This window comes from Serinus canaria, chromosome 1 (genome assembly GCF_022539315.1).
Source record: "Serinus canaria isolate serCan28SL12 chromosome 1, serCan2020, whole genome shotgun sequence".
Classification (NCBI taxonomy): domain Eukaryota; kingdom Metazoa; phylum Chordata; class Aves; order Passeriformes; family Fringillidae; genus Serinus; species Serinus canaria.
Window position 1 is genome coordinate 109102986 of NC_066313.1, and position 143319 is coordinate 109246304.

At 44.7% G+C, this 143319-nt stretch overlaps 2 protein-coding genes across 4 annotated transcripts; one reads left to right on the forward strand and one right to left on the reverse strand.

The window, feature by feature from the left end:
* Positions 1–10184: 10184 nt before the first annotated feature.
* Positions 10185–28501, reverse strand: RRP1B (ribosomal RNA processing 1B). The gene is made up of 15 exons (XM_030234678.2): positions 28340–28501; positions 27413–27470; positions 26634–26719; positions 25541–25602; positions 24019–24148; positions 22568–22632; positions 21905–22068; positions 21593–21687; positions 20671–20768; positions 20227–20246; positions 19676–19807; positions 18250–18989; positions 15302–15448; positions 14531–14597; positions 10185–13488 (listed from the first exon to the last, which is right to left on the reverse strand). Exons 1-15 carry the CDS (start codon positions 28484–28486, stop codon positions 13298–13300), a joined length of 2202 nt encoding a protein of 733 aa, XP_030090538.2. The 5' UTR covers positions 28487–28501; the 3' UTR covers positions 10185–13297.
* A 4024-nt stretch (positions 28502–32525) lies between these two features.
* On the forward strand, positions 32526–65469 carry HSF2BP (heat shock transcription factor 2 binding protein). 3 transcript variants are annotated; one of them, XM_018913452.3, is made up of 8 exons: positions 32526–33024; positions 35760–35910; positions 40297–40400; positions 44176–44325; positions 48189–48327; positions 49695–49812; positions 54257–54360; positions 64672–65424. In XM_018913452.3, the coding sequence occupies exons 1-8, from the start codon at positions 32584–32586 to the stop codon at positions 64878–64880; spliced, it is 1416 nt and encodes a 471-aa protein (XP_018768997.3). In that variant the 5' UTR covers positions 32526–32583; the 3' UTR covers positions 64881–65424. The 3 variants fall into 3 exon arrangements, with proteins under 3 accessions (XP_018768997.3, XP_018768998.1, XP_009087836.1); XM_018913453.3 differs by lacking the exon at positions 32526–33024 and adding an exon at positions 33630–33714 and having other exon boundaries at positions 35763–35910; positions 64672–65468; XM_009089588.4 differs by lacking the exon at positions 32526–33024 and adding an exon at positions 33664–33714 and having other exon boundaries at positions 64672–65469.
* The last annotated feature ends 77850 nt before the right edge of the window (positions 65470–143319 follow it).

Sequence of the window (143319 nt, forward strand, 5' to 3'; positions counted from 1 at the left end):
CATCCCCCTCACTCTCTGCTCAGCCTGGTGGTGCACCACAAACACACCCCATGGCAGACCTGAGGCAAGAATACACATGAAAGTTGTCCAGCCAGCAGTTCTGGAAGATACACATCTTTCCCTGCCCTCCTTGCTCCTGGGCAGACAAGACAAACATCCTTCAGGGGCAGTTGTTGCACAGGCTGCCTTCCTGTATCTGTGTTGTTACCCTTTGGAATTCCAGCTCACCATGCATGAAGAAATTTTGAGATTGTGGTGATTAACAAGCTTAACATGGGTCTACAATGTCACAATATTGCAATAAAGGTCATCACCTTTTGGATTGCATAAACAACAGCAGAGTCTGCCAGATATAGGAAGCCATCCTGGACTCCTCCAGGTTGGTTTGGTCTCTGGGGAAGTGCTGCCAAGTTTTTGGAGTGGTGTTTTGTTCAAAACGGAAGAATGGCACAGTGTAAGAGGCTGTAAGAAGGGTCCAAGGTTTAGGACACACAGCCTAGGAGGAAATGGTTTCTTTAGCTTAATGAAAGCTCACCTCTAATCACAGCCTACTAATACATACAACACAGAGCTGGGAAGGAGCAGAAGGGAATAAAGCAATTTCCATAATGGAGAGCTTGCTGCCATTATGAAAGGGATTATGAAACATACAGGAAGACATTGCTTTAAAAGATTGAAGAGGGTTCATTTTCAGTTTGTTTGTTTTTCATAACTACTGGAAGAAATATTTTATAAATATTGATAGCTATGTGTAAGTTCATTTTGGAACAGGGAACAGACTTTACCTGCCAAGGTCTCCTGAAGCCCAGATTTTTGATATAAGCACAATGGGAAAGATATGGGGGTGCCAAGAATATGATACACTGAGCTTGATAGAAGATGCATAGAGAGGGCCTAAAATCAGATTTTGTGCATTGTGTGTGGATTCTATAAATTATCAAAGATGTGACAGAAAATAAAATAGTCATGGTTATGTGAAAACAGTATCTATACCCACTCCTTGTCCTGTTGCTTGTTAGCTGGGAGAAGACCAACCACCCCTACAATTTCCTTTTAGGTAGTTGTAGAGAGTGATAAGGTCACCCCTGAGCTTCCTTTTCTTCAGGCTAACGACCCTCAGTTTCCCCAGCTACTCCTCACAGGGCTCATGTTCCAGACCCTTTCCCAGCTCCAGTGAAGAGTGTACCAGTCCAAGCCAGTTTTTTCCAGAAGAATTCTGTGGGAAGTGGTGTCAAAGGCTTTGCTCACATCTAGACAACATCTAATTGTGCATTCCTCAGTCAGCTGGATTTAAGATACTAATTTTTGCTTTTCAGTTGGATGTTTGCTAAGACAGATTGTAAAGTACCAATTTATGATTGTGATAATTGCCATAAAGTATTAGCAACATTTGATGTAGGAGGGCACTGTTATCCTTATTTCACGCCAAATTTTTACTTGGCCTCATTAAAGTGGTTAACTTTGTCAGGAATTGTCAATATTAAGGGACAACACAATCAGAAGATCAAGTGGGCTGTGTATTCCCTTTGACTCAAACCTGTTCTCTGTCACTGACTTGGCAAAGCTCCTTGTGTTCTGAGCATTCTTGCCTCCAAATGTCAGGCCCAGTCTCGCAATCCTCACATCCAATGTTTTACTGAGGTAAATGGAACTGCTTGTGGGATGGCATCCAAGGGGCTGGGTGTCCAGGGGTCACTGTCATATTTTCTGAAAAATCCCTTCCCCAGGATTTCTTCTCCTGGGAAGCTCAGAAGCCTCAGAAAAGAATGTAAATAATAATTATCTGTTTCAAAAGAATGTAAATAATAATAATCTGATTCACTTCTCCTATGTTTGCTGCTTTGGAATGTGGTCTGGACATTGTTTACCAACAGGTGAATGTTTGATTGGTTTCATGTGAATTGTTTTTACTTAATGACCAATCACCATCAGCTGTGTTGGACTCTGACGAGTTGGTCACAAGTTTTTATTATCATTCTTGTTAAGCCTTCTGTCTGTATCCTTCTCTTAATATAATATAATATAATATAATATAATATAATATAATATAATATAATATAATAATAATATAATATAATATAATATATAATCTAATATATATATAATATAATTGTATAATATTTATATATAATATTAATATATATATAATATAAATCAGCCTTCTGAGAACATGGAGTCAGATTCTCATCTCTCACCTCGTCCTGGGGACCCCAGCAAACTCAGCATCGAGGTGAGAGACAGGCCAGTGATAAAAAAATGTTCTGTTCAAAATGCTGTTACGAGTTGCCACAGCTGAACAGCACTGTATAGCATGGCATTCTTGATCCATATTTCCTTCAGAAACTGAAAATACAGCTTTTTATAAAAACATGCAACACCACTATGCTGGGCAATTCTAAGCTAAAGCACTCCTTACTCTGGTACAATTCCCCATAACTATACACAAAATATTTTGGCTGGTGCTGATGTCTGCACTTATTGGTTCCAGTGTCTATGAAGTAAAATAGTCAAAGTTAATGAAAACCAGGAAGCCTCCTTTGCTTGGCTGAGGGAGCCAAAGTGCTTTGTATTAGCTTGCAGTTTTGTCCTGAATGCTCATGTTTGCACCCCAAGGAGCCAGTTCTATTGCACTCAGTATCCACTACCTAATACTGGGGAAAAGTAACTCATTGTCAGAAGTTTTAATTCCAGTTATCTCTTTTTGTCCTTGGATCATAATAACTATAATTCATATAATTTAGGGGGTAGATGAGTAAGTGGAAATATCCCTTTGTCAACAAGTGTATTTCCAGCAGCAGTGCAGAACCCTGCTCTGGGAAGCAAAGAAGTAGGAGATGCAAGCAGTTATGGCGTGACACAGTACAACATGTGTCAGGACGCCATTCTTTAGAGAAATGCATACAAATGTTTTTGTTCTGCTTCATTTTTAAGGCACTTTTGGGGGAAACATGAAGAAATTGGTGATATTTCATTGCCTTTAACTCTTTGATTTCGGACACTTGTGTACCTGGTTTTTGATATTTAACCTTGAAAATTGTTTGACTTAGATTTTGGGTCAGAAATTTTGCACACACTGCATATTTGTTTTATGAAACCTGATAACAGCTGGAAAAGAATAAGGCCTTTCCTGGCAATGGGAATAAACCTCTCAGTCATGAACTGCATCTCTCAGCAGTTTCTCCTGCGTGTGTCTTGCATCACATGCTGTCGTCTTGCAGTCATGAGTCACTTGCTTCAGCTCCCACTGCTCGGGATATCAGCTTGGCAAAGCTGCACAGCTTATTCCCTGGGGAAATGTGCACACAAAGCAGTGGGAAGCCAGGCCACTGCAGTGCTGGAGACAGAACAGATTTGCATTTGAGTTTTTAAGCTGCAGGGTGTACATGCTAAGTTGACTAATACCACATCTATTTCTAGTCCTGTTACCTGGGTAATGGTAATTTCATTTTGTTCTTTTCCTTCAGTGGTTACAAAGAGATTTTCTACTTAAAGTTAACCTTTAAAAATCTGAATGAAATACAGTAAGTTTAGACATGGGCTACATAATTTTTACAGCTGATGTAATTTCACTAATTAGCAAAATAGCAGTAATAGAGGACAAATTTCAGAAGTCTGAGAGATGCTGGTTCTGTCCCAGGCTGGAGATTCCTTATAATTTGCTCTTGTTTTTGTCTGTGTTATTAGGGGACAACTCTCCCCACCCCTGTCACTTTCACCGTTGTAATTAGTAGCAAAGTCTAACCTATGTAGTTCTGAAAGTTTCCTGGGTTCTTCTCCTTAGAACAAAAATAAAAAGGTAGAATTAAATCCGCAGATATTATTAGGATTTAATACCAAACTTTGAAACTTCTATTCTCAATGATTTTTCTCCAGGAAAACTATCAACCTCTACAATTAAATAAGCTAAACTGATAAAAAAGATACAAAAATTGCATGAGATAAATGGGCAAAACCGAAGAGTTGTCATCTGGTTCTGGAAGATATTTGAGCTGTCTAATATTATCAGCAGCAGTGGCAGGTTCCTTGGACATCATTGTCCACAACCAGTTAGAGATAATCAGCAAAAATGTGTGTGCAAGCCCTGAACATGCCGGTGGCCAACTGCAAATTCCTGTGCCTGGCATTACAATGCAACACAATACTTCCCACTCTTGGCAAGCAACTCTGTGCAGCTCAGGCCCTCAGTGGCCAATTTTGCAGCTTGGGAACAACAAAGCAATTTCTTCCCTCTTGCCAGAACAGGTTCCCCAAGTAGATTTCTAGGGGAGAAAGAGTCAGCACACTCTGCTCTCTGATGGTCTGCTGGAAGGCAGTGCAGACCCTGTGAGTGATTCCTATCCTCCTTTTCAAAGGGGTTAATTAAAGAGTTGAAGGCTTTATTTTCAGAAATAAAATTATTCCGTGACAATATTTTGCAAAGTCAAGTACACATTATTGGATTAGACAAGTGTTTACAGTTCAAGCCTTAATTTTATAGTAGATGTCTCCCAGATGTTTACCATAGTGGCAAAGCCTATAAAAACATAGTGCAGCACTGGAAGGACATTTGCTCCCTAAACTGAGACTGGAATTCCTTTCCCTCAAGGGCCTAACTCTTGGGACTTCCAAGTTTTTTCACAGACTTGTCTCAGTGAAGTAGGATTTAGTCAGGGACTCTTTCCCCATGCCCATTCCTTACTAAAGAGCAAAATTTCCTCATAGAGAGCTATTTTAGTATTATATCTTCCTTTGAGCATGACCACTGAGAAGGGTCCAGGCTGGAACCTCACCAAATCTTCACTGACTGAAAGCATTCAACAGCAGAAGGGAACTCTAAAGAATGACACACTTACAAATCTTACTGGACTTAGAAAAGTCTGGCTTTTTTGTCATTAAGAAGATCTTGAACAATTATTTCAACCTTTTTCTGTTCAGTTTAATTCTTTACCTCACCGATCTGGTATGCATGTTTTTGTGCTGCTCTGCCCACAGGAGAGCTGTGGGTTTGGAGGGTGAGCTATTCTGGAGATGAGGAATTGGCCGGATGGACACAGGAGTCACGGGCAGCTGGGCACTGCCCAGCCTGCAGCTGGGCAGTGCCCAGCTGCAGGCTGGGCCTCAGGGCTCTGCCTTGGCCCCAGGGCTCTTGCATGGCTTCCCCAATGACACAGACAGTGGATCCAGCTCACCCTCAGCACGTTTGCAAGGGATGGGAAGCTGAGAGGGGCAGGTGACCCTGTGGAAGGATGGGACCATGCAGAGGGACCTGAGCAAGCTTGGGAAGTGAAAGCACAAGAACCTCATGAGGTTTAACAAGGCCAAGTGCAGGGTGCTGCACCTGGGGCAATCCCTGAGTCACAGAATCATCACGATTAGAAAAGATAAGCAAGACCATCCAGTTCCATCATCATCCCAGCAGCACCATCGCCACCCCTAAAGCACATCCCAACGTACCACATCCATCCAGATGGCTGGGCACAGGGATTGGTGCTGAAAGGAGGTGTGCATGGGATGGGTGTGCTGGGCACAAGTGTGAGAGTGCAGAGGTGAGTGCAGAGCAGGAGTGTGAGCACAAGTGGGGTGTGCAAGCAGGGCACCATGGTGAGTACAAACAGGCAGACAGCTGAAGCAGCACTGCAGTGTGGGAATGTGCAGGGCACTGCCCTGAGCTTCGGAGGTACTGGAATGTCCAGAGCTGCAGCTGGCAAGGCCACCTGAAAGCCTCTGGGGAAAGACTGAGGGACAAACCAAGGGAGAGGGTGTCACTGTGGGAGGCTGCTCTTGGCCACCCAGCCAGGAGGTCGACACAACAAATGATTCTTTAAGGAACCAAAGGGACACCTCCAAACCAGCTGCCCTTGTCCCTGTGGGGGAACTCAGCTTGCCAGGTGCTCACTGGAACACCACACAGCTGGTCCAAGCAGCCCCAGGAGGTTCCCCAAACACCTGGAGGACAACTCCTCGGTGCAGGGACTCGGGGAGCCGGCTCGCAGAGGTGCCCTCTGGGATTTGGTGCTCGTTCCCAGAGGGGCTCTCGTGGCTGCTGTGGGATTGTCTGGGCCACAGCGACCACGCAGCTGCCGAGTTTCAGATCTCTGCTGCTCTGCTGCTTGGCTGGCTCCGAGATGGGCCAGGCACAGCTGAGCCTGGCTGGAAAAGCAGCATCTTTTATCCATGTGGCCATGGCAAAGCTGCTGTCCCAAAAGGGATTCTTTCACCCTGTGTGCAAGAAACCAATCCCCACACAGAGTTCAGCTATTTCCTTTATTTAGAGTTCTGCACAGAAGGAGGTGCTGGGTGGCAAATCCACAGAGCCAGCACAGTAACTATCAAAACTTTCCATATATTTTAGTGAACAAAGGCGTTCATGTTTATTGGCTACCAGTTATATGGTTCTCTTACTAATTTCACATATTATTTCCTTTTAAAATGATTTTACTGTTTTTATAGTATCACATTTAAATACTTAGATATTAAATTCATATATATGCAATATATAATGTACTATATAATATATACATGATATATATTATGATATTCAAAATATATTAATTATGAAAAAATCTATGTAGATACTGTAAATAATATAGAATATTTAATTTGTATCTTATACTAGTATTGTGTTTTTGCTATTTATTAAATATTAATGTAATAGTTTCTGTTATTCTATTAGCTAATATTATTAACTGTAATTTATAATTAGCTAATATTCTTCTATTGGATACAAGATTCCTTTGCTTCTTAATTCCAACCAATCTTTCTCTATGCTGAGTCTTTCTTTTCTTTTGAAGAGCTTCCTTTTTGTGGTATTCACATTCTCTGAACAGAGAGAGACATAGTTCTCTCTCCCAGGATTTTTCCTGGAGAAGGCAGTGAGAACCTCAGAGAAGGAAACAATTCTTATCTCTATTCACTGCTCCTGTTATTTTGCACATGTGCGATGTGTCATGGAGATTGTTTATCCAAAGTGATTTGTTAACTGGACACCGGCGAAGGTTGTTTGGATTCCTTGGCCTATTGGGTCAAAGCTGTATCGACTGTCTGAGACAGTCATGGGTTTTTCTTTAGTATCTCTTTAGTGTAACATTCTGTAGTATAGTATAAAATCCTTTTAGTATGTAATTTTGTATAGTATTAGTGTAATATAGTATAGCTTAATAAAGCAATTGTTCAGCCTTCTGAATCATGGACTCAGAGCGCATTATTCCCTGGCTGGGGGATTGCCTGTTTCTGAAATACTTTTTCTCGCTGGGTTTCTGGGGTCACTGGGCCAGGAGTTGGTGGTCACTGTCTCCCTGTGCCAGTAGTACCTTTTCCCCAGCTGGAGCTAATTTCAGCACAGTTGCTGAGTTGGCTTTATGAGTTCTGTCCTTATCTGGGAAGTTGTGCCAAATGTCCTTGTGGCTGTCACTCTGCATCCTTGGTGTCCCCTCAGCAAGAGCTCCTTCTCCCCAGGCATTGTGCATCCGCCCTTGGCTTTGACATGGCTGGCGCCTCTCAAGCCCTAAGCCTCAGCCAGGTCATTCTCCCGACATGGAACTGGTGTCCCTGACCCCTGGACATCAAAGGCAGCCCGTGTGACACCGGGCAGGCTCTGGGCCTGCGGGGCCGGGCCTGGCGCTGGCAGCAGGCACTGACTGTCCAGCTGTGCCCTCAGGCAGGGCCAGCGGAGCAGCGCCCGCCTGAAGCGGGACGGGCGTTTCTTGGGGGGAGCCGGCTGCTCCTGGAGGGGCTGGGCTCCCACCTGGGGAGCTGAGGGGTCTGAGGGGCAGCTGGGGCTGGGCAGGGCAGGGCCCTGGCTCTGTGCCCCTGCTGCCTTCACCTGCTCAGCCAAGACAGGAGAGGCTGCTGCCTTGGCCGAGTCCTGGGGAGCAGCATCGAGGTCCTGCAGGAGCTGTGGGTACTTGGGGTTGATCCAAATAGTGTGGATGGTGATGAATTCCAAGTCCTTCGGTGACTCCTTTTTGTCACTGTTGCCCCTCTCTTGGGACAACTTTGGGTATCGTCTGACTTCTCCTTCAGACAGCTCTTGGTCAGTGGAGTGTTCCCATTGGGGAAACATTTTGTTGCTGTTGTTTTCTTCCTGGGACAGCTCTTGGATTCCCATGTCCAGCCATTTGGATAGCTCTTGGTGTCTCTCAAATTCCTGGTGGCACAGCTCTGGGTGTATCTCACCTTCTGACAGCTCTTGGTCTCTTTTGTCATCCTGCTTGTACAGCTCTTGGACATTCACATCTTGCTTTTGGAAAGGCTCCTGGCATGTCACAACTTCCCCAAGGGACAACTCTTGGTCTCTCTCAAATTCCAGTTGAGACAGATCTTGGTATTTATCTTCCCTTGGGGACAGCTCTTGGACACTCTCCTTTCCCCACTGGGCCAGTTCCTGGCCCAAGTAGGGTTCCCTCACTCTCTCCTCCCTGGCCAAATCCCACTCCACAGTCTGTGGCCCTGGCAGCTCTGAACCCTCTACTGCCCCCTGTCCTTGCTCCCTGAGGGCTTCCAGCCACCCAAGGCGGGGGCTGGGGGAGCACGTGGAGCTGCAGGAGCAGCAGGGGCTGGGGGTGAACCTGGGGCTGAACCTGGGGCTGTGCAGGGCAGGGCTCTGCCTCTGTGCCCCGGCTGTGGGGGAAGGAGGTGACTGCCTTGGCACATCAGGGGCTACAGGGCCCTGTCCTTCAGCCCCATGCCAGCTCCCTCCATGCCTGGCCGTCACCTGGGGTTTCATACACAGGCCCGGCTGCTCCATGGCAGGGCGGGAGTTGGGGTTCACCTCCTCTGTGAGCTGCTCCATTGTGCCCTGCCACAGAGGCGCTCAGGGGAGCTGCTTCCTCCCGGCAGAGCAGCTCTGCTGGGACTGGGCACCCCGGGGCTCTGCACCCCTCAGACCCCCCTCAGACACCCCTCTGGCAGGGCGGGGCTCTGCCGTGTCACAAGGGCCTCTGGGCCTCTGGGTGCCACCGTGTCCTGCAGCACCACGGGCCCTGGTAATACAAGCCTGTGTCACAAAGGGCCACACCCGACAGCCCTTCAACAGCCGATCCCTCTGGAAGCAGCATGGAGCAGCCACAGACTCGGCACTTGTAGTCCTTGATGTGCCCAGGCCCCTGTGAGGCTTTGTACACTGCCCCACATGACAGCCCCAGCCCCACCCTGCAGAGCCCTGGCTCTGGAGGCTCCTCAGGACACAGCCACTGGCCAGACGGACACAGCCAGGGAGTTGTGGGCAGTGGCTCCATGTCCAGCTGCAGGCTGGGATGAGGGGTGTCCCTCAGGGCTCTGCCTTGGCCCCGGGGCTCTTGCATGGTTTCCCCAATGACACAGACTTGGCCACAGACTGCAGTTTCAGAATTTCAGATCTCTGCTGCTCTCTCTGGCCCCATCTGGCTCCCATGATGGACCAGGCACAGGTGAGTTTGGTTGGAAAAGCAGCATCTTTTGATCATGTGTCCATACTGAAGCCACCCTGTGTCACTCCCTTGAGATGGTGCACAGGCTCTGGGCCAGCCTCTTTTACACAAGAAGGAACTCTGTTTCTGTTTTACTTGAGGACTCGTGGTTTAACTTTCCTAGTGACAGTGGTAGGGATAGAGCAGTTTTCTTTGTCTGAATAATTACTTCTGCATTCCTGAAAATTATGAGCCTGCAAAACACTGTGATTAATTTTAATTGATCCTGAGCAGGTGCAGGGCCTGCCACTACCTGAGGTGGGGTTGCAGCACCCTGTGCAGGATTTGACTGTACACAAATTCTTTCAGATATGCTGCTGGTAACAAGCAGGCCAAGAGCTTTCCAAGTGTCCATATCCCACCTATCCTGGCACTCTGCAGTGCACATCTTGCCACATTATCACTTCAGTTTTCAATTTTCATCAAGCAGTGACAGGGTGTGATCTACTAATTTCTCTTGAGCAATCTTTTAGGTGCTGCTATCTCCTACCCAAAGTTCATACACCTTGGACTTTATACCTTTGGAACCCAAAGTCCCAAAGGTATGAAGTTCAAGGTGTATGAACAGCTATGTCCTGTCCCCAGCCTACTCCAAAAGTGTCTGAGTCTTCTTCAATTTGGGCTCTTTATACTGTCAAATAAAAGGAAAAGACAGAAAGCAGGTGCACACCAGCAAGAACAACTTAGTGCTTTTAAGTAGCCCCCCAGACGTTACCCTCTCCAACCTCCCAAATTCACAGATTTACCCAAAATACAATATCCACAAAAAATATGGTTTATTGGACTAGATTAAATGATGTAATGCTTAGACATTGTATTTGTATTAACAATGCTCTTGCAGAGGAACATAAAATGATACTTTTTTTCCTGTCTCTAAAGGAATCTTAGAGCAGGTAATTAATGACAAAGGGCACTGGATACTTTCCAAGTCACGCAGCTTTGACAGACTGACTATAAGAGATCTTGCATATCCAGTAATTGAAATAGAATTTCAACTTTTTGCCTTGCTGAATTAATTCTGTGCTTTTGAGTTCTCTTGAAGCTATGAAGAATTATTAACTATTAGAGCTCGACAAAGTTGATCAGATTTGTAACAAAAATACAGAGACAATCATTAAAAACCATTGTTCTTTGAAAGTTAGGCCACATTAATTTTGACTCAGTGCATGGCTGGCAGCTAGGGAGCTGGAAGAACACTGGAAGAAACCCATGAAATGACATCAAACAGGTCAGATGAGTTTTCCTTTCTCTTTTCTTAACACTACATCTCTCCTCAGAGTACCATTGTGTCCATGCAGCGGATACTGCAAGTTACATTTCTTTTTCCTTTTTTTTTTTTTTAATTGGCATTGTCACTAGCCAAAGAATTTGGGTAATGTATTCAAATGTAACCCAACATTGCTGACTAAACTGCATTGACAGTGGTAGGGTTTTGTTTGTAAAGTTGTCCTGAATGAAATTCCAGACACCACTGAAGACAATACCCACCTCACAGGTATATTTACAAAACACTGCACCAGTTTCATGGCACAGGTGGATTAAGGATGCATTGCAACAAACAACCACATCACTAAAATTTTAGATAAAAACCTGACTGCCATTTCTACCCTCTCCATATAACACTGTGGGCAACAAAACAGTTGGACAAAGGTTCAGTGGATCTACAATCAACAGAGAAAGACCCAGAAAATTGATACATTTTTCATAATATATTATATGTACTCAAATCAAACCCCAATGTGTCTGGATCCTGGATTTTTCTGTGCACACCAGATCCACTGAGTGATTGTTTGCATCTCTATCCTTAGAGGAATGTGGCATCTCCAACCTGAGGCATTCATAACCATGCACATACAAATGGTTTCATGCATATTCCACAGGAGACTTTTCACCCACAGGACAAAGTAACAGTACAACATATTGAAGAGGCTGTTACACCCTACTTACCATCATCTTGTCAATAAAATCCATTATGCTAATATACAATGAGCTTTTTAAAACATAAATGAACTATACTTGCATAAATGAGCATCATTCATTTATCAATGTATTCTCCAGAGTTCTTTATTGATCACAGAAAGAGCTACAGCCTAGACCAATACCAAAATCAAATTAAATTCAGTCCTTCACTGTAAATGGGAAAAGACAAGAGCAAAATTAATTTCTGGCAGTACCACAAACCATGGACTGTCACAAACTTAGTGAGAGAACTGGGACGGATTAGAATTGAGCAGCTGAGACCAACCAGCCATTTGGGAGTACCCCAGTATTCTGAAGCAATTGTAGGTGAGGTACAAAAGAACAGTTTCAACACTGTTGCATATGAGGACTAATCTGGCAGAGGACTGGTAAAAACCAGCACTGAAGTATGCAAATATGTCACAAAATGTACTTCTGCTGGCTGAAGTAGCTAAATAAACATTTATCAGTTTATTTAACTGATAATCCAGTTATCCTAAGACAAGGTAATGAAGCAGGTTCACCCTCTCTCTTACAGGATCACAGGAATAACTGGTGTGAAGTTTCATGAATAACTTTGCTCTGGCACCAGGCTGTGCTTCCCAGCTGAGCTCTAATGTAGAGATCTGCTGCAAAGCCTTTGCCTTATTCACATAAGGAAAATTTCCTAAGAAAGATTTCAAATCTTCCAATTGTATCAAAAAAGGTTTTATTTTAATTTATTCTTCCCCTCCTCACTGTTCCCATTCAGATTACATAAATGATTTCTTGCAGCAATGCACCTCAATCTTTACCAAAGAAGCAAATTAAAAACAAAACATGCAGAGTAGTAATAAAAACTCCAAGAAATGCCAAGTGGACATCTGATTCTACATCAAAACCAAAACCAAGCTGCATGGGCTGTAAAGTTTCACCCTGTACTGAGAGGCACAAAGCTTTCAGAGAGATGTGTCCTACCCAAAGATGCACTACACCCATCTAGCTCACTTCAGGCAGAGGTTCATGCACTGAATGAGGGCTGAGCTCTGGCTCAATGTGGTGACACCAGCTGCTAGAGCAGAAACCCAGGAGTCCTGTCAGACCTTCAGGAAAGGCAGCAGAGGGGGCTGGGGGAAGACCTGGAAATATCAAAGATTTCTCCTGCATGAATTTCAGTTCAGTGAAGAGAAAGAGCCAGCTCACAGTGTGACAGGCTCAAGCCAGCCATGGCACTTGCATTACTGAAAATAATGGGGTGACTTGTCCCCAGTTCAGCAGGCAACCAGCTGTGAAGGTTTATTTGCACCAGTGACCACTTGAGCAACAGCTAAGGGTTTCTTATCCTGGGGAAAGCTCTCTTGCTAGCTGCAAAGCTACTCAAATCCAGCTGTTATTCAACAGACACACAAGGTAATCATTATTTCCAGAAGAATTAACAGGATGCCAGGGGTGACACATGATAAATGACATTGTAGAATTTTAAAATATATAAATACATGACCAAGTAGGTTTAAAATTTGCATTCCTTTTTTCCAATTTAAACTCTGTCTAATGAAAGACAGTTTAACAGCATGAAGTGCAAGTTTTCTTACACTGGCTCAAAAAAAAAAAAAAAAAATCTCAGGAACAATCAAATCCTGAACAGTCCTTAATTAAATGGACAAGTCTCTTGGGAATGACATGGGCAGAGACCATACTTTTTGTAGATCAAACCTGAGCAGAGATTGGGTTTTGTTTCTTTTCTGTAAAAAGACAAAACAAGTATTTCAAGGTAGAGCGGAAGTGGTTTCAAAATAGCAATGACCCAGGTCATAATCAGAATTTTGTATATACAATTTGTATTAACTTAAAAAAATAAAGAAGTTCAAAATACCTCCAGAGAACATTCTAGGTTAGCAAAATGTCCTGTACAAAAGTAGGCCACATTTGTTGGTTTAAAAGAAGTCCACAGCAGTTGGTCTCTTCTTAGCTGACATAGTAAATGGTCTCTTCATTTGGGGCTCTTTTGCTGGGGTCACTGTGGGTGACTTCAGCACCCCATGCCGAGGTTTCTGTTCAGGATTGAAAGCCACACGGGAGGGTCCTTCTGGGCTCACCAATATACTTTTGTCAGTCTTTTTAAATTCTGTTGGAAAACAAGCCAACAAATTAAAATGAAATGCAACCCCTGGAATAACTGTGCCTGTCAATCAACTGTGGAATTTCCCAGCCCTAGAAGCCTGAGTTAGATCCAGCAAGGCTCAGGAGCCTTGGCAGAGAAAAGAGGTGGGGGTGAAGCACATCTCTCAGCAGAGCCCCTTGGGGAACAGGGTCTGCTACAATGTGCTGTGAACCCTCCCTGTGGTTCCACAGAGCACCAGAGACCCTGGGCCTTTTCCTCAGACAGAAGTGTTCTAGCTATCCTGAAAAACACCCCATTGAATTTAAAAGATGACAGTGGGTAAGCAGCGTCTCTACTCTGACTGCTGAACAGCTCTAGAGACTCTTGGCCATCCCTTCAGCCAGCAGGGAGGCACTTATTTTTCATTTTGTTCAGCTGAGTTATATTAACATGAACATTTGCCTAAATACACTGTTCTCAATTTGAACTTGACCTTTTGCACACTTCAGAGAGTTAAAAAGTAGCTAAATGAATACATGGAATATAATTGTATGCTATGGAGCAAGAAATCTATTTAACAGGGAAAATATCACCTCCTTACAGAAGGGAAGTGACCTTTAGCTACTCATGATCATTCATAAGCCACAAGCAGCCAAAATAAAAAGCAAACTTTGCTACTACAAAGTCTGATTTTATCAGCATGTCAGCATGGGAAACAGAAGTGAGCAAAGAAGACTGTGAAGTGCACATGTTTCCAGAGGGGCTCTGCAAACAGGCAGCTCAGGAAGGTAAATTCAGCACCCTGCTGCAGTTCTCCACCCGTGAGGCTCCTTCTGCAGGTCACTAACACAGCACCCTGGAATTGCTCAAGTCTAGCTGCAGGGCTGAAACTTTACCATCTCCTCTGGAAAGGAACTTGAGAGGGGTTTGTAAACTGAACACAAATACTGAGACAGGAACAGAACCATCCTGTTTTAGAGGTGTCCCACAGGTGTGTGAGTGTGTATCACTTCCCCATTCCTCAGTTACCAGAGAGACTGTGGACACAAACACACATCAGACTCACCTGCAGTCATGTTTTTATTCAAGCCAAATGTGACTCTTTTGGAGTTGGGTGTCTGCAGTTTGTTAAGCTATAAAGCAAAATAAAGACATGAAATGAAATAAGATTTTTGAGGCAATGCTTTGAGTACTTTCACTTGCACCCACTGATGTAAAACAGCCTACTTCTTCCTTCATTTTTTTTAGAATTGCCCCAATCCTCTGGCACTGACTGCTGCTAAGACAGCACTGTTTTCCTAGCCAAAAGCAAACATATTCCATTTGTGCAGAAATCACATACTCTCCTTAATGTCATTATGTAAGTCAACAACAAACAAGAAGATATTTGTGTGTTAAACAGATTGGCCCCACTGCACTCGGGCCTCAGCTGCTAAGAGGACTTGAAAAGCTTTAAATGTTAAAAAGGTTTAGAGAAGAGGGCAGACTTTTGAAGCCCTGCACTTTCCATAAACAAGAAAGGGAGGCTCAAAGTCCCTTTGCAAGTCTGAAATCAGTTTGTTTTTGCTTTCTTGTGAAATGAGCAGATTCAGAATGGTGTGTGTTCAACAAGAAGGCTGAAAGCAGAGGGAAGGGAAGAAGAGATTTCAGAGACATCTATAACTCATGTTCTGAAACTCTGGAGCCATGTGTGACTCTGTCTACAGCATCAGCATTTCCACTTATATCTGCTCATGTCAGGAGACTAACAGGGAGTGGAAAAGACACCACGAGTGATGAGGAGCTTGCTTGGAAAGACATTTGTTCTTAGACTCAGCTACCCTTTGCGAGATCTCACCTGCATGGGTGTCCTGGTGGAAGAGATGGTGCTTCTGGCTTTCCTGAAGAACACTGCCTTTGGTACAGTTGATTTTTCAAATTTTACAAAATCACTTCCTGGTTTTGCTTTCTTTTTCTTTAATGGTGACAGAGTAGCACTGCTTTCCTGTCAAGGAGGGAAAGAGACAAATGCTTCAGTACAAAGTTCTGTATTATCTAATACCTAGTGCTGTGACCAGTGCTGACCACACACTCACATCAGTTAATCACCATGTTTAGCTCCCAGTAGGTAATTTTGCAATTAGCATGACAGAAAGCGGAAGTTGAAGGCAAGCTCTGTGCAGAAATAGGAAAGTCATTGCAAAGAACAAAAGGAAGAATTTGTAATAGATCTGCCAAGCCGAGCAGAGTGCAAACAAACACGTTTTCTCCATATGCATGAAGATACTTTGCAATTGATCCATCTCTCCTGCACACAAGTGATCATTTTTTTTCCCTTCACCATAAGCAAAAACTCCTGTCTGGTACCCATGGATGAATAAGATAAATAACTAATGAACAACACAGCTTTGGACTAAGATGAAGACTTTAAAGAAAGAAATGGAGTATGAAATCTGACTACACTTTCAGAAATTCAGCTGTTGTGTAGTGCTACTGGTTTGCTGACTTAAATTCATACTTTTATGGTATTTAAAGCAATTCTTGTCTCCAGCACACACCAATTCTTAGGACTTGCACTGGCAGAGCTTTTTAACCTGCTGTCTGTGGACTGTGGTGAGGGAAAGTTCAGTTATGCTTCTCATCAACCTACAGACGTGGAATTCCAAAGGTATTCACTGACAAACTGTGGAAAATGTAAGCAGATATTGCCTCTTTTGATCTGAAAATCACTTCTGCTTCAAATAAAAGGAAAAACCACAAGACTTCTCCTTTTCTGAATTGTGGAGACAACTCTGAAATAATGCTGATCTCGTCTGGTTTTTTTTTTCCCTTCTCCTCCTCCTCTTTCCTCTGAATATTTGAAGCTAACTCTCTGGAGGTGTGTGTTGTCCTTGAAATCAAGAATCAAAACATGCTCCTCATTTCTGGGCACAAGGCTAGGATTACATAACTAAAACAAGGAAAGAAAACAACATGTTATTTCTCAACAATGAGAACAAAATTAGCAAAGCTTTATTGCCTCTGCATTTGTACATTTTAAGGTTTCCCCTGACCTCTTCTTTCTTCCATCAGTATTCTCCCTCTCCTCCTGACTCAACTTCCAAGTACCTTTCCTTGTCTCCATCCCTTTTAACACACACACTCACACAACTATGTGGACTGAGCAGGAAAAAGCAAATTCCATAATTTCTTTGGAATTCCACATGAAGAGTGACCCAGTAGCCCATGCCTGCCAGCCAACAGGCCAGTGCTGGGGTTGTGCTGCCACCTTTCCCTCAGTGCCTGTGCTAAGTTGTGCCAACAACTCACTCCCATGAAGTCTGCAAGAACTTCTTATCTTGAATCTATCACAGGTCTTGGAAACTTTTGGTCACCTGCAGCAAACTCTCACAGAAAGAGATGGGGGTGTCAGAATCATATTTTCTTACAAATTAAACATTTATAGGCAAAGAAAAACCAGGTGTGAAACATGGAATACTGAGGCAACAGGAGACAAAGCCAATGGTTCCTACTTTGGAAGCCCCACAGTGAGAGAAATGCAGTCTGAATAGTGGGGAGATAGAAACTTTTTGGCTCCTCCCTCTCAGGACTTCATCATCAAAAACCAGAAAATGCCAGTTATTTTATTACTATTTCAGCAAAGTTTCTATATGAGTTTTTTCTCCTGTGAAGGACTGAGTAGTTCTATCTCCATATACAAGGCTGCACTACTTAACTAATCCTACAGGTTTAAACATAAGTCAAACAAAAGTGAGCTCATAGGCTCAAAACATGAAGCTTTAACTCTTTTTTGTACTCATAATCTCATCTGTGCTTCACGAATTTTTTTCCACCAAAGTGAGACTATCAGCAACACTTCCAAGAATGTAACTAAACTCCTGAATGTGTTAGGGTGAACATGCACATGGGAAATGAGCAGTTAAAAAGAATTTCAGTAGCAGGGGAGGGAAGAACACCTGCACTCTCTTTCTTAGCCACACTGTCAAAACCATACAGTGCAAAATGCTTTTTAACTCTCGAAACAGTGAGAGAAATCAACACTATTCTACTTCTTACAAAGAAGAAAATGGGGGTGGCAAGGTAGAGAGATCAAAAAAATTGTTTGTTCTCAAACTGCAAGGCATAAATTTTTGAAGAAGAAGACATTGGATCTTCCTAGTGAACAAACAGTGTTTATAAAAAACTGGACTATTCATACATGTGATCACACAGCCATTAAAGGTCACAGTGTCATATTCTCTATTCCAGTGTCTGTTCTCTTTCCCAAATCCTTTCCCGAGACAGTCCTATCAGTTTTTTAAGATGGAGCACTGAGCAAGCAGAAGAAGCCACTCCTAAAATTGCTGTGGGCAGTTTCACAAGGAGCTGATCCTAATCTTGTATGCTGCTGCTGCTGCAGAAGGGATGTTCCATCTTCCCATTTCTCACTGTTTTGCCAAAATATGATGCCCTCTGTGAGCATGCTGTAAAGCTTAAAGAGACCCAATGCAAAAGAATCATTAACCCAGGGACCAAAGAAAAAAACAACAAAAAAAGACAACCCCATCTTGCCCCTAATATCCCATTTTTCAGCTAGATGGGTTCTTCCAGCTGAGTGGCTGGCACAGGATTTAGTGTGATTGTACAGGAGAGTGTGACACTGTAGCAGTGTGTGGATTTTGGGGAATCAAGTTCTTTTCTGGTGACAATGCATGATGACATCAGCAAGCAGCTCATGCAGCCCCATGCTCGGAAAGCTAAAGCCAGATCAGAAAATGAGCCTGGCAGTTCTTGAAGCAGGCAGAGAAAAGAATGAGATGTACATACCACCTTCCTGTTTTTCTTGCACACAGTCTCCAGAACTCCATTGGCTTCGACAGAGTTTAGCACCTCTTTCACTTTTCTCTTCTTTTTCAGAGTTGCTCCATTCTGACTGGAGACTTTCATCCCTTCCAAACCAACTAACTTTGTCTTTGTCTTCAGTGTGACCTTTCTGGAGGGTGCAGATTCAGCCCCTGCCTTTCTTGGCAGGGTCCCCAGCAAGCCCTCATTGCTGGGTTTCAGGTCAGTTTGCTGCACAGGGGGATCTCCATTCACCAGGACAGCCCCTGCTTTCTGCTTCTTTTTCACAGCCTTAGGAGGTAACACAGTGACAGAAGGGCTGACATCCTCTGCTGCACTGGCAGTGGCTGGCCCATTCTGACACACTGGTTTTGCAGGAACATTCTGCACTTTTGGATTCATTTTCTTCAACTGACTCTTTTTATTCTGCTCTGCATCAGTCAGATTGTTCTGCACACAGATACTGTGATTTTCTCTGGTGTCAGTTGCTACATCTGTGGTCTCACTGGCCTCATTTACTAGCAATTTCTTTCTCTTCCTCTCCTTTTTATTTTCTGGCACCTTTTCCTGGCTAGAAGCATTGGATCCAGATGTTTCAGCTTTTCCCTCACAATTTCCATCAGCTGTTCCAGAATCAGCACTTAGGCTGTCCCTCTTCTTCCTTTTTTTCCTCTTCCTCTGGGGAACTGATGGCACCTTCCCACTTGACAGCTCTTCTTTATCCTCTAAATCCATCCCAAAAAGAATGCCACAACACACATGTGAAACACAAAGGTACTTACAGCAACTGAACTGTATTCTATTTTTGTTCATTTCTTTTAAAATAGGTGCACCATTTTCCTGTTATCAGCCTCCACAACAGTTTTACTGTTACAGCTGCTCAGGACACTGCAGCCTGATGACGTCTGGCCTAATTAATATTTTGTTAATTTTGCCTTGCCACAGGTGAGATCTAAATCACTCCCTGTGGCAACCCTATTTTTCATAGCAACATCCCTAAAAAGAGTTTTTATTACCCACCTGTTAAGCCCATCAGAAGGGCAACTCAAGGGTTCAGTATTTCAGCATTCCCAAATTCTTATATTCTAACACTCATCCTGTTTTAAGATATGTTTCTGCTTTCCTACAATAAATGCACCTGCTCAAAGGAGCAATGCAGACAGCTGCTAGCTGCTTCCAGTTCTGCTTTTGACTGAAATTTTTGAGGTGATGCTTGCCTCAGAATTGGGAAGAGAAATCCTCCCACTTTCAATGAGAACTGAATTTCACATTTAACCTTCATCACAGGATACAAACCAGCACATCCTGAACAATAGCATTGCCTTCCTCAGAGGAGCTTTTATCTGACACTTTGCCAAACTGTACAAGTCACTGCAGGTTGTCTCTCTCCCAAATATTGATCTTGCCTTACCTTCTGCTTTTTCCAGCTCATTTTGCTGCCAAGGCTTGACAGCTTTTTTCTTTCGCTTTCGCCTGCCAGATTCATCATCATCATCATCTTCATCTGTAGAAACATCTTCAGGAATATCTTGGGGGAAGATTCCTGTTGAGGAAGGATAAGGTATCAGAAAACTGAGAGTCCTACTTCTATGAATAGTTATGCTGTTCATAAACAGCATAACTCTCACAGGAAGAAGAAACAACTCCTCTTTCTCTACCCAACCTTAAAGCAACGCATATGACCCATTCTTATTTGTTTAAGCAAAAATAATCATCTTTCATTTAAGGACAAAGTACAGGGTTGCTCAAATTGTGAAAGGAATTTGGCCATCTCCAAAATATGTGTAATGTGTCTTAGTGAGGTTTTAAAACCCCACAATCCCCCCAATATAATATTCTTGAAATGCACATTCAAAAAAAAGGAAAACATAATTCCAATACACATTGTATGGGAACATTATATGTAATTTAATGGAAAATAAAGACAGAGACTACTGTCTCTGTCTGCTGCTCAGTCCTTACCTTCTGCTAAGTCCTGGAACCTGAAGGTGAGAGGGAGAAAAGAAAAATCGAAACATTATTACTCATTCAGTACCAATAATAACACTAGCAGAACAGCATCACTGCACTTACTATGGTTTTATCAAAACAGGAACAACATATTTTTGCATAGGAAGTTACAAACTCCAGAAAAGATCTGCCTCAGTAATCCCCCTACTCAAACCAAATCACTGAAAGTATCGAGAAAACAACAATTCAATACTTTTCTTGCATCTGTTCCTTGCATCACACTCAAGCTGGTGTCACATCCTGCAGTTCAAACCCACACTGTGCAGATAAACCCCAGCTGGCTGCAGCTGGCTGGTACCAATGAGTAACAGCATGACAATGGTGACAGCACAAGACAGGTTGGGCAGAAAGAAAATCAAAGCAGCTTAGGACAAGGTGTATTTCAGCAGAACTCACTTTTTGACCAGCTTGTACAGCCGCTTTCTGTTCAGGGAAGGTGTATTTTTCTTGCTTGCAAATTCGAAGATTTTGTCAGCAACAGCCTTGTAATCAAACTGTTGGAGGAGGGAAGTACAACACAGCTGTTCTTAGTTTATCCATGCAAGATAACCCAGTGCAATTTGTGTTACAAATATATCAAGTATTAAGTTCAATAGGTAACTTGTAAAGATACACATCTTGAAACAGACACCTTCTTTAAACTCAAAATGTTTTCCTCTGTTGAAATTTACACCCCCTTCACACATTGACTTGTACAGATGGCTGCTTCATTAACAGAACAGCTGAACTTGGTATCACTTTCTGAAATGTTCCTACCCTGATTTCTTACTCAAGAGAGAAGCCAACCCACTTCAATACTCCCATAAATATTTAGCTAAATATCAGATTTGAAGTGTGCCATGTCCTAATTCTTGCTTAAAAGCCACAGATTCATGAAGTGTATCCACCTGCATGTGTGTTTGATGAGAGGATCTGTCAGAATCACTACACTGCACTGGCCCTGGGTTTAGAAAACCCAAATTGTAATATTACCCTTTCTCCTATGTATCCCATCATCCATGTTCAATGAAAATTAGGCTGATTGCTTCCCCACCCTCACTGACTTGACTTTTAGCACACACATTTTTTAACTCTTGAAACAGGAAGGGAGGAGCAGAAAACAGAAGGTATGGGAGAGAGGAAAGAGGAATTTAGACATGTTTTTATTTTGCTACCACTCACAGAACATACATTACATAAATACCATAATTACAATAAATCAGGAGATTAAATTTTTCTAACATATTTATCCATTAACACCCTTTACTTCTGCACCTCTTGAAAGGGATGGGGAAAAAGAGAGCAGAAATATCAGTAACAGAGCAAAAGAGCGACAAACCTGAAGAACAGCCCCAATCCCATCATCAGACTTTTCATTAATATCCTCTGTGTTTTCAGCCTTCTGTGCTGATTTTCTTGACAGAGATCTGTCTGCTATTATAGAAAATAGACTGAATATTAATATTTTGTCTGAGATAAGTGACTCCAAAAGGACAAGCTTTATTAAGCACATCTGAAGGGAAGACAGGAAAACACAATTATCCTTACAACACACTGAACGTATGTTTGATTGGTTCAGAGCAGAAATATATTTTCAGGAAACAGGTTTCCTAGCAACTCTTATCAGGGCAATTCAGAGTTTCCCTCTTACCTTTGGTTTTAAGCATCTCTTCATTTTCCTGTTTGCTTCCTTCAGAAACATTCTCCTCATCACTGTTGGAACCCAGCTCCTTCATCAGGTCCTCGATGGCGAAGGGGGACTGATCCACGATCATCTCAAAGACACCGGTGGCCACAGCGTGGAGCACACGCCGACTGTCAGAGAGAGCAGGGTGAGCCCAAAGGCAGACCATAAACACCTCCCTCCCAGGTTAAAAAAAGTGGGAATTTGAGGGAAAATGGATGAGAAAGAATGTGGAAGAACACCAAGCTCTTCAGATTATGAAAATCAACCTGTTACTCCCTAAACAGAAATCCTTTATTCCAAGCAGTGTCCTGCTAATGTGCCCCTCTTAAATTTCACTCTTTATGCTGACCTATATTACACTGCAAAGAAGCAGCTCAGCTGCTCTATGCATTAAAAAAATTAAAATAACTGGACAAATTAACCAACAAAGGTTGATATAGTTCTTATAAATCTATGGAGACTATTTATAGCTTTGATAAATACAAGTTATCTTCATATGACTATGCACATTGCTGGTAAAATACCCTTCTTTCTCTACATTCTGAAATTATGATTCTTTGTTCCATTTATTACCATATTCAGAGTTTCTTAATTCTTAAAAAATATTTATTCTTTCATCAAACTTACTCCTTTGATTTGGCAGCAATTTTGCAGAAAGGTTTGATGAACCTGAGATTCTGGTCTGCTGTGAGCTGTTTGATTGGAAAGAAAAAAAAAAGTGAGTACAGAAAATACTGTATGTGTACACTGAAATTCCTTGATAATTGGTGTTTGTACAGGAACTGGTGTTGGGGGATCTTCTTTAACAGTCTTTCAGCATATTATCTAACTCCAATTGGCAGAGGTATCCAGGACCTTTTTGTTACCACTAACTTCCAGATTTTCCCTGGAAGTATTATCAAAGCACTGACTGCCTTGCAGACTTTATTCTGCTGAGTACAGAAATACAACAAAGCTTCTTACTTTAGAAAAGGAACCATGAGGCAGAGAAAGCTTAAATAATTTTGTGTGCTTTCCCAAAGGTCTGTAGCAGACAAGAATAGGATTTGGGTTTCTCTTAACTGGGCTGCTTGCACTAAAACCCTCTCAGCTACAGTAGAGCTAAAGATAAAGACTCTTCCCTTCAAAATCCAACTTAAGAGCATCATCTGTGATTTCATATAGTCTGAGGGACTCACTCCCCTCTCTAGGCTTCCAGTGAGTGGCTTAGCTACAGCTGTGTGACTGTGGAGCTGCAGAAATTATTTGGGATCCAATTCTCTGGTGCAGACTTCATCTCTCTCTTGATCCACAATCCAGGACCTCAAAACCTGCAGGCAGTATTGGTTTGAACACAGACTGCAAGGAATAGGAATGGAAAAGTGCTGACAGCTTTGTCCATTGCAAGGAGAAATATCAGAAGTCAGAGACAAGGGGAGGTAACTGAGGAGGAGCCTGGGATGAACATGGGGCAGCAGGAAGGGTGAAGGGACAGGAGAGATGCTCCTTGGCCTTGCTGCTGCAAAACTCTGCCCCACTTGAACAACAGTCAAAATTAAGGGCCATCAATTAACTGTCCAGCAACACACAGCAGAGCAAGACAGATGTCACCAGCAAAACAAACATCTGGATGTGGGGGATAAACTGCACAATGCACAGACAACAATAAGCAAATATTAGACAACAGTGAAAGCTCACTTTCCTCCTCTGTTTAGGTGCTACACAACGAGCAGGCTTTATGTCAGCCTTTGCCAAAGCAAAGACTGGAAAACATGCTCACACAAGGGAAATTACACTGTGTCCCCTCTGAAACAAAGAAATGAGAACAGTCTAACTATTTCATTACTATTTTTCCGACCTCAATTTGGAGCAGCATAACAGTACTCAGGAACTTGAGAGAAACTACCATATTCCCACTGTCAAAGACATGAACAAAAGCCAAAGCATAACTTGTAGTAAGTCACTGTATTCATGCTTACTCAGTGTTGTTATATTTAAAACCATTAAAAATTACATAACCTAAAAATTACATTTCTTCTCAGATGCTGCATGCCACAGTTAGCATCAATCAGGAGTAAAATAACAAAGTATTTTCTAACCTCCTTTGCACCAACTTTAGCCAATTCATCCAGATAGATATCAATGAAATGGAACTTTATCCCAGTGGGAGAATTGCTGTCTGGGTCCATAACTTCCTTCATTAATAGCTGCAGCAATGGTTCAACTAGACTGAAAAAAAAATAAGAGAGGAAAAACCCCAAGATATTAATATTCAATTGCTCATGTCTTATTTGCCTTGAAAACAAACTCCACTTCTTTACAGTTCTGGACAGCTACCCAATTTGAATTTTTTCCTTTCTTTTTTTTTACCCTGAGGCCTATCATTGCTATCTTTCAGGAAAATGAAGTTTTGTATATTCCAAGCTTTGTCCCCTGGCATTCTTTGACACCTGCAGCAATTTTGCCCAGAACAAACACTTCCATTCCCAAAGAACACTGAAAAACCATAAACTTTCTTTCAGTTTTACTTTAAAACACTTTTCTTCAAAAGCATTTTAAAAGACAAGAGGGAAGAAAGTCATGCTAGGCAGCTTCTTGGCTCCACTCAGGAGGGAAAGGCAGTTCTTGAGCTCCCTCACTCTGCAAAGAAAAAATCATGATCCTCTCTCACCACACTCCCTCCTTCCAGTGAAAGATGGAGGCCAAAGCCATAAGAAACGTTGTCAGAAATCACTTGGGGTGACCATGTGTGTGGGAAGAAGGGCTTCAGCTTTATCAAACCTCCTCACACACCTTCTGCTCATGTCAAGGAACATTTTCATCTCTTCAACCTGAGGGCATTTACCCAGTGCAAATTTGCAGTGGAACAGCAGGGATGGGGTGTCCTTTAGCTCTGCATTCCTTTCTGTTTCCACAAAAACATGCCTGTGTGCATCCCACATTTCAGAGAGTGAGCAAGAGAAAGGATAACCTTAACAATTTAATTTTAATTAATTTTTAATTAAAATTAAAATTTTTCAATTTCAGTTGGTTATTTTCAATTAAAAGATTTAAATCTCTTCATCAACTTAAAAACAACAAGCTTAGAAGTGGCACAAGAGCTCTAGACAGAGCAAATGACTACAATTATTTGTCTTTTAATAGAATATGGAAGAAATACAACTAAACTCACTGATGTTTACAACAAACAGGAGGCTAGTTACAACTAAGGGGTTCTGTCTTAACAGAAGAGACATCACCATGATTAACCACAATAAAATAAATACTTAAAAAAAAAGTAAGAGCCAATCAGAAAGCCATAAACACACAAAAAAATTCATTTTTCGTATTTTCTGGGGTGCAGATTCCCTGTCTGGTCTCTCTGTCATTGGTATTTCATTGATAGCTCTTCTGGCTACATCAGAAAATTAAATACATTAAATATTGTATTTAATTTAATGACGTGTAGCACATTACTGTATTACTAAACAAAGTGATATGAAGACCAAATAAGCCTTAACATTAAGACTTCATGACACTGGCATCTATGGAAAAGAAGAATCTATTAAATAAAAATATATTTGAATGCAAGTATACTGGGTGACTTGTTTATGATGCAACAACGTTCAGAAATCTGCTTACCCCTCATCCCATTCATTTCTTTTCAGCACTTCAAAGGATTGCCTCAAAATCAGTCGCATCAGCTGCAAAGCACAAAATCTGTTAAATTTGTTGTTTATGAAAACAGGTAAAGGAGCCATTGTGGCTGTAATATGAACAGATTTCTTGGTTAACCTCTATAACACAAAGTGGAAGCTGCCTCACATGAATGTTTTGACAGATTGTCTATCATGAAATGCAACAGAAGTGTGCTGCAAAAAGGACAACAAACTATTTTCATATGCTAGGCACAAAAATTCATTATCCTTTCTATACAGCTTTCTCTTGATTCACACCCCTGATTTCTTCATTAAGTACTGCCCTAATCTAAGAAAAGCCACAGCTTAAACTGGACACAACAATATAGGTCAGATGATAACAATAATAATTTAATTTACTTGAAAATTGCACTAAGAGACAGTCACTTGTAAAACAGCTACATTCAACTGGCTCAAAACATTTAACTTACTGAAATAGCTTTTATCTGCTAATATTGGGAAAGAAAAAACACCAGTGAATGTGCCTGCAATTAACTTCTTTCAAAGAAGATAATGGTATTTTATTCTTTACAAAAGTATGCTTTTTAAGATTCTAGTTCCTGTTTAAATATTCTGTTTCCTATAGAAAGAATTCAGACTATTCAGTGTACTGCAGTGGATACTTTACTGGTGGAAAGTTGGGGTTCTAGTGCAGAGTCATAAAAGAGTCTTTAATCAGTCTGATCTAAACTGATGTTGATAGTGTCCTTTGAGACAGTATTTATATTCCAGTATAGAAATCAATGAAAAAAATCACTATGATAGAAGGAAAAGCACTTGAGCACAACATAAACTGTGGTGGTTTTTAGGGTCACGCAGTGGTGAGCGCAAGCCTTTAAAACAAACATCTCTTGCAATGTGTCAAGAAGGTGATACCTTGTCTTCTCTTACAATACACACCAATGCACGTGCAGACAGAGCTACCTTCCAGCACACCAGCACCACACATTTTCTAGGAAAAAACACCACCCAGAGAGGTATAATTGCCTCTTATTAATTACCTCTTCTTAATTATACCACCAGAGAGGTGTAATTACCATGTAGTACTTGTCCAGCCGCAGATTGTCAATCCCGTTCCACTCCCGGTTCATTGTCTGCCAAAATGTCTGGATGAAGAGGTGTCCTGCAAGAGAGCAAGGATTAACAGCTGCATGTCTGGCACAGTGGGCTGTTCTCCTGATCTGAAAGGATCTCAGGAAAGGGATGCACTTCCCTAGGATTCTCCTAGTGATGGGGACAAAGCTGTGGGAAGACAGGCAAGACACTGGTACAATAATTAAATTTGAGAACAATGCAAGAAAAGGCACACAGCTACTTTTAAAAACAAGTTTAATTACAGGGACAGACTTGTATCAATTTTGTGTTATATACACACACAATGTGTTATATACACATATTTGAGCAAAATGCTCCCAATTTCTACCCATGCATTTTTGGCATTGACTGAGTACTCCATTTCATAAGCAGTTTGAATACCAGGGGCTTAACAGCTCATGAAACAAGGCTGGTTTTGAGCAGGAAATGTACAGAACAGTCTATGCAGAATGGAGAAGTAAGGAGACAAGTTTCTTTTGCTACCTGTCCTCAAAAATATCACCAGTATCCCACTGAAGACACAACTCCTCTGCAATAGCCAGAAAAAACCTGCAGCTCCTGTCTCCCTTAATGGAATCACACTGACTAGTTGGACAAAAAGGAAAGAAAAAGCCACCAAAACAGCCCCTCTATCTGTCTGTCTTTATTCTGGCACTGTGATAGTGGAACCACCAAAAAGGGAAGCACCCTACAAAGCATTAGGTAATTAAATAGTACTTACGAGTCTCTGTATTCTGAAACACGTGGATAAGCTGGGAGATATTGGCTGCAAGTTCCTCCTAAAAGTAAATAGATATAGTTAGTGTAGGATGTTTCAGAGTTTGGTCTCCTCACTAAACACATGACCAGCAAACAGCAAGAAGTATGAATTTCATGAAACATCTCTCAAAAGGAAAACCATTCTCTCAACAGCTGCTTTAGTACAGCAGTTATCCTTGCACTGGGATTAGGTCAACTGGAAGAGAAGTTTCAAGGGTATCAAAACCTGTTCATTTTACCAGATCTCTGCACAAGCCATCTTTCTGACAGCAGACAAAATTAAATTAGGAGGAGAAGAACCCCATGTATTTGAATTAATAAATGATGCAGTGATGGGGCACTGCTCTCATGAAGGTCTCTGTGGAGGGGTGTGAGCTATGTGTGAGATAAACCTTGTTCATGCGGACAAGTGATCTGAAAATTGAGTTTACTGAGAGCTCCAGAACCAGTATCTCTGGAAAGAAGGGAGACAAACTAGTAAAAGTTGACAAAAACATGCAGTAAGGACAAAGTTGGCAGTAGAGGAAGTGCTACTGAACTAACAAAGGAAAAGGAAGTGTGGAACTCTTACACTAAAATCTGCACAAATGCTGTAGCTGCAACCTGTTGTTACTGTTTTAGTTACACAAAATCAACATTTCATGAGGCATCTATTTTAGCTCTCCTTTTGAAAGGTAAACAGCTACACCTGCTCCTCAGAAGGTGATTGTAAAGATGATCTATTCATGTTCAGATCACTGAGTTACAGTCACCTCTTCTCCTGTACATGCCACAGATGGGCTGCAGGGGAAGGGACAAAAAAATAATTTTCTGCATTCTAAATTAGTATGTCCCTAGAGTATATTTTGGAGGGCCCCCCCTCAAGAAAATACAAACCCAGTTACTATACCTGAAGCAGAGGTTTATCCTGCATCCACATACAATAGAAAAGGCCCTTCCATATTTTCAGCAGTTCTTCCTGACTGAAGCCACCTACAGTACAGAAGAAGTCTGAATGAAAGGAAAAAACCACACATTTCCACCAAAATATTTTCATGCAGTTCCCTCTGCTCCCTGCTTTCTTCTCTGGTTTTGTTATTTTCTCTGGGTTGCTACTGTAAGCACATTAATTGGAAGGCAATTTGGCATAGGACAGTGACAGAAGCTGTAAGCTTCTACCTTGTACTAAAACAACAAAGATTTCAAAGCAACCACAGGTAAGATGAATACCAAGATAATTCTGATAAATACCTCTGGCATATTTTTAACACTAAGTCTGAAAGAAATTTTTAATGAGAGTAATAATTTTACAAGAAACATTTTTTTGTTGTTGTTTTTAACAAAAGTCTCAATAGTTTTACTCCTTACTAGGGGTTTGTTTTGATAAAATAAACTTATAGCAATCAACACATTTATTTCTACATTAAACTTCATAGTCAAAGAGCCTGAGCAACTATAATGAAAGTTTTTTTGATACAGGTAGTCTTGGGATGTAGTAACACCTGAATTTTAACAGCAAAAAAATATTTTCACATTCCAGAAGTAAAGTACTACATGGAAAGTCATTAATACCTGCTCAAGAACTGGATTTTTCATTACATCAGGTAAATTTATGTGAAATAAAATTATAACAGTACATTGTTACAATGTAGCTACAGTGACCTACTACAGCTATTTTCAAACTATGGCCTATTAAATACTCCCAAGCAATCTCATGGAAAAATCACTTTGAAAAGGTCATCATCTTCAGTAAGCTCAAATTTGCACCAAAAAGATCACTGTCTCAGGGGTCTGCCAGTCAAAAAAGCTTGAGACACAATGCAAGATCTAAATTGTGCACCTTCCCCTTGGACCAAGTCATTTGAAAGCAATTATCACTCAGACAAAAACACCTGCAAACACATTAGCCCTGCTTGCTTGAAAAGAAAGGAAGTGAAGAAATGTGCAAAATGCTATGTAGGAAGCAATATGTCAAGTAATATTAAGCATTAATTATAAATTTCACTTAGATTTGACAGTACTGTTACGATAAAACATGAAATAAATGATTACCTGTTTTAATATTCATTGAAATATTAAAATTAATAACATTTCTTAGGGGAATTGTATGTGACATACTGAGTAGTATGAAGCAGTTTTAACCTCACAGGCAGCATTAACCCCACAGAGGCATCACCTGCTACCTGTAAATGAGGCTCAGGAGTTCACAGAATTGAATCACAGAATTATTCTGTGGTGGGAAAAGAACTCTCAGATAATCACTGCAAGGGAATCACTAAACCATGTCCCCAAGTGCCATATCTAAATATCTTTTAAATCCCTCCAGGGACATTAACTCCACCTGGACAGCCTGTTCCTGTGCTCTGAGGAAAGAAAACAGATTTTAATGGGGTTGCTTTTCATACACACAGGGCTTTTTAAAGTGTCCTAGGCAGTCCTGTGTCCATTTGGCATATGACTCTGAGCAAAAATTAGAGCAATTTTCTTATCCTAGTGCCTCAAAAGAGTAGTTTCAAGATTTCTTCAACTTTATGTGCTGTCCCAAGCCACAGCTGGCAAATAAAAACCACTGAAGTATAGTTATTTTAAAACCTGAATGCATTCTATTAGCAACCACAGGGCCCAGAACTGAAGGCCTTCTATACCTTAAACCTATCCTGAGAAAGATTTTGCCTTTAGGGCTTGAATAGTAACTGTCCCTGTGCACAACAACTCTGTTCTGTGTATTGTGGGAGCTGGGATTAAGGTGTTACAACCACTCAGAGCTACTTAAATGCAAGCCTTGCCAGCCTTTCTGTCTGGGAGTTGGGCTGCTTTGACACTGCTATCACTGAATTTGTTACAATTTTTCCTATTCTAGATAATTGCAATGGACCAGATCCACAGAGGCACATTTCAGTGGAGATTACAGAAATCCTTTACAGATCCAGGCCCAAGTACGTGCAGCTCTGTCAGACAGGAAACCCCCCCGAGCAATCTGCCCTCTTTAACTTATTTCTGTTTACTATTCTTTTATCAATTCATTTGGTAGTTCAATGCCTTCCACAGAGTTTAACTTCTTGCTGAAAATTAAGAGCGCTGGCTCTCTGAAGAAGCTCCATCAGCCTTAGCACAGACCACACAGAGCAGTTCTGTCTATATAATAAACACCTGACAGCCCTGAACATCAGGTGAACTCCAGCACTCCTGCCAAAAGTCAGCACATTCCCAACTCCTCAGGTCAGGGCATCTTACCTGGGTTGCCTGATGTGTGAATCCCTCTCAGAACATTGGATGGGTATAGTAAGATATATTATAATTGCTAATTAATAAGTAACTGCTAATAATAAATAAATTTATATACTTTTTATATATAATTGTAAGTGCTAGTTAATAAATAACTTAAAAAACCCCTCTCTCCTGAACATGTTTATTCTCCAAGCCCAAAGAAGTCAATCTTTGTTTCAATACTACCACTTTGGATAGTACCTAACAGCAAGTAAATCTGAGAGTTCTGGAAATTAGTCACCCTTGTTTCCTACTCATTTGCATTCCATGGTGTGCTGATTTTAACATGCAAGAGGTTCACAGCCCAGCTGAGCCATTTCCCTGTGATGGCTTCATGATGTTTTAGAGCAGCACCTGAACCTGCAGCCTTTTCCCTCAGTCATGGGCACCCCTGTCCTTCCTGTGGCTGTTTCCACAAAATGCAAGGAATCTGAGTGAGATGCACAGAGCACTAGTGAACACACAGCCCCCCCTTAGAAAGTCTCCAGAGCTAAAAAACAGAAAGTCCTAGGGAGGTACATGATGTACACATCCTAGTCCCCAGGCAATCCCTAGATCTATGTCAACTACCAGGAATGGGATAATGCCTGTTTGGCTCCCTGGCCTGACCCTGTAAGGCTCTTCTAGGTGTCCTTCCCTCTGTCAGATGTGGCAAATGGGTCAAACACTACTTGGAAAGGCAAGAAACAATATTCACTCTACAGTCTTTTCAAGGAATTCACAGAGGCCCAACCAGCACTCCAGCTGCAGTTCAGCTCTTGGGGTCAGCTCTAGGCTGGTACCCCAAAGCCATATATATAATATACACTAATATATAATTGATAAATGTAATTTGCAATAATAAATAATTTAAATGTATAGTAAGAAAATAATATATAAAGCAGCTTATAAAAGATATGTTTTATATAAAAGAAACATAGAATATAGATTACAAATCACATTATATGTATTATATGTGATATGAGGTATAGGAATAACACACATGCATATGGAAACTGTGCACATGTGCACAGTTTCAGGTGCAGGGACCTTCAGATTGGCTTTGCCAGCCTCAAACTGACTCCAGGGACACCACTGAACTCTTAGTTCTAAGGTGCCAATATACAGCTCCAAGTAGAATTTTTGGAAAAACGTAGGAAAAAAGCTTTTGATACCATGTGGAGGTAACAGGTAACCCAAATGGGATATACAGAACCGGCTGCAATTACACACGTGCTGAAAAATAACTTGATTTTCCTCAATTCCCTCCGATGCTCCTGAACATCAGTCATGGAAACAGACATCACCTCATAGAAACAACAGATGATGAAACTTTATTCTGCATATACCGGGGTGTTTCCAGCCTGGGTCACTTCAGTGCATTTACGCCCTGTTCCCTGGGAACGACAGCACACGAGCCATCCTGCTTCCCTCCTGGATTTGTTAATGCTGCCAGCGAGACCCTCCCTTGATCCCAGCGGATCCTTCCCGAGCCAGGATCCATGACTGCCTCGGCTCCCGGGCGCTGGGGCTGCGCCTGCGGCAGCACCGGGGCAACACGTGCGTACTCATAGGGAAATACATGGGTAAAACAAACAAACAAACAAAAAGTAAAAAGTAAAAAGTAAAAAAAATACAAGAAAAAAAAAAAAGTCCGAGAGGAAGCCCTGAGGAGGCGTGCCGGGCTCAGGGCGCGCACGTGGCGCTTCCTTCCGTCCCCATGCCGTCCGGCCGCCGGGGCCGCCGCTGCCCCCGCCACAGCACCAGGCCCTGTCCCTGTCCCCGGCCCCGTCCCAAGCCCGGTCCCTGTCCGCCTCCCCGGCCCCCGGGCCGCCCCGGTCCGTACCGCCGGGCCGCTGGGTCCGCACGCCGATGTAGCTCCGCAGCTTCTTGAGGGCGCGGTCTCGGATGCGCTTCTCGTTGGCGGCCAAGCGCTGCGCGAACTGCACCTCGGGCGGCTGCAATGCCGCGGGAGCCATGGCCCGGCCTGGCGCCGTCCCTGCCCCGCTCCTGCCCCGCTCCCGGCCCGGCCTGACCGCGCCGCGTCGGGCTGCGCCTGATGCCGTCAGCGACGCCGGGCTCTGCCGTCACCGCGGGGAGGCGGAGCGCGGGGAGGGACGCGAGGGCATCGCAGAGTTCGGGGCTCGTCGGCACCACCGGGGCCGGCTTACCCACGGGAGGCACCGGCCGGAGCACCCCACAGATCACAGGGTCATGAAAGCTGGAAAAAACCCTCGGAGATCATGTGGGCCAGCCTGTGACCGATCACCGCACTGTGGAGCGGCGCATGGCACTGAGTGCCGCGTCCGTCCTGAATGGAGGGGCCCAGAGCGGGACACAGCACCTGAGGTGCGGCATCACCTGTACCCCGTACAGAGGCACAATCACTGTCCTGGTCCTGCTGGCCACAGCATTGCTGACTCAGGCCAGGTACCATTGGCCTTCTTGGCCACCTGGGCACAGCCTATGCTGACCAGCACCCTAGGTCCTTTTCCTCCGGGCAGCTTTCCAGACTCTCTTTCTCCAGACTGGAATTGCAGGGGCTTTTTGTGCCCCAAGTGCAGGACCCAGCAGCTGGCCTTGTTGAACCTGCCCACCACTCGGTCCTCGCATCCGACCTGTCCAGATCCTCCAGCAGATCAATCCTCCCTCCCAGCTTGATGTCAGCCCTGGAGCCTCCAGCCCCAGGGGCACCACGGCAGGGCCGGGCTGGAGCTCCCCGCAACCCGGTATCGTCCCAGCATTGTTACGGTGTTTTCGAAATGTTATCGCGCTGTTGGCCCGATATTGTCCCACCGCTTACCGCAGTGTTATCCCCGAGCCGCTCCAGGCGGAGCTGGGGGCGGAGCATAACCATCAGGCCACGCCCAGGACACGCCCCTTACATGTGCATACCCAATCGGAGTGGGCGTGGTCACATCGGGGGCGTGGCCATAGCGTGTCCCTTCCCGCCCTCACGCCGTCCTGCTCGCCCCGCACGACGCCGCTGTCGCCGCTGTGGCGATGTGGCGCAGCGCCGGCCTCGCTGGCGACGCGCAGGTATCGCGAGCAGCCCGGGGGCGCACGGGGCTGGCTCTGAGGCCGGGCCCGGCCCGGGGGTCCATGCGGACGTGGGTGCCCCGAGGAGCAGAAGGATCGAGGGTTGTGCGGTCGTCCTGGGCCTTATGGGGCCCTGAGGGGGCGATGGTGGGGCCGCAGGAGCATGGTGGGGGCTGTAGAGGCACCCTGGGCTGGTGGGGAGTGAGTGGGGAAAGGGCTGGCAGTGATTCCTTGCTGGATTTCATCGCCAGCTGGGAGCTCTGCCCTGTTCGGCCCCCCCGCCTGGCAGGGAAGGGGGATTCCCGTCCCTGGGCTCACACTAGGCAGGACATGATGAGCTCAGGTGCTTTACTAGGTGACTTCATCCCTGTGAAAGGTCTCGGTGAAGTCAAATTTCCTACTTCCAGGCACCTGCTGTGACTGTAAGGACTGGACAGAAAACTCCTGTTCTCCCTGTCTGTATTGGCCTTTTACATATTCCTGTAGTGCAGAGAGATGTGGAGAAGCTGCTTGAACAGAGAAAATAAAACTTGTCTGCTGTAACAGCAGTACTGCAAAGACCTGTGCTTACTGCATATTTCATATCTCAGCACCAGTGATTCTCAGCTGTGGTTCAGCTTCTGCTAGTGAACAGAGCTATTTTTATGTACTGAATTTTGCTCTGTGATTCTGAGCCATGCTGAATTCTCTCTGTCATTCATGGTTGCTGACACACAGATGGCATTCCTCTAAAGACTCCTCTTCCCATGTGTTTGCTCTGCACTTTCTTGAGACCTACATGAGTGGAATTTTTCTAGAGTCATCTCACGTGGTGCTACTTGGCCTTATGAACCTTGCCATAGATGCAACTTAGAGCTTATAGTTCAAAATAAAGCAAAATCTTTCTTCCATGCCATCATTACAGCTCTGAACCTGCAGAGGTGGGACTGACCTGTCCCAAAACTTTCTGGATTTAAAAGACAGCTGGGAAAGAAATAGAGTAGGAAGCAAAACTGAAAGGAAATGTTCAGTTTTAGGAAGTAGGGAAGCAGAATTGTAGGGAATGGTTAGAGAGGATGACTTCCATTTGTCTTGTGTGTCTGCTCTTGAGAGGACTGTGGGGATGGCACATTTTGAACCTGTAGGAGATGAGATTTTGGTTTGTTGGCCTTTTCCCTCTGGAATAAGATGGGATGCATAAAACATCTCATTTTGTCAGCACTGTTCTCAGTGCAGTGCAAAGCAGTTCTAAGATAGAACTCATAGCATATTAAGTGATTGATGTTTTAGTCAAAGCATGTTACAACTTTTTTTTTTGTTGGTATGTGTGTGTAGCAGCCTTTTAAACATCCAGCCGAGTGCACATGTCTGTACATCAGAAATTGGTCTTTATGGGGGTTTTTGTACAGAAATTGCTCTGTGATTTTAAAATTAACACGCATTCTGCTGGAATATTGAATGAAAATTATTCTATAGCTATAATTTGGTAGGAGAGGAAGCTAGTAAACATTTTTGTCTTACCTTGGGATTAAATTATGTGAGATTGGGTTGCAGATTGGCTGCAAATAATTTTTGCTCTTCACAAAAGATAAATTGGTTTGAAAACCGTACCGTTTCCTCCAAAAGAGTTGTTGTAATTTAGAACTGAGGATCTTGCAAATGTTTGAATTAATTAAAAAGCTGAGTAATCGTATCCTTTACAACAGTCATGAAACAACAGCTTGGTGTGTGATGCTCACATTGTAAAATGGGAGTGTTAATTTTTGCAGCATTCCCAGATTCATTGCACACATTTTGGGTGAAGAAACACATGAAGAAAAGTGAAGCTATTTACTTAAGGCCACAGTGGCAAAAATTAAGATTACAGTCAAAGGGTCAACCTCAGGGACTTCTGGGTTTGATTGCTGGATAGATCTCGTTAAAAAGTTACAAATTGAAATGATGTCATAGAGAGGAATATTTTTTTCCAAGAAAAGAAATTGAAGCAGAAAAGCACTACAGGACTGTAACAGTGTCTTTGGTTGGTTGTTAGCTTGTTTTTGTTTTGCTTTGTTGTTTTATTTCAGAAGGCTGAGACCAAAGAGGAATTTGTCAAAGTTAGAAGGAGGGATTTGGAAAGGCTGACAACTGAAGTTATGCAACTGCGGGATTTCTTACCCAAAATAGTAAATGGAGATATCCTGGGGACATTCCAGAAGCTGGATGCTATTGAATCAAGTGAGTAGCACCATCTTACAAGCTCTTGCAGTTTCTGCCAGAACTGCTTAGAACTAACTGTTGTGCTCCAGAAATAGCTGTGGAGTTTGTGGAGCTATTCCAGATTCAACTCTGTTGTTCAGTGACTGCTTCAGTAAATTAATGTGTTTGTAGTGAAGAAAATTACAAGCTGCCTTAGGAATAATCAGACATGTCAAATTAATCTTTAAAAATATTTTACTGTGGATAAAAACATATGTAGTTCAGGCAGTAAGGGGAGCTGTATGAGGAACAAAAAGTGTTTTCCCTTTGAGAAAAGGCAAAAACATTTTGCTTTTCAAAAGGTGACTTTCACAGAAAAAAAAAACCAAAACAACAAAATAATGGTAAATTACAGTGGGTAAAAATTTGAAGGAGGAATGAGTTAATTTTGTATTTGGCCTGTCTTGTTTTTTAGCTTGTTTGCTTTACTAATAAAAATAAGATTCTAATCTTCTTTTTATTAGTAATAAAAGTCTTTTTATTGCTGTCCCCAAAGTCCATTTTTCAATGTTGGGTTTCTCTGTGCATTAATTTTTCAAAAATAACCCCACTCCCAACATGCCATCAGGGCCAAATAGGAGTCAGCTCCATCCCTGGTCTGTAGATTACTTGCAGCTGCACAATTTACCTTGATTTGGGTTTGCCTGAAAAGACATGGAACAAGCACAGAGACAGATTACAGAGACTGTGTCTCTTTTAGAACATCAAGTGATAAATGGAAAATTAATTTGCTACAGACAGCTAAGGAAAAGCAAGGTAGGACCTCAAGGCCCGTGTCTGACAATGCAGAGCTTCCAGCTGTCTCAGTGATCCACTTTCTGGAAAGATACTTCCATGTCAGAAGCAGTGGATAGGATCTGGAGGTATTCTCTGTTGCAAGGCATCAGGGACTGTTTCCAGTTGGATTAAGTGTTCAAGATCCTCAATTAGTTTTTACCTTCTTGTCTTGAGATTCCTCTCACTGATCCTTCTTACATTCCTTGTGCCAGGCATCAAGGAGACACTCTCCATCCAGAGCAGGCTCATGGCATCAACATGGGGATTTTGAGACTCCTTGAAATGTTCTGCTGGCTGCCCAGAATTCTCTGGGTCCTCTAGGGCAGGACCTGAAGCTGAGACAGCTTTTGAATTCTCTGAAGTCTTTTCTCCACAGTGGAGATTTCTCTTGCAGGTGATGAGGTCATTTGTATATTTATTCAGGCTCTGGCCTTCATGTGCCCCTACAACTGGACAAGTCAAGTGGGGATTTTTGCTGCTCCAGTCTTCTCCTACCTGTGCAGCATGAAATAAGGCAGGCTGAAAGGAGGCTTTGGAGCATACAAATCACTAAAGGCTGGATATAATGGGAACACAAGCAGCCCTGATTCTCAGAATGGTGCTGTTTGCTACATACAACCTCTGGGTGTGGCCTGTGAAGCTCATAGGAGTCCTGGCTGCTCCTAGAGATGTTTTTTCCATGTTGTTCTTACAGAAGCCTAACGTGTGATTTGTACATCTCCAGACTTCCATCAGCTGTTGCAGTTTTCTGGGTACTTGAGCAGCAGAGTCTCTTTTCCCTCCAGAAGTGCAGATTGCAGTCAGAGACTTTCAACACCTCTGACCCATTCACTTGTGAGACTGATGGAGTCTTGAATAGCTTTGAGAAACTTTAAGATCTTTGCATGTTTCCCTGGTGTGTGCAGGTCAATAGGACACCCATTTCCTGTGGCTTCCCAGGGGTGATGTCTGAGATCTGAGCTGGAAATCCTCAGTGCAGCCAACACCTGCTTTTCAGGCTGCTGTCAGGGTCTTCATCAAGATTTTTGCCAGGGTGATTGCTCATTTCTAAAAAAGGGTTCTGTTTTGTTCTTATTATCTTTCTCAGGAAGAGTGTTCGGCTCCAGAAGTCTCAGAAATACATCTCCAGCAATTTTTCTGTATTATTATGGATATGTTTAGTGGAACTCACTTCACTTGGGAAGTGTTAAAATTAGCATTTAACATTGATCAGGCATTTGAATCAGTAGAATTGGAGTTCCATCAGTTGTTGGCATTCATCCCTATTGTACTCAGTTCTCCACCTCCCAGAGCTTTGAGATTAGATCACTGGTCCAGACCTCTAACTTTCTGTGGATGAGACCAAGTCTACCTCACATCTGAAATGGGGGCCTTCTCTTCTTTCCTGTGCCCAGTGTCTTGTTCTGCTTTGGAGTCTCTGCCTTGGGAGCAAGTGCCACTTCTTCCCAGAGTCTGATTTACCACAGCAGTGGTGAAGTGACATATTTCTTCTCTGTGTGAAAGTGCCATTTCAATTTTTTGTTGCTCACCCAAGTTGGTAGTAGTGAAAGCTGCTTCTTTCTCTTCAGAGCAAAGACACAGCTGGGAGAACTGACTGGGCATAGCAGGAGAGTTTCCACAAATAAGGATCAACTAGAAGTAAGTCTCTTTTCAGCAGCTTCCACTATTGTCCTTTTTTGCCCCTTCTACATGAAACATTGTGATACCTTAGAGGATGTTGACACATCCTTTTATCTGAAGCCCATTAAAAAGTCCAGGTTGCATTGTGTTAACACTCAGTAGTCATTAGTATTCCCCTTCTGGCTCAGGTTTGGTTCTGAAGTTTGCTGGTGAAGGGTGTGGCATCTTTGTGTGTCTAGTGTATTCAGGTTAGTTCCATCCTCTCAAAGGCTGGAAGTGATTCTTCTCTTTCTGAAGAGCTTGTTTCCTTGCAGGAACAGAGATTTTCAATGGATGAACTTACCTGGCAAGGCTGTTGGCTTGCTGTAGGTAAGCAGAGCATATTCTACTCCTGCTCAAGGCATCTTGCTGTCAGTTTCTTAGGACTCACACCCACATAGTCAGAAGTGCATGAGTCTGAATTTTCTTCACTTGACAGAAGGGAAGTTTCTTGCCCCTGACCAGAGTTATCCTCAAAAACTCAGTTAATCCATTCCTTCCTTCATTCTTTTCCTTTGGACTGCAGATTGAAAAGAAGTGAGTTTCTCAGAGAGCATGTCCTGGTACAGAGATGTTTGTCAGCAGTGAACCCTTGCCTTGCCTGTTTGCTCTCTGCTAAAATGCTGCTGGCTTGGAATCACACAAGGGCTGAGTGGAAATGTGTTCTACCTCTTCAGATAGATCAGCCACAAACAGCTTTTCTCCTTTTATACAGGCTACTCAAAGCAATGTGTGTATACTTAAGATGATAAGCTTGTCAGTTAGGACTAAACCAGGAAGTTATTTATTTTCAAATCATGTAGAATTACTAAATAGAATGCCAGAAGCCAAGTCCTTTGTTTAATAAGAACATATTTGGATAATTTTTAATGATGGTGTCTTTTTATGATAGAACTTGATATGACTTTTACTAATTACATTAAAAAATACTGTCACATGTTGGGGGAAGTATTTCAAGTATGTTAAGATGTAGACCAAACTGTCATGTTCAAGGGCATGGTGTTTGAAGTGGGGTGTAATTTATTTTTTTTAAACTAACCAAGGTTAAAGTAGATGCTGTTTGGATTTTACTTTTTGGAACTACTTAAACATGTTTCCTTTTTTCAGTATAAATGCTAAGCGTCCAAGAATGTGGTTTCTTAAAGTAAAATATAATACACATCTATTGTTAAAGCTGCCCTTCAAAGAGAATTTTTTTCTACAGGCATCATGCTGGTGAAATGGAATACTTGATTTCTATTCACTAAAATAAAGTGCCTAAATTAGAATGAATTTCTGATAACATCAGAAAATAATTTTATAAGGGAATAATAAAATTTGCTTGTAAGTGACATAATGGTTAAATAGTTTATAATCATGGAATCTCAGAATGTGTTGGGTTGGAAGGGATCTTAAAGATCATCCAGTTCTAACCTCATTGCAGGGACAGGGACAACTTTCACTAGCCCAGGTTGCTTATAGTACTTTATAAATACTATTTTAAAATATTTTGAATAGTCGCTTTTCATTCTTGCTATCCATTTCAGTTGTAAATTGTAGATTGAAACACTCACTTTTGACTACTGTTGGTATTTTTCTTATGTTTTTAATATAGTCACTGACTTAGGTGAAATTTCACTCAGAGTTTTCATGGAAACCAAGATGAAAACAAAGTAGAAAACGGAGTAAATTTTAAAAAATCTTCTCAACCGTCAGTATTTAACAGCTAGATGTGATTCTTTTAAATCAGACGCGTTGGTTTGCTTTCTCAGAGCTGTTGCCACGCAGCGAATTGTGAGATTCCCGTTTGGCCACAAGGAGGTGATCTCGCACAAGCAAACGGCTGAGGCACCTCAGTGAAGTCGCACTTGGTGGATTTCTTTTCTTTAATGCAGGCCCGATGACCACAATGTGTTCCTTCTTTCTTTTATCTGGCTTATCCTGCCACAGGCCTGGAGAAAAAGGAGGAGGAAATAGAGCAGCTGAGGATGGATTGTGAACACTTCAGAGCCCGTCTGGAAACGGCCCAGGCAGATTGCATGAGAGAGAAGAAGGTAGATGTGCTGCCAGGATATTGATATCTGTGTGTTTGAGTTCTAATAACGAAAGCAGAAATTATGAAATTTTCATGTCACAAAATGAACCCTCAGTCTCAAAAACCATTTGGGATTTCTATCCAAGTAGTCATCCATATCCATATTAACGTGTTGAAGTAAAACCCTGGGTATATTTGGGAAGATTGTGGCACAGCTGGCATCAAAAGGTCCTTCACAGAATCAGTTATTGTGAATTTAACATTGCTATAACATATTTGCAAAGGGCATAATAGGAGATAGTTTAAGCAGTGAAATGTACAGAATGAAAGCAGCCTCTCTTGGTTTGCTGTGAGCTGTGTACCTTTGTTTAGTGTTAATCTTTCTCAAAGCACCTATTGATCCAATTGCCATGTACAGCTGAGAATCAAGGAGCAATTTCAGGGCTTCTCTTGCTCTGTCAATATTGTATTTAGTGATTATGAGAGGAGAGATTCTTAACAATTAAGGAATAGCAAAGACGCTGACTTTTCAGACTGTGAAGCCATTTGGGCTCAAATGATTCTCTGGGAGAATTGGTGATTTTTTGCTGCAAAAGTTCATTTCCTTGGAGCCACCTTCAATAGTCAGCAGTTGGGGTTGTACAGCTGTCATTTGCCAGCCTTGGGATTGCACAAAGACAGATGAGCCACAAAACTTACTTCATTTTTGAAAAGGAATAATGAAGAGTTCAGAAATGCACTTTCAGTGCAAATCTGTGTAGACAAAACACTCTGGAATGAAGTTTGGTATGATGGAATAGTTGTCAATCTGTATATTCCTTATTTCAGAATAAATATCCTCTGGGATAAATGTTGCAGTTCAGCAGTAGGTACAGAGTTCATTTTGCTGTGCACTGAGGTCTTCAGTTGCAGCATAAAATCCCTGTAAAATTGGTTGCTGTTGCTTAGATATTAATGAAGCAAGTCCCACCCATGATTCTTGTTAATACTATGAATCAATAAAGGGCAGGTGATTTGAATTTATGATTTCTTTAGAATGAGTTTTACTTAGAGCATGGATAGTTTACTAGGAGCAGTTGTTTTGGTGTTTCTGCTTAAAGCTCTTCTCGTCTTTGTTGTTGTGCAGTGTGTGGCAGTTGTCTGACTGGGTTCTGTTAAATGCCAGGAAGGTGTATTTCAGTGGATTGGGCTCATGATGTTGTGAAGTCCTTTAGCTTTCAGGATACAACAAGGTGGTGTGTGTATATGAGTGCCTTTTGTTCCTGTTAATCACTTTTCTGGTGTTTTTCATTTGGTTGTTGTTCTGGTCTAGGCATCCTTGTGTAGAGTTTCTGAATTATTTTCTACATATTTATCATCTGAAGGAGAAGAAAATTATTCACTGAAACAAACATGGAATGAATGCATTTCTGGTTGAGCAGTGTCCTTTTCTGAGGCCATATTAAATCAACATTTTGCATTCCAAATTCTCTTTGCAGAGCTGTATCACTGATGAGGGAATTGCTGTGCTTTCTGAACCTGAGCAGAACTTGAAGCGCAGATGTTATTCTTGGCTCATGTCTCCTTTGTCTGTCTTTTTGCAGTTCCATACTTGGGCACTGCTATGTTCTTGTGCCTTGACCTTTTCCTGAAGATGGTGGTGTTGCATAGCACAGGGGTTACTGGATGGTGTGAGCTCTTAGGCGTGTTGCTTCCAGCCAGGTTATTTGCTTTTGCAGGCTCTGTTTATTTTCTTGGCTCTTGCACGTACTATTTTGTTTTCCTTGCCTCATTTCTTTGTTCTGATGTTGCTTTTGATCTATTAAAAATTCTGGCTTTTTTTTTTTTCTGGCTTTTTTTTTTTTTTTTTTTTTTTTTTGCTGGCTTTGCATGCTTCTTGGAGGATCTAGATTTGGTATTACTGGGTTTTATGTCTTACTCAGTATTAGCATCCAAATGCAAATAAAGTGTATTAAAGATGCATTTCCCTAAGATTAGGACAGTGTGGAAAAGACAGGGAGAGTTTAGAGATTAGTCAGGAAGATGCCTGAGGACATTTTGTGGATGCACATGGTGGCAGAAAAGCTGATAGGCCTGGCAGTGAGTCATGTAAAAGATGGAATTTGGCTAATTTGCTTAAAACTGATCAAAGTATTAAGAAATAAGAGACTTTACCTGGGAGTTTCTGCCTATGGAATCAGCAGCAAGTGTCAGTCTTTTGCCTGTGTAGGTGAGAGAGAGTCCAGAGAGTAAATACACACAAAATTAAGAAATTTGAGAAATTAAACTTGAACTTTACAAATCCTCAGCTGTGTGTTCTATCAGCAGCAGTGCAACTCAGGCTGGTAGATGTGATCAGGAGGTATTTGGTGACAGAGCACACACAGCTCTGTACTGTTTGACAACATATTAGGTAAATTTGCAGATGTGCTTACATTTATGTTCTTTACAAACCCTCAACATGAAGCATTGAGGCAACCCCAAAACCAACAAGATACTTAAAGTCTTGATGACAGTACATGGAAAGTCTTGTTCTGTTTAGCTGCTTTCAAAATTGACATAGAAAAGATTCCTTCTCATTTCCCCATACTTCATCCTGACAGCCAAACACACTGGGAACGCTGAGCTGGAGAAGGTGTTTTCTGCAGTGAATTTGAAAATATCATGTCTGTAAAGTGGGCAGAGTAAGATCCTTCTGTTTTTTGACATTGTGCAATCTGTGATTCTCTCTTTTAATACTTGAATTAGCATAATTTTTTGGATTGGCTTTGGTCTTTCCCTTTTCCTAAATACCACCCCACCTGGAGTTAGCTGGGAGCCCCCACCCACCCTGAGACCCAGACTGCAGAATCCCTGCCTTGATCTCCCTGTCTGTGCTGTCTCTAAACCAAGAAGTGCAGCAGCTTTGCCTCTCCTGTGGCAGCTGGTAGGAAGCCAGTGAGACCTAGAATCCTCCCCAATTCCATTCTATTCTTCCAGCCAGCTTCCCTTGTGATTGGAGAAAATACTGCCAAATGGAGGTTGTGCTCTGGTTCTGTGGGGTTGATCTGTTCTCTCTTTATGCTTTGTGGCAAGAACCACTTAGCAGCTCACTTAGTGATCATGGAATCATTGTGCTATGGAATAGTTTGGGTTGGAAGGGATTTTGGAGTTGTGTTACCTCATTCCAGCCCCACTGTTGTGGGAAGGGACAATTTTCACTAGATCAGGTTGTTCAGAATCTCATGGATGCAGAGTGGTGCTTCAGCTTTCTTGCAATGAAAGGTCCTCAAAACCTCCAAACCTTAGGTGTGTTTTCTGGGACTCTCTCTTGCTTTACCACTGTTGCTCAGGACCGTGCCAGCAGAAGAGAGCTGGAAGAGACAACAGTATTTATCCTAGATATCCAGCAACTGTTCCATGATGGCTAGAACAGAAGCCTGTTTTGAAAAACAAAACAACCCTCCCCTCCTGTAAGATGTTTCCTGTATCTTTTGGAAGGTGTCAGGGAAGGCTGGCCCCTGATGCTGAAATCTCCTCTTTCCTGAAGAGACATGGAGCTGTGTGCTCAGGGGGAGATGTCTCCTGCCCGGTTTCTCTAGGTGCCACTCAGTCTCAGTGGGTCACTTGGTTTGACCTTGTGGACAGTTTCTGGTTCCTGTCAGCCTGCACTACTTAAGAGACAGCTCAGGAGAGAAGGAATGTGTCTGCAACTGCTCTGGGTTACCCTCCCTTTTCAGAGATGGCCATGATTGTGTTTCTTGTTCTGTCCCTTAGCCTAGAAACTTGGTGTGGGAGACGTGAAGTGCAACCAAAATTTCCTTACGCTGTTCCAGGAGAAGCTGGACCTGCGGCAGCAGCTGAACGAGGCCAAGCAGCAGCTCCTGCAGCAGGCAGAGTATTGCACAGAGATGGGAGCAGCAGTGTGCACCTTGCTCTGGGGGGTGTCCAGCAATGAGGAGGCTGTGAAGTCCATTCTAGGAGGAGTAAGTATGGCAGGTGAATACTGACTCCTGGGAGTGCCCTCAGGCCTTTAAAACAAGGACCTTTAAAATAAGGGCCTTGCTGTGGAGCACACTTCAAGGATGTATTTCAGAAACTGGACAGCAGAAATGTTTTCTGGTTTGCCTGTTCTTTGGGAACCATCCATTCTTGTTTAAGAAGGGCTGGAGCTGTGAAGTGTTATGAATAAATGCAGTAATTATTTCTTTTGTTACCAAATGAGGGTTATCTGTTTTCTACCTCACACTGGAAGCAAGGCTACAGTTAGAAGAATGTAATTGTGTTCACAAGCTAACAGAAAGAGAGGATAGTTCCTGGGCACATGCAGGAGTTACCATGCCTGTGGAGAGCTTGGAGGAGCTATTTCCATGGAGAAAAGACAGATCTATTGATTCTCAACTTCTTTAAATCTTTCTGCTGCCTTAATGTGTGAATGACTCGTGGAAATTGAGACCCTCACTGCTCATAGATCGTATTAAATCATCAATATTAAACATAGGCAAGTGGACTATTTAAAAAAAAAAACAAACCAATAATAAACCACAAAACCAGAACAACAACAGTTAATGACACTGGTAATATTGCAGCTATCATGATTTCACTGCCAAGTGCAGCTGATGGAATTAGGAGGGACTAAGGAAACAAGCCTGATAAAAATACGATTTTCATTCTTGACACAGCCAACATGAGAAGGAATTGCTGTATTTAATCTGAGTGAACTGATGCCACAGTTTCTTTTGGCTTGATTTTTCAGCAGCATGATGAACAGCTGAGTGAATAGGATTAGTTCATTATAGTAAGTGGTAAACCAATGTGTTTGTAAGAGTTGTTCTAGTTGGGTGTTCCAAATACAATTACAACTTTATATTGGATGTTAGAAAGCTGTACAGTGATGCCTTATTAATGATAACTTCTGATGATTCCAAATCCAAGCACCAGGAGTTACTAGGAAAAACGTCTGTAAAACACTGTATAAAGCAGCTAAAATTTAAAGAACAAGGCTGGTTGTTGAAAGCAGTCTTAATTCGTTGAATTAGTTAAAAACAAAACTGTTGCCTGAAGATTTGTTTGAAGGTAAAAAACCCAAGTGTGAAGACGCAATTCTTTGGGGCTTAGGTTGGTTTGAAATGCAAACTAGTAATTTCCAGCAGTCATTAAAGCCTGTTGAGCTGCTGTACTTCTGGTGATCAGAGAAGATCAGAGCAACATTTGGGGGCATAATTTTCTTGGGATGGTGCATTTAACACTGTGAGAAACATGCCTGGGCTTGAAACAAGACTCCTAGGAAAAGCATAAATGGATTGTGTGGCATTGTGTCAACCGCAGATTGCAACTGGCAGTGAGTCAGGTCATTAAAAGATGATGGAGATTTGTCATACAACATATTTGGTTTGGGTTATTTTGGGACAAGTTGTACAGCTTGTAGCTTCTTCCCTCCTCCCCTGAGAAGGTGCTGTGAACTACGCAAATGCATGAGAACATCAAGGGTGCTTTGAAACTGTTGCTGATATTTAAGCACATGGGGAAGGTGGCATCAATTCAGAATCATGTCATGCCTTACAGAACAATGCCCAAGCTTTTTTCAGCCTTTGAAGCAATACAGAAGTAGATCTTTCTTCCAGTCCTGTAATGGAAATGGACTGAAATTATGTTACTGACCAATATATGTTTTGTGTCTATAAGGGTTGGGAAAATCAGAACTTAAGCAGTAGATCTGAAATGTGACACAGGTAGTTCTCAAGGCAGGTGGGGAGAGATGCCTGCTGCTTTTGCCCATGTTCCTAGAGAGAATTTGAAGAGACATCCAGAGAAGCACCATGAGAGAGTCTTCAAGGTTTCCTACCTGCATGTACCAAAAAAAGAAGTAAATTAATTTCCATGAGATTGTTTTGGATGTCTTTCAAAAAGCTTCAGCCAGATATGACAGGCTTCCCACATGGAAATATAACCTGGAGGTTTGATTTCAGAAGAGCATCAAGGCTTGCTTCAGCTTGAGAAATTTGGGATCCTACAAGGTGTTTTGCTACTTCAGTTGTCTGATATGGTGACAAATGACTTTATATTTAATGGCAGCAATTTTTCATGTTACCTGGAGCTTTCACAGAGGAGTTTCACAGCAGAGGGTTCATTGCACCATGTGAGCTCAAGCACCTTAATGGCTGCTTTCAGAACTGCCCTTATCTCAATGTGTGTGGGTGAGACATTCTTCAGTCCCATGAAAATACCATTAAGTTAATAAGGGACTGTGCAGAGTGTGCAGTGTTTGCTATTTATAAACCTGATGGGTCTCTGCTGGAGCTCAGCACTAGTTACGTAGTGGCTGTGTGGAAAGGAGGATCAGCAGAGAGGACACCAGTGAAACCTCAAGAGTCTGGGAGATAGAAGATTTCTCTTGTTTTCTCTGCAGCATACCAACTACTCAGGGTGCTTAGTACCCTCATGTTTCCATGTGAATATGTATTTTCATAATGACTCGTTGTGCTCTTCATTTTCTCTCATACCTCTTGCTTCTTGAGCTATAGTCAGTGCTTCTGGTAAAATTGCTATCTTTAGGGTGTGGTGTCCATATAAAAACTACATCCAGCACATGCAGAATTGTACTAATCTTCCTCCTCTTCCTCCATCATGCCTTCATTCCTGTTGTTCTGGGGCCACAGCATCATTTGTGAAGATACTTTGTTAACTGAGCCCGCTTTTCATCCCCTCTTGCTGAAGTCACCCCACAGGAACAGTACATTTTAATGTGGTGAATGTGCAGCAGTGGAGGAATAAATAGATGTTACCACTAGCTTTGCACATACTATCAAAACAGTAATTTTGCAAAAGTATGAAGATTTTCAGTCACTTTACAAAATGAATAAAAGTTCAGGCATTTCTTGAACTCTCCCATTGGGTCACTGATGAGAATGACTAAATGTTTCATCTGCTTCATGAAACAATTGGAAAAATTATTAAAGACACTGGGAAACCCAGCATTATGGGCTCTCTGCCACACAATTTTGGTTATGAAAGCCTTCATCCTCTGTGTGAAATACAGCAGTGTTTTACTAGTCAGAATTACCAATAAACAGAAACAGGTCTCTCCATCCTTCTTTGGGGAGTCTGCATCAGGCCAGGCTTTTTGACCTGGCCTGAGCTTTGTTACAGGTGGTGCTCCCTCAACTGTGATACCTCCAGATGGAGCAGGATTGCAGCTGAGAGGAAAAGATCATCCCAAATTACAGCTGTGCTCCTGTTCATGTGCTCTGCTGTGGTGGTTATTTTTTCTCATGTGACGTGGTTGACTTAAGTTCAGCCTGTGACCCAGGAGAGACCTCCATTTCCTTCTCTGCATAGCCTGTTACTGTTATTGAGCAGTTAATGAGTCTTATTAGGATCCATTTGAATATTTTTTTTTTTTCTAGGGACTTGATTGTTTTCTTAGGAATTTCATGTTAAATCTCCAGTCTTCTGCTGATTGTGGCAAAAGCTACTGCAGTAGGCCAGGTGAATGTAAAACACCTGGTGCAATTACTGCAAAACAAAGAGATAATATTCTTACCTCTGATAATAAGCTTTTATTCTGCTGGTTGATTATATGTTATTGTGTGCTTAGGAGGTAGATATGCAGGAGTTCAGTTTTATGAATAAATATGGCCTTGAGTAGTTTCCTGTTTTCTTCTAAGGTAATGGTTTCAAATATTAGGGGATCAAACATGTCACTCAGTGAATACATGGTATTTTCTGTTGTTTATTTGAAGTAACTGGATGCTTTATTTAATTTGGAAGATTGACTAGTTTTACTGTTGCACCTAATAATTATAGTTGCTGTAGTGTGTGTAATCTTTCTTCTCCTCCATACTTGCAGAGTAAAGCAGTAAAGTTTTTCACAATCACTGCCCAGACCATGGAGAGCTTTGTGAAGTCATTAAGTGAAGACATGAAACAGCAGGATTTGGATTCTGAGGAAAATCAGTTTGTATTAGCTTTGGCAGGGATTGTAACAAGTAAGTTAATGTTGTGTCTCAGAATAGCATTCTACACCTACTGGGACTGTGTATTGCCTCATAGGAGCTGCAGTAAATGCAGCTTTTCAAAGTTAAGTTGTCACTGTTGATATCTTGGGTGACTTTCTGGTTTTCTAAAGTTCTAGCAAAATTTTGTTACTGACACTTCTGTTACAGGCACTTCTGTGCTGCCTGTGACATCGTTAAGGACTAGATGGGTAAGAGCTATTGAGTTCTGAAATTCCCTGTTGCATTGCATCCCTCAGTCTGGAATGAAACAAGGACCATTGTACCAGTCTTACATGCTCACATTAGTGTGTACATATTGAGCAATTTGCTTTGTGAATCACCAGTGATGCCAACATCTACAAGATCACAAATTGCACATGGTGCAAGTAGAACAGCCCCAGCTTAAGGCACGAACTAAGGATTTTGAAGATGCCTAAAAATTTTGTTGCTGTCAGATACATCATACTTTCACTGTATAAGAGAAGTAAAAGTTTATAAACCTGACTTCCATGCTAAGTATTTTTTTTAGGTCAAGAAAATAAGTAAAAAGCCACAAATCTGTTGTGGAATGATTGTGCTTGGTTTTGGAGGCTGTGAGGCTGATACAGCATTTGAATTTCTGTGAAACTAACTATCAGAATTACATTAAAGACATAATGCAAGATAGACAGAACAGTGGATATTGGTATAAATATGTGATTATTGAATTAACAGCTTTTCTGAATGTGGGATTTTTAGATATTGGGATGTCAGTAAAGGTAAATAAAATAATAAAATTATGATGTTATGCATTATACCACTGTACTGAGTAGGGGACAGGTATAAGGGAAAATAATAAAGGAAAGTCTGCTTTGGAACAGTAGCCTTTGAAAATAATTTTGTCTTTTGGTTTGTGCTTGAATAATGGCACACTTGCAGAGAGGTAGAAAAAACCTTTTGCGTAGATGTTCATAAGAGTTTTGGTTGTGTGATGTGCCAGGTATAATGAATTGAGTGGTTATGAAACTGCAATCCTGTTCCTTTAAAGTAGAACTTAAAATGATCAGCTTTGTTTCAGTCACACACCTGTGGATGAATAGAGCCTTTTGTTTCACAATTTTCTGTATTGCTGTGGGGACGCTGGGACACATTATTATTCTGAATAAATGCTTTGTTTACCAATGCAGAATTTTGAAGGAGCTTGACCTGTGTTTGTTGTTCAGTATTTGCTATAGGAGAATGTAGTCTGAAATTTATATCAATGCTTATAAATCAGTGTTCATTCTTCACAGCTGACCAATCTTATTAGTGGTCCTGATAATTAGCAGAAATTTCTGTTTGAAAGATGATTGTTGGTGATGTTTTGGGCTTTCTCACAGATGTGGCTGCGCTGGCGTGTGGCCGTGAGTTCCTGGTCAGTTCCAGTCGGGAATTACTGGACACGATGATGCATCTCCTGGGAGACATGAAGCCAGGACTCTGTAACAAATTTAAAGTGTATGTTGACTTTTCTTGCCCCTTTCAAATGAAATGCATTATCTTGCAGTGCAGCTCAAGTAATTACAGTAGTTTCTCACTCTCCCATTATTCCTTTCCTGCAGAGGAAACATAATTTTTGGAAGCTCTTTTCCCAGTAGCATTCCTTGCTGATATACTGGGGTTGACTACAAAGCTTTATGCAGGTTTTGTGTCTCTTGGGAAGTCTCTTTAGCAACATAATATTGTAAAGGTGAGCAGGGGTGCCCTCTTCTAGCTTGCTAGGGGGTCATGAGTTTGGTGTGAAATAAGGAATGTGTGAGGTCAAGTTTTAATGACAGAGAAGATGTGGGAAATGTGAACTCATTTTTATTCCCTCCTCATATGAAGTGCAAAATGTCATATGTCCTTAGTGAGGAAAGTGAGTTATGGAGCTGCTAAGGGCAAAAATTAAATCATTTTAGGCTCTTTAGCAGCCAGACTCACCACACACTTCAGTTTGTAGGATGCAATGCCTGTAAAGTGACCTTGTAATACAGCTTCGAAGGAAGGGCCCTGTTGCACAGTTCAGCTACTGCAAAAGTGCTTTTCAGCTGATGGAGAGATTAAATAAACAATTGTCTTTGCCTTTTTCTCCTAGACTTTATAAGCTGAGGTTATATGGCCTTGGCTGAGGAAATTACTGTGGCTTCACAAGTGGCTCATCTGCTGAACTGTGGGCACTGGTCCTGTACACCTGGTTCGTTTGTTCATGAAGGTAGTTTGAGCCACTGTGGTGGTTTTTTCATAAACACACAAGCAATTCATGCCCCAGGCAGCTGTCACAGCTCAGCTGACAAACAGCAGCCCTGTCAGCTACAGTAACTTGACCACATCCAGGCACACATTTAGGCAGGTTGGATGTGATAGTCATGAAATCAGGCTCAGTCTCACTTTGGAGAGGTTTTATCTTGCCTAACCTCAGTGTCAGAGAGGGGGATGTCAGGCATTTGCTGACTGCCTGGGCTCCTTCCCACACTCCCTGGGAGGAGATGGTGCTGTCAGGTGATTGCTCATGTGATGGGGAGCAGGTTGCCCTCTGAAGGTGTTTGCCTCTCACTCTTGGGTGGTGAGGGGAAAGCTGAAGGGCCTGTGCTGTAGATAGTGGCTTGATGATTTTAGATCAATTATTTACTCTGTTTCCCAAGCACTGGGCTTGAAGGTCAGTGGTAGTGGTTTTTTGAGAACATCCCAACTGAAAGAATTGTATGAGAATCTCAGTTTATGAAAAAAAAAGGTAATTTGTGCCTTCATGTGTATAAAAAAAATCAAACCAACCAACCAAAACCAAAAAACAACCCTGGAAAGAGGATCCATGCTGTTTTAGAATCTGTGAATGGGGTAAAAATAAAAGAGGACTTTGAGAGGAGGAGGGAAGATGTTCCTACACACACAGTCTGAATTTCAGGTGGATATGTGTCTATGGGTCCAGATAAACTATTTTTGATCATTTCATATTGTATTCATGTAATTGGATTTGAGGGCCTTTCTTTTGAGTTTATATTTTGGGTTGCTTGTTATTATACTTCAAAATCTGCTTGCTTTACAGAAGAATTCCCCACAGTGCTGTAAACTTGGCTGCCAATACAGCACTGCTGGTAAAATATGCATAGAACAATCCCATGAGGTCACAGGGAATTCAACAGGGGCCAGTTTGGTAGGCTCACAAATGGAGGGAAGCTTGGATAAGAGGTAGCTCAAGGTGGTTGATAAGTGAGAAATACTAAGCATGTGTTACAATAGCTTGAATGCAGTGCAGTGATGATATTTTCTGATTCCCACGGAACCAACATTTTTCTTCCTTACTCTGAACTTGTCATTGGATTAAAAAAAAAAAAAGTTGTATTCTGACATTAGAGCAAATGCCAGAAAGGACATTTCTTCATGGCCTTGTCAGAGGATGAGGGAGCCTGATTTGTTCAAATGGTTTAGTGCAAAATGTTTCCCTGTGATTGTCTTTTATGTCCATAATCAAAAAAGGGTCCTTTTTTTTTTTTATGATCTCTGTATGTGTCTTGTCCCTGTTCAGTTTGAAAAATCTGTTACTAAGACTATTTTTTTTCTTATCCTTTGGGGAGCTTTACAGTTTCCCAGCCCAGAAAAGAAGGGTTTTGAGGGGTTGGTTGATTTGGTTTTAAATTGTTCTTTGCATGTGAGGTTTTTTAGCTGCTGGTTAACCTTAATCAGCATTTTCATAAACAGATGTGTCAGAACTCCCTTTTCTCCTCCAATAGGGAGCATAAACCAGGACAAAATGAAAGACAACTGTGAGACAAGGATATGAAGGTTTCCATAAATTCTAGTGCAATTTCAAAGTCAGGTGGAGATGGACTCTGCAGTCATCATAAATAATGTTTACACATACATTTATATACATATTCATATAGATGGATACATTTTTAAAACTGCACCTCACAGATGAAAATGTCTGTTCATTATTCTGGAAATGCAATGTAGATGTTTTTAGAAAACATCACTATGGTGTTGCACGGGAGGACATCAACTTATAATCCAACCAGTTGAAGAAAAAAATTGGCTTTTAATTTTAAATGCTGTGGTTGTCTTTTGCTTCGTTCTGAGGTTTTCTGATTATTTTCTAGCTTTTATTTTCAAAAATATTTTTCATTGCTGTGTGACAAATCAGGGGAAACCATGAGTCCAGTTCTACACACAGCAGTATCAAAGTAAGCTGATAAAGAGAGGGGTCTCTTTTCTTGTTCTAGCAATCCTGTGTTCTATTTGGATGAATATATAAACAAAAAAATTACAGGGAGAACCTGTCACTTACTCCAAAACTGCTGTGATATCCACTGTAGTCTGGGAGTATGGAATAAATATATCCCAGGCATCAACCTGAGTGCTGAGACTGAAATCTCAGGGGTGTCCTTGCCTTTCTGAAATAGCAGATGTGAAAGACTCCAGGTTTTCTTCTCATTGGTATAGGGTTTGTTCAATGTTTGTAATTGTCACACAGTCAATAAACATTTACATAATTGTTTGTAGCTGTAATTAAATGGTTAAGAACATTTAACTTTTCTTCTGTGGCAATTGAAAGTAGCCAGTAAAGAGACATATTTAAACATAATAGTACATTTTATATACTAATCCCATGTATTAACATGACAAGAAGGGGATTTAGCATTTAGTTCTAGATTTTAAAGAAAGCATTGATACAGTAGTACAAGATGTTAATTAAATTTGGCTTGTCTAAGTAGGAAGAGTATGAAATGCATAATCAAGACTCACTTCACATTTTAGAAAAAAACGCCAGTAAGTATTGTTTATCCAGTAATCATTTGTGTCAGGTTTGCTTCAATAAGCACTTTTGCAATTATTATTGCAAAAAATATTTTCTAAAATGTGCTGATACTGGAGGTGAAGGTGATTATAAAGGGCCTGGAAATGCTTCTCTGTTGTGCCTAGGTGAGTGTGTTTAATTAAATATGCTGTTATAAATTAATATGCCACTGCATTGGCTTGTGGGGTGTTCCAGCACTCCAAAAACCTCAGCATTTCCCTGCATCACCACCACCAGTCCCTTTTGTCTGCCCAAAGCAAACAAGTGAAATAAAAATACAAACACAGCAGCGCCTTTTTACGTCACTTTATTTCTAACTGCAAATGTCAAACAGATTAAGGGTAAAAGACATTCTCAAGAAATGTTAACATTGCCATTATAAGATGATGGTTTATTGATCATTTCCATTCTGGGTGATTATAGGTAGTGCTGTGCTCTTTTGTCAGGGCTTGTTCTGGAAGGCCAGAGCTGCAGGGGCTGGATGAAAGGCAATGTATGGCCTTTACCAGCTGCAATTTCAGATCCAGAGCACCTCTCCCTGCTTGGCAGTGGCCACTAGTGCAGTAGATTTAATAAATCTGCTCTTCTTCTTTCTCCTCCTTAATAATCAAACTCAGAGCACATAAATGGCACCTCTTAAAACTCAGTTTAGCCTGCAATGGGTCACTACCTTTTCTGCTTTCTGAAGGTGTCCACAGAGCATCCAAAAGTCTGCTGGCATAGGAGCTTAAGCCATGAGATCTTGTTTGAGAATTGGATGTGAGGTGTGAAGTCCATTTGGAATTATAATTTTCCTTTTGTTTGGACATGGTGGCAGTGCAGTGACACACAGGTTTCTCTCAGGCATGAGAGAGAGCAGTAGCCAAGCTGGCTCCAGAACAGAGAACATTCCAGCCCCTCCTTGAGACCTTCCTGCTCTTTTCTGCATGTTTGGAATATGTGGTTTAACAGTAGAAGCAAAGGTTTGCACAACATTGCTTATATATAATTTGAGATTTATCTCTGTTACCAAATTATAAATTATTAGCACAGGCTTCTGCATTGGTAGATGCTTGACACAAATGGCAAAAGGTGCTGAAGCATGCAAAGAAATCAAAGGCCCTCAGATCTCCTTTCTTTCAATTCTAGGCTAATGCTAATGTCACTTTACAATGTGAGTATCAACTTGAAAGGCTTGAAGTACATCAGTGAAAGTCCAGGTTTTATTCCCCTGCTTTGGTGGCTGTTGAATGGTAAGTTGCTCTAAGAACCTTTTAAACTGTGACTTTCAGGATTTTGTAGATTTGCATTAGATGTTGCAAATAACAAACCAGAAATTTATATCTGTAACCTGATTAGCTTTTGACAGTAGAAAAGTAAACATATAGGGCAGATAGCTGGAGGGAGAAGATGTGCATTTCCCACAACATTTTTGACACTGTATGGAATACTCCATTAATGTGAAGTTTAAAGCTGGTAGATTTGAAGAGAAGAGGGAATGGAGAAATTTGATGAAGTGTTTTTAAAAAAAGCCACTTGTTTCTTGATACCAACTTTAAAATAAACCTTAAGGGGAAACTTAAAGGGGAAACATATCAGTTCACTACCATTAGCACAGGAAAATGTACACATTTTGGGGGAAGAACCCAGGTCTGTACCTTCACTGACCCATTGCAAAAGTGTCTCTTTCTGAAGAGAGGCCTTGTGCTCTAATAGGACTTGGGGCTCCAGGGCTGGAGAGCTGTTCCCAGCTGTGCCTTTGGCCAGTGCAGGACTCCAAGGACGTCAAGGACTTGTGTTGTCACTGTCAGGTGCATGAGTGACATCAAGGCTCTGCTCTTTGGGAGGCTTCAAATCCCTGAGCAGGAGCCAGCAGGGATTGACGTGGGACTGGGCTGGCAGCTGTGCACAGCTCGTGAGGGACAGCAGGGGGACAGAGCTGTGACACTGCCCTGCCTGCACTTCCTCAAGATTTATGAGGAGATTTTGGTGTGCAGACAGGATTGGGGAGGTTAATTATCCCTCTGTGCTGCTAAAACCTTGCTGGAGTATGACTGGTAAATACTTAGAGCAGCTGAAATGAGGGAGATTGCATCTGCTTTTTCCAGACATCATTTTGACGCTGAGTTTTTGAAAAAGCTTTGGTTAGGGTTGGTAAACTGAAAGCTATTTGTATAGCTCATGGTTCCCTTAACTGTTTTACAGAAAATGTAGCTGCTCAAGCTTTTCATCAAATAATTTTCTGCTGTGAAATGCCACAGGCTCTCTCTTCCAAGGTCTCAGGAAATTAAGTAATCCTTGTAAGGGAAAACACCATTTCTATAGGGGTTTTTAATATATTTTAGTAAAAATAGGATTCTCAGAGAACATCAAATACATGGTCCTTTGTTCAGCTGTGCTTTGAAATTTTACATGTCTTAGTCCAGGTTTTCCTTTTAATTTATGTTGACTAATATATACATAAGCTGTTCTAGCAAAAAATACCAACCCAAAACACCCTCAGAGAATCCTGTCTGACTGCGTTTCCAAATATGCCCTTCCAATTGTTGTGATAAAACAAAAAAGGTAATAATGCAGTTTGATGCAGTTTGTTGTTTGAAAAAGGCTCCTAGGTCAAGTAAGAGGATGAAATAGGAAACCTTTTTAATTAATTTGCAGCTACTAATGGAAATAATAAATAGGCTACTCTGCAATTTGGAAGTGCTAATTGCTTATGGCTGGGTTGTAGAAAGAAGGATGATCATGGCTAATTCTGTGACTTTTTGATAATAAACTTCTCCAGTTACAGCAAGGGAGGAAGGTTCTCAGACAAAGCAGTTCTGCAGATTCAGATTCCTGACTTTGGAGGAAGTCTGCTTTCTGGCAAGAGAGAGCTGCCAGGTTTGGGTATCAGATGAGAGGTCAGATCCCGGACCTGATCTTGTTCCCATCATTTTGTGTGAGATCTCTGGATTTTCCAGCATTTAATCTAGTTTTAAATGTCTCTTGGAAAATTCAGCAGCTTCCTCCCACTCTTGCTCCTCTCCTGTTTCCCTGACCAGCATCTTCAGGTTCTGCTAGCCAAGATTCAGCTCACAAATACCTGCAGCTGCCACAGTATAAGGTCTTGTTTTTCCATGCCGGAGAGTAGAGCATTACCCTGTGCTGGCAGAGTATCCTGGATGTGCTGCCTGCCTGCAGGAAGCTTCTTCAAAGCCTGTTTTGATTAAGGCTTATGACATGACAACGTTTCAGTTTTGTACACTTTTATCACCATTCCCACTAAGAGAGGCCCCAGAAATCACCCTCTGAATTTATTTATTTTTTTTTATTTTCAGAGAATCATCCTGTTTGCTTTTCCATTGTCAATCTCCAAATGTCCATGATCTCAGTCTGTACATCAGGCCCATCTTTCTCCCACTGCCTTGTATGCAGCTAACTCCCTCAAATTCCTTCTCTGAGTTCTTAGTCTCTGCCTATCCTTGTCCCCTCAAGAAGAATGTCCTTCCCATTAAATGAAGAGAGGAAAAGAATTCGCTCTATTTTCTTTATTTCCCTTTGTTGTATCTCAGACAAAGAGGGATTTGATTCAAGTTGTCTCACAGCATTTTTAAAGAGACAGAAATGTGCCTCGATGTTGAATACACCACTTGGAAGAGAAAGAAGGGAAAAAATCTAATAAAGGTTCCTAGTGGAGTGAGAATGTTAACAGCAAACTGTCCTGCTGTCTTTGGGAAACTTGGATGAACTGGTGTGACTTCATGTTCACTAACAAGAATTCTTAATAGCTCTTTCTGGAGGCTGCCCTGATCATAGGAGAAAACCAAATGTTTGACACATTTTTTGAAGATAATGCATGTCTCTGTAGTTGTATCACTTCATGAAGTGGGCTTTTTCTTCCTTTTTTTTCCTGCCTTTTTAAAACTTTCTAAAAGATGGACACCTTTTAATAACCAACACCAATCACTGAATCCTCTGTGTAGGTATCAGCTGTGCCTGCCTACACCTTCCCAGCCTGGCACCAGCATAAAGCACATGAATGATGACTCAGATTTCTGTCCATGGAGCAGCTTGTGGGATCAGTAGAGTTCTCCTCTTGTGGAGCACCATTTGCAGAGCAGCTGTTCCATCTTGGACAAAATAGGCAGCTTTAGTTTCCTCCATCAGCTGCTGTCCTTGTGTTGGTGTCCTGGCTGAGGGTTTCACATAACTTTCAGATTTAAAGAAGCCCTGTCCTCAGCCACAGAAAAAGAAGCCTGTGTCATATTGGGTAGAAATCCACCTGAGATTTGTCAGTATTTTTTTTTTTCTGGTGTTTTCCATCTAAAGATGCAATAAGACCTCAATTCTGTAACTCCCAAAGAAGTGGATTGGAACATTACTCTGCAAAGGGTCTCTTGAAGAATAAGAAATAACGATCACCTCAGGTATTAATAATAAAGACTAAATTTAATGTTTTTCAATTTTGATCATGCAGAACATCTGTCAGCAACTGAGTGCTGGAGAAAAGGAGTCTAGGCTCTTCTCTGCTTTCTGTTTGGTTGAGGTTTTTTGGTTTGTTGGGTTTTTTTAACACTGTGTGTCTTTATCTTGGTTTTTTTTCCACTTTTCTTTGAATTCAGGCAGTTTAAAAAATTTGTCTCTTTGGATATTTGAGAAAGCATGGAAATCAGAGACACTTTGTCAGTGACATTTCTTGTCCATAGCTGGGAAATTGCTCCAGGTATGTCATTAAACAAAACACAAAGCGGGAAATAGGACTAATTTTAGATCTTGCCCTTCAGTTTCCTCCACCACAGTTCCATGTGGAAATCCAACCTTGTTTATCCAAATTCTTTGCAAATGATGGTCTCTATTAGAAATGCTTGTATGAAGCACATTCTCACTCTGCTGCCTGCATCCTCAATATTTGCTTTTCATTACTAATTCTGAAGGTTTTCTGTCTGAATTTGTTATGGTTGTGAGGGCTTTTGAAATTTCAGGTTATTTGCATGGCAGCATGTTATTTAAAAAACATCTGGACAAACAGAACCATAATATTTATAAACTGATGTCTGCATTAAAACAAATTTTGGTTCATAAATCAAACCCAGTCTTTCAAGTGCTCAACAATTTCATCCTCTTGTCATAGAATCATTGAATATGGTGAGTTGGAAAGGACCTGTCAGGATCACTGAATCCAACTCCTGACCCCACAAAACATCTCAAGAATCCCACCATGTGCCTGAGAATGTTGTCCAAATGCTCCTTGAACTCTGGCAGGCTTGGGGCTGTGACAACTTCCCGGTGGAGCTTATTCTAGTGCCCATCCACCCTCTGGCTGAAAAACCTTCTGATATCCAACCTAAACTGCCCCTGGTTCATCTTCATGCTGTTCTTCAGATGACAAAATTAATCTTAAGGAGAGGATTGCCCTTTAAGAGCACATCCACTTGGGTAAATACAGGGATGTCAGCTCATTCCCTGAGCCTCAGTTATCTGGGAGGCTGGAAGAGTGGCCAGGGCAAGTCTCATGGAATGCTTGCCCTTTTCCATACTCACCTGCTTGCCCAGATGGGCTGTCCTTGCCATCTGAGCAGGAGCTTCTTGACAGGGTCCTTGCCCTGCCTAACAATTCATGCAAGTTGATGTTCTGTGAGGAGCAGTGTCACCCACCAGGTACAGGGCTCTGTGCAACCTCCTGTTCATTCTCATCCCCTGAGTAGAGGCCAGGCAAACTGGGACTGAATTGCTGCTTCAGGTTGGATCCTAGGACTCTCTATAATGGATTTCTCTGATAAAAGCATGACAAACATGTCTCTGTAGGAGAGTGGGGAATTCTCCTTAGCTGAACTCCATGTGGGAGCAGCCACCCAGCCAGGGGGGAGACTGATAGAAACCCAGGTGTAACAGGAGCTGGGGCAAACATTTTGCAGAGAGGAAGTGCATTTGTATCTGTAAGAATTGCAGCAGCAAAGCTTAGCCTTTTTTTCTGCTTTGGTGTTCTCCCTGCTCCTTCCCCTCAGAGCATCTTTAGCACAACATTTCTTGTCTCCTGAGACCTATCAACAGTATAGAAATGTCTGGAAAACTGCTGCTGCAGATGCTGCCTCAGCCCTGCCAGCACTGGCAACGCAAAGAGATCTTACTCAGGGGAAGCCATGGCTGTGGCAGTCTCTGTTGGATGTGCTGTGAACACAGAGAGTCTGACAGGCTCAGTACAAGGAAAGGCTGAGAGGCAGATTGCTCCTTCCTGCTGGAATCAGACAGGAATTGAATTGAATCCTATCTACGGTAGTGGTGGGAAGCTTTTGAATTTGTAAAGTCATAGAATGGTTTAAAGTGGAAGGGATCCTAAAGAGCATCTCCTTCCAAGCCCCTTGCTGTGGGCAGGGACATCTTTCCACTAGACCAAGTTGCTCAGAAATCCAGCCAACCTGAATTTGAACACTTCCAGCTGGGATAAGGTATCCACAGGTTCTCTGGCCAACCTCTTCCAGTGCCTTATCACACACATAGTGAGGAATTTCTTTATAATATTTAATCTAACCCTCCCCTCTTGCATTTTAAAGCCATTGCCCCTTGTCCTGTCACTCCATTCCCTTGTACAAAGTCTCTCTGCAGCTCTCTTGTAGCTCCTTTGGGCACTGGAAGAGGCTCTAAGGTGTCTCCAAAGCCTTCTTCAGGCTGAACAACCCCAACTCTCTCAGCCTGTCTCCATAGCAGAGGTGCCCCAGCCCTCTAACCATCCTTATGTCCGTCCTCTGGACTCACTCCAACAGATCCACATCTTCCTTATATTGGGAGCTCAGGGCTGGAGGCAGCTCTGCAGGTGGGGTCTCACCTGAGCAGGGCAGACCAGCAGAATTCCCCCCTCCCCTGCTGCCCACAGTGCTTTGGATGCAGCCCAGGACAATTTTGGCTTTCTGGGCTGTCAGTGCACATGGCCAGCTCATATCCAGCAATACCCCTGATTCCCTGTCCTCAGGGCTGCTCTCAATCCCCCAGCCCGTGCTTGTGCTTGGAATTGCCCCGACCCATGTGCAGGACCTTGCACTTGGCCTTGAGAACTTCTGTGCTCTTGTACACAGGCACAGCTGTAAACAGGGTGCTGGCAATAAATCTTGCATTCAGGTGGCATGGGGATGGTATGGCCACGTGTAAACTGAGTTCACACAACTCTGAGCCAATTGTGGATAAGCTGTTCAGCATTGATGTAATGCAATTACTTAAACACTGCTGTAGGGGACAGTTCATCTGAGAGCCTGGTGCTAATGACATATGTGACTAAAATCCATCCACGTTATCAGCTGCCTTTTGTCAGTGACTGAAATCCAGTGACATCAAACTGAGCTGGCAGCTTGCAGGACGTCAGCCAGCTCCAGCAGTTTCAACACCTTGGTAAAATTACATCAGCACCTTATGGTTTGTGATCCTGGCTGAGGCAAGCAGCTTGATTTGTCCCCCTCTTCTCCAGAAATAATGGTGATAGTTTTGAAATTGTCGTTGGAGATGTGTGTGCTGGTGGTTGGGAGGATGTGATGCACTGATTTGATTACAGCTACAGGATTTTTTTTTGATCTTGTACAAACAAAATGTTACGCAGCTAGTGTAGAAATGACTAAATCTGGAAGCTGTTGACATAAATATAATGCTGAATAATGAAGATTCCTTACATTTCTCAGAGTGCTTTGTAGACAGGGCTTTTAGAAAACGTCCCTAATGATATTGGAGACAAGGGAATGATTTCTCTGGTATTTTTTTAAAATCCTCTTAGGAAGCATGATTATCCTCAATAAGTAGTATTCTCAAAACCACTGTAATCCTCAGGGAGTGTATTTTAAGGCATATGTATTTATTTAACTCAGAACATCTCAGAATACATTCAAAACAATGGCAATCTGAGGTTAAATGTGTATTAAGTCATCTTCTGGTGCAGGATCATTTCCTTCCTTTTCTGGATGCCCACGTGCCTAATCTGTTCTTCATTTGAGTGAGTCAAGCTGTTGAGCTTCCCTGGCTGCTGCTGGGGATTCTTCCTAGAACCTCTCTGCTCTTACTGGAAAACATTCTTGTTTGTCAAGCTGGAAATAATTTCCTGATCTCCGACAGATCCTCATTTTCTTGGCTCCCCTGCTAAGGCATCTCCCCTGATCGATTCTTTAATTTCTACAGCCTTTAAACACTTGCAGATAATATTAATATTGATTCCTGTAACAGTATTAATAACAAAGCTCTTTTCATCTTAGATATATGAAGCTTCCCAGCAGTACTGCAAGCCATTAAAAGTATTAGTGGCTTTATTACAAGGAGGAATAATGTCACACAGAGGAAGATTGTAAATGAACTACATAGATTTCACTCCCCAAAGCTTCTTTCTTCTTATCTATTTGGGCTGTAGTTTGTGGCTGCTATTTCCAATGAATAAATGTAGAATAATACTAAGAACAGAAAAAGGGGGAGGTGATCTGTGCAGAGTTTGAACATTGTATCAGGCAAAAAAATAGGCATTAAAAAATACACAGTGTGGAAATCATGGAGGTAAAAATGGAAGGCAAGGGAAGACAAATTCAAGGCTTTTAGTCATATTTTGATTAGGTCAGAATAAGTCTAAAAACCAAAAGTTGTACCTAGGTTTTTTCAAAAGGATTCATTGAAGTGTTGCCGGCCAGGAAATTGGACATCAGGTCTTGCTGTCTGTGAGGCTGAGCTGCAGCATTTCCCCAAGAGTTACGAGTGCTCATCACTCAGAAAGTTGCACCTGCAGGTACTGCTGGAGGTGATGATGGAAAGAGACTCCTTAGAGCCTTCAGCCAGGGTGTCAGCAATAAGAGTGGCTGTGGCATGGGTCTGCTGCGCTAATCACAGGGCCTTTAGTGATCTGACATGTTTAAAATTGTCCAGCATGCCCAACAGCTGGGATTCTCATTGCACAGAAAAGGAGAAAATGCACGTTATATTTTGGGGTTGGACAATATCTGTGTCCTCAGATTATACCCCACTCTGCTGGTTTTCCAGGAGAAAGAACTCCTTTCTTAAGAGGTTAGCATTTGATTATTTCCATTTATGATGGAAGATGGGAGAAGAGAGAGAGAGTGCCTGGCTTTTGGATGTAGATCAGATGTCACAATCTTTAATATTATTCTTCAGCCTTGTGCTGTTGGGAATTACTTAAAAATCCCCATCTCAGCAGTGAGTTTCATGCTGAAATCCAGTCTTCTTCAGTGTCCATCACATCCTGTTCTCTGCCCCCCTGGGTGCTTTCAACCCTTATGCTTTAATGAATAATTCTCCTCAGTCCTTTTTCAGGTCACCAGTGTTAACGTGTGAAATAAGCCAGGAAAGGAAAGAACTTGCCTCAGCCCCACCAAATACCTCTTCCAAATTCAGTGCACTCTGGTTCATCACTGCACTGGTTTTATGCTCCTTCAGTGAGATTTTGGTCTCTCTGGTGATTTTGTGCTCAAAGTGATCTGAATTAATTTTGTCAACCTTTCTGCACAATCCTTTATCAAAATCTTGCTGAAGACTAGGTATGCTAATGAAAAACACATAAAAAATGCATGGCACGTGGGAAAAATAACTGCTTCAGCTGTAAAAATATATTAGATGTTTTCATTTGGAATATGCAGAATAGGGAAGTCTTTCTACCACATGCTTTTGATAAAGCTGCAAACCACTAAATGCAAATGGGCCATTGCAAATGATTAAAATGTAATGCTCCTAATGTTTCAGTGATTAAAAATGCATCCTGTGTTCTTAGCAGTGAAGTTATTACATGTCTTCCTAGCTTAAGTCAGTCAAAGGTCTTTGCTGCATTTCCCTGGCACATTCCTGAGCAGCAGTGCTTCAATACCCATTTCAATTTTGTGCAGACTGAATTAAACACTTGAAAGGTTGATACGTGGTTGCTAGAAAGTTTTATTAAGATTAATATTTTATTGAGCTTTGAGGAAATCCAAAGGCTCATATAAAAAGAAATTAAAGAAAAGCCTGATGATTTACTGCAGATTGTTAGTCTGTTTGTTTTTTTAAGTCTGAATAATCATGGGATACAGTTTGTTCTGCTTTTAAATTGGATTGCATCCAACAGTACATCCTGGGTGCTGGATAAATTCAGGTTGATAAATTCCCTGCTTTACAGCAGTTTCAACATCTGAAAAACAAGAGAAAGCTTCCTGATTATCTCTCCCTCACAAACACTGCTGGTCAGAAGCTGCTGAGGGAGGACAAAAATGTGGTTTTCAGGTACCTCCTAGAGCCAGCCAGCCAGCCAGCAGCAAACAGCACCTGGGAATTACAACACTTCAATTATTCCCTATCTGCCTGGTGGATCCTTTCAGACCCACTTCTAACTCTTGGGTTTTTGTGGTTGAGATGACTTTTGAGGTATTAGAAAGTCTTTTTTTTCTTAGCCCCACCACCAAAGAAGTTGAGATTTGCCAGTTTTGCTTTTTAGGGTTGTTTATTTTTTTTACCTGCTGAGGTTTGTCCAGCAGGTCAAGTTGTGGTACAGTGACTGTTCTTGGGGTGGCATTAACTTTTTATACTATGAATTATGTGTACTTTATTTAAAATAATTTTCTAATACCTATCACTTATGTTAGATAGTTTGTCTTTACTCTAAACTAATCAAAAAGTGTCACCATCCCAGCAGAAAATGGAGGACAAGAAGAAGGACAGGACACGCCCAGATTCCTCCATCTTGTCTCTTGAACCCCTATTCTAAAACCCCAAAATTCTACTTTTTCACCCTGTGACAAATTAACTATCATTCTACTCAAACTCTTGTGGCTTATAAATCTTCACACAAAGTTGGTAATTTTTTCTATGGTCTAAAATCAAAGGCACAGGTGTTTTTGACTCCTGCCAAGGTCTCTGAGCCCCCTGCCATGGTCTCGAATCACCCAGGGCAGCCAGAGGAATGTTGGAACCCAGGGAATTCCTCTGGCTGCCCTGGAGGGCTCGAGCCCCTGCCCAGGGGGCTCAGAGACCTTGGCACAGAGCCCAAGACCCCTGTGCCTTTGATTTAGCCCTTAGAAAAAACAATTACCAACCTTTACATGAAGAATTACAAGTCAAGAGAGTTTAAGTAGAATACTAGTTAGTAGTCACAGGGTGAAAAACAGATTTGTGGAGTTTTTAGAATAGAAGTTCAGGAGGCAAGATGGAAGAATCTAGACTTTCAGTCCAGTCTTTCTCCTTCTTCTTCTTCTTCTTGGCCTCCATCTTCTGCTGTGATGTTGCCACTTTTAGATTAGAGTAGAAGCTCTCTGTCTAACATAGATGACAGGTATTGGGAAGTTATGATAAATAATGTCCATGTAGTTTTTAGTATAAAAAGACAACACTGAGACTGGCAGTGTGCCTCAACCCGGCCTGCCAGACAGACCTGCGGCGGGTTGGAGAAAGAATGTTATAGATGAAAAATAATAAACAACCTTGAGAATGAGAACAAAAGAATCCTGACTCCTTCTTCGAAGACCGGGCTGAAAAAAAGAGGCTTGTACGTATCTCAGAGTCTCTGACAAGCAGAGATTCTGAGAGAGGAATCTCCTGGGTCCTGACACTAACAAGCCCTGGATGCTTTTCTCCCCTGCTTTCAGACCCGGACACCGAGGTGTGCCTGCACGCCCTGCGGCTGCTGCAGTCGGTGCTCCTGGAGCCGGAGGTGCTGGCGCAGGCGGGCGCCGAGGTGCGCGAGACGCTGCCCTTCCAGCGCATCGTGGCCCTGTCCCAGAGCCGCAACGCGGAGCTGCAGGCGCTCGCCAAAGAACTGCTCGAGGATCTTAAAATATTTGAGTACGAAGCATAGAAGAGCTCTACGACACCAAATGCTTACGTCTTTCCTATATTTTTATGCTGCAAGAGTTGTTGGAGATGGGCTTGACTGAAAAAAAACCAAACTTCTGCCTGAGTTCCTCTGACAAAATCCTTTTCGGGAATTCGAATTAACCCAACTAAAATCCAACTTGGGAAAACCTGTTGGGTTTTAGATACCCAAATAAAACCTCGGGTGGTCTGGTAGAGATAGGGCTGGCCTAATTTCTTTGAGCAGAACTTTATTGATAATGGGTTTCCAAAATGGTCTGTGGTTATGTTGTGTATTTGCTGTCTAGATGGGGTAAAATATTCTCATTCCTTGATTATTTACCTCTGTTCATTGCAGAGGTAAATAATCCTTTTGGTCCATCCTTAAGAATTACTGTACTGTGAAGAGAACTCTGTTGCCTTTTTCATAACTCTTCTGTGTCAGAATGCACCCCAAGCACCCCAAAGTTCCAGTTTTATTGTTATTTCTCACCTCTCTCTATTGTAATAAAAGAAAACTGAAATTCTGTAGCATGTAACGGATTCTGCTTTCAAAATTTGTATTCAGCTTCACTCTTAACTGCAAGTCAAGCTGATCTGTTGCTGTCAGGCATGCTAGAAACTGGGCTATTGTTTTTAGAAAAGCCCTGAGAAGGGAAATAAATTGCTGTTGTCTGTGGTACCCAGTTGTGTGCTGAAGAGGCTAAAATGAGCTGCTGCTCTGTTGTGAGCAGCATCACACCCCCTCACAACCCTAGGGTTGGCTGGAGCTTCTAAGTACAGCTGGCTTATCTCAGGGGTAAATACAAACACTTGGTGCTGGATACTGGCAGAATTTATAATGTATTTAGAAAATAATAGCATTCATTTCTATGATGTCAGAAACAGAGCCAGTTAAGTGAGGCTATTCAAAGGAACAGCAAATGAGAAGTGCTGGTGTGGTATCACCTTTTTCCATACTAAAGTTATTGCACCTCATCTGGGAACCCAGTGTGTTAACAAAATGCAGTGTGGACTTCAAATTACAGAAAACATGAAGTAAACTTCATAGGATTTAAATACTATGATTGGCAGACAGCTTTAGAGGGAGACCACTGTAAAAAGTGTAAGCAAAGGTATAGGGCATCTCCCTTTAGGCTGTTTGCAGAATGATGGATGTTCAGAGTTAGAAATGTAATAAATCAGCTTGAAATTACTTGGCTCAGATGCTGCAGATGGTAACAGTCTGGTTTGGGGCTGTAAAATGAAGATTAAGATCTCACATACACGGGTGGGTTGCATGGGGTTCTGCCATGTCTGATTCAGCACTGCATTGAACTTACCAAGTGCAGATTTGTGGAAGGCTTTAAATCTTCTGTGAAGTGTGCTTTCTTTGGATTTGTTTTCTTATCTTGCTATCCTAGTTAATCCTCCTAGAGTTTAATCCTAAAGGGATCAAAATGATAATTGGTAGTTTCCTGGAATATCAACTCATGAAAGTGTTTGATTTTAAGAAACACTGAAGGGCATCATCCACTTTGCATTGAATTATCTGCCCACAAAGATCTTTCATCAAACTTTGGAAGCCAGTAAATAACAGAAAAAGAAAAAAGGTTCTGCGAGCAGAAAAGCTGATGAAGGCTCAGTCTCGTGGATTTGAGATATTGCTTGAAAATTTCCCTGCCCTTCCCAACCTGGAACCAAGACCTTCCAAGGGTCAGTGTGGTGTGCACAAGATGGGGGTGACACAGGTGCTCATGACCAGGTCAGTGCTGATGGGCCAAATTCAGCCTTATGAGAGGGACTGGCAGTGCATCTGCACCTCATTTCCATGTGAAATCAGGAAACAAAGCAATCAGAACTGTTCGTCTTAATTGTGTGGCAATGGCATGGTCAGCCATGCTCAAAGTGGTGATTTGAGATACAGTTTTCCCCAGCAAGCTGCTCAGATCTGATGATGATCTTCTTTCAGTGTCTCCCAGATGACTTTATTTTCAGGTGTAGCTTGCCAGGACTGTTTATTCAGAGCCAAATCATCAATGACCCACCAACCTCGAGAAAGTCTTTTTTTCTGTACAAAGTGTTTCATTATGCAAGACTGAAAAATAAGAAAAAGTCACCTCATCTGTGAAATACAGTGTATATTTAAAAATACTAGAGGGGAAAAATATCAGAAATATCAGAGCAGATATTTCTCTGAGAACTCTATTTCCTAGAGAACTGTGTCAAACAGTTCTCTAGGAAAGGCTGTGTATTTTCCCTAAGTTTACTTTTTCTAGGTGTTCACAATTAATTGAGTTTATGGAAAAGAAAAAGACAGTATTTAAGGGAAACTTATCACAGGGAAGCAAATTCACAATACTTTTTTGGTTGGTAAGAAAAGTGTGACTGGAGTCAAATGATGCTGAAACAAGGTGAGTGGATAAAAGCCAGGGATAAGCCTGACCCTTTAACATTCCAGAGTATTTGAAATGTTCAAGGTGTCTCATATATAAATGTTTAAGTGAAATGAAATGAAATGAAATGAAATGAAATGAAATGAAATGAAATGAAATGAAATGGACGTTAGTACTGCAGATTGCATGATGAGCTGTTAGATCATTCTTCTGTTTCTCAGGTTCCTTCCTTCCCTAATCCCCCATTTGATGGAGCCAGGGACCAGCCCCTCCTGCTCCTCCACAGGTCTAGGGCTGTGTACAATTAGTTGAACCTAATCCCTGTGGAGAGAGGCCTGCAGCTTTCCCCACAGGAGTCTGTTACACCCCATGTATGCTCTTGCACAGGTCATGGAGGGATTCTCCCAGACCTTGGCATCTGTCATAAACTATTGATCTATTCTCCCCCACCAGCAGCATCAAGGCCTCCTTTGCTGTTCCTTTTTCCATCCTAAAACAGGAGAGAATCTCCTCATTGGCCATGGAGGAAGCTGCAGTGAGTTGTTGAGATGAGATGCCAACTTTTTAGATGGCTAAAATTAGGTGAGGTGAATCCTACCCTTTGGTGTCTATTTTGCAATAACAGATAAGAGCAAATTTTCAGATTGCCCTACTGTTTGCAGACAGCATTTTATAATCTTGCGTGTTGATATGCTCGAGAGATACCTCTTGGAAGAGAAGAGTGTCTGAAGGCCTAATTTATCTTCATGTGGTTAGTGCTAGAAATTGGGCTATTAAGTGACTGTGGATCTCCTTTGAGTCTCCCCTTCTCCTGAAAGACATCTTTTTTTTGACAGGTTATGAATAAAAGAAAGTCTTGGAATAACAGAGACTCTGAAAACTCAGAGTGTGCCAAAGCTTTATGGATAAAGTTGAACAATGGGTGGCACACAGGACTCGGTGTGACACAAGGGGCTGCTGCAATTAAGGACTGGTCGATGGATGCATTGTAAATCTCAGCTTTTATTTTGCTTCAGGTTTGCTCAATTCTGAAACTCAGGACCATTAGGAAGCTTTATTGGTTTAAGATCAAGAGTTCAGCCTGGACTGTAAAAAACACTGGCTTCAGAGCCACTGAAAAAAAAGCCACACTGGCTTTTTTTTGATCCTTTTGAAAAGTTTGGATTCTTCTGTGTAGTAATTGATTAACTGAAGTATTTGATTGATTAACTGCATTACTCGATTAACTGGATTGCTAGTTTACAGGAGTAAAGGGGGTTCACACGTCTAAGCACGAGTTTCAGTAGCTGTGTTCAAAGTCCAGAGTCACTCCAGCTTTGCCATTTCCTCTGTTGCACAATCTCAGAGTTTCAGTGGAGGAGAAAACGTGACTTTGGTGCTGCTTTGAGACTATCAGTTACTCCAGACTTAAACCCATATAACTGAAGCTAAAACTTGACTCAGGCTAAGCTGTCTCAAAAGATGAAAAATCTGTTTTAACAACTTGTAGAATAAAGTTCACAGTATCAGCTGCAAAATTAAAAGTGAACTTGGCTCCTTTCAGTCTGTATACACTGTACAGAGCCCTGGAATGATGCCTGTTTGCTGATGCTCCAGGGAGATACAGGGAGATACTCTTCATAGTTGACGCTGGTGGTAAATTAGATGCAAAGGAAAAATAAATGAGGATCCCCCAAACTTAATTCCTGCAGCTGCAGAAGTTTAGCTGTGTAATGTACTGCCTGTCCTTTGTGTGGTATCTCAGGCTGCTGTTCAGGCTAGACCATGAGGTGGCAAATCTCAGTAGAAGAAAGCAAGCTGGTGGCTCTGTTCTCTGTGCTGAGGGACAGGCAGGGCAGCAAGAGGGACCTGGCATCTCTGGGGGGCACTGTGAGCTTGGGTTGGAACAGCAACCAGCTGTCCTGAGGGGAGGTGGTGTTTGGTTCCATGAGGACACTGGCCCATTCCCAGCACTCATGAGAAAGGCAGTGAACTGGAGTTCAGGGCACATCATCCTGTAATGGCTGCTTAAGAGAGGGAAATAAGTCCCTTTTACGGAAGAATTGGAGGAAGAATGGGATATGTTACAGTTTGGTCTCATGGCCACAAGTGAACTTCCAGATGAATCAATTTCAGCTGGGTGCACCAGTCATTTAGCTGCTCCTTTGAGTTATCATTTGCACTTGCAATATGTGCTGATTAGCACAAATTGGCTTTCAGAATTGATAAGATTTTACAAGTCATGCAAATATTGTATGATTCATCTCCTCTACCGCCTCCAGTCCTGTGAGGACACTGGAGGTGAAGAGAAAGGAGTTTTCCTGGGAATAAGGAACCTCTTTGCTCTGTTATCCCTTCCCAGTGCTCATACTAAAAGTTATGAGCTATGCAAAGCATGGCTGCCCCTTCATTTCTCTTCATAGCATTTCATTTGCAGCTGCATCTGGCCGTGTTTGTGTTGTTTGTAATTTTCTGGTTTCTTTGCAGGAACTTTTGCAACTGCTCGTTGCTGCTTGAATATGTGAGTTCCAAGTTACAGCTGATAAAAAGTCAATAGAGAGCTCTGGAGGTCATAGAGATTTAAACTTCTCTGCTGCTTTACCATGACCTTTACAAACTATAACTTGCTCAGTCGGAAGCCTTGAAAGGACTTTGACCACGTTGTAGTTGCATATGTCATTTATGGGAACTATAATTTTTACTGTGGGCGTGACTGCAGTGAAAGCACTTCAAATGCCAGGTCCTTCCAAATGCATGTGTTTGTCTGTGCTGTTGGACTGCACATGGACAGGCAGCAGCCACCAAGGGCAAGGCTGGCATGGGCTGGGAATGGGAAGGGATTGTGTGACTTGGGGTGGATGGAGAAGGTCAGCTCTGACTGAGCTGCCTACGTGGCTTTCGTGCCACCTGAGTCTTGCTTTGAAGTTGTATGAAAAGTTTGAACTTTGAGTCTTGCTTTGAGGCAGGGAGTTGGGTTGGGTGTTAGGAGAGCAGGTGAGCTGCTTGAAGCTCTCTGCAGAGATAAATCCCTCCTAGCTTCTCTATCACCACCAGGGTCAAATAAAGTGCAGCAGTCACTCTGCTGCAAAACAGAAAATGGAGAATGTAGGGAAGAATAGCCCAGTTTTTGGATCTGCACACCTTCTTCCTGAGCAGGATCTATGGTGTCTAGAATCAATTTCATAGAATCCCAAATGGCTTGGGTTCCAAGGGACCTTAAAGATCATTCCAATCCCCTGCCATGGGCAGAGACACCTCCCACTAGACCAGGTTGCTCAAGGTCTCATTCAACCTGGCCTTGAACATTCCCAGGGATGGGGCTTCCCCAGCCTCACAGTAAAGAATTTCTTCCTAATATCTAACTTAAATTCCCTCTCTTTCAATTTGTACCCATTCCCTCTTGTCCTATCACTGCAGTTTCTGACAAAGAGTCCCTCTCCAGATTCTCCCTTGTCAGACTGGGCCCTGCTGCCTGAGAGTGGGCTGGGAGTCATCACTAAGGGGAATGAAGCCTCTGAGGCTGCTGGAGGCAGGGCTGAGAGGCTGGGGCAGACATGCCCAGGGTTTCAGCAGTTCTCCAGGCTCTTCTCCCAGCACTGGGGCAGCATGTTTGTGCTCAGGCTGGGGGCACTGGGATACACAGTCCTGAGTGAGCATCCCGATCCGCCTGACTTTGGAGAGGAGACCAAAGTCTCCTCTCCAAAGGAGAGGAGTGAGCATCCCGATCTGCCTGACTTTGGAGTGGAGACCAAAAGCACCAGGGCCTTGCTTGTGCCAGGAAATGGAGCTGGCATTTTGTGGGATGCCTCTTCCAAGGAACAAACCTTAGAGAAGGACAGGGTGGCCAACCTGAAGGGTGGCCAGCCACGTCCCCTGGCAGCCCTTGCTGACCCTGGAGGTGTGTGGGTCACAGGGAAAACGGGACTTCTGTGGGATCTGTAGCACATCACGGACCCACAACGATGGTGGGCAGGTGGTTACCTCTGCTTCACACATGCAGAACCTCCATTAGGTTTGCAAGCTCCCCAGCAGGCACACACAGAAACACACATGCTCTTGTCACTGTATTCCGGTATTCTGCACTCCCCAGCCTGGCTGGGTGCAGCTGCATTCTGGAAAATGCAGTGGATGCATCATGCCGTGGCTGACGCAAAGGGACCCAGAGCTCTGCACTCGGAAATTGTTCAGCAGCAAGAAGCGACCAAGAGCGACTGCTCTTCCCAAACATCCTCTCTCCTCTTCACATTGCAGCAGCTGTTTTTTCCGAGGGATTTTCATGGACATCACCACTGCCCTGGTGCAGCAGGAGCGTGATCTCTTGGAGACAAGAGTGGCTGAGTGCGGTGAGTCACCCACATTCCAATAAGGAAGCCCCTCCAGGAAGCCTCTCTAGCAATGATCCTGTGCAGCCCTGCTCAGCTCTAACAATGCTGACAGAGTGTAACACTGCCCCGGAAACCTGGAGATTGCTTGTCAGGCACAGCCAGAGCCTCCAGTGCCCAGGCAGCTCAGCCAGCAGCAGACACATCCTGGGTAGGGACGCCAAGGGAAAGGAGGTGCCCTCTTGGCTGTAAATGGCAAGGGACCAAACGGTGCTGGAGTCATTTCATGAGCACTGATGGCAATCTGGAGCACAGTCAGAAAAAAAGGGATGGCCTCTGGGGATCCTGAAGTCAGCTGAAAAGCTGAGCTGCTAAAAACAATAGTGCTGCTGTCAGTGGCTGAGGGAGAGGGGAGGTTTCAAGGGCAGATTACAAGCATGAGAGCACAGTGACACCGATGAGGGAGCTGCCACAGAGCCTCTAACGGAAAGCGTTGGTATCCCACAAGCTTTTGTCCCCTGAATGATGCACATTTCTCAGGATTGAGAGAGGGACAGAGTGCATTTGCCATTAATTTTTAATTATAATGGAGTGTTCTGTAGTGATAGGGAGCTTCTACTACAGGCTGTCTGCGTCAGGGGTTGACCCACTGGCAACCTTCTCAGTGATAAAGCTGTCACAAGAGAACAGAGGGAAGGGCAGGAAAGTGCTACTAAGGCACTGCTATAATGCTGCAAAAAAAGGGGAAGCATTACTACACAAACTAAGCATTTCCTCTGAAGTGCTCTGCTGCTATAAAATTTCAGATTCTTAGACCTGCATTCCAGTTTCTGTGGGCACAAGATTGTACAGCTTGTGCTCCACTGGTGGCCAGGAGATGTTGTCTCCATGGCTCCTGCTGGGGCAGGAGATGCAGCCCTGGGGCCTGAGATAAACTGCTGGGCTTATCATGGACCTGGGGGATGTGGATTCAGCTCCCTGTGCAGTCACAGACCTCCTGTGTACACAGGTAAACCACATGGAGCAAATTTGCTGAGGGGCTGAGCTTCTGTTTGAGCATTCCTGATTTCAGAGGGAGTATGCTGAAGTGTTCAGTCCTCAAAATCTGTTTTCTGCTTTGGCTCTTTTTTCATGTAACTCCCCTCCTTTCTGCCTAGGCCTGATCACCTTTACCTGGATTGCAAAGGTCTTTGGGGTAAGTAAGTAAAGTGTCTGGCAGGCACAAGGAGGATGATGCTGCAGTCCGAGTAATGAGTGGCTGAAGGAAGGAGAAGAGGAAACCTGAGGTGTTAAGGATACCCAGTCCTGCTCCCTGCCAGTTGTAGCTGTGACATGGCCTCTGCTGTCCTGATAGTCCTCCTGTGGCAATCAGTGAGACCCCTGCAAGGTGCTAAAAGAATCCATCTTAAGTCCTACAAGTCCTTTCCAGCCCAGGAGATTTTACTCCTGCCAGGTTACCAAGAACCCTTTGGAAAAACAGGCCCTGGGCTTTCAGCTCCTGCCTATCTGCAGCCCAGCTTGCTCACAGCACTCTCAATTTGTGTGAACTCTCTTCAGCTCATGCTATGAAAACCTAATGTGGAAGAAGCCAAAAGCAGCAGCTCCTCTATTGCCCAGAGTGTTCCTCCTCTCACCACCATAAATTATAGGAGTGAGAATTTCTCCAGGCCTGTGCTCCTCTGCCTCTCAGAAGGGAGACTGCTAAGATCCTAAATAAGGATCCAAAGATCCTAAATTAAATGCTAAAATCCTAAATGAGAATGAAACAATTCCTCCTGGAGATCTTGAGAGAAGACAAAAGGACAAAGGGCACTCTGGAACCAAGAGGAAAAGAAAAAAAGAAGCTTGCTTCCAAGGACTCAGCCCTTAAGCACAGTGACGTAGAAAGAAGGAGATTCTGTTTACTGAGGAAGTGAGAAAGGAAATGAGGGTGGGGGAGGGATAAGCAGTTAGCCAGGGAAAGCTTGTCCTTTGGGACAGGGCAGAGAGGTAGGCCTGTTCCCTGGGGAGCTCTCCCTGGAGCAGAACCATCTGTGAGTGGCTGCATTGCCTGTGGGCCAGGCTTTGAGGAGACCTCTGTGGGCTGTGCTCTCCTTCCTGCTGCAGCACAGCAGAGCTGGCTCCCTGCCCTGCCCTGGGGGATCCTGGCTGCATGCTTTTGGAATACTGAATCTGTTCATTCTTGAAGAACTCAACTTCCCTGGAAAATAAAAAAATATAGTCAAGGAGAAGGCAACCTAAGACTTGGAGTGTGTCTTAGGAACTGGAAAATGTCCCATGTGTTTTGTTTCTGATGCTAGCAGGAGCCTGGAGAAGCTGCTTGGGTCTGCAGCATTGTTCTGCCTGTGGGTCAGCACCTCCCAGGCTTCCAGGCAGGCACAGCCTGTGGCAGTGCTGCTCCTACACCTCATCCCCCAGTCAGGTCTCAAAACATTCCTTCCTTCCTTTCACAAGGAGCAACCTCCCCGTCCTGCTGAGCTGCTGGTACCTTTGGCCTGTGGGTCTGATCAGCTGGCAGCAGGGAAGCTGCAGTGATGCCACCCCAGAGGGGCTGCAAAGCCTGTCTTCACCAACCAGGCTGATATTTCAGCTTCTCTGCATCAGCAGTGAGCACAGACTGCAGCAGGGGAAGAAGGGAGAACAGCAGCAATAGTGCCCAGAGTGCTGCCTAGAGTTACCTCGCCTGTCTTGGGCTATAGAGCTGGGGCACCAGGAGCTGCCCAGCTGTGGCTGGGTGCCTTCTGTCTGCCCCATGGCCACAGCCTGCAGACAGGTGAGTGCTGTGAGCTTCTCTTTATCCAGACCCTCTCTCAAGGGCACTCTGTGGTTCCCTTCCTTTCTCTGCCCTGCAGGGGATGCTTTGTTTTTTTTTACCTTAAAAATCTTGTTGTCCTTGAATTCAGAATAGTAGCCAAGGCCAAGGATACAACAACAGGGGCAGGGAAGAAGGTCTTCCTGATTGTTGTTGATGATGGGAATATTTTTGCATTTCTTGCCCTTTTTACTGTTTTCCATAAAGACAAGCATCTTCCTTTGTTCTGCTCTTTTTCCTCCCCTGGCCATAAGCACTAGAAGATGTGGATGAGCCTTTGTATTGGAAAAGGCTGAGAAGTGCTGTGTTGGCTCTGGTCAGCCACACCTGATGCTGGTCTGATTTGGAGTTGTGTGATGGGCTTGCAGAAAGCACCTTCAGCATCATGCCCTGCCAGCTATCAACTGCAGGGCTTCAGGAGCCTGTGCCACAGGGGGCCAGGACAACATCAACCTTGAAATGCTACAGAAGTAGCACCCAATATGTCCTGTTTAACAGAATTACTGCCCAAAGCCAGAACTAGCCTGCTGCTGAGCAGAAGGTGAGCTGCGTGCAGGCAGCTGGCTGGGTTTGGGGGTGACTCAGCTTGCTGAGCATGTGTGCCCTCAGATCTGGTCATTTCCCACCTCCTGCTTGACTTCTCTGTCTTACAAAAATATTTGAAGAGCCAACTGAAAGTATGTGCTCAACAGCATAACACAGGGTATAGGTTTCTATCAACAACCCAGGTTTTCTCTTGAGAAAACCAATGTGGAATGTTTGGGGAAAAAAGTTGGATTCTGTTTTACTCTTTCTCTTTTTTCTCATTTGCAGTGTAAGACTTATGATATAGAGCAAACCAACAGCACAAAAGGACAGAAGTGGGACTTTGCCAACAGAGAACTGAAGCAAAATGTAACCTCAGCACTGATGATGTCATTTTCCAGATGAGAAGCACTGAAAAGCATTCCCAAGCCATCACAAACACTCACCTATCACTTAGGCAGAGCCAACCCCATGTGTGAGCACTGCAAAGCAAATCTCTGCCAGTGTTCCTGCTGCACCAAGGAACATTCTGCATTTGCCTGTGCACCCTGGAGTGTATCTCTTGGCTCTTGGGGCTGGGATGCTCTGGAGTTCACTCCCAGGCAGTTAAAAGGAAACTTGCCTGTCCTTCCAGGACTTTCCTTCCAGGAAAGTCTCAGGGAAAGCAGTGGGAGGTTTTGAAAACTGAATTCTTTCCACACCTCCTCTGTGCAGAGCAGCAGCTCAGGGCCATTGACCACACCAGCTAGTGGAATTTCCCTGAGTCAGAGTCCTTCCAGGTGGAAAGGCAGTGGGGTAAGAATGAAACTTGTATGTCTGCAGAGAAAACAATTATTGGTGAGAAATACACCTTTTGATGGGCAATTTTTCCCCAAAACCTGGTTCCTTAGAGTTTTTCATAGTAGGTAAAAATATATCCCTGTGCAATGAGTGCAAATGGGCTTTTTGCACCTCTAAGGTGCCTCTCCCTGCAGGTGAGGAAGAATTTGAAGGCTTCTGTAGTGTATCTCAGTGAGGACGTGCCACTGATCCTTGCTCCAGCAGAATTAATATTTGCTTCATCTATTTAGAGATGAATTGGAAATTCCAGCAGCTGCCATCTCAGAGGAGCACTGCAGAAGGGTATGGTAAAAATCCAGCATTATGTGGAGCTCCTGGGAAGGCATCTCTCTCCTAATGATGACATTTTTTAAAACACTCTAAAGGTTTGATCTTGGTCCCATTGGGCATTTTGCCATAGATCTTAATGGCTCTGTGGCTGATCTCTTAATCTCCAGTGCACCTGTGCAAACTTGACAGTTTATTGCAATTTCATGCTTTTTGGAAATCATCTCACACTAACACCATCAGAGAGAGCAATTTTTAAGGTCATTAGCTCAGGACATAGCAAATAAGTACTGAGAGAAAACAATCTGTAAATGTCATATTTGTTTAACACACAAAGTAGCTCCTGAAGAGCAGTTATCCTTATGTCTAGAGACAGCAGGAAAATTGCATCCTGTGACTTGAAAATGTGGATCTGTTGAAAGAGAGAGGAGTATATATAACATGGCTGTTTGTCTTCACTGCTCTCTTCCCTATTCCTCATTGTTCCCCATGCATCTGTTGTTTGAATTGTTCAACATTATTATTAAATTTTTGGACTACAGACCAGGGCTCAAGGAATAAATAAAGACCTTTAGGTTCTGCTGCTGAGATTTTATAAAAGACTTTTTGGGGTTTTTTTTCTGATGAAGGGTATATACTACTTTCTTACTGCTATTCCCAATAAAAGAATTGTGGCGAGTGGGAAGTGTTATCTCTTCTTTCTCCACATCAGTATAAAAGACAGGTCCACTGATGCAACCTGATGTAAATGCTCTCTAAACAAAAAAACCAAAAACAAAAACAAAAACAAAAACAAAAAAAAAAAAAAATAGGCAGAAACAAGTAAAACTTTTATCAACTGAACCAAGCCAGTTCCATCAATAGCTCTACTTTCTCTATTGTGTTATGATTCCATGGATAAGACGCTTTGTTCTCTCTGTCACCATCTACCCTTCCTCCCTCCCATTCTCAGAAAAGGATCCACTTCCCAGCAGTACTGGAGCATCTGCCCATGAGAGATCATCGATTTACTGATTTAAAAGAAACCCTGACTTTTTTCAGGGTATTTTTGGACTATCTGTGGGAAATCACTTATAGTCCCCGCTGGGGAGACTGGAGGAGGGCAACCAAACCCTCAGCTCCTGAGATGAATATTTAGTAAATATTCACCCTGCCCTGCTTTAGCCATCTGACTTGATACATTTTTCTGCTCTACAAAGACTGACTGTAGCCCAAGTGAGTCATTTGAAGCACCCAAGTGTTTCTTGGTTGATTGACTTGGGCCTCCTAGGGATTAAATACAGTGGTGTCCAAGATAAATGGGGTGAAGTATGCACTGCTTTGTGTGCTACAGGAACACCAGGTTATCAGCAAGCCCAGATAAGCTTTAGTAATGGATAATTATTACAAGGCATTGTGTCACACTTGGGTTAGGCATGACAAGAATTTCCCCAGTGTAAGAAGATGTCAATGTTTGCTGAAAGTATGTGCATTTTTCTTGCCTGCTTAAAATATTTGTTTGTTCATTCTAGAGTAAGTTAACACTGTAAATTTACATTTTACAGTGTAAACATTAGTCCACTAGCTAGTTTTTCTTTTTTTGGCCAAGTTTCTTTAAATATTAGCAACGTGTTTAATGGTTGCTTTATTCATTTCAGTTTCATGCATTCCTCTAATTAATCTTATAACTCAGCAGGGTGGTTGGGGCTCGAAGCAGGGCTTCACTCCCCTTATGATGACGTCTGTTTGCTTTTATCAAGCCCAGTGACTCAGTTTCAATTGATTTGTACATCCAGAGTTTCAGCCACTCTAGGGTGTAGATGCAATTTCAAATCAGGAGACACAAACTGAAGTGAATTTAGAAATGCTGTTGGTTTCATCATGGCAGGGGATTCAGCCTCTTTGAAAATTCAGCTGCTGCAAAAGGCTTGAAGTTTTGTCCAGTGGGAGTGTGAAATGCCAGGATTGGCTGTTCAAGTGGCAGGTGCAAGAAGTCAAAATCTTTTGGATGCTGAACGACCTGACACTCTGCCATAACTCAGCTCAGCATCACCCCAGACATTCCCCCAGCAAGAGCAGTTCTTGCACAGGCAGGTTGTTTCCACGTGCTGGGACTGTGCAGGCACAGCTTTGTCAGGTGGAATCACAACCCATAAACCAGATTTCTGTCTCCAGCAGCGAACACCCCCAGCTCTCAGGGAGAATGCTGAAAGTCTGGGAAATAGGGACTTTTCTTGGGAAGAGGAGGGGGATAGGATACTTGTTCCTGAGCCCTGTTTGCTCTGGAGCACGAGCTGGCCCCTTGGCTTTAAACCTTGGCTTTAAACAAACATTCCTTGGCCACTGCCCCACACTGTGCCAGGAGAAGGCCCTGCAATGTCTGTCCTGCCCCAAAACAACCCCCACCATCATGGCCACTGTGAGTGATGCCTTTTCAGGCTGCCAGAGACCAGACAAAATTAGGGAATAAAAATATTTATTGAAGGGCCTTCAGGTACATTTAGGGCAGTCAAAGCTCCCCCAGGAGCTATACCCAAAATGGGTCTCGGATTTTCACACTTTTATAAGTTTGGTCCATTTGCGTATTGGGGGTTAATATTCCAATTACAGCTTCAGGTGATGAAGTCATTGACCCCAAATTTGTTCCCCTCCAACTCAGTTTTGTTTACATTTCTCAGGGCCTGAGACAGTGAGGTGTCCTTGGTTCCCAGGCCTAGAGAGGAATTGTGTTCTCCGACCAAAATGGGAAAGCAGCAGCTCACACTCTGTATCTAGTTTGCAGTTATACTCTAAAGAAGAACTGCAGGATTACAAGTGCATGAAAACTACAAAAGCCAAAGTGCTAAGGCATCCTGAGGGGCCAGCCTGCCCCTGCTCTGTGCCACACAGCCCTCAGCAGGGCCCTGTGCAGTCCCTGTCCCCTGCCTGGGCCCCGCTCTGCCATCCCAAGGCTCGGCCATGGAGCAGCTCTCTGCCTTAGGGGGTGCTGTAGATGCCAAGGAAGTTTGTGAGGATCCAGGAGGAGTTTAAACAACCTTGTGGAGGGAAATCCACTGAGCATCACCAGAAGGGTTGTGGGCATTGCAGCTGGCTCAGGAAAGCTGGGACACAGGTGTGTTTTTAGGCCAGAAGGGCGTTCAGGAGAGGCACAGAGTACAGCTGCCCTGCTCATGGTGGGCCAGGGGGGCTCAGCCAGGCTGTGCTTTTGCACTGTGCCTGTAGGAATGATGGTGGGGAGGATGGTCAGGACGGTCAGGATGGTCGGGACAGATGGAGATGAGAGATCTCTGCAGCCAGGGCTTGGAACTTGGGGTTTATTGCAAAGGGCCTGGGGGCAGGGCCCTGCTGGGAGCTGCCAGCCACAGCTCGGAGCAGGCCTGAGAGAGGAGCCCCAAAGAGGAGCCTGAACAAGAGAGAGAGAGCAAGAGGAAAAGAGAGAGGACAAAAGAGTACAAGAGGACGAAGTTCCCGTTACAATACTGTAAATCTTCTTCTGTGCTGAATATTCTAATTTTCAGCAGCCAATCCAGTACAAGATACAAATCCTCTAGCATTTACATACAGCCTATAAGAATCATTACATTGCCATTGCGTTACATTTCAAACCCTAAAAACTCCTCTTTGGACCCCTTCTGCCAAGCTAGCAGGGTCTGCTCTGACCCTTGGACCTGCCTGCAAGCAGAGGGTGTTGTTTCATCCAAAGGGATTACCTTCAGCCAGCCATGCCATTGTTTTCCAGTTGTTCAGTAACGAAGGTATCTCAAAGCTTGCTTTCATTTCAATCTCGCTCATAGTTTCTATATTCTCAAAATCTTTTGCCAGGCAATCATATTTATCAGGCTTTCCTGTTTCATTTTCCCCAACATGTGCCATCTTTGTCAGCACAGCCAGGGGTGGACACCCTCAGCTTCTCCCCTCTGCCTCACACTGGGGCTCAGCTGCCTCCCGTGCTGCCCACCTGCTTTTGTCCAGCTCTGCCAAGACACCTGAGCTGGGTCAAACCCCAAGGATTCTTTGCTGTGGGTATTCTACACAATTTCCTTACTTGCTTTTCTGCTGGTTCCATCCCCTAAGCCAGTCCCAAAGGTGGCCCCACAGCCAGCAGAGCTTGGTGGTGTGAGGGAGTGGCACAGGGGACGAGGAGGGAGGGCAGTGTCAGTTGTCTGAGCCAGAATTGCTGCTGATGGCCTTGAGTTGTGGAACCACAGCCTGTAAGTCCTGGCATCCTTGTGTCCACAGGAACCTTTGCAGATGAAACCTCTGCTGATGGTAACAGCTGCCTGGTGAAGTTAGAAGAGTTCTAATTTGCAGCAGCAAGCAGCGATTTCAGAGGATATCCCATCTCTCCAAATACTCCACATCAATACTACCCAGCCTGAGAACAGGTTGCTATCCTGTGGCAATGAGCTCTGCAGGCTGCCAGAGCTGTGCTGCATCATTTGTAATCCTACAGGTACAGATCTGGAAAAATATTTTCTCTTTCTCATTTTCTCTCTCCGTCTCTCTCTCTCTCTCATTATTCACATGAATAAAGCTAAAAACCTGCCTTTTTCCAGTTTTGAATCCAAGGTTTTATAGAATGCCTGTGGGTTTTTAAAATTTAATTTCTCTGTTCAGAAAAAAAGAAAGTAGAAAATATATTCCTACATATGTATGGGCATGTGAAAATATGTTTATATATAACTGCTGAGAAGAATAAGTCCTGCTATCCAATTTTAAGCAAGAAATGGTTCTGTGAAAAGCAAAGAACAACACATCAGTGAAAGAAATACTGGTATAAAACAATTGCACAGATTCCTCTGTGAGCTCTGATTGCTGTGCAGCTTTCTGGGAATTCAATATAGCCAGAAGCTCAGCTTATGGATGGCAGTTTATGGCTCAGAACACTCACTCTGAATGTGTAGCTGGATTGGTAAATGAGTTCCCATAAAATGCAGAGATTTTTCAAGTGCTGAGTGCAGCCCCTGCTGCTCACAGATCTTCCTGTGTGTCCTGTGGAGACCACAGCCATCGACACGTGGCAGCAATCCTGCATGGTGTGATAGATGAGTAATGCAATGATTGACTCTCACAATTAACAGACAAATATCATGTATATAGGTTAAGAAAAGTTTTATAGATTTATGGTGTTGTTGTACCCCCTCAAGAGGTTATCAAGGGACAGCCAGGGTTGGGACATCTGGGAGGGCTGGCTTGTCACTATGGTGACATCTGAGCTCCAGTCTGGATTTGAGGAGGAGATCTCCACCACTGGACAGTGAAGAAGGGGTTGATGGACAGAACTTTGGGAGGGGTTAAAGGGTTAAAAAGGAAAAAACCTCCATTATGAGGGGGCTGAGCACATGGCAGGGAAAATCTTTTGCTCCCAGTGCCGTAACCTTTTTTCTTTATTCAGTCTTCTGTTGATTTTTGATAAGGTTTAATAAACCTTCCTAAACCATGAAAAGTGAGTAGCTGTTTCTCACAGTGGCTTGTGGATCTTGTCTGCTGTACAGAGTGTGCATCTCCCCTTCTGCAGCCTGACATCCTGTGATTCATTGACCCCTCGGGGCAAAATTTCCCTCTGGAAGAGGAGCAGCTTTCAGTCCCTCCAAAATCACTCTGGAAAGCTGAGAAGTTTGTCCTCACTGAGGACAACCCAAATGTAGGTCTGAGGTGTTTGTTGCACCTGAAAACTCCAAACCAAGAAGCCATGTGCTGTGACAGTGCAGGGCCCAGTGTAGGGGGACAGGGTGGGACTGACATCCTGGCAGTACATTCCTCACTGAATTATGGGCCTGAGGCAGAGCCCTCATTTTCTCCAGATGACTCTCAGGAAATACCCTCCCCATCAGCTATTATTGCTTAAATAATAGGGAGGGAAGTGCAGCCAGCTTGAGCTATATCTGAGGTACTCCACAGGGCACATCCCAAATCTGGTACAGGGCAAGGCAGCTGAGACAACTGATTGTAAAGTCACTCAGTGAGTGTACACAGTTCTCTTTTTGCCTCAGAGTTATGAGGTCATGTGGAAAAATACAGATACTTGTTTAGAAATAGGTAATGCACTAAAAAGAAACATTACAAAATCTGTTCCTGGTCAACATTTGTGCATTGATCTGACTTCAGTGATGGGGCCTCCAGGTAGGAAAACCCACGTACAAAAAAACCCCATGTTTGCAGGATTAGAATCTTAAATGTTCAGTTTCCAGAAAGTCCAGTCCAGGAAGGGAAAAGCCTGTCGAGGGAGAGGTCTGCTGGGATTTGATTTATGAACAGGACATCCTGCTTAGCTCTGAGATTGTGCAGATACTATTCTAGTGAGGCTGCTGGGTTATTGTGATGGCAAAGAAAAGGAGCTCACCCTCTCCCTCGTCTGCCAAAGGCACTCAAACCTGTCTGGGCATCATATCAGTGCTAAACATTTGGCATTTTTTATCATGTTTCATCACCACTGTTTACTGAGCAATGTTAAAAATGCACGGCATGTGTGCAGCTCCCTGCTGGGAGGCTGACATGGCTGTTATTCATTAGTGACATGCTGTCATCTGTGCAATTAAGATCAGGGTTGATTCCATGACCCAGCCACAGAAGGTGACTGGCCAGAAAGTTGAGGCAAAAAGCAAGGTGAGATAGAGCTCTTTTGAGAGTGTGAGGGGAGGCAGGGTTCTTAGGAGGACATTTCCCAGTTCTTCTGGATCACTGCAGCTGCAGCTGCACTTTCCACAGGCTGTGACATGGGTCTAGCTCAGCCTGTGCACTCAGATTTCCTCTGTGTGGGAACCAGGGTACAATGGGGATGTGAGAAAGGATGTTTCACTCCCACATCATTCTCTAGTAGGAGATAAGAGACCTCCAAGACATGCTGTGGGGCAGTGATGCTGACACATCTTTAGAAAGCTGCTTTGTTCTCTGGGGTGCTCCAGCCACTGAAGAGCTGGCTGCCAGAAACTGTCCCCTGGCTTTGGCTGGAGCTGCAGCACTTCAGCACCCCAAGCTACTTCTCTGCTACTTAGTTAAATGATGCTGGGGCACATTCCCAGACATTAAGGCAGAGTCATCTACACTGTCCAAAGCACATCTGTGGTTCCTTCAGATGTTTCCCAGGCATGGCTTGGGAGCCAGCAGAGCCTGGAGACCATTCTTGGTAGACATTTGAGATGAAACTGCCTTCTTTTGGATGATAAGGAAGTTCAGTAGACTGGAAGTATCTCATGCTGGCTGGCCTTGGTGCCAGAGGACAGACCTGGGCATGTCTGAGACACTGTTCTGGACATGGTCTGGGTGTCTCCAGCTGCCTGTCCTTAGGATAGAAGGCTCTTTTGTTTGCAGAGTGGTTGGAAAGGATTTTTTGGTGCTTTAAAGGTCAGTGCTGGAGCTGGCTGTTCAGGATAATACAGTGTAGCTTGATGGGAGCTGGTATGGAAGGAGCTGGGTAAACTCACTTGTCTGGCTGCTCCCTCATACACCAGGGAAGGAAATATCTGCATTAGAAATGGCTAAACTGTGCTACTTATGTTTCCTTCTGGCCTTCTGACCACTGACAGAGGTAACTTTTTAGCTTGTTTTATTCCTGATATGTAGTTTATTCACCTCATTCATTTCTACCTGGCCCCACGACCCCACAGAGCAGTGATGAATATTGTACTTTGTTGGACACTGTAGAAAACCTCGAGCCCACCCTGTTGCCAGTGGGTTATTGGGAGGCATAATTCATCCAGCTGCAGATGAACAGAAGAGTCCTCCAGGGAGAGCATCTTCCCTACCTCATTCATTACCTTGTCACTGGCTGAATGCCTGCAGTTCATCTTCCTGCTCTGTGATTTTCCTGGGAGTCCTGGCACTTCACTTTTACCTCCAGACGAAGGGAGAGACCAAAGCAGAAACCCCAAGCACAAACCTCCTAGCTGCCTTCTGGAGCTCCCTCTGTGTTGCCAGGGTCCAGTTATAGCTGTGTCACCTCTGGAATGAAGAAACTCAGGGTGGGTCTGGCTACCCACAGTTTTCACTTGGAAATCCCCTGTTTCTAACCTTGTAAGTAGCCCCAAAGGTATGTGGGGCTGCTAAAATTAAGAGGCTGACCCAGGACTGGGATGGGTGACATGACAGCTGCAAAGTGGCCTTTGCAGAGGTTGTTAATCTAAGGAAGGGTGATTGAGCTGTGCCAGCCACACACACATGTGAGATGTGAGCAGAGACCCTCCCCAGGGCTGGGACCCCTTCCCAAGGCTGTGTCCAATGTGGGCACAGCCTCAGCTGTGGGGCCATGTGTTGGGGAGGTGGCAAATTGGGTTTAGAGCACTCTGTCCTGGGTGAAAGAGCACTGCAGCCGTGTGACACAGAGCGCTTCACAGAAATAACATTTCTTGGCTCAGTCAGAGAGGTGTGAAAAATTCAAGCTGGTGTTTGTGCTGCTCAGTCCCTTCAGGGCTCCTGACTCTTCCCCAGGATTTTGCCCAGTCATCCCATCTCCTTTCCCTTCTCAGCTTTCCAGAGTCATGGCTGCAGGAGTGGCCCACACTTCTGTGAGAAATGACACTCACTTCCAAAAATTTAAAAAGGTTTATTAAAATCTTATCAAAAATACAACAGAAGACTGAATAGAGAAAATATTATGGCGCCAGGGACCAGAGGATTTTTCCCACCGTGTGCTCACCCACACAATAGAGGTTTTGCCTTTTTAACCCTTTAACTCCTCCCAAAGTTCTGTGCATTGACTCCTTCTTCGCTGTCCAGTGGTGGAGTTTACTTCCTTTAATCTCAATTGGAGGTCAGGTGCTGCCATAGTAACAAGCTGACCCTCCCAAATGTCCCAAACCCAGGCCACCCCCTGAGAACAACTCAAGGGGGGTAAAACATAACTATAAATCTACAAAACTTCTCTGAACATATCATATACATGATATTTGCCTTTTAATTGTGAGAGTCAATCATTGCATTACTCATCTATCCCACTCTTTAAGCAGGTTTGTGCTCATGCACATCTTCTTCCACTCAGGTGCTCCTCTGACTCAGGTAATATCTTGCTTCCAAGTGTTTTGTGCCAGCCTCCTCTGCAGCCCAAAACCTGGCTCTCCTGCCACTTGGTCTCATTATACCCAAACTACAGGACACATTTTGGTGGCTCTACCCAAATGTAGGCACAGGGGTGCAAACCACCTCTGCTTTCAAAGCTCCAAATGGAGCTTCAAACAGTGAATTGGGATGGGGTAGGTCCCACCAGGGAGGCCATGCACAAATCCCTGTGCTCCCAAAAGTGGATGCACTGGGGAGAGGGTGGATGAGAGGACAAGCTGTGGTGTCAGCACTGGGAATGAACAATTGAGAGCCAGAGGGCTCAACTGTTTTCCCTAATCTCATGCAGGGAGCCTGTGGCAAATTGAAACAGCAACTCAGACTTCCCATGTCTGGGTCCCAACCACAAAAGAGCAGCTTTTGGTGTGATGAATGAGGAAAAAGCCCAGCACATGTGCTTTATCAGCTGTCTCTGTCTGGGACAGAGTGGATCTGGCCCCACACAGGATGTCCTGGGGCAGTGTGGGTGGGAGCTGGTGTGGGCTGGGTGGGAGGCACTGGGCACTGGCAGGGACACAGGTGACTGGTGACAGGCAGAGGAGCTGCCCCTTCTTGTTAACAGGTGATTTTAAGGTGACTTTGAAGTGTTCTGTGGGATTTTGAGCAGCTTTGTCTGATTTCTGAGAAGAAAAAGTGTCTGCCAGTGGAGAGTCCAGAAGTGAAATGACATCCCTGACAGCAAAGCTCCTGAGACAGATCCCCAATGGGTGTAAATCAGCACCGTCCCCTTGGTGCCATCAGATCTATTCTGGCTCCCAGCTCATGCTCCCAGCCATCCTGGGTGGTCAGCAGCACTGGAACAAATTCAGGTGTAATTGCTTCTCACAGAAAAAAGCCCCAAAACTGTAAGGAAAGGCAGCTGACTTAGTGAGGATAAATCTAGGTCTCACTCTTTCCTTGAAGGAAAGCAGAGTTGTGATGCAGAGGCAGCAAGACAGGAATGCCAAAAAACAAGCAAATAAGGGTGGAAAAGGGTTTGCCTTCTTGCACAGTCTTTTTTTTTTCCTACATCCTTCTGCCACACAGCAGCTATCCAAATGGACTTGAAGAAAAGCAGAGGGGATGGCTGCATGAGCAGCCTTTGAAAGAGCCTGGGCTAGTTCTCATCCTCATTATCTTGGGGTTTTTTTCCCCAGTACTACTCCATTGATTTTCACTGCAGTGACACAGCTGTGAAACAGGCTTAATGTAGTGGAGAATTAAACCTTATGTGTCTAGATTTGTTTTTCAGAGCTGTGCTTTTCTTACAGGGGAAAAAAAGAAGTGCCTCAAGTTTAAAGGTAAGCTTCAAATCTTCCCCACACCGTGAAGATTTGCAGATATAAATCCTATTTAGATGACTTTTATAAACCACTGGAGTGCTCCACAGCAGTAGGATTTAACCTTGGGATGTTCACTTGCTGTAATGTGATTAATGAGCCTTTCCCCATGCATAGCAGATATCTAAGCAATTTTTTGTGTATGGAAGTGGAACAATTGTCCGGCTTTACGCAAATGAGGAGCTACTTCAGTGTCTGCCCTGTGAAGAGACTTCAGTTTCAATGGGCTTCAAGATTGCACTTTTGTGTTAAGTGGAGCTGTGATCTTTTTCCAATGAGTGTTGCTATGCAGGGCCAATTTGTGACGTCCATTATTCTAAAATAAGTAACTTCTACACAGCAGAAATATGCTCCACTTGCACTGCTAATCTCTCACACAAAGGCGTGTTTGGAAGAAAAGTTATTTATTGCAAGTAATAAATGCAGGTTCTCAAAAGCATTTATAAGTTAGTTTCCAGAGCACTCCAGTTTGAAATAATTTCCTTTCAATTTTCTATATTTTCAATCTCTTTCCTGGCTGTTTTAGACCATATATTGCATACTTAATTATTCTCCGAAGGAGAATCTCAGCCATTGAAAATGGGATGTACTTAACAAAATTCCTCACGAAAGAATCTGTTCTTCAGGGTTCAACTATGAACTGTTATATGAAGGGAAATGTGACTGTGTTAAATATGAATGTTATGTCGAGGTCTCCTGCCTCACCTACAAATGGTTGTAGATCTCACCTGTGTGGTTTATGAGCTCTTCTCAGTCACTGATATCATTGTCCTTTAAATGTCCTCCAGTGGAAAATGCAAACTGTAGTTAACACTCACCCAGTTTTTCTGAAATTACAGAGAGCTGGGTTGCAGTGGGATTTGCAGTTGGCTCATTTGTTTTTATACTTTATATTTCCCTCTAGATAAGATGCATCACTAGGAGCAGAATGGTTTAAATTTGTGCCAGAAGGACCCAGAAACCTTAATTTCATTGGAAACCGCGTGAGTTACCAGCTACTGAGGACTCCACTCACTTGAGTAGTTTGCATGGGTTTTTTCAGGCTGTCCTTAAGTAGGTAAAATGCAAATATATCAATATTGGGGAGAGTTTCTATGATTAGTTCAACAGATTTTTGTAGCTTTGACCATCAGGTGCCATGGGACTGGGAAGTGCAACTGAAAAACTTCATGGCAGCAACAAAATGAGTGTCTTGCAGTCCTGTTTAACTCCACTGTGAGGCTGGCTGAGAGATCCTGACCCTTTTCCCTGCCCTAGCAGCAGCTGGCTGTGGCTGTGCAGCTGCACAGTGGGACAAGGGCTGACTCCATCCTGGTTGTGCAAAGGGTTTGCATACAGGATGAACTACAGCTGCATCCCTCTCTTGTTTCATAATCATGAACGAATTTATAGTCCTCCAAGTAGGTCTGAGGATAATTAGCCAAGTGGAAATGAATGTTTCTAGCAAATAATTCATGTGCTTAAAATCCCTACTTGTCTTGTGTGTTTGACTTGCTGATGCCCCTCAGGAATGGGAGGAGCTGCAGGTGTTCCTGTGATCTCTCCGCCTTTGGAGGGAGGGAGGGAGAAGGAAGAGTTCAAAGGCAGAGTTAAACCACTTTGATTATACTGAAGTCACAAAAAATCTCTGGGTCTGTAGTGGAAATATCCACATTTGCCTCTCATTTTCAAAATCCTTCCAGGATTTAATTCTTTCTGGCAGACTGTGTTAGTCAAAAGAGGTTTTTCTCTGTTCTCTGAAAGACCTTTTGTTTGACTGCTTTGTCATCTGAGAAAACACTTCTCTGTAACAAGTTTTCCTTGAATTAGTTTGGTTTGATTTTTATTTCATCTTACCGCCCACAACAAAACTTTTACCCCAGTGTAACCAGTGTTCACAAAGTTCCCTATGAAATACAGGGCAAGCTGTGTTGACTGCATGCTGTGGGAGTAGGAAATAAAAGACAGCCAGTCCCTTAGCAAGGTGTAAAGCCTCTGTTGGACTCAGGTTCAGCAGCTGAGCTCATGGAGTGCAGGCACTGGGCTGTGAGGTGGGAATGTCCATGGCAGATTGTAGAGCACCAATTTCCCTCTGCAGCCAATTCCAAGGTATCCAGACATTGCTGTTTCAGCCCATTCTGACATGTGTGATGCTGCCTGGCTGGGATGTGCTGTTACACTGCTCATAGAGGCAATGTAATGGTACATCCCAGCCAGGTGCGTCTGGAAGCCAGAGTTTTCTGGGGATCGTTCCCTCCCCAAAAATCAGGCTGCTCTGATCACAGTTTAAAGGTAGACTGCAAAAAGCTGTGTACTAATCTGTAAAGTCGTGGCTTGCTTCTCTTTCACCTTCCTCCTCAGGACACGTCTCCAGAGTGAAGCTGGTATTGGTGCATGAAACGCCCGTGCTCCGGGGGAGGCACCCTGAAGTGAGTCAGGAATTTGCCGTGTTTGTGCTTAGCACACTGCAGCCATGCCTGCTCCATCCTGCCGTCCTCAATTTCCATTTGTGCTGCTGGGAAGAGAAGAGAAATCTCTTCCCCTGATGCTGTCACAAGAAATACGCTGTGCAGACTGGCTGCATGCAGGAGGACAGGGAATGCCTCCCCTCCCCAGGGCCTGTGCTGTTCCCTGGGGTGCTGGTCAGCATCCATGCTGACCTGGATACCTGGAATGACACAGAGGACAAACCTCTCTGAGGTAACTGAAAAGAAAAAATCCTTTAAGCATCACACTGTGGTCACTGGTTGTTCCAGGAGTGGTTTGAACCCCGTGAGGAGGGGTTCCACAAACCTCCATGAATATCTGCAGAATTGCTGAATTCCCTCATGCTGTCAAATTTGAAGGTAACTCACCAGAACTTTTCTGGGCTTGTTCTGAAGGCTGGAAATTCTGCTACACTCCCAGAAAGCTTGAACTCTTACCTAGGGGTTGAGTTAGTGAGTATAAAGAAGGGTTCAAGTTAGTTGGCTGATCATTGGAGAGGTGCTCTGGTTTTTACAGCTATTTATGCAAAAGCGTGGACACGTATATACACACAAAGAAGAAATACAGGGCCGTTCCCTTGGCCTCATCCCACTTTCCATGAGCAGAAGTACTGCCCTGGAAGCTGTAGCCATTCACATCTGCAATCTGCCACCTGTCAGAGCAATCTGAGATTTGCTGGTGACAACTGAGTGCTAATATCTGCCATCCTTGCCCTGCAAATAGCCGAGGCATTCCAAGTCCCAGGCCCCTGGCCCTTGCGTCAGCTCTCCTCCCCGGGATTAGTTCAAACTCAGCCAATCACCCAGTGGCCATTTGGAATGATTCACTCTTAGTATCTTCAACACTCACTGAAACTTCAGGGGGAAAATGAGTCATTTCACATTATAGAAAGTCATATCTTGCCCTTGGTATTTCTATGTATACATGAGTGATAATCATTTATTTTTAGACCGATTTCTCTAGCATTAATGCTGCTTCCTTTGATAAAGGCCATCTTGAGAGCCACTGCTAATATTCTGCTTATTGCAGAAAAGCTATAGGAGTTCATTTATTTATTCATGTGGTTGAATGACAGGGAGCCACAGCAGTGGCTGATTGTTGGGAGTCAGCCTGCAGACAGGGGCCCTGTTGCTAGGCTTATCTGCCCAATATGTGTTCAATAATGCAGTGAAATCATCCCCTTTCTGGCATTTGCTCGCTGCTTGAATCACTCGGGTCTGCCTCCGAGACTGTCTGGCGATGACGCAGAAAATCCTGGCTTTTCAGGGGGAGCCATTAGACAAGGTATTTGTCACGGTGTCCTGGAGAAGATCTTGGCACTGGATAACCAAGACCAAGCAAAGGGATAAAGCAGAGCCTCAGGCCTCATTAGCTCCTGTCAGCATCCCGAGGAGCCAAAGCGTTCACCACGGCAGCTGTGGGTGGACGTGGTTTTGGTCCAAGCGCACCCACTGTGCCTGTGCAACCCACAGCACGTCTGTGCTAGGACCTGTTGATGCTTTGGGATGTGCCAGGCCTGATACTGTGTCCAAAACTTCACCTGCAGCACCCTCTGGCTAACAGCCTGGCTTTCTTTGTACCTAATACAGCAGCACTCCTGCGCTGGGGTCACCTGGCCTCGCCTCACCCAGTTTGGCTTGTGGCAGGTCCATCCCCTGCCAAGCCTGTGTGAGGAGGGCAGCACAAATTCCTTGGTAATTCACAAGGGCTCCAGCTCTTGAGCAAGCACAAACTTCCACCACCTTCTCATGCATCAGCAGAGAAAGGCAGGGAACACCATCTGGCCAAGAGAGGCATTTCAGAGCCCTGCCTGAAGGGACATGGGAAAACTTTATGCTGCACTTCAACGTCTTTACAAAAAGTCTCTTGAGTTTTATACACATATGTGTGTAATGTATGTTTCCATTCCAGATAACATGCAAAATGATATTTAAAAGTCCAAATGCATAGCTATGTGTCACAGAGAGGAATTTGCAAATTTGCGATTTGTTGTGATTTTGCTTGCTGCCCCCGCACCCCCAAACTGAAGAGGATTTGGATGTAATTCCACAGTGAAGGAGCTTTCAGCCCAGTCTGAGATAATTTTATTAGTGAACCTAAAATACAAGCAATATTTACAAGAGGGGATCTGTGTGGCTCAGCAGCCAGTCCCTGAACACCTGGGGGAGTTCCCCTTATGCCCATCTGGCCCCTCAGCAGCCTCTCTGGAAGCAGGGATCAGTCCCTCCAGCTGCAGTGGCAGGATTCCATGTCACAGCCCCCAGCAGGGAATGTGTTCCCTCAGTTTGAAGCCTGTCCCCTGGGTTTGGGCTGTATCCCTGCAGAGGAGATGTGCAGTGCCCTCAGGCACAGAGGGAAGCAGAGGGGAAGCTGAGCAGTGCAGGCAGGGTGTGCTGCCTGTGGGTGAATTCCTGTCTCCTCCCAGAGCAGCAAAGTGGGTCGAGCTGTCTCCTGTGCCAAGCTTGGCCACTGCCCTTCTCACATGAGCCTCCTGCCCTGTAGCCTATATTTTTTGGGAAATTCTAAGTGCCTTTGCCCTTCTGTATGGAGATGTTTTTCCCTCCCCACTCTTCTCCTGCCTCTGCCCTGGCCTGCAAGGCCAGAGTTCATCCCTGCTCTGGAGCCTCTCTCTGGGTCTTGCTCCCCAAGAAGTTCCCCAGAGGCAGTTCCCTCTGCAGCCAATAAAACCTGGTCCAAACTGTGACTTGCCCTCCTTCCCATCCTCCAACCATTAAATGCAATTTTGGATATAAACTATCCAGATTAAAGAGACAACTGAGACATTTTACTATCATGCTGGCTCCTAAGTTAGATAAATACTATAAATTGTGGAGCCAGACTCAGCTCTGACTGAACTTTCAGATCCAGCTTTGGTTTGATGTTGAAATAAGGTGACACCCTGATTTCAAGAGCACTGACTTATCCCCTATTGGTGTTTATGTAAAGAGAGTTCAGCTCATGGCCTCCTTCCTACATCATGGAAATACTGCCAGTTGACTCCAAGTGGTGTTTTCCCTCTCTGTCTTTCACTGTTCACCAAAGATTTGCAGGAAAAATGGGGCTCAGGCAGCATCTGTGTAGGAGCTGTTTGAGCACAGATGTTACATCACTTTGGCTCAGGGTGACACAACATAATTATCAGAAAACATTTCTCTATTCAAAATGATTTCTGGCAAATGATCATATCACAGGCAAAAGACCAGCCATCTTCTTATGGCAGGAGAGATGTGTGTGATGAATATGCATGGGAAGGGCCCGAGTGAGAATCAAGTCTGCTAGATGTCTGTCTCCTTACAGTGAAGCTTTCTTGATGCCTTACAGAGAAAATAAGGAAAACCAAGGGAGCAGACAGGCTGTGGATGATGGAAGATGTGTGCCTGAAATGTGACATTCAGTGGTTTGGCCATTTTTACTGCAGCAGCAAAACATATTCTCAGCTGGCTTAGGAGAGGAAGTAAGGCAAGTACTTTGCATGCTTCCATTAGGACATATTTATGTTTTATGTGACCGGATGACATAAACCACTAGTTCTCATCTCTTTCTGGAGCTGTGAAATCTGGCTGAGTTCACTGCACTAGGCCTGCTGGAAGTCAGCATATCAGTGAGGATCTCTGTTGTTTGGCAACCATGGCCACAGAAATTACCAAAACAGACAGCACAGTGTAGTGCTGCTTGATATTTTCCCTGCCTGCAGTCCAGCTGCAGAGCACACTTTACCATTCTTCCTTTCCAACACTTCTGGCAAAGACAAAAGCTTTTCAAATCTTTTAAATTATTGCTTTTGTAGTCTTCAGTGTTTTTAAATCCTTCATGACTGGAATATGTTGCCCAGAGAAGCTGTGGATGCTCCATCCTTGGAAGTGCTCAAGGCCAGGCTGGACAGGGCTCTGAGCAACCTGGCAGAGTGGAAGGTGTCCCTGCCCATGGCAGGGGGTTGCTACTGGATGATCTCCAAGGTCTCTTCCATCCCAATCCATTCTATGATTCTGTAAAAATTCTGTGATTCTAAGATCCTCTTGCTTGATCTTTGTATGATGGAAGACTTTGAATTTCATCCTTCAGTTCCAAAAACCAAGCGAGCTTTTGGTTGAGTGGGGTCTTTTGCAGAAGTTTTGCCAGATGTAAAGGAATTGAGTGATGGCCTCCTTAATGAGTCCCTTGACTGACTGTGCTCCGTATTGGATGTCTGCCAGAACACTTTTCCTCAATTCAGTTTCTCTGTTCCCTTGAGCAGTCCCTTGTCTGGTTTGATAAGGATCTGTCTACACTTTGTACAGCTCCTCTGGCAAGGCACCTGGACACTTCCCTCTGGGAGCTGGTAGGGATCCTGACTGAACTCTAGTAGGTGACAGCCTTTGGCAGGGACCTATTCCCACCACAACTTGACAGATCAGGGGGTGCCTCTGTGACTGGAATGCCACAGAAGGCTCCATGGCCATGTGCAGGCTTGTGTTCCTAGGGCTGGCCCTGGGAGGTGCTTACCTTGTCTGTGTGCTGTGAACACGCTCACCTCCCATGGAACTATCTGCTGGTGGAGGGCATTCTGTGTCCCTCAGGCAACCTTGGGTTGATCAGCTGGTGTAAAAGGAGTTTCCTGACACCTGGAGTGACCTGTCCCTGCCAGGCAAAGGGCTGCTGTGTTGAGCAGGCCACCCCAGGGGGTGCCTCTTGGCCAGCCAGCAACCAGGTTGAAAGGAATTAAGGAATCCTGGGCAAACTGCAGATGATTTGTGGGGCAGTTGTGATGGAGTAATATGAGGGAAATGGAAGGAGGGAAAGAGGACAGTATGCACTTAGAAATAATTCATGTTATTTATTTAATTAAAGCTTGTTTGTTGATTTTTGTTGTTTGTGGGTTTTTTTCTTTAAAACAGCTCTGAAAGTCTTAATTGCAAAGAAGCACGATGTATTTATCAACAGCAGAACACAGAACTGTTTGTTGAGCTGTGGCATTTTTAGCTTCTGCTCCCTTGAGCTGCTGCTGAGACATTGAGAAATACTTGTTTAGTGGCCTTAAAGTTGTGTGTTTTAGTCAACAAACTTGGCTGCTCTGTCAAGTTAAGGTGACCTTAAAATGCAATAACATTAGTCTATTTGTTTTTGCAATGTTAATGTAAGTACTCTTGCTTATAAACAAGAAGCAGCTATAAAAAGGACTCAGTCTGTCCTGAGTGTGCAATTGTGCTCCTTCCACAGGGACAGCCTTTTCCAGAAAAAAACCCTAAATTACCATCTGGCTGAAGCCTGTGGAAATATTTCCACTCATTTCAACCAAATCAAGATTTGGCACAACAACAGAATAAGTTCTGGGTGTCCACATTCCCTATCTCTCCCAGATACACAAACATTAATTTTGGCCCTTTTTATTTATTATTAATGTAAATCCCCAAGCACTTCTAAACTCTATAATCAGAAAATCAAGGTGCAATCCCTTAATGTCTCCCATTAGTTCAGATCTCCTTTTTCTCATGAAAGACAATTACCTGTGCCATGGAAGCATATCAGCAGCTTCCCTGTTCTATGGATTATAACCTTTAGTTTGCATAAATATCCTTAAATTTAGGATTCTTTTCCCATTTAAGCCCTGAGAAGAACAAGAAGAAGGAGAAAGAGGAGGACTCTAGTGGTCAGAACAGAAAAGCAAAAGCAGAAACAAAACAGGGAAGTCTATTTCCCATGGAAAATTATCAAAATGTAAGTTTTCCAAGCCCATTCCTGATGCATCCATAGTGACTGTAGAGATAAGAGGTGTGTTTGTGTGAAGGCCTTGGGAGGACTGAGGTGTAAAAAAACAAAAGAAAGAAACCCACCAAAAAAACCACATAAAAAGCTGTATGCAAATGACTTCAGAGCTATTTGTAACATTGACAGCATTTCTTTACTCCTGAAACAATAATGGGAATAAAGTGGGAAAGTGGGTGGAAAAAGAGGAAATGAAACAAATGGAATTTTGGCAGTAGAATATATCAGGAGCACTTAGGTACTTTTGAAAGTGTTATTCAAATTTCCCAAGTAGCTGAGGCCATGGCTCAATGAGATCATAAATCAACTTTCAGTGCACTTAGCACTGACCCAAATCCATTACAACCACATAGCACAAGACACTGAGCTGCTACTTGAATCCCTTTGCTGCATCTCATTCACCAGACAGCCCAGCTTTGGATGGGTTAATGTCATTAAAGCAGCTTTCAAGCAAACCAGGTGCTCTGTGTTCTCCTGAAGGTGGCACGAGGCCAGGGTGACAGGGTAGAGCTGCACAGACACTGGGCCATGGGTTGTGGCTTATGCAATGGAGAGACAGCAGTGTGAGTGTGAGTGCTCAGCTCAGTTTTGTCCTGGCAGGGGAGAGCAATGGGGCTTTGGGAAGGTCCTTGGTCCCCAGCCTCCACTGAAATAAATGCATTGGGAAAGTGGGGTCTTTTGGAAACCCCTCTGGGTGCCCTCACATATGTGTCTCCTGGTGCCTTATTCTCACCAGAAACCACTCGAATTGTGAAATTTCTCCATCATTTCCACAGACTTGGACATTTCCTCCCCCTGTGGTCCATGCTCCCTTGGGCTCATCCAACCTGCTCATCCCCTGGGGCTGCCTTTGGCTGGCACTTTGGAAGATGCCATGAAGAAAACTTAGGACTTACCTAATTCACAAGGACTTCCAATACACAAGTTCCAAGGATTTTCCTGGTGGAAGGGATGAGGAACTCTGGAGTCTGCACCTGACTGAACCCCACCCGTCCCTAGCCCAGGGTCAGGGCTGTGGAGCACAGGGAAGGCACCACTGGCAGAACCTGGATTCAGATATGACCCTTCAGCCTGGGGCAGGCTCTGTGGAGCCTCATGGAAGCTCAAAGAGGAAAAGGAGGAGCCTCTTTAATACCTAGCAGGAGGTGGGCAGCCTCACGGTTTCCTTCAGCAGTCTCTAGATCTTGGAAACTGGTAGGATGAATTTTGGGGTGCTCTGCAGAGCAATTATGTGATGAAAGGGACCTTGGGGTAGGAACATCAAACTGAAAGAGAGTAGGAACTCTAAACTCAAAGAAAGTAGGTTTAGATTAGGTGTTATGAAGAAATTCTTCCCTGTGAGGGTGGGCAGGCCCTGGACAAGTTGTCCAGAGAAGCTGTGACTGCCCCATGCCTGGAAGTGTCCAAGGCCAGGTTGGACAGGGCTCTGAGCAACCTGGGAGAGTGGAAGTGATTCTAACTTGGTTGCTGTGAGAAGCTCCAAGGACAGTGAGGCACAGAGAGAAAATACCTCCTTCTAAGGAGTTTTCTAACATGAACCTGAAAGATTTTGCACTACAACAAGGTGAAGACCTTGAAAGAAGAGTTTCAAGGCAGGAAGCAAAGGCCCCTGAGGTCAGCTGAGGTCCATAAGAGCCATTATTTGCTGTGTCAATGTGGCAGTGATGCAAGGTCAGGTGAGGTTGGCTCTAATGGCACACAGCTCACAGGATGCCTGGGGAGCCGACGTGAAAGGGGCACTCCAGTTTGCTAATGCCTTCATCTGGGTCAGCAGCTAATAGTCAGACACTGATTCACAGAACTTCCCTGAGAGGTCCTGTAAATAGATGTATTTTTTTTTAAACAGTGAGGAAGTGAGCAGCCCTGCTGAGGATTAAGTGCTCCCCATGTCTGACCTCAGGCATGCTGGCTTTGCCCCAGGCTGCCTCAGGCACTCCTCTCCAGCTTTCTCCACATTTCCCCCTCATCCTTTCCCCCACTCCCTTCTCCTCCCTCCTCTCCTCATGTTGGGGCTATCCAAAATTGAATTCTTGCTGGAGTAGGGAACAAGTGTTGAAATCCCCCTTTTTTTTTCCTTTTTTTTCTGTGAAATGCAATTGTTGCTCACTGGTCATCTTATTCTCAGAATATCCCCTGCTGGATGGACCCCTTGCCCCTTTCCCTGATCCCAGCCCTGCACAGCTGCACAAAGAGGTCAGTGAAGTTGCAAAAACAGCTTTTCCCCCAAGGCTTGGTCTGGCCCTGAAGGCCCCTTGCTGGTGCCAGTTCCTGTGCTCAGGAGATTCCTGCTCAGCACAGCTCCAACTGGCTGGTTCAGAGGTTGGCTGGAGCCCACTCACATTTTCTGGGGGCTATTTCAGTTGCAAAAGATGCTCAACAAATTTCAGCAGGATCCTTTAATCACAACCATGAAATAGTGGAGTTTTCAGTTCTTGGAGAAGTAGGGAATGGGATCAGCAGAACTCTCACCTTGGATTTCCAGAGGACAGGCTCTGGTCTGTTTAGGATTCTGGTTGACTGAGTTCCTTAGGAGGCAGTCCTGAAGGTCAAAGAGGTCCAGGGAGACACGGAGATTCTTAAGAAGGAAATTCTAAAGGCACAGCAGGAGCAGGCCATCCATTCCCACGTGTCAAAGGATGAGCCAGAGGGGCAGAAGGACTGGCCTGTGTGAGCAGAGAGCTTTGGCTGGAACTCAGGGAATAAAGGAGCATTTATGACTTTTGGAAGAAGGTGCAGGCAGCTCAGGAGGACTACAAGGATGTTGTGAGGTCATGCAGGGAGAAAATGAGAAAAGCCAAAGCCCAGATAGAACTTAATCTGTCTATTGCTGGAAAAGACAATAACAGTTGTTTCTATAAATATGTTATCAGCCAGAGGAGGGCTAAGGAGACTCTCCATCCTTTCTTGAAATAGGGGGGAAATACAGCAATAAAGGCTGAAATACTTTAAGCCTTCTTTTCCTGAGTCTTTAGTAGTAAGACCACTTGTTTTCTGGGTACCCTGATTTGGAAGACAGGGACAGGAAGCAGCATGAAAACCAATAATCCAAGGGGAAATCACCTGCAACCTACTGCAAGACATACAGACATGGACAAGTCCGTACAGGATTCATCCAGGGGTGCTGAGGGAGCTTTCCAAGCCACTTCCCATAATTTACCAACAGTCCTGGTTAACTGAGGAAGTTAGAGTTGACTGGAAGTCAGTAAATGTGCTGCCCAGCTAAAAGAAGGACCAGAAGGAGAATCCTGGAAACTACGGGTCTGTCAGCCTGACCTTGGTGCTGTGAAGGTCATGGGGCAAATGATCCCAAGTGCCATCATGTGGCACATGCAGGACAACCAGGGGATCAGGTCCAGCTGGCATGGGTTTGGGAAGGACACGTCCTGCTTGACAAACCTGATCTTCTGTGACCAGGTGACCTGCTTAGCAGGTGAGGGAAAGGCTGTGGATGTTGTTTGTACTGGACTTCAGTAAAGGCTTTGATGTAATTTCCCACAGCATTCTCCAGGAGAAACTGGCTGCTTATGGCTTGGGAAGGTGCACTCTCTGCTGGGCTACAAACTGGCTGGATGGCCAGGTCCAGGGATGGTGGAGAACAGAATTACATCCAGCTGGTGACCAGGCACTACCAGGGTTCCCCAGGACTCAGTACTGGGCCCAGTTCTGTCTTTATTAATTGTCTGGATGAGGCGATGGAGGCACCCTCAGTCAGTCTGCAGATGACTTCAAACTAGGCAGGAGTGCTCTGCAATGCAGGAAGGACATTGAGGGGCTGGAACATGCCCAGAGGAGGGCAGTGGAGCTGGGGAAGGGTCTGGAGCACAAGTCTGATCTGGAAGTGCTGAAGGAGCTGGTGGTGTTTAGTCTGGATAAAAGGAGGCTCAGGTGGGACCTCCTCACTCTCCACAAATCCCTTACAGGAGGTTTTGCCAGGTGGGGGTCACTGTTTTCTCCCAAATAACAAGTGACAGGAGGAGAGGAAATTATCTCAGGTTGTGCCAGGGGAAGTTTAGGTTGGATATTAGGACAATTTTCTTGTTGGCCAAGCATTGAAACAGGCTGCCCAGGGAAGTGGTGAAGTCACCATCCCTGGAGGTATTTTAAGGATGTGTAGATGTGGTGCTTGGAGACATGGGTTAGTGGTGGCCTTGGCAATGCTGGGTTAATGGTTGGACCTGGTGATCTTGGAGATCTTTTCCAGCCTACACTGTTCCATGATTCCATTATTTGGGTCTCACTATTTCCTTCTTTCTATACCCAATCTCTGTCCTCCAGAGCCCAGCCATTTCTGTAGAGGACATGTCTTCAGGGCAATATTTTATGCCTTTCTTGATGTCTTGTATGCCTTTCTTGATTCCTTTAATGGATAAAGATTCCTTTATCCATTATTGTAAACTCCGTCTGTGACAGGCTTTTAGCATGACTGTTTCTGTGATAAGTTGTTTACTTCTTTTTCCTTTGGGTTTTGCCTGTAACAAAAAATGATTTACCATTGGGAAGCCTTTCCTTGCCTGTTTTTTATCCCAAATTTTTTGCCACTTGTCATATTTTTTTTTTTTTCATTTCTCCTAGACTTACCTCTTTGTGTGTTTGCCACTGCATTGGTCTCCTCAGCCAAGCTGACATTTTTCTGGGCAAAAGCAATTATTTCCTAAACCAGATTAGGTAGAGGTAGATCGGGAAAGTAAGCAGAGTAAGCAGAATTTAGACCAGCAGAAGAACGCAGCTTTATTTTTTTCAGGGAGAACATTAAGATAAATCTTCCAAATCACCCCTGTCTAAATATAAGCTGAATCTTCTGACATAAATCAGCCAATTTAGCTGCTGCTAAAGGCTTTGTAGTGTAGGCAAGTGCTCCTAAGTGGAGCTGGCTGAAGTGCTGCTGGTTTGACTCAGTTGCTGCACATCAGGTCGATAAGGTCGCTGCTCCCCTCGTGCAGCTTTTCTGCAGGTTCATGCAGATCCCCAAGGGAGAGATGCTCTGCAGTGAACCTTTCTACATTTGTTGTTCTCACATCCTGGGTGTCTTCTGGCAGCACTCATCATATGCATCATTGCTCAATTCAAGGCTCTTGTGTTCTCAAGTCTCTTTACAGGCAGGGTGGGATGTGGCTGGTGGAGCTCGGGGTTGTCTGGGCTTGAGTGGAGTGAATCATCCTCACAGAGTAATCTCCCTCTGCCACTGATGCTGAACTGCTGCAAGCTGTTCCTACTCAGCAAAGCACATAAGCCAATTTCTGACTCCATTTCCATTCAGCAGAATATTTAACTGTGAGTTTAATATTAAACTCGTGCTCAAATCCCTTAGCTTATTAATGGGTTTAGGTGAATGTCCACTCTGCATCACTGAATGAGGCAGGGATTAATCGCAAAGAGAGAGGAGCTCTGCAGAGCTGGGTTCAGGCAGAAAACTGGTGCACTCCCACCTAAGGCTTCTCTCCCCACCAGCTGTACATCCAACAGTTTATTCCCAGGGTACAGTGTTGATACTTTAATCTTGCTCATCAAGGGATATTTTTGTGATGTTGGATCTGCCTGGTGAAAGAGACTGTGAAGTGGCTCAGGACCTTGGTGAGTTTCTCAGCTCTGCTGGTGTGGGAAGGGTGATGGCAGCTGGGTGTGGCATTCAGAGGCCATCCCTCTACACACTTGGCTCTTCTCATCTGCAGCTTCAGGCAGCAGAGGTGGAGGATGCACACAAAGCACTGTGGGCTGACATGCCAGCTTTCCCATAGCAGATGTCACACAAGCTCAGAAAGGGCAGAAGTTGAAATACTACTTGCTGCAGTGTGTTTTCAGTGGGGAGGAAGTGACAGCTCCCTTTATACATTGCACAAGTGCAGATTGGGCAGGGCACCTGCTGCCCTCTGTGAAGGGGGTCTTCCTTTCTGTAAAGGAGATTCCTCCCTCACTGTTTACCCATTGTAGAAAATGCTGAATTGAAGATGCTTTTAGGAGCAAGTTGTCTTCACAAAGTCCTATAATTTAGACATATATCTTCCTCTGTTGCAGGAGATGACATAATCTTTATTTTATTCAGGGAGAAATTAAGATAAATCCTGGCACAGAAAGCCCTGGCACATGTTGTCCAGATGTTGTGGATTCCCCATCCCTGGAAGTGTTCAAGGCCAGTTTGAACGGGGCTCTGAGCAACCTGGTCTAGTGGAAGATGTCCCTGCCCATGGCAGGGGGCCTGGAACTGGATGATCTTTAAGGTTCTTTCCAAACCAAACCATTCTATGATTCCTTAATTCTATGGTTGATGCTGTCAGTCCCTGAGTGCTGACAAAGACCACAACTCTGTGGGCACAGATCAAGCTCTCAGTCTTTGTACCCCACTTTTTCCACCGTTATAATGGGAATAATAATAGTTACCCTCAGAGCAGCGTGGTATTGGTTGTGTTTAAACAGAAAGTCTGAGCACACTTGGTCGAACTCCATTTAATTACTCCTGGATTTAAATTTGGGGTTTCCAGTGTTCCCATTCTATCCCCCTGGATGCCCTCTGACATGCAATGGCAGTAGGGGACTGATTGGTGACTTCCAGGTAACAAGGGACATGGTGAAAGGGAATGGCCTCAAGCTGCACCAGAGGAAGTTTAGATTGGATATGAGGAAAAATTCCTTTACTGTGGAAGTGTGGCCAGACATTGGAACAGACTGTCCAGGGAAGTGGCGGAATCACTATCCCTGGAAGTGTTAAAACATGTGGTGCTTAGGGATTTAGTAGTGGACTTGGCAGCACTGGGTTGATGGTTGGACTTGATGATTTTCAAGGTCTTTTTCAACTTTAATGATTCTCTGATTCCAAGGGTGCAAATCAGAAGCCTTTCCTTGAGCTGACTGGAGTTGTGCCATTGCCAGGCTGTGGTAAGGAGAGGATGTTTATTGCAGACTGTTTTGATTTGTAGAGTGAAAACACGGAGCTTAGTCATCAAAAACAGGGGTTAGTCATCAAAAACAGTTTACCTTCCTCTCAAAATATGAAAAGGCTTAAAAGTTTGGTGAGGTTTACAGGGCATTAAACAAACACTGTTATTACAATTGCCGGTGTTAATTCTCATCAGGTAGCCTTCCTTCCCCATTCGAGGGGAGGCTCAGAGCTCCTTGTCAGCTGCCAAATGCTGTGACCCTGGTGCCCATAAAAGGTTTCTGCTGTAACTGTCTTGTTATCAGCCCATCAATGTCCTGACACTTCCTAGTGATTAATCCTGTGTTGAAATGAAATTAAGTTTCCATATATTTGGCCAGTGACCCCAGGACTTCCTATTTGGGGAATACAAAGAATAAAGCATCTGTTGCCTACAGGAAGCCAGAGTCTCTGATTTCCTGCAGAGGCAGAACAAGAACAAACAGGGAACACATTTTTCACTGCGGCAGTCGAAAGCGCACGTAAGAGCCGTGTCGGCCCCCATGATGAAAACAATTGGAAGGGGGAACATCCCTGGTCCCAAAATTATTTGTGGGTGTTTTGTTACGTACACAATATGCCATTAGAAAATAGGTGCAACTCAAGTTAATGTTTTTTCCAGGTGACTATTAAGGTTTCCTTTGGCATAGGTCTTTTGGTTTCCATCAGTGAGATTGTCCTTGTCAGGCAAGTGAGTTTTACTTTGCCTTTTGCTGCACTGGGCTCTCTAAATCCATTAGAGATTAGGAAAATGCAGGCATATTTTTTTTACAGCTTTGTTTAAATGAGCCAGGCCAGATTCAGGCTGATGTAAATGCCAGTGAAAGGGGCAGGAGGAGGTGATAAGGCAACAAATTCTCCTTGCAGCCTAACTCTGACTTGTGATGAAAGGTATGTGGGGAAGAAGAGGCACCAGCCTGCCTGCTGAGGATCCCTGAAGGAGACCCATTGCTCCCTCCACAATCCAACTCAGCTGCTCTATACTCACAGATGGAAACACTTCTGGAAGCTTCCAAATTTCTGGTTATGTCTTGCACTAATGGTCATCATCAGCTTGAAATTAACTTCTCTCTGAATAACGCTTCTACCTGAATACACGTAACGGCACATTTGCATCTGCACATACAGATGTGTGTGTGTGCACAGAGAAAAAGCTGTTCTGTTCACCCATCAACTTGTTGAGGTTGCCTTCATTGATGGGGTGTTTCACCCAGCTCTGTCAAATGGGTCTCACTCAAGGCAAAGAAATTGCCTTGTTTCTGCCCTGCAAGGGTACCACATTACCATAACCACTGTGTTTTGGAATACCTTGTTTCCTACAGTTTTCCATCAGTAAACCTCTTCATGCCTTGTAACCCAGACTGGAGTGAAAGAGGAGACCCAGTCAGAAGCTGCAGGATCTTGGGCTTGGTCTGACTGGTAGCTAGCTAGCACAGCTGTCCTCCAGCAGGCAGAAATGGGATTCTCTGGAAAGTTGTTTGTCTTGGTATTTTTAATAAATTGCTGCCTAGAGGTAAAATGCAAAATGTTGCTCTCCTTGAAACCATGGAGGACTGGCTTTGAAGTTTTGGACCTGAGAGAAGACTCAGAGTCTAACCATGATATTTGTCTGAAAAGGCTTCTTTAGCATTGTGTTTGAGTTGTCAGCCTTGGAGTGGGTGTTCCTGTTGCTCTGAAAGTACCAAGTGCCTGAGGAACACAGGATGTGGCTCACAGGTCCTTACTGTGGTGACACTGGGATGATCATGTTATATTAAACCAGTCCCAGGAGAGCTACAGAGAACTGTGAGTGAAGTAAGGACAAGTTTACACCACAAAATGCTTCTCACCACTGGAATGCCAGAAGCAGTGGGAATCAAAGCTGGTCTGCAGCATTGACTGGCTACAGTCTAGACACATTGACTTGGCAAATGCCTGGAGTTAGTCAGCTCTTTTTCTTCTTTCAGGCTCTTGTCATATGGCCTTTGTTTACCCTGCAGTTTGGTAGAAGGCTCAAGGAGTACCTGTTGGTGCTGAAATCTGCAGGGATGTGGGAACACAGAGGGGAACACAGGCATTCACAGAGAGACTGGATCCACAAGTCTCTCACACTGAAATTCTGTGTCTGCAGCAAGCTGGGCTGCACTACTTTCTCATTTTGTTCTCTGCCCTGACTTTTGCAAGCAGGCTGGTTATGTCTCTTCTAATTATTCTAGAATGAATATTGAACAGAAAACCCAGGCAGTGCTGCCAGCTCTAGTGATTTTGTCAGTCTTGCAATATTTGCTTTTTGTTCTCGTGGCTTTTGCTCCTAGATTCATGCAATGAAATTCCACTTTCCACTTGCAAATAAGAGGAGGGGAAAGAAAAGCACTCCAGGTGTCCAGTCTACCTGGCAGGGAAGGAAAGTCAGGACCACTGACACAGGAATTCCCAGACTCTCAGAACTGGGCTCATCAGCCCCATGAGGGCTTCTTCTCTGCACAATGGATACTGCAAATAATCCCTGCTCAATAAATCAGACTAACAAACTACTGCTCCTCTCTCTCACTGCTACACATCACCATCCACATTATCTCATCACTCTCTTTTCTTACAATTTTCTTTCCTGCTGAGAGCTGCTTGTGGTTTTCCTGCTTTTCCAGGGGAAGAGCTTGCAGGGAGAGTGCTGCCTTCCCCACACAGAGGTGCTGAAGCCAGATGCAGCAGGGCCCTGACTGAGCCTGGGGAGAGCAGCTAAGGCACAGCTCTGACCTCCTTGACGGCTCTGGGCTGAAGAGAGCAGAGTGGAGGGACCAGGGATACCAGATCCATGCAGGATCTTTCCTCAGCAAACTTGGGGTGCTGCCTCAGGGATGGACAGGTTCCCCCAGGGGTGCCCTGGTGCTGTGGGTGGGATTCACTGCTTGTGCCTCATCCTGCATGGGAGCCACACTCCTCTGCTGTTTCTAGCAGTGGACACCCCTTCCCCATCAGTCAGGGCTAAGCCCCTCAGCCACCCATTCACAGATTTCCTGTACTGCACTCTCAAATGCCATGTCCTGTCTGAGAAGCACATGGGACACAGCTTTTCTTGTGTTCTTTTGCCATCTGGCCATTGCCTGCAGCACAGGCTCTCTCTGCACATGTGACTCAGCAACCCAGATGTCCCAGATGTTTGCAAATTCTTCCAGCACCCTCCCCTACCCTGAGCCTGGTGCACTTTCTTCCACAGCCCCCAGGCTGATAAGGCTAATCCTTATCACAGAAACACTTCAGTTTTGGTCAAAAGGAGCACAAGTTCTAATGGGGGCACCTTGATCTAAAGATTTAAAGAAAGATCTTTCTTTAAGGAAAAAGCAGTTCTATTGCAAAGGCTGCTGTATACAAACTCAGATTATCTTGTTCAGAGTGTTTATTCTTGCTTTTATTCTTCTCCTTCCTGTTAAAACCCACCATTGTTAGTGAGTTACAGACATGATGCACATCTGGAGATGGAGAACCCATTTTCCTGCTGCTTCTGTTGGTCAAACCATGCTCCTGTGAGTACATCAGGTATAAGCATCCCTTTCTCTTTCTCTCTCACCAGCACAAAGCTCTCCTGGCTGTAGCTCCCAGGTTCAGCTGATGAAACACAGAAATCTGATCTCTCCTGCTACTCTTCTACACAGGGATAACCCCATGGAAGTGATCAGCACTGGTATCTAATGTGCAGCACAGATGGAAAGTCCTGTAATTTTCTTTCAGTGGTGTAACTCTCCTGATGTAATCATTACCCAAGGATTTAATCAAAATCACTGTTGTGTTGCAAAGGTGTCAGTAAACACAGAATCTCCCTGATATGTCAGAGGTGATAACGTTTTCCTGATACAGCACATAAAGTGCCAAGTAAGTGTTCTCCTCATTTGTATCACTTTTACCCCAACACAACTCCACTAATTTGACAGTTGCAGGAGTTTCGGATCTCCCAGGAGGAAGCTCACCTTTGCAGTTCTTGAAATTGATGATCTCTGGGTTTCCAGCCACTGAGCTGTGATTGTTCAGCAGAAATGAGCTCTACACAGAACTGATGGAGCTGCACAGCAGCAGGGTCATTAACAGGCAATGAGCAACCAGATCTTGTTTGCATCATTTCAGAGGCCATTTAGAGTTGGAACTGCACAAATGAGAGACAAGAGCCTTTGAGGAAAGAAAGGGTTAAGCTTTCTCTCCTTAGGCAGTCACTAGCCTGAGTAGTAGTAGAAATTTTGGGTTCTCTCTGATCCATCCTCTGCCCAATGGCAGAGAGATCAGCTCAGAGGAAGTTCTGACTTTCTCTTTTCCTACCCCTCTTGCAACACCATGCAAGGGACATTCCTGCTTTGCCTTTTCACTCTGTGACCGAATCACTTGCACCCATTTCCATACCCCTTGGGTCTGAGAAGCAGTTGGAATTTTCTGCTTGTAGTTAGAAATCTGTAGATCACTTTAAAGCTTTTATCCTAGAGAAATGCTCTCTAGGAGCCAAAAAGGTTGCTGGCTTTTGTGTGAGGTTGCTTGTACTTTATATGATGCCTGATGAAAATTGAAAAACTGACATTTGAATGGGAAAACTTTTGGTCTGCACTGTAGGTTTGGCTGATAGGAAGCCCTTCTGTGCTTCAAGGCTTTCCTTAGATGTCAAACATTTCAAGTTAATTAGGGTTAGGAACCATTTGAATTTGTGACAGCAGAGAGTTAAATAAAGCTTTGCTTACAAAACCTCTCACTTGGAAACACACACAAAGCTGTTCAGCCTTAATTCCCGAGTTTGCTTTATGGTTTTTGGGTAAACATTGTCTCTTTTCTCAGCCTCTGTGAAGGAGCTCTTGTAGGTCTTTATTTGCCTTCCTTTCACAGAAGAGTTTGCCTAGGCTTGGTGGGGATTGTGCTAACTTTGCCACCAAGTCTGCAAGAAGACAAAACACTTTCTACTTGTGCACCAGCCCTTTGGGATGATTGCTAACAGAGGGCTGGGGCTTCAAATACAATAGCAGCACTGAGATGATGACTTAAGAGTTTACAGATGACTTCTAACAAGACATCCAGAGCATTAAGGTAGGCTCACCAATTAGAAGTTGAAAAAAGCATTCAGGATTGTCACCTGAGCAAGTGGTGGTGCCTTGGTTAGGTTTATTCTTGACATTTTCAGTAGCCCTGTAAGAATTTTGCATAAAAGATCTGCAGTCTTTAGGCTTTTGTTAGGCTGTATGACATTCTTCCTTGGTTTTATTTTAATAATCACTTAATAAGATGTTAAGGTCCTGTTTATGCTGGAAAATTTACAATAATCTGTTTTAATATCAGCAAACCAAGGCAGGCAGCTTCATGCAGACTCTCTGATATGACATTGGACTTCAATGTCAATTTCACTTATGCCTCTTGGCAATAGCTCACATTTAAAGTTAAATAGGAAAGGTCATTTTTATACTGGGCTAGGGCTATTTCCATGGGGAAGAGATGATGGTGTAAATGCACCATGTATGTTATAAGTAACTTCTAACACTTTGATAAGTAGACAAGGTCTTTGAAATTGCATGAGGGAGTGATTCCAGACCTAAATCTTGGCCCAAAGACAGGCTTGAGGCTTATTCCCACACATCAGGGCTCAGGCCCTCAGCTGGGGTAAGCTGATGCCTCTCTATTGATTTCTGAAAAGCTAAACTAATTTCCAGCAGAGGAGAATCTGCTCCAGATTTCCCAGCTGCCCTATCAAAAATCTTCTCAGAGCATTGACTGGGGAAAGAAAAAAGGCCTCAGCCTGATTTGAAAGAACATAATAGACCTTTAATTTAATTGACTTAATTTTATTGGCAGCCATTGAATGGTGAAATGAAAACAGATGATCTAGATGAACAAGAAAAGGTTAGATGGGAGTAACCCATTAGTAAATATCAAGGCATCATCCTATTGTCCTCATTTAATAAAGGAACGGGTCACTAAGTATAATCATAAACATTTTTACATTTTAGTGAAGATTTATTTGACATCATTACTAGCAGAGAGATGGATTCTTGGAGCAGCAAAAGATGAAACAATCTAACAGATGAGAAGTTAGTTCCTTCAGCTGGCAGAGAGTGGCACAGCTCTACAGCCTGACCTATTTAATTCCACCTTTTTAGCAGCTGAGCTATTACTTTGGACTGCTGTGGGATATATGACATTTTTTAAAAGTTTTCTTTGACAAATCTTCCATGCTTACATCTTCTCTTGCCCATTTGGCATTGCTCTTGCAGGCTCCTCACAGCCAGCAGGTCTGGAGTGGCTGGACAGTGAAACTGGACACAGGGCTCTGTGGAATGGGCCAGCAAAGCAGATTTCCCACATCCCCCAAGCCCAGCAGAGCAGGGGAGGGGTGGGCTGCTCTGGAAACCTGCACAGCACAGCTGAGACCTCATCTGTGGATGCAGCTTCTCCCCATCCCGACAGTCCTGTCCTGCATTCTGTGCAAGCTGTCTAGGCTGTCTGGAACTCCATTCCAACAGGATTTAGCAGCCACTCTAAAACCTCGTCCAAGGACAGGAGTACCCTGAGGGGTAGAACAAGTATGATATGATGTGAAAGACAGAAATTCCGATTAGATGAAGGGAAACCAGACCTGACTCCTCACTCAGTTCCTTATAATTCACTGGTGGTGGGTGCCCCTTGTGTGGGAGTTTTAACAGAACATTGTGCAGACCAACTTTGAAGAAATTCTTTTGTGTTACTATCTGCAAATAAATAATTAAACAAACCCTAAAAATAAAATTAAAAAAAGAGAAAAGCTTAGATTTTTCTTCATTTTAGATGGAATTGGTTGGAAATATAATACTCCAGATGTGAAGACTTGCAAAGATGGGACTGGGTTACCCAACCTGGAGCTTTCATTGAGTATCACCAGCCTTACTTTGCATATTTGGCAGCTGCCTGAGGGCTGCCCCACTCCCCTTGCTTGCAGAGACAGCCAAATTATTGATGAGCACCCTGGGCACTCAGGAAATCTCCAAAACCTTCCATCCACCATGGATGCTGCTCTTGTCCTTGTGCCACAGGGAATGCTCAGGCTGTGCTGGTTTCTACCTTCATTTTCTTCTGCCCTCTTCCCCCAGCTTCACTGAAGTGGCCAAACCTGGCTCTGTGCTGCATCCCCAGCCAAACCTGAGGGGCAAAAAGGCAGAGCCACAAATGGTAAAGAACGTGGCAGCCCAGTGACACTGTACAGGCTGGGATGGCACTCGATGGAGCTGATCACACAGCAGGAACTTTATTTTGCAGTGCTCCTGTCCTTTGTCCCAATATCTTTCCCTTGGGTTTGATAAGCAGAGTCCCCTCAGGCTTCACTGTGTGCTGGCTTACAAAGAGCTCACAAAAATCAGTGTTCATCCTTTGGTGCTGTGGCCAGGAGTGAGGAGAGGATGTGAAGGACTCTGGTTTTGGAGAGGGACACTGGCAGCTTCTCTTGTCCCAGAGCAGTGGTGAATTACAGGTGTATCCTCTCCTCCTGGGGGGAAAGACTGCTGAGGCAGAGTCTTTAATGCTCCATTCCCACTGGGCATAGCCCAAGCCACTGCAAGATACACCTGCTGCTGTGAGAACAGGTGTCAGAACATGCCAGTTTCACCTGGAAATCCAAACACTTTCTCTAGACATAACCCCTAAAGAAAACCCCAAATACAACCAGCCCCATTTTAAATATTTTAGTTTTCAGCACTTTTCAACAACAACAACAAAAAATAAAAGATATGAAAAAAATTAAGGTCTTCCTGGGAAACAAATTCTTGGTGAAATTTTTTGGTCTGGTCCAGAGCAGAACATCTTGCAGGGGATCTCCCTGTTTGAATTCCAGCACCAGCACCAGGCTGTGACTCAGAATCAGGACAGCTTTGCTTGGCTCCCAGGGCTCTTGAAATCTGTATAAGCACCACAGACTGTGCCTGGTGTGGGGTGGGCTCCACAGAGGGAGGGCTGTTCCCTGCACTACACTGTGCTACAGAGGAAAAGCAGCTTGTATCTTAACACATTTTGCCTGGCAAGCATTTCAAAGGCTTCTTCTCTGAATCAGGGCTGCAGGCACTGCCTACATTTCCTCTTCACAGGACCTGGCAGGTTGAACTATGCAAAATTCCTTAATCCTGTTTATCTGCTGTCTCCTTCCGAAGAGGCACAATGCTCCTGTGGCCTCTCTGAGCTTTCCTCTGCTCTGTTACCAGAATTGCATTTGCCCATTTGAAGGCCAAACACAGGCAGGATGAGAGCAAAGCAGCCAACAGCCTCTCAGCACACCAGAATTTGGGATTTCAGTGTGCAGTCAAGGCAGGCAAGTGCAAAGGTTCTGTGCCCATTTAGCCTTTTCTGGATAAATGAAGTCCACAGCAGATTCTGGCCACATAAAAATTATCCATTCTGAGCTGTTAAGCTCAAAATAACAACCTTAAGGAAGGAGCAGTGAAGATCAAACTCCTCCTTGCCTGTTCCTCCTGCCCTGCAGTCCTGATGGGGCAGGAGGAGAGTGGATTGAGAACGAAGGCAGGGGAGCCAGGGTTGTCTGTCTTCTGAGCCAAAATCTTGATCTCAGTGCTCTGAGCTGCTCGATGCAGGGATGCTGTTCTGTGCAGCTGAACTTTGTATCCCTGAGGGCAAGGAGAAAATAAATCAGCTTTGTCCTTAACCCCTGCACAGGGAAAATCACTTCCCTGCTTGCCAGGGCGGAGCAGTGGTCTGGTCCTCAGGGGTTCTGCTGGACTGGGTGTCTGTGGGGGATAGAGAGTGACCTGGGGAGCTGAGCAGGTCCCGAGGTGGGGATGGTGACACTGGATCAGGTTACAAAGGTAGGAAGTGAGGCACTGCTGGAGCGGAAGAAGAGGAAATGCTCAGGCAAGGTGTAAGGCCCCAATCAACCACCTTGATGAGCCTTTTAAAAGGGCTTAACAGTGGTTCATGTACTCTGAGTTGGAAGCACAGGAGAAATGAGATATTCTTATGGGGTCAAAATGAGATATTCTTAAGGGGTCAAAACAACACTAAAGACTTCACTGACAAAAATCAGAAAATCACCAATAGTTTGGCAAAAGGTTTGGTACAACATTCAATCAACATAAAACACTTCTCACAGCATTAACTTGGCCCACTCAACTTAGCAAACTTTAAGCCTGTTTGATGTTAAGTTACTCAAAATATTCCAAGCAGAGGGAATTAAAAGAAGAAGGAGAAAGAGAGAGAGACAGAAAAGATATGAAAAAGCACATATATAGCTACCAACTCTTGGGTTCCAGGAATGATAGAGGAGAGGTATGGTCTAGATAAACCTGATGGCCTCGTGTTCAGCCTTAAACACCCCTTGGCCTTCCTGTGTCAGGACCCAGGACATTCCTCTGGCTGCCCTGGAGGACTCAAGAACCTGGCAAGGGACTCAGAGACCTTGGCACAGAGTCAAAGACACCTGTGCCTTCCATTTTAACCCATGGAAACAACTGCCAACTTTGTGCGAGGAGTTACAAGCCACAAGAGTTTGAGTAGAATGACAGTGAAATTGTCACAGGGTGAAAATGTAGAATTTTGGGGTTTTTAGAATGGGGATTCAAGAAGCAAGACGGAGGAATCTGAGTGTGTCCAGTCTTTAGCCTTCTTCTTCTTGTCCTCCACCTTCTGCTGGGATGGTGACACTTTTTGATTGGTTTAGAGTAGAGACAGACTGTCTAACATAGGTGATAGGTATTGGAAGATTATTGTAAATAAAGTACACGTAGTTTTTAGTATAAAAAAATAACACTGCCCTGAGGGCAGTCAGTGTGGCTCAACCCGACCTGCTGAACAGACCTCAGCAGGTTAGAAAGACAATGTATTAGATAAAAGAAAATAAATAACCTTGAGAACGAGAGCCAAAGAGTCCTGTCTTCTTCTTCAGTCTCGAGGCTGAGAAAAAGAGACTTTTTAACACCTCGGAGTCATCTTGACACCAAAGACCTCGTCTTTCCTGAGCCCTTCTCCCAGGTGGGACTTCTGGTCACTTTGCCACTCAGGAGCTGGGTCAGGGGCTTCAGGGGTAGGTGTGGAGCACTGCCTCCGCTGTGCCCGTGACTGGCATTGCTGCAGAGCTGGGACACAGGGTCCAGAGGGGTGGGCTGTGAGGAGCAGGGCACTGCCCTGCCAGGGCAAGGCCCCACCTGCCCTGCCCCACACACCTGCATCCCAAAACCTCCCGAGGCATCAACCTTGCCATTCTCTGACACAAGGGCAGCATGAAGGAGGAGGAAGAGAGAGGAGGGAGTCCCTTTGGGAATGGCCCAAGCTCTGTGGCAGTGGGGCAATGCTCACCTCCTTAGCTGGGCCCGCAGTGATGAACGTGCTCCGCCTGCTGTGGGTGAAAGCGTGTGAAAACCCTCGGCGTGCTCGTGCCTCACCCCTCTGCCCTCCTGGGCTGTGCAGGGATCCCTCACTCCACCAGGTCCATGAAGGGGGTCCAGTGATGAACCTGAAGGCCTGGATCCTGCTGCTGAGTGCCTCAGGGGCTGGCACACGGCCGTGGAGCGGCCCCAGAGCAGGGCTGGGGGCACTTGCGTGTCCAGCTGGAGTTGGTGCCGAAATCTTGGCTTTGCAAAGTTTGTGTGTGGGTATTGACTGAGCCAGGATCCTGCCTGGATATGATTCACCTTCCTTCCCCCTCAAGGGAGGTACATTTGGGGACCTATGACCAGGTTGGCAGCAGCTCTGTGAAACGCTGACTGTCTCTGGTGGGGCTAAGGAGGGAGGTCACCTCGAGCTCATTTCTAAAGTCAGCCTCTTTCTGTTATTTACGACATAATTTTGCCTTATGAGGGTTGCTCATGAGACTGTTCTCTAGGATGGCAAACTGAAGGACCATATGTCATGGTTTGGACTGCCAACACATCAACATTGCAATCATTTGCAGACTGTTTTATATTTCTTTGATTCGGGAATGTGTGTAATTAGCTCCTCAGAACAGCCGGGTAGAGGAAACGCGGTCTGTTATTTAGGCAGAATTAACATCCTTGTTCTCTGCATTGTGATCCTTAGTTTCCTAGGGCTGCTGCCAGAGCAGCAGAGAGATCAGTGCTGAGACATTTGTTCTTTGAGCCTGCCTTCATTGCAAAACTATTTCTGTTCCTTTTCTAGGCTATCCCGATGACCTACAACTGGCACAAGACGTGCTGATGCTGTAATTAGTAAATACCCTCTGCAAGTGGCAGCAAAAGATTTATAGCCACCATTGGAGGCTTCACTTTCAGCAAAAGGAGAAGCACCAAAGTGTTTGTTGCTGTTGACTGCATTTTTCTGCAGATTCCCTGCAGGGTCCAGCCAGCATTTCGTGCTGCAGGCCTGGTAAATAAATCTTTACTGACCTGTTGTGGCAGAAGCCACGTATGAATGTGCTGGTGGGGCAAGAGTTATGTTATTTTAATAGGTTAACAAACCCATACAGGCTTCTGCACTGTTAGCATTTGGCCTACTACCAGGAGTATGATCACTCTGCTATGCTTTCCATTCCTATCCTGGTGGTTTATGTGAGTTGGTTTTTAGCAGTGCCTGTGTACAGCCAAAAAGCAGGAGAGCAGCCATGCCAAATGGCCTCCCAGTCACTTGTGTTTTGGAGGCAGGAGAGGGCTCTGTCCCCAGGGAGAAAGGGAAGGAGTGAGAAGGAGGGATATAAAAGACAACTCCATTCTCATATTTGCCCTGGCATTGAAATCTGTGGTGCACCTGCAAGGAAAAGGGAGCTTGTTTTTTTCCTTTTCAAGTAGAATGTCTTCCATACAAATACCAGCACCATACTGGGTCTAGTGCTTAATTGGCCTCAATCAAGAGAGCTTGGCCAGAGGTGTTTCTGGTGCTTGGACACCTCGCTTGCCCTCTTTCTTCCTCACCCCTTCAGAGGCTTGTGCACCCATGGATTCTCTGTTGCTTAGAAAATGGTGAGATTATATTGGTCTCTCAACTCAAATAGGAAAAATTTTCTTCTTTGCCTGGCCTGACAAATACTTACAGGGATGATATCTTTGATATCATTGCCTCTTAATAAATTCAGTCAAAATTGGCCAATAAGTTCAGAAGTTATTAAAGTCAGGGAGAGGGGTGAGAAGTTCTTTGTTTCCATAGGAAAACATGCAGAAGGGGGCAATGTGTGTGTCACAGAGGAAAATGGAAATGACTATTTGCGGTCTTAGCATGCTGTAACTTATCTCTCCTTCCATATCTTCTCTTCCACACGTAATACAAATGTTTTAACAGATCCTTTTATCCTCCCATCCACCATTTCTGCTGCCTTGGCCAGCTCCACAGGCAGCATGGACAGACTCCTTGGGTTGTTTGGAATGCCTTCCTCTTCCCAGAAACTTTTTCTCCTTGGCATACCTGTCCTCACTGCCCAGAGGGACCCACTCAGCTCCTCATCTACAAATGCAGCCTGGTTAGAAGTGCTACAGGTACCTCCTCATGTCTCCTGGCTCCCACTACACCAGATCTGCTGTCCCAGTGATCCCCTTGTCCCGCTGAAAGGCGCTGTGGCCCTGCTGGATGGTTGGACGCGGCGCTGGGCGCGGTAGCTGGGGACAGAGCCAAAGTTAGGTCAGCTGGATGAGCTGGAACGTCCCCTGGGAAGCGCCTGACTCGGCTGCAGTAGCTGGCCTGGCTGACCCTCAGATTCGTGGCGTTTCTGTTGGGGGGATGCTATTTTGATGGTGCTTCTGCAGATTCAATGTCATTTTGGCCTTGCTCCCATTGACGTTGTGGCCATAGGTCTGGACATCAGCTGGCCACAGCCTCTCCTCTTGCTCACCTTCTTTCTGCTGCCTTTTGCCTCACTGTACTCAGCCCTGGGTTCTGGGCTCTGCTTTCAGTTGGGAAAGGGCTGAACAAACTTCTTCTGCCTCCAGTTACTCCACCTCCCTTCTTCTCCCTTGTGTTGCTACTTTGGTTCGTGAACTTGAGGTATTTTCAGACTTCAGGGTACTCTTTTGTTATTTAGTCCTGTTTCTAGAGGTTTTTTGAGGAGCTTGAGGTGGTCACCCCTCCTGCTATGAATCATTCTTGTCCTCAGCCACCATCCTTGTTTCAGTCCATTTCTTTTCCATTTGGCTGCCACCTAACCATCTAAAGTTTTGACAGCTGTCTGTAGTGGTATAACCAGACATGAATTTGACTCCTATAAAGGATTTGGAAAGAATTGGGTACTGGGTTTATTGGCAATTCAGTTGATCAGTAGAATAGGAAGGGGAATTATTTGCTGTCACCCAGAGGATGGCATTGTGATTGTAAATAGTATGAAAGGCAAGAAACACTAACTGTGCTGCATTAACTTGTTTGACCAGAAACTGCTTGGAAGATACAGAGGCTTTGGTAAGATTTTTGGTAAGAATGAGGCTGCTGCTGATATCTATTTTTAGATGACTGGGACCCTGAAGGTTTCTGGTAAGAAGTTTGTAAAGCCACAGCTATCCTGTGAACATTCACGTAAATGAGTTGGCATTTTCCCAGTGATAAAAGGCCAGCTCCAATATAGAATCACAGAATTATAAAATCATTTAGGTTGGAAAAGACCTTTAATATTATTGAGTTGGTGCAGCTGATCTCTTTCTGACTACATGTTGCTGGGTATTTGCAAATGAATGTAGAAAATAGATATCTGGGGTCATAAAAGGGCATGTTTGAGAGATTGCTTTTGGGGCTTTTCCCAGGGTGATACTGGTCTGCCAAGCAATGGAGACTGTGAGCATGGAGCTGATAGCCACTCATTAATATGGTTTGTTCTATTAAAAAAGGCCCCTTTGAGTCAGTGGTTAAAATGTTCCCTCTTCCCTTGGCTTCTGCTGGAGTCAGCCTGTGACTTTCAGTAATAATTTTAATCTGTGTGTTAAGAATTTAACCTCAAAAGCATAACTGCACTGCATTAATTAAGCTTTATCTAATCTCCAGCTAAACTGACAGTCAACAAACAAACAGAGCTTTCTCAGGGATGGCCTTGCCTTGCATTTACGTGATTCTCAGCACAGTTTCACCTCCTGGGAAGAAAGGTGTTCCTCAGTCATTGTGTGGTGCATTTTCTGGGAGGAATGAATCCTCTCATTACAGCTTATCTATGTCAACCATAAAATATCTCTAAGCCTCTTGTTCCAGGAAATATGGAAGGCAAAAGAGACTGCGCAGCATCCTCCAAGCATCTACAGATGTGACGCCTCATGAAGTGCTCAGTTTGTAAGATCTGGTCTTATTCTGCAGTTTTGTATTTCCCTCATTGCTGCAAGCACTTGTGCAAAATACTGCCTCTTTGAGGGAGGTATGGATGTCCACTTCCATCATATCCAAGCTGGGAAATGCTACTATACCCATGCCTTACACAGAGGTGTTTATAGAGATGTGAGAACATCCCTAGGACTGACCAAGACTGAAGTTGGTTTGCTGTTTGCTGGCAACATAGGCCAGATGGGCATTTTGAATTTAAATGGAATGAAAGGCAAGAAATGAGGTAGTGACTATTAATAGATACATTAGTGGGTGCCCGTGCAGGTTTTCAAGGAATACCAAGCTGCTATCACAACTGTTTTCATTAAAACTAAGCCCATCAGGATGTTATGTTTTCACAATAGGATTCTTAGGTTCTTTTTCTCTCTGAGACAATCTCACTGCTATTCACATCTGAACATAAATATCCCATTCCAGCCTGATTTTAGTTCAGAAGGAAAGTCATGAAAGATCTGTTAACTCAGGTGTTGTCACTGCCTGTGAGTTCCAGTGAGGCAAAGGCATCTGGTCTTCTGCTGGCCCTAGAGTCAGAACTGAACAGCTCTGCTGCAGGAAGTGAGCCAGAGAGAAAGGGCCATGGGTCTTAAGAGAGCTATGAGAGAACCTGTAATCATAAATGAAAAATCTCTCCTGATTCAGGAGGAGATGCATCACCTTCTTCCAATGAGTTTTCCCCCTTGAAATCTTCCATGGGAAGAAACACAGAAGGAAAAACATTTTCACTTGTACATGGTGGGATGCCAGCATATGGCAGCAGCTCCCTGCCTGACAAAGAGGCTGTCCACATCTCACATAATCTGCCTGCTCCCTTGTTTATCTGACAACAAAGCAGTAAAAAAAATGTGCACGTCAGAAACTCTTCTGGCACTGCCGGAGCAGCCTAGCCCAGGTCTGGCTTAATGGGCTGCAAGAGGTGAGCAGAAATCTGGGGGAGAAGTCCTGCTCTGATCCCTTTGTGGAGAGCTCCAAGGAGAACAAGTAGTGTGGAGGAAAGGAGGGATGTGGGGTTTAGGAAATGCGGAATTCCTTTTTGCAGGAGGAGCTCCTGTTGCTATTCTGGTTTCTGTGTCTTCAATCATCAAATGCAGCTTTTGTCTTTTGATAGGACAAGGAGGAAAGTAGTGTACAATGGTGTTCTGACAGCCTGGCACACCCCAAATCTGTGGTTTAAAGCTTTCTTTGTGCTGAATTTGTTCTTCTAGTGCTAATGACCAGGTTGCCATAAATAGCCACTAAATGGGTCTGACACGGCAAAGGAAAGTGAAGGTCACTGTTGGATCTTGTGTGGTATTTTAGATCTCTGTATCAAAGAACTTCATAAGGAAGGGGAAGGTGCATTTTCAACTTGGCTTTCCTTTTAGATACAGAGGGGGAAACGGAGGTATGAGAACGCCTGCTTGTCAGAGCAGGATGGGGATGAGAATGAAGGTGGGCTCTGCCTGGTGTTCTGCAAGGTCACAGCCAAGCACAAATTATCACCACACAGGGCAAAAATAACTCCCCATTGAAATCAAAGGTAAAACTGCCACAGAATTCAGTAGAGGTGGGATTTGCCTGCAGCTCAGCTCCAGCAGCCTAAGCTTTGAGCCAGGTATCCCAAACAGAATGCTTGTGTGGGGAAGGAAGGCAGGCATATTTGGAATGCTGGGATGAAGGTGCTGTGCTGGCCACAGTGGCTGCATGAGCAGGGATGGAAGGGGACATGGAAGGTGCTTGTGTGTGAAAGCAGGTGCTAGACTGCATGGCCCATATAAAGCTGATAGCTCATTTTAGGATCCCAGCATTTGACAATGTGTTTTCTTAATGGCTTGGTTGCTGAGCCTGGCACCCTGAGAGGACATCATCCTTTTCATGGGTGCCAAATGGGTGAGAAATGCATCCTTGTGAGAAGCCCAGGTGCCTTCCCTCTCTGCCACACGTGCAGATGCTTGTCTTGCACCTTGTGTGGGGAGCAAGTCCCAAAGGGCATTTTTAAAGATGGGCAGTGCCAGAGGTTTGGTGGCTGCATTTTCTTAACATGCCCCAAGCCAGCCTTTGAATGTTATAACCTGAGCACTGAATCACACCACCCCTTGGATGTACCAGACCTCACTGCTGGCCACACAAGCTCAGTTATACCCCAGAACTAGGGGAATTTAGGATGTGCTTCCCTTTTCAACCTGCCACAACAGCAGGACCATCAGGTCTACAAGTGGCCAAACCAGCAGGCATTTCACTGAGTGGAGATAAACCAGAGCCTGGCTTGGATGCAATCCCTTAGTAAAGCTCTGGTTGCACAAAAATACCAAGTTAGGCAGGGAAGAATTCCTCTGAGACTGGAAACACACTTTTCTGAGTACCAATGGTTGGATGGAAGGGAGAGCAAGGCACAGTGCAGCACCACCAGGAACACCAGCTCTGCTCCCAGTGACTATTAAGATATACATTAGTGGGTGCCTGTGTAGATTTCAAGGAATACCAAGCTGCTATCACAACTGTGTTCATTAAAAACAGGGTGCCAGAGGGCTCCTGGATATCTCCAGCAAAATCAAGTACAGTTCCTGCTAAGGAGGTTGGTTTTCACTTCAGGGCTGTGTAAGACTGTTCTGGGTTGGCAATGCTGGAACGTGTCCCACTGCCACACTTTGGGGACCACACTGGCTCCTTTGCCCAGGGCTTTGTGGGGCTGGGCAGAAAGCAGCTTCACTGCTGTTGCTGTAAAAGGGATCATGGATGGGCAAGGGACAAGGAGCTGTCTCATGGAGAGCTGGCACTGCTTTATTACATGGTAACCACAGCAATTTGTACTGGTGGGAGGACACAGAAATGACAGGTTATATCCATGGGGGCAATGCTAGACAATGATGGCATCTGCCAGCCCCTGAGGATCTGTGTTTACTTTGCAGCAGCTCAGGAAATACTCCAAAAAGAAGAAAAAGAGGGAGAAGTTGTCCTGCAAGAGAGACTGTGGCTGTGCTAAGAGGGCCGAGCTCATTTCTGGGTAGCTCTGAGCAGCCACTTCAGTTCATGTGTTTGTGAAAAACCCTGTACTGGCTGGACAGCCCCAGAGTGACCTGTTCCTCTCCTCTTCCTAAGAAACGACCACTTCCTTTAGATATCTCTGTTTTTCCCTAGCACCTGTGCATGCCCAGAGCTTCCCTGCCTGGCATTAGCCACTGTCAGGGGCTCGGGTGACAGAAGCTGAGCCTGAGAGGCATTTTCCAGAACAAACCACTGCCCAGTACAGAACCCTCTTTCCAAGTAGGACAGGCTGGGTTGGAGGCCAGGGAATGACCTTTTCTGTGTAGCATTCTCCCATGTAGTGTGACCTGATGTCACTCAGCTACTAGGCAGTGCTGTGACGTTGCAGCCCTCCCCCAAATCCAAATCCAGGCACTGCTGGTAAACCGCACAGGATGCCAACCAAATTTTGCCATTCTTCCCTTAACGTTGCTTAGGGTGAAAGTATTTGACCTTAAATTACTCTTCTTTTTTTTGAGAAGGGAGCTTGTTTCTCAGGAAAGCTGGGTTTGATTCTTTGGTTTTGGAATAAATCTGGTATGAATCCCCAGATGGTTTTGTGCTGCCTGTCCTTCCTACCCAAACAGGGGCACTTCTGTAGTGGCTGGCATCAGATGTCTGTTGTTCAGGTAGGGAGTCTGAACCCTGTTCTGTGCTCTCAGGTTGGGTTCAGGCAGCCACCCAGGAGCAGGGACATTCCTGGCTGCAGAGCAATGCAGGCTGTGTACCCAGGGTAAATGGAGTTTACCACAGGCTGGTAAACAGCTCTGTTTAACACGTCAGCTCAAGTGGGAGACAATCCAGTGTGAAATGCTTGCACTGAGATGAAATCACTTCTTTTCCACTATCTGGCTTCATCCTGATACTACTCAGGCAGGCTTGAGCCCATGCTAACTTGTAGAGAGGGTGAAACTCAAAGAGGCAGAAAATAAAGCTCTGAATCTGCCACTGCCACTGCACTCCCTGACCTCATCTTTTGCAGGCTTCTTCTCCCAGTGCAAGGAAGCAGAGAAGAATCACAGAATCATGGAATGGTTTGGGTTGGAATGGATCTTAAAGATCATCCAGTTCCAACCCTCTGCCATGGGCAGGGACACATACCACTATCCCAGGCTGCTCCAAGCTCTGCCCAGCCTGGCCTTGAACACTTCCAGGGATGGGGCATCCACAACTTCCAGGGCAACATTTCCCAGTGCCTCACTACCCTCACATTCAAGAATTTCTTCCTAACACTGAATCTAAACATAGTCTCAGTTTGAAGCCATTCCCCTGTCAAAACTATCCCTTTATCTGTAAGCTCCCTGAGGGTATTGGGAGGCTGCAAAATGTAAAATATATTCCTCCTAATTTCCCTATCTGACTTGTGTGTTGTCACACAACAGGTTTGTTTTGCTTTGGGGAATAGAGAAATGAGATGGAAATGACAGAGGTCTTTGATAGAAGTGTAAAGATGGGAATACTCAGGAAATCAACAGAGTTAGTCAAAATTCAAAACTGTCTTCCAGAGAACTGCACTCAAGAGTTTGGGATCTGTTGTTGCTCTCGTCAAAGATAAGTTTTTGAACTTAATAAAAAATAAAACAAAAAGGGACAAGCTAAATAAAATAACATGACTTTTGGAATCTGTGTGGTCAGATGATAGCATTCAGTATTAGTATTTTGACCTAAAAGAAATCAATTAATAAAATGCTCATTTTATAAATATGGCCAGTTTCTAATATTACTATGTCTTGCTTTCCAAAGTCAGCTCAACTACTGGGAAGAAAGCTTGCTTGTTTTTTTTTTTTTTTAATTTATTGCTGCTCTACCTTGTGCAAATTCTATCTGCAGCTTTACTTTACAGTGCTAATGATGGCTCTGTAAGGAACCTGGCTGGGCTCTGAGAATGCAGGTGGGGTTTGTACCAGGAGCAGTTTAGCAGACCTTCCTGCTGACCTCCTGATGCAATTAGCTGTGGTCGTGCTGTGCTCAGAGAATCCCCTCTGAGTGCAGCTGCAGTGAACAAGCAGAAATTTCTGAGGCAGCACAAACTTGCAAACCCTTCCACGAGATTATCAAATGACAGCAGGCTGGAAGTATGCAATGAGAAGCACGGGTTCACTGACTAAGCATCCCTAAAGGGACTGCTGCTTAATCCTTTCGTTCGTGGTGCCCTGACACCCTTCTCTGAAGGAGCAGGAGGAGGTAAATGTATTCTGTAATTGAGAGGAAGGTTGATTTACCACTAAATGAGAATAATATGCAGTTTGCCTTCTTACTGATCTGCCTAGAGAAGATCAAGCAGGCCACTCAGTACAATCCTTGATTTGTCCCCACTCCTCTCTTTTGGGAAGCCAGAGAGAGCTCCCACTCAGCACTTGCTTAGGTGCAGGAGCTGCTTAATTCCCCACAGCAGTGGGAATTAAGCAGCTCCTGCACCTAAGCAAGCCCATTCCCCTCGGGATTAGCAGCTCTGGCTGTCACAACTCCACAGAAAAGCATGCATGTGAGTGTATTAAGGTAACCCTGAGGGTTTTCCATGTAGACAGCACAGGGGCAGGGATTAGATTGAGTACCAAAGTCCTGCCCAGGTTTGTACAATCCATGCCAACAAGCTTGTGTTAGTATTTCACTGGTGTCTCTATCCAGGATGGGTCTTATGAGACAAATGTGTGTAGGTATGGAGCTGCATTCCATCACACCTCCTGCCTGCAAACATCACCCGGCACGGTGCCAGTGCCTCCCTGGAATCTCCCTGGCATCAGCTCTGCATCTCCCCTGCACTGCCCTGGCATTCCAGAGACTGCACACAGCTGCATTATTTCCCTGGTTGCTGGGAATGTCCTGAGCAGCTGCTTTGGGATCCTGTGAATTCCTCCTACTAATGTCCTCTTTTGTCTCCTCCCTGCCCTGCCTCACCCCTGCCCTCTTGTTCTGTAGTAAGGGGGATACACAGCAGAGGAGACATCACATGGATTTGTCTGGCAGGTTTGTTATGAGAGGAGTGTGATGACCCTGCACATTCATCAGATGGTTTTTTTTCAGCCTGGACCCATCTGTGATGTTTTTATTATTTTTTTCCTCCCTCTGCTCGGCTCGGGCTGCTCCGGGAGAAGTGGCACGTAGGCACATACGTCCTTGCACACACTATACTTGTATAAACTCCATCAGGAAGTCATCTGGCCAAACTTTCCAGAGCTCTGCTTTTAACTCTTCCCTAGGCAGGCTGTCCTGTCAGCCAGGGGATTTCCAGGAAGCATGGACATGTGCATTCTGTTCTCTTTGCTGATTCCCACTGCTCTCCTTCCTTACAAGCCCTGAGCTACACGTGGATGAGCAGCTTTTTTATCCATCCTACTCTGAGTTTCCACCAGAAAAAATCCCCTTCAGCTCTGCTTATGCACTCGTGCACCCACAGGGCTTTGCAGTAAAACACTGCCTTGGCTTTTCTGGAGGGTGAAGCAGCAAAATCAGTAACAAAAAAGTGCCTTGGCAGGGCAGGAGGAAGGAGTGTTGGTGGGATAAGGCAGTTGGCAGGGGGAGTTCTCCCCTGCAGTTGTTATTTCAGAAGTCTGTCCTTGCTAGGCACATGAGTAGCAGAGGAAGTTCTCACAGCCCTTAAACGTCTTCTGTGGTCAGGGAATGATTTAAAAAAGGCAGCTCCTTCAGAAGTGACCCTGTGTTCAGTGAAGACGTGTCTCACTGTGCATCCCACTCTGCTCAATTAAACACCCACCAATGCGCACAGAGATGTTTCAAAGGGCTGAGAAAATCCCTGTGAGATGGCTCACCTAGCAGAAAGGCTGCTATTCCTCCCCAAGACATGTGTGGATTAATAGCTAATTGTTAAATGCAAAACATCCCATGGTGTTAGTGCCTGTTAACACTGACAGGTTTCAATGGCTCTTACAAGGTTTATCCCTGGAAGTGTCCAAGAAATGACTGGTGTGGCACTTAGTGCTATGGTTTAGTTGACAAGGTGGTGATTGAGCAAAGGTTGGACTCGATGATCTCTGAGGTCTTTTCCAGCCTTAATGATTCTGTGATTCTATTCTATTTTGGAGCCTACTGCACAGGGGTGAATAACTGGAATTGTTGGAAACGTTATCCTCTGCAACTGGGCATGGAGCAGGGATGTCTGAGTTCATTTGCTGTTTGGCCAATGGTTCCAGCCACTCTTTTCTCATTCTTGCCTTGGAGTGGATACAAAATGTGTGTAGGATCAGCCCTGGAGATGTGCCACCAATGGTAATGCAGCCTCTCTTGACTTACACCACTATAATCAGCCCAGAATGTAACCATTTATCCGTGAGTTTGTTCACAGGCTTTGTCCCTGCTTTACTGCATATTAATCTTCTCCAGTGTTACAAAACCATGACATGATAAAATAGATAGTATAGGTCTTGATTTTTCTCCTGGGTGCACAGGTGAAAATAAGAAATGGCTTAACTAAAGTTCATTCAGTTATCCTGGCATTAATGTTGCCTTCTCTATCAAATTTATGGGCATCTGAATGGAATAGAGGGGTGTGAGTTTGCACTCAGCCTCTCTCAGACAGCTGTGGAACAGAAGGGATTCTACCGCCAGAAATTCCTGAAAATTTAGGTATGACTTTTATGACAGACTCATGCAGACACATTTCTTTTTTTCAAACAGCTGTTTGTGTGCCATAAACAGCAAAGGAGCCTCTGTTTGTCAGACTCCTGAACTCCATAAGGTACAAACCACGACTGCTCACCAGCTGGAGTCAGGAGTATTTATGATTTTCCTTGGTCACCTCCTCAACTGCAGTTGGAGGAATCAATCAAGCTTGCATGGTCCCTCAAGGAGGTGGAGAAGCTGAGAGCTGAGGAACTAACAGGCTTTCGATCATGCACAGTGTTTTCTTTTTCTCTTAATTTCTTTCTTCAGGTCATTTTCAACACACAATTTTCTCTGTCTCCTCAACTGGAGGATCAGAACTCTAATTTCTGCACTTCTGCTCTCAGGAGACCCCAACTGCACCCAGCTCTGGGTCCTGTGCACGAGAAGGACAGTGACCTGTTGGAGCAAGTCCAGATGAGGAGCATGAAGATGATCAGAGGGATGGAGGAGCTCTCCTATAAGGAAAGGCTGAGAGAGTTTGGGTTATTAAGCCAGGAAAAGGGAAGACTTTGGGATGCCCTTATTTCAGCCTTGCAGTGCCTAAAGGTGCTACAAGAGAATTGGAGAGAGACTGTTTAAAAGGGCTTGTAGTGATAGGACCAAGGAACAATGTCTTTAAACTAAAAGAGAGTAGTGTTAGATGAGATATTGGGAAGAAATTTTTACTGTGAGGATGGTGAGGCACTAGAACAGGTTGCCCAGAGAATTTGTGGAAGCCCCACCCCTGGAAGTGTTTGAGTCCAGGTTGGATGGGTCTTGGAGCAACCTGGAGGAAACACCTGTAATAAAATGGTTGATGGTGCTCACCAAGGCCCTAATTTTTGTCAGATGAGCAGGAGCAAAGAAATTACTGAACACTTAAATCACAACACCTCCCTTTGCCACCTTAGGTAAGCCAACAGTCACCAAGTGATGACCTGAAGGCAGAAGAGATTTGCCTTCTGATTTTAATGCACTTCATATTAATCATGTGTAAGGATTGTGGAATTGTTCTCAAAATGTCCAGCAAATAAGACAAACCTGTAGAGCTCAGAGAATTTGAGCTGCGTGGGCTGTGAGTTGACAGTGGTACCTTGTGTGGCCCCTTGCCACAGCTGGGACCACCATCCCAGGGTCTGTTTCTTTTTTTCTGGTGTGTCTCAGAACTCCCTGGGCTAAGTCAGCACAAGGATAAATCCCTTCTCACCAAGCTTTGAACCTAGACCTCAAGCAGGAGGAAACTGCCTCACATCCCATGTGGCTGCTGGGCTTTGTGCTCAGGGGTAACCTGACAGGCTGACTGGAGAGTAGGTATCCTTGTAGGTGCATTTTCACCTCTGGGACAGAGCCTTTGGGATTAAGTGTCCAATATTTAGGACACAAAAGGATATACAGTGCTCAGTCCTGACCTTGCTGTAACCTGTGGAGAAGCAGCAAAGATACTTTTTAACCATGTATGGCATAAAGAGTGAGGAAGGCGCTTGTAGCAAAATCAGGAAGGAATCTGATAGAGAGCCCCAAAGATAAATGCCACTTTAGGCAATGTTGCTTTAAGCTGTTGACAGGAGCACCATCCAGAGAGGAACTGTGAGCTTTAAGTGCTTCTCCACTTCTGGGTGGGATAAGGTGTCATGTAAAATGCATTTTGTGTTCTTGTTTCATCTCCCTCTCTCCACTCTTCTCCTGTGAGAGAACACACACCGAAAGCATTAAAACCAGACTGCGGTGAGTTTGCTTCACTAATACATCTCCACATCAAAGGCATTGCTGGAATCTATTGATTCTGGCACAGTTGCAGAAACCAGTGACGTTTTCAGTGAGAAATCATGCACTTCTCAGTTGAGTTCGGGAAAGGTTAAAAAAAGAGGGAAAAAAAAGCTCTGTCATGTGCAAATATTCACCCTACAGAGAGGCTGATAAACCCTAAAATGTTTGGTCTGGCTCCCTTGGTGCCTGCAATTACTCAGGGATGACTTTATTGACAGACAGATGAGCTTCAGCTTACATGATGTTACAAAAACCTGTCCTATTTAAGTTTTGTTTTCTCTGTTTGTGAATAACATGTGACAGTTCTTGTCTGACATATTCTTCCCTTCCTATTTCTGAAGCAATGCACTCTACGACAGTGAATAGCACTGGGATATAGTCCCATGGCTTATCTCAAAAAGCCCAGAGATTATCAATGACTCCAGGTCAGAAGCACAGGGTGGGTTGTTGTCATTCTTTGGGAGTGGCCCAAGCAGATTCACCTCCAACACAGGTGTATCTTGACAGCATTCTCATTGGAAAATCTACTTCTGCTCATGAGATCCATCAGCTATTTCTACTGAAAATACTTCTGCTTTTAACTTTGCCTCATAGACATGAAACCATTGTATTTGTATATTACTTTAACTAAAACTACTTATTTTCTACTGAAAATGTCTCTCTTCTGTAAGACCTGTATTACCTTTACATTTTGGTGTAGAATCTGAAAATTACATAGGTCAAGCCACAGAGTGGGAATAATGGTTTTGTTCTTCTCTTAGTATTTGTAGGACTCTTTGGCTCTACTTTGTTTGCATCGTGCCTGTGAACAGCTTCCAAAGTGTAAAAGCATTAAGGTGTTTTCAAAAGGTGCCTGCAGACTGCATCTTCTCCTTAGAAACATCTTCCCTGAGGCATTCCCAGTTCCAGGCACTCACTACTTTCTTCCAACAGAGCCCCTAAACACAAGTCAGCAGCTGCAGCCTTCAGGTGTGGGCTCTGCTGGTGGCACTGCTGTCACTGCCAGCCACGGCTTGTCCTGGCAGTGCTGTCCCTCTGCTCACTGAGGCAATGGGGCCTTCTCCTCCTGCCTTGCCCATCAGCACTAGACTAGACCCACAGGACACAGTGAAAGCCCACCCTCACCTCCTCAGTGGGAAGAGTATCTGCCTGGGCACCTAATTATAGTGAGATGGAAAAACGTCCACAAAAGGATGAGGTTAAGTTTTCCAATACGTAGCACAACAGTAATCAATACTTGCATCAATACTTAATTTATCTATGTCAAGCAGAACAGCTCCAGCAGGAGGGAGTGAGATCATCTCTTCCAACCCATCATGTGCCACGGCCCAGTCACACGGAGGGCAAATGATGGTTTTAATCCCTTCACTCTCAGGCCTTAATTCTCAAAACTTGGATACGAGGGTGCTGCTGCCAGCAAGACTTTGCCAGGATGGCCCCACCCTTAGCTCCTGCAGAGGAGGAATACCTTAACCCCCCTGTGAACCTAACCCCAGACCCCTAGCCCCTGAATAAAAACCCACTGGGATCAGCGTGAGTCTTCTTTGATCCTGGGAGAATTTTCAGCTGCTCTCTGATGAAAGGCATTTGCCTCACAGCCACTGAGTCAAGCCTCTGGAGGACTCTTCTGCCTCTTATGAGGAGCTGCAGTTTCAGTAAGAGGCTGCAGCATTCCCCAGATATCATCCCCCATGAACGTGTTCTCTCTGCACTGCAGCAGCTGCTCAGCCAAGGTATTTGCAATGCTCCCCATGAGATATTCATTTTTGGGCACCTCCCTGCAGGGACATCAACGGTGTGACTCAGTGACACCAAGACTTTGCTGGGAAGTGGGGGAGAGCTGCCTGCCACGCACAAGTGGTGACATAAGTGGTGGGCAAGTTAGAAACAACAACTCCTCTGTTGCAACAGGAGGTGAAGGTTTCATCTCCTTGTGAATGGTTCCCCTCACAGTGACTAAGCTGTTCCCTCATCCAGCTAATGGAGAGACGGTGCCATGTGCTGTCTATTCCTGTAAACTAGCCAGCTTTGGGTCATCCCATCCCAAGCCTTCTCAGAAGAGATCTCTCAATGTGCTGGTTTCATGAAAGGTGCTGAATGCAGACTGAATTGGATTTCAATCACTCTTTCCTGCCTTGTTAAACACTTCCCGTGGGAGTTGCAGCCCCTCAGTTTAGCTGACAGGAAGGTAAGGATATCTCCCTCTCAAACCCTGTGTGCTTTCACAGCTTGGCTCTTGCTCCTGAGCTGTTCTGTGTGTTATTACCCCTTAGCCTGCAACACAAGATGACCATCAACATTTTCACCACACTCTTTTCTTTCACAGAAAATCTATCTGGTGCTAGTGACAGCTGTGAACTTAGAGCACAGTGTCTGCTCCTGGGCACCTCAACTAAAACTGAAGAATTGAGTCACATGTGCACTCTGGGACAGGGGTGCTGGCACACAGGCCTGTCCAGGAAAAGCTATCCCAGACCAGTTCCAGGAATCACTGAGGAAAACTGAAAAGGAGAAATTGATCCCAGTGGATTCAACAAATCTCAGATTGCAGAGAGATTCCAAATTAATTGACAATCCTTCTTTCTTCAAGTGTTTGTGTTTCTAAGGTTTCAGTGGACCACGAGTGCCTGCTGTTGATGATTACTTTGGGTTTAGACCTTACTCTGAAGGCTTGTTTTATGACTATCTCATTATCTGAGACAGGTGCCCAGCACCCAAACAAGCATCTTGTGCTGCCCAAGTAATTGTGCAGGCTGTCCCTCCTCTTTTTGGGGACAGGACAAGAACACGTGCCAAACATCCATCAGAGAGGGGAGTGCATTGCCGGAAGGGGCTCAGACATTGTCCTGATAAGTGAACACAACAGCCTGCTCAGAACACAATAGAGTCTCCAGTTTATTCCTAAATTATTAATGTTCCCTGAGGAGTGGATGTATGCTGCTGACTTGGGCACTGTGGGAACACAATCCCTTCCCAGAGAGGTAGTGGGGTCCTCCCCTTGGTATCTCCAGGTGGGAACACAGTGGAGCTTGGCCCATCCCAGGTCATCCAAGGTGGCAGGACGTGGCTTTCAGTGCCAGCTGGGAGAGGACACCCACAGCATGGGGTGGCAGCCCCATGGGTGGTACTGTGGGTGGCAAATGTCCTCTCCCCTGGTTAGCAGGCTGGCTGCACATTTCCTGATGGAAAACAACATCATGCACTGCCTTGGAGTTTGTCATCACCACTTCTTTGAATCTCTGTTGTCTGCTCTGTACACAGGAGATTGGCAAGCCAGGACTTGGGCTCCCTCACCCACAGACTGTGGTTCTGCTGTAGGGTGGCACCCCTCAAAGGCTTTTAAAGGTGTTTCAGCTCAGTCTCACTGTAGGCTGGAGAACATCCCAGGGTGCATGGACACAAAGCTGTGGGACACTGTACAGGGTGGCCTTGCAGACCTCAGCGGGGAGAGGTGTGGAGGAGCTCCTGTGGATTACTTCCAACCCCCAGGTGTTTTCCAGGCAATCCAAATTCCTCCACCCTCACACAGGAGCTGTGCTTTTCCCCTGGACAGTGCAGCAGAGGTATCCCCCAGGCACCCCAAGGTCAGGATGCTGGGCTCTGGCAAGATATAGATCTCTTGAAGGAGAGGGAATGACAAAATGGCACAGCAGGGATTCCTTCTGACAGGTCCTTGTGCTGATCCTGGCTGTGAAGGGGTCCTGGTTTGGCTGCTGTGATAAAGAGTGATGCTAAAGAAAGTACCTCTGAACCTTGGGGAATCATTGCTAAAGCTAACAGAGAGTGAAACCCATCCTAAAACACCCACCATGACAAACAGCCTGGCAAGAGGGAGAAATAAGTGAATCCCAATAGACAGAACCTAGGATGAGCTAGAGCAAGTGAGGGAAGAGGAAAGATAGGGAGAAGGTATTGAGACAGCCTCTGCATGGTTCCACTTCCCCTTTTTTCAGTCATGTGACAATGCCATTCATTAAGAAACATGAATCAGTGGCTTTTCCCTGCTCTGTGCTTCCCAGAGAGCTGCTGCAGTTCTCCACAAGACCTGGAACATCTTCTCCCTGCTCCTGCACTGGCACAGGCTGAGGGCTGAGGCCATGGAGTCACCAAGGACTCGCCCTGCCATGACTGAGCTCCAAGGTTGTCTCACAAGGCTTTTGGCAAATGTCAGCAGCAGCAAGGATAGGCAGAAACACAGCACTGCAGCAGAGGAAGTAGTTGTGCTCATGCATCTTGCCCAGCAAAGGTGGAGAATGTCATTTGTGGTGTTTCAAAGGCACACACACACATTTTTGGCACCTCCCGTCAGTCTCAGAGTTGTCACTGCCATAAAACCTCTGGCAGCATCAGGGTGTTAGCTTCACCAGAGCTCTAGCACATCTCCTCACCTTGCCTGCAAGGAGCCAGGCTTTGTCCCTGCTCTCAGGAGGCACAACTTTTCCTGGCTCAACAGCTTCCTGGGGAAGGTGGGTTTGCACTGACCCCAGCCGTGGGTGGTGAAGTGTGGATACCGTCAGGCCTGGAGATTCTGTCACCTTCTGTCACCTTCTGTCACCAGCTCCTCGCTTCCATGCAAAGCACAGTGAGAGCTTCAGCCACTGTGATTGTCTGTCTGAGTCACTTGCACAGGCTCTGAATCTGGCTGTGTCCTCTGGGCCATGGCAAAATGTCACGTAGGACATCTTGTAGTAGATAGAGAGGTCCTCCTCCCTGGGCACTTTCCAAAATGACACTGCCCCAGGCAGATCAGGCACTTGGGTGCCAGCTTTGGAGGTGGGTGACAGTCACACAGGAGAAGGAAAACCATAGCCAAGGTCACTGATTTCAACAGCAAATGGCACAAAACTAGAGGGGAAACAGGATCTGGAGACTCTGCAGCCATCAACTCCCTTCCAATGCCTCAAGAGGGAGCAGCCCTCAATGGAAGAGGAGGGTGGCCCCATAGCACTACTTGTCCCCCTGACTCCCCCGGCTCTGTGGGTGGGTAGAAAAGCCACCCCACTTGGTGTCACCTCCAAGAGCCCCTCAGTCCCCAGTAGAGCCCGGTGGTGGCTGCAGACACAGGACTGACCCCACAGGTCACACCCTCCCCTCCACTAGGGCTCTGCAGGGTTTGGTGGCCACCAAGTCTGCTTGGAAATGACATTTCAGTCCTGCTGGCAGCCTTCCAATTTCAACATTCTTTTTTTCTTCCTTGAAAAAAGTCAAAGAGGCCAGGAGGGGTCAAAACAGAGACAGGAGGGGTTCAAACCAATGGTTTCTGACACTTTGTTTTGCTCAGGACTCCTAGAAAGGCTTGTTTGGAAATGGGACATGTTGAAATGTCCTATTTAGATGGAAACTGCCTTATCTAGTAAAGAAAGTTAACCTCCTTCTCGTCTGAGACGCCTAAAAAAATTTCCCTTGGCTTCCTTCCACACAGCTGACAGACAACCCCATTCCAGCCCCGGGGCTGCATGCTGACTGCACTGTGTCCTGTGCAGGGGGCATGGTGTCACTCCTCTGGGGCCTGGGACAGCAGCCAGGGTCCCTGAGGGTGGTCCTGCTTCCCTCAGTGGGGAGTTGAGGGGATGGGTGCTACCAGGGGCACAGGGCAGCTCCCTGTCTGCCTCTGGCTCTTCATCCCAATGAGTTTTGGCAGTAACCGTCTGCAGAGTGGAGACAGGCTTTAGTTAAAGGGCACTGACATTCCCATTGGTCATTGTCAGCCTGCTCCATTTCATCTCCATCTCCATCTCTATCTCCATCTCCATCTCCATCTCCATCTCCATCTCCATCTCCATCTCCATCTCCATCTCCATCTCCATCTCCATCTCATCTCCATCATCTCCATCATCTCCATCTCATCTCCATCTCCATCCCATCTCCATCTCTCCATTTCCAAGGCAAGCCCCTTCCTCCCTCCCAGGAGCACAACCATGTCCCCCGCTTCCTCCCAGTGCCACCCTTCAGGGATGGAGTCACAAATCCATGGGCTGTCCTCTCCCATCAGGGAAATGACTGCCACAGGTCTCTGGCTGCCTGTGCTCAGTTTGCCTGTGATCCACCTCTCACAGCTCCACCTGGGGGGGTTCAAAGCCAGCTCCAGACACGGATGTGCAGCACAGCCATCTGTCCTAGCCATGATCCACCACCTCAGCAGGCTACCCAGAGGGGCAGGGGGACCAGCCAGGCTTGGGGATGGTCTGATCCATGTGAGCAAACACGGCGTGGTTCCTGCTGCTGGGAGAAATAAAGGACTTTCTGCAATTACCCTGCTTGTTTTGGTCTTTCTGCAATTACCCCGCATGTTTTGGGAGCCAGGATTTCAAAGCAGCAATCAAGCCCTAATTGATTAAATGCTCACCGCATTCCCGGGAGTGAGCTGCTGCCCCCCGGACAAATGGGAATAAGTCACAGGCAATTAGTGATTTGCCTGAGGTGCTTCTGCTTGTTGGATAATGTCTGGGCTCAGGCTCCTCTGGCCCTGTTAGTCATCAGACCACACATCCTCCATCCTCTCCTGGTGGCATCACGACAGCTGTGGCAGGGTGGAAAGAGCAAAATAATCTAACTTCACGTTTATCTAGGAAAAAAGTTTCCCACAGTCCCTTCTGGCTCTTTTTGTTTTGATTCAGAGGTTTTGTTTTTCTGCAAAGTTAAAATAAATCTTGAACTGCAACTGCTGGGCTTTTTTGAACACAGTTGGTTGCTAGAGCATCATTTGAGGGAAACACATTAAAAAGCAGAACAGTGTGTTTATTGCCAGAGCCAGGCTGGCTGGACAAGGCTGATCAAGTATTTTAAGCACCATGTGACATTTATGCATTGCAGAAAGCAGTTGTGGTCTCTCTGAGCTTGTGGCTGCTGCTTCTCTTCCTTCTGGACAGACTCTTATGGCCTTTGTCTCCAAGATTTTGATTTGCTATGCCATACAGGTCCCAATTTTCTGTCTGCTTACCTTGTGCTGTTCCTGGAGTGCAGGGGGACCAGGGGACATCTCCCACCCACCCACTGACCATCTCTTTTGCCCACATCCGCAATGCTAAGGGCTCAGTTGGTATCAGTGTTCAACAAGCACTGGATCACATCTCAGTTGTCCCCAGGCCCAGCCTGTGATTTGGGAATCAGTGAAGCAATCTTTGTTCTTTCACGCTTTCTTTCCCATTAAAGCCACTCTAAAGCAAATGTTGTCTTCTTTCGGAATTTTGAAAAGCTTTTAAGATTGTTTTTGTCTTTTTCTTTTTCCCTTTGCTATTCAGTACTGTCAAAAGGGGGCTGGAGTGACATTAATGGAAGTTAAACAGGTTTTTGACCTTCTCTAGAATGTCTAAGCCAGCACTTAGTGTCTCCATCTTGCTGCTCATTCCTGTGTTTTGGAAGTCCTTCCCATGTGATGGTTGGGATGAGCTGGCTGGAGGGCTCTTTCCAAGAAAGCCCTAAAAAGCACTCTCTTTGCAGGCAAATGGGTATTTGTAGGTAAATGCAGCCCTTTCCCCCAGAATGGCTATTTCAAAGCTGTGCAGTAACCATCCAGAGAATTTCTTCAGCTGCACACACACTGCTGGTCTGCAAAACCCTGAACTTTGCTTTGACTTGGTGTCTGTTTCTTTGAGAATATCTTGACCTGCCATTCTGGCAGTGATGGAAGTGCTCCACTGGTGACACCTGGGAAGCTGGGAGGAAGGGACTCTGTCCTCCCAGACCGTGCTGCCCTCGGTGCTGGGTCTGATGTTATCCCACCCTGAGCTCTGGGAAAGGGCAAAGCTCCTCCATGACCACAGCCCAGAGTGGGATCGTGGCCATCCAGCACTGAAACCCAGCTTCAAATGCTTCTCCTGGACAAAAGAATCTAATTAAGCCCCAGAGGGCTGAACATATACCAAATCAGCACTTCATTTTGGGATACTATGGATTTTTCAGACAGAGAAAGAAGTTTCACTTAAAGATGTGGCCTTTAAATTTCAATTAGCTGTATCTTCACTCCAATCAAAGTTGTCTCAGAACCAAATGGTGCCCTAAGAGCTGATAAAGCAGCATTCCTGACCACTGCACACATTTTTTGAATATCTCAGTGATATGGATTTCATTCCTTGCAGTCAGCGGAAAAACCTCCAGTGACTCACAAGGGATAAGAATCCTTAGGAAAATAATCCGTGCTGGAAAACCAACACTTCCCCTGCACTATCCCTGCCTGCTGCCAGCGGGGGTGAGAGCAGCACGGCCAGACAAGGACTTCTCCTGCCCACAGCGGCTCGGGTTACACCGCGGGGTAAGGAAGGCACCCGCAGCCCTGCCGGTGCTGCCCAGGACAGCCGTGCTGACAGCAGCCCTCACTGCCAGCTGTCACCCTGATTTCTTAGGATTTTCTAAGCCTTCTGATGTTTACATTCTTATAATAAACTTTTTCACACAATTTATGTAAATAACTTATTGTTTTGCATTCTTTTATGGAGGAGGAGAAATTTGATGGACTGTTGGTTTGTCCACTGTCGTTGGAGAGGTGGCACTTTCCCCCTCCAATCCACTGTCACTTTTAGAAATCTATAAATGTTGGAGTCAGAAAATAAAAAGTCCCTTTCTACCTTGGAAAGAGCAGCGAGTCTGTGTCCTGTTGTTTCGTGTCCTGTAGTGACAGTCAGCCTCAGAGAGCAAATCTGGGTGGGAGCTCAAAGAAGGGCCCTGTGTGACTGCTCTTCAGCAGCTTTTAAAGTGTGATTTCCACCTGGCATCATTTACCACACCTCACCTGGCTCTCACAGGGTGGAGATGTGACCCAGGGAGATGTGCTTCTGGGGTCAGGAGCTGCTCCCCAATCTGTTCACACTTCCAGGGGGCACCTGCAATTTGTGTCTTCTGTCACCTCCTTTGCATTGCTGCTGTTTGTGCTCAGCCAACTCTACCCATGGCTGCTGTCCCCATCCTGAGAGTGGGATTGGATAAATGGGATGGGATAGGATGGGATGGGATGGAATGGGGGTTGGGCAAGCAGAGGAAGCCATGCCAAGGTGTGAGTGGCATTGCCACCACACTGGGATGGTAGCTCCATGGAAGAGCCCATCACAGGGAAATCTTCTCCTTTGGTGGCTGGGGTTGTATGAAGCTGATCTCAAAATGCTGACAGAGGTTGTCCTTCTGGGGAGCTGAGATCAGGGAAGCCTGTGGCAGTAAGATCTGAGCATGGAGGAAGTGCCAGTGTGGTAGACAGCATGGGGGGCTGCACCCACACTCCTCCACATCACCCTATGTGGTGCTCCCTGGCACAGGATCCCAGCAGGATCTCCCTTCCATCCATGGGCTGTGCTTCCCTCAGGACTGGCTGCTCAGCTGCAAGCACACCCTGGTGTCTCAAAGACAGAGGAAATTTCCCTTGAAACTAAGTGGCCTCTCTGGCTGCAGCTTTATCTTCTCCTTCCTGTTTACTGTGAGTTCCCTAAGGGGGCTGTTTGTTCCCACCATCACAGGGCCCAGCGCCTCTCAGGGATGTCAGGATGCCTTCCATCACCCTGGAAGCCCTGCACTGGCACCTCCCTTCCCCTCTCCATCTGCCCTCACCCTGTTCTGGGCACAGCAGGTCCCCTGGAACACTCAGCAGTGCCAGTGCCCTCCCTGCCTGCAGGTCTGCCCCTTCTCTCCACTGCCATCCCACTTGCTTCCCTTCCATGTTTGGTCAAGCTCTTCATCCTGACATTTAAAACTCTGGTCTGAGCAGCCTCTATTCACAGCTCAGCTTTCCTCCTACTCTTCCTCTCCTCCTGGTAGCACCACAGCCTCATCTCTTCTGCTGTTCCCTTCATCTCTGGCTCCTGCTCCTGCCTCCCGCTCCCCATCTCTCCAGGCTGCTCCCTCTGGCCTTGCTTTCACCTGTTGAGCAACTGGCCCATCTTCCCCACACTGCCCCAGAGCTGCCCTCCTTCAGCTTGCCTTTCACCTATGCTCCCTGCTCTGTATTCTTTGTTCCTCTTTTGGGCCTTAGGACAAAAATATCTCCCCACCCAGGCAGCCTGTGTTGCTGGTCAGATTTCCTCATGAGTTGTGTGAGCAGTGTTGTTTCTGTGCTGGGCAAATACACTGACCTAAGAGCAGGCAATTCCTGTGAAAATGTGTTCCTACCTTTTTTTTTTTTTAATAGGTCATTCTCACTAGTTTAATGCTTGATTTTTATTTCTAAGCACACAGGCACGTCCCTCCCTCTGTTCCTGAGTGCAGGAGGTTATTGCAGTGTTGCAACTCTGTCAAAGAAATCTGCCCCCTATACAGAGCAAGACATGCTGAAAGCCCCAAGGTCACAGCCATAAATGCTGCTCACCTCCCTCCCTTGTTTGCTCTCTGCTAAGGTGTGTCAGGCATTGCTGTGCCCCCTTTTCCTTCCTTCTGGAGGTACCCATTGGTTTGTTCTCCTGGCAGTAAAACACAGCAGTAGCTTTGGCATGGGATGGAGCCCCTTGCCTGCTCCTCAGCAGGTGTCTGTCCCCCTCCTGCTGCAGGACACAGGGCAGGAGGTGAGGGCTGTGGCACAGGATGTGGGTGATGCAGATCCCACTGCTTCACCCCTCGAGGGAAACTGACCCCTCCAGCCTCCTCTGCAGCATCCTGAGTGTATCTCTGTGTCTCAGGGGGTGGTCACTCCCAGTCCCTTGTGCTGGAGTTGTCCCACTTTCCACAGGCTCTTTAAATAGTGAGGAGCAAGAGAGAGGGTGACCTGGGAGTTGAGAGGCTTCCTTGTGTAGTGGGACACTGTCACCCTGATTTTTTAGGATTTTCTAAGCCTTCTGATGTTTACATTCTTGTAATGAACTTTCTCACACACTTTCTGTAAATAACTTATTGTTTTGTATTCTTTTATGGAGGATGGACTGTTGGTTTGTCCAGTGTCATTGGACAATCCACTGTCACTTTTAGAAATCTATAAATGTTGGAGTCAGAAAATAAAAAGCACTTTTTTACCTTGGAAAGAGCAGTTGTTTCATGTCATGTGTGTCCTATAGTGACAGGACACATCTCTTCCACAGCCTGGTCTGAGAGAGGCAGACAGGTTTCCCAGCTCTGTTCCCTGACCACAAAGTGCTGCTGCTGGCTCCCAATGGCTCTGTGACTTCCCCCTGAAATGTCAGCTGCTGAATGAGAGCTGTGTGTTCCATGGCTGTTGGAGCTGTGTTTCTCGTGGATAAGCTCTCAGGCAGCAGAGAAACCCTGTGTTAATAAAGTTGTGGCTTAGAGACAAGCAAGAGCAGATACAGCCCTGAGGGTCCCTGGTGCAGAGTGGCTGCCTGCAGTCCCCAAAGTGAGTGAGAGGATTTCTGCACTCTCATTTAAGAGTTATAATGCAGAGGAGAATTTAGCTCAATCTCCATTCTCAGGGCTCCTTCTCGAGTCACTGTGACTTGGCTGGCATTGTCACAGCATCATAAAACCATTGACTCGAGTGTGTCTGGCAGGTCTTTGGAAGACATCTGGTCCCAGCCCCTGCTCAAAGCATGGCCAACATAGTTCAAACATCTCAGGGACTTGTCCAGCTGAGCTCTGAGTAGCTCTAAGGCTGCAGATTACACAGCATCTCTGGTCAGCCTGGTGCACTGTGTGACCACCCTCACAGGAAGAGAATTTTTCTAGGACCTATTCAGAATCTCCCTCTTGCAATCCATGTCTGGTGCCTCTCTTCCTGTCCATGGGCACCTCCACCATGACACCCTCTGTCCCCTGCCAAAGGACTCCAACTCCTTGGCTTGTGCTTTTGCAGGTCAGGACACTGGAAATGCCAGCTGTCAACGTGGTATTTGCAAAGAACCAAAACAAATTTTTTGCTTATGAGACACAACACCTGGCACAGGAAGTTTCTGATTTGAAAGAAAGATTAAATTCATGAGCCTTTGTGCCCAGCCCACCTACCTGACATGTCCAAACCATTAGTGAAGCTTGCATGGTGCAGAGATCTGCCCATTTCATTTGCCAGTCCTGCAGGAGCATTGCACCAGCCGTGCTGCATTCCATTGCCCAGCAAGGTTTGGATGCTATTAACACATCCATACAGGAATATTTTGGGCATCTCCATCTGCACTGGGTTCACTGGGTTCCTGAGGAGCTATTGAAAACATTGCAATGCTCTTCAGTGTGGTGGTGAAAGGACTGAGCCCTGCAGAGAGGTGTCAGAAAGAAAGAGGCTGGGCTCTTGCCACAGAGGAAATGGGAGCAGAAGGATCAAGGTCTGTGACTAAAGATGCAAGCTGTGTATCCAAAGGGTATTTCTACCCCTGAGAGCACAGGCAAAGCTATAAGCCTGGCCTGGGGTTCAGACCAGGCACAACTTTGTAGAGAAAAGGGAAAATAATGGATGACAGACTCAAAATTACAGCCCTACTGGGCTCTGTCTGCTCAGAGCTGCACAGGATCTTCACAGCTTGGACCAAAGCTAACAGCAAGATTGTCTTGGAATTACCTCTCCTTTGACTCATGGTGTTCCTGCAGGATGCCTTGACTATAATGTTACTCCTTCCTGAGAGCAATTATCAGGGAAGCATTCATTTTCACTGTTTAACACAAAGCAGTCATTAAACACGCCTCGTGTGCAGGGGAGGGGAAGTCAGCAGTCAGTGCTGGCTCTGCTGAGTCAGTAAGGATGTTCTCTGGGATGTGCATCACATCCCAGGGGCCAGACCCTGGAAACTGGGTAGCTGCCCACTGCTTTTGGCTAGTGAGAGCACCTGAGCCCCTGTGGCACTCATACTGACCAAAAAAAAAACCCCCAAACAAACAAAACAAATAAACAAACCAAAGAAAACAAAAAACTCACCAAAAAACCCCCAAAACACCACAAAACAAAAAAAAAAAATAGCCAATGGAGCACTTGCTCAGTCATTTTTCCACTGTGCAGACTTAGGCCCCTTTCAAGCAGACCTGGGTTGGAGACAGCCAGCTGGAGCAGTCCAAAACAGAGCCCCAGTGTGAGCCAGCAGCACAGACTGGCAGATGTGCATGCCCTTCCTCACCTGGCAATGCAGGTAACTTGTGAGTGCCCATCTGGGTCTCATTCACTGCACTGGGCTCCTCCACCCAACCTAGGACTGAAAGACTTGTTCCTTCTGCACAGACTGTGTGTCAGAGAAGCCTGATTCATGAATCAGTCTCCTTCATGACTTACTCTTTCATGGAGTAGAGGCAAAAAAGGATGTTCCTCCCCAAAACATCTGTGTCAGTCCCTTGAGCCAGCAGAGCCTTTGATGTTGGGGTTGAGGTGGAAGCAGAGAGCTCATACTGTTCTTCTGTGTTTGTTCAAGCTCTCTGGGCATTAAAACAGAAATTCAGCCCGTTTGCAGATTCCTGTATCACTGCTGTTTACTGACCTGGCAAACACGTCTTTGTGGTGGCATGACTGCTTGACATAAAGGCTCTTTCCTCAGGAGCTGGGAGAGGAGGGAGGAGAATGCTGGATCACATTGGTCAAAGAGGTAAAAAGTGCCCATGATGCAAAGTCTTCTGCTTGTTTGTTTGTTTTCTTTTTGTGCGTAGATTAATTGAAGTCAAAACCCAACTCTGGTCACATGTCATCCACATCTAACCCAGTGGGTGGGCAGGCAGCCCTCTCCAGGCTCAGCACATCCACTCTGTGAGGGTCCCCAGAGCCCTACCAGAACTTGTCCAAATCCTGTGCACACACTCAGCCAGATTTTGCAGGCACTTCATCCTTTTAGCAGGGTGAATAATGAGGATGCACCGCTCAGCTGCCTGTGTGGGGCTGCTTACGCAGAAAGGAGAAACTGCAGCTTTGGAAACTGAAGATCACACCACCACAATCTGCTCCCTGGTGGGGATGTCCACCTTCTTCCATTACCTCTGAACACAGGATGATGCTGCAGCCAGAAGCCCAGGGGCCTCAAATCAGGCAGAATGAACTGCCTGTGTTCCCAGCAGTTAGCACACAATTCCAGAGCAGGTAGGGGATTTCTTTGGATTCAAGGAATGGAGGCATCAGCAGCAGCTGCACTGCTATTATCACCTACAAAAACCAGCTCTCAGTGATTCCAGGAGAACAGGGGAGATGAGGTAATTATGGTTTTGGCATGTTTAGCACTGGCTGAGGGCATTTTCAGTCCAGCCAGGACAGAGAGTGTGTTGTTTCTTTCCCAGGCACTTGAGACAACTGTCCATGTTACAGGAGCCCCTTCTCCCCTTCGGAAATCCAGCTGTTGCACAGCACATGGAAACACTGAGCAGCTGCTGGGGGCCATCCACGAGAACCTGCTGGGCACTTTTAGGTGGACAGGATGCAGTTGTCCTAAACTATTTTAGACCTGGAGCACACCAACTCTGCTGGCTCCAGAGCGAATGAAAGACTCGACAGCTGCGAGGGCTTTCAAGGATAATCGACTGCATTGGCCAGGGAGCCGCTGGGAGACAAAGATGAGACATTTGGGAACCCTGGGAGGAGCCATTTGGGAGCCCTGGGAGGAACACTTCTCCTTAGACTCCCCCCAGGGTCAAGAAGGATGGAGAAAGGGACAAATGGGGACAAATGGCCAGTTGGTTTGCTTCTGCCTGGACATCCAGAGCTGCCTTTAAAAAATGTGAAGGAAAGCTTAGGATCCCTTCCAGCAACCTGCATGCCTAAGCAAAGCCCCCTGCTGTGAGGAGATACTGGAGACAAGGGCAAGAAATTTTTCTGGGAGAAGCAGTTGGCAAGGTACACAGAGCTTCCCATGCTTGGCAGGAGTAAATGGAGCCTCCAGAGACAGCAGCAGTGAGGGAAGGGTCAAGACTGCCAGGAAGGGGCTCCCCTGGGACAGGTTCCTGCTGCTGGGCACTCTGGGCTTGCTGGCAAATTGAGGTGGAGGGGAAAATGTGAGATTCCATAGAGCTCTGAAACACACAGAAACAGGGTAAACACTACAGTTTTATCTTTTAACTTTCTTCCACTTTTTTGTTGGTTTGTTTGCTTGCTTGCTTGTTTGTTTGTTTGTTCTAGTCTGACAGTTGCTATTCCTCCCCCAAGGGCTTCAGCCAGGCACACATTCCAGTGGCACTTGAGCAAGAGGGAAGCCCAAGAGGAGTACCTGTGTCTGTGTCCAGCAGGGGTCACTGATGATTTTCTTGCTTTTAAAGCTTTTTTTCCCCCCTTCTTTCTATCTTTTTTGGTGGAGGTCTGCCATTCCAAGAAAGCATCCATGTCATTGGTAGGAATGCCCTGCTGGAGCCAGATAGGAGTGTGGTGAAATGTCCTTTTGAGCAGTATTGCAGCAGTGGGACAGATGCAGGAGCTGTGGACAGACCAGTGCAGCATCCCCCTCACTCTAGGACTGCACTGGGACAGTGTCTAGAGATAAATTCATGGCCAGTGGGCCAGCTCTGGCTGTGAAGGTCCAGTCAAACAAGACACACTGTGCATCCAGCACAAGTCTCCAGCTCTCTCAGCTACTCCAGAGAGGAAAGGTTGCTGCCATTCCTCCAGGATAGGACCCAGCCTTTTTCATCTTAATTTATTAGGATGGCTGGTTTATGGCTCACTGTGTTTTTATAGTGCTCACTAATTGATTTTATGTAAAACAATTCACTGATGAGGCTGTAAAGGGTGGCAGGCTGTGCTGGTGATGCTTCTGCAAAGCTTCCCTGTCCTCCCTGGTGATATTTACTGTTCAGGAATGTTGCTCCCTCTTGTCAGGACATGGTGATACAGCTGCACATAAACTCCACTCTGCTCTCTTCTAATGCCAGGAAAACAGTTTGCCATTAACAATGTGACCAAGAGAAGTTGTCTTTCTGTCTACTGATGAAGCTGGATGCAGAGAGAGTTTGTTATCACAGGAAATTCCTCAGTGACTGGCTTCAGTGGCTGGCACTGGATCACCCAGTGAACTGCACTCTGATAATGCCTTTGCTATTCATTTCCCTTCAGGTTTGGCCTTGGCATTTTTTTCTGAGTCCCAAACCAGTATTTCCTTTCCATAAAGGTTGCTGCATGAGTACATTCTCTCTGAATGCTCATGTGGCTGTGGTGTTATTTAACAAGACTCCTTTCATGAAAAAAAAAAAAAAAAAAAAAAGGAATTTCTGAATACCTTTCAGTCTTTTGAAGATGCAGCAATAGGTGTTCTCACCACAGCCCCGTCCTACTTGTGGTGATGAGTGCTCCTCCTTCCTGTACGTTGTCCCAACTATGCTTCAAGTCTGTATTTACCCAATTCGATGCATGTTCTATAAGGCAGATTATTCCACTTTCCCAACAGCATTCCACTTTTCCCAAAAGTACTTCTACTGCTAACAGAGAAAGTACATATCCCTTTATAGCTTATCCCTTTGATTTCAAAGGTGAGAAACTTTTTTGTCTGAAGAAAATATCAATATTGCCAGCAGGCTAAAGCCTCAAATCCCAGGTTAGACTGCCTTTGATATTGCTGTCAAAGGAGGGAACATGAAAATATATTGACTTTCTTATCTAGTATCTCTTATTAACAGATGAGTCTATGGAAAGATTTGGCCACTGTGTTGGTTTTTATTGGCACACAGTGAAGCAAAAAGATGTATCTGGATGCCTTGCAGGCTCCACACCTTTTCACACCAGTTCCCTCAATCCCAGATCATTCCCCCTGATGGGATGTGCCATCTGCAGCTATGGGGTGGGGTGTCCTCCCACAGACCCACCAGAACAGGTTTTGCACTGGAACCCTCTGTAAATCTATGCCCATTTTGCTCTCCTTCTTCACACTCTTCCTCCTTCCATTACAAATGACAGAATTTAGAGATTTTCAGCCCAAAACGCCCTGCTGCTGACATGAGTGACATGGCACACCAAAGCAGGAACATGCTGACTGGGGGAATTCACGTCACACATCTCAGCTCCTATGGAAGCATCTAGCCAGCATTTTCAGATGAGTTCACTCCTGACTTTCTCACTCTTGCTTGCAGTAAGAATTTCTGCATAACTAGGTCTCTTCCTAATTTGACTCTCTACCTCTTATGCATACATAAAAATAAATGCCCACAGAATATAATCTTTAAAATAAATGCCCACAGAATATAATCTTTCCATCCATTCCTTTGAATGCCTTCTAATAAAGCATCTCTTTAGACCAAAACCCCTGCCTCTCTTCACCACCAAGATGAGCAGTGGCAGATTAATTATAAGGGTTTGCTCCTGGTACGTCCAACAAGACTGGGGAGCCATCTGCCCAACTGAAAAGCATAAATTAAGCAGGGGAAGAGAATCTGTGTCCCTGATGTTGTGAGAGGTGATGGGTATTGACAGAGAGGAAACAGTCTGAGCCAACTGAAAAAATTGTCAAGAGTGTGCAACAGGAAGAGTTCTTGAAGACAGCATGTCCTGCTGAGAGTGAGGACAAAGCCATGTGCTCTCTGGTTGTATCAGCTGCGTAACCAGGAGAGCAGCTCTAGCTGAAGCAGGAACATCTGGTTTCCTATTTGAGGAGTCACAATCAATCTGCTCCAGTAGCACAAACTGCTTACTTCACCCCAAACTTCAAGCTCTTGTGAAACCATCACTGGAGAACCATCTGGTTTTGAGTTGTCTTGTCAGTATCTGTCTTGTGAAAGATATTTTCAGGATGTCAACAAACAGCCCCATCCAAAAAGTTCTTCCCCATGTTTCTTGTCATCCATGATGGTGTATATTTAGATGCCATATGCCCTGTACTTTTCTTCCCTGGAAACTCAGGGCTGGCTTATGCCAAGAATTGCACATAAGACATTTCCCATGTGTTATTGTTCATAGGTTCTTGCTCAGCCCTGGGACTGGAGTGTAACACACGTGTGCAAGTTTGAAAATAGATTGTCTTGGTGTCCCACTCACAAACTGTGAGCTCACCCACCTCCCCCACTCGTGCTTCACTGGAGTCATTTCATCAGCTGGGACACACAAAGGAGGAATTTTGCTAACCCTTTGTCCTCTGAAATGTTATTTATTCTCTTCCTCTCCATCACAGCCCACATGCAGGACCAGTGTGTAAGGAGGCATCACGCATGATTCAACGCCACGCAAAAATTCTGCTGAGCTTCTCACACCCAACTCCAATGGGAACCTTTGTCTTGTGTGTGACTGCAGAGTGCCAACCTCTCAGTGTGTAAAATGCACTTGGCTCCAAACACCCACGGGCACACCCAAAATGCCAGAGGACTCGTCACATTCGTGGTCCCTAAAGGGGTGGTTTTGTTCTGTGTCCTGGCTCTGCCTGACTCGGGGTGAATGCAGTTGGAAATGCCAGAGGCAGCTCCCAAGGAACGTAAGAGCAGGATTACAGTTTTCCTGACATGGGAGGGGGGTGACAACAATGCAGCTGACGTAGGAGG

Excerpts from the sequence above, each read along its gene's own strand:
- RRP1B (XM_030234678.2), bottom strand. The coding sequence starts at position 28,486 with ATGAAAATATTTTGGTGGAAATGTGTGGTTTTTTCCTTTCATTCAGAC. Across the intron at positions 22,069-22,567 it reads ATTGCTGCCAAATCAAAGGA|TCGGCGTGTGCTCCACGCTG; the intron begins GTAAGTTTGATG and ends TCTCTCTGACAG. Across the intron at positions 18,990-19,675 it reads TGAGCTGGAAAAAGCAGAAG|AGGATAAAGAAGAGCTGTCA; the intron begins GTAAGGCAAGAT and ends GGATGGATTTAG.
- HSF2BP (XM_018913452.3), top strand. The coding sequence starts at position 32,584 with ATGCGCTTCTCGTTGGCGGCCAAGCGCTGCGCGAACTGCACCTCGGGC. Across the intron at positions 40,401-44,175 it reads ATTGCATGAGAGAGAAGAAG|GAGAAGCTGGACCTGCGGCA; the intron begins GTAGATGTGCTG and ends ACGCTGTTCCAG. Across the intron at positions 48,328-49,694 it reads TTTGGCAGGGATTGTAACAA|ATGTGGCTGCGCTGGCGTGT; the intron begins GTAAGTTAATGT and ends GCTTTCTCACAG.